The sequence below is a fragment of the Mchenga conophoros genome, linkage group LG23, assembly GCF_057382185.1.
Source record: "Mchenga conophoros isolate Kocher_MC1m ecotype Shallow Benthic linkage group LG23, M_conophoros_male_GT1.1, whole genome shotgun sequence".
Classification (NCBI taxonomy): Eukaryota; Metazoa; Chordata; class Actinopteri; order Cichliformes; family Cichlidae; genus Mchenga; species Mchenga conophoros.
In genome coordinates, this window is record NC_140547.1 from 35,145,534 (window position 1) to 35,289,712 (window position 144,179).

At 39.3% G+C, this 144,179-nt stretch overlaps 3 protein-coding genes and 1 pseudogene across 6 annotated transcripts; 2 read left to right on the plus strand and 2 right to left on the minus strand.

The window, feature by feature from the left end:
• Positions 1-553: 553 nt before the first annotated feature.
• On the minus strand, positions 554-43,565 carry LOC146547734 (gamma-aminobutyric acid receptor subunit alpha-5-like). Its single transcript, XM_085265274.1, has 11 exons — positions 43,133-43,565; positions 42,494-42,560; positions 41,005-41,129; positions 39,205-39,272; positions 36,250-36,470; positions 30,988-31,070; positions 21,142-21,285; positions 11,344-11,496; positions 10,868-11,079; positions 6,841-7,136; positions 554-3,723 (listed from the first exon to the last, which is right to left on the minus strand). Exons 1-11 carry the CDS (start codon positions 43,146-43,148, stop codon positions 3,606-3,608), a joined length of 1,503 nt encoding a protein of 500 aa, XP_085121400.1. The 5' UTR covers positions 43,149-43,565; the 3' UTR covers positions 554-3,605.
• Positions 12,600-102,331, plus strand: LOC146547735 (gamma-aminobutyric acid receptor subunit beta-3-like). Of its 4 annotated transcripts, XM_085265271.1 has the most exons (11): positions 12,600-13,222; positions 46,947-46,994; positions 48,817-48,908; positions 49,016-49,083; positions 69,282-69,502; positions 75,060-75,142; positions 77,492-77,629; positions 84,462-84,614; positions 91,390-91,637; positions 92,980-93,048; positions 96,383-102,331. In XM_085265271.1, the coding sequence occupies exons 1-11, from the start codon at positions 13,074-13,076 to the stop codon at positions 96,752-96,754; spliced, it is 1,641 nt and encodes a 546-aa protein (XP_085121397.1). In that variant the 5' UTR covers positions 12,600-13,073; the 3' UTR covers positions 96,755-102,331. The 4 variants fall into 4 exon arrangements, 3 of the variants coding, with proteins under 3 accessions (XP_085121397.1, XP_085121398.1, XP_085121399.1); XR_014890768.1 differs by lacking the exon at positions 96,383-102,331 and having other exon boundaries at positions 91,390-92,423; positions 92,980-93,000; XM_085265272.1 differs by lacking the exon at positions 92,980-93,048.
• Positions 102,332-122,270: 19,939 nt separating this feature from the next.
• Positions 122,271-139,716, plus strand: ndfip2 (Nedd4 family interacting protein 2). Its single transcript, XM_085264155.1, has 8 exons — positions 122,271-122,515; positions 128,961-129,195; positions 129,390-129,520; positions 130,985-131,072; positions 131,385-131,509; positions 133,603-133,669; positions 133,753-133,858; positions 136,298-139,716. Exons 1-7 carry the CDS (start codon positions 122,489-122,491, stop codon positions 133,854-133,856), a joined length of 777 nt encoding a protein of 258 aa, XP_085120281.1. The 5' UTR covers positions 122,271-122,488; the 3' UTR covers positions 133,857-133,858; positions 136,298-139,716.
• LOC146547737 (U6 spliceosomal RNA) lies at positions 131,980-132,092 on the minus strand (annotated as a pseudogene).
• Positions 139,717-144,179: the final 4,463 nt, after the last annotated feature.

Consider the following 144,179-nt stretch of genomic DNA (forward strand, 5'->3'; position numbering starts at 1 on the left):
TCATCATTACACACAGCAATCCATTTGGCTTACTGTGTGTAAGGCTGTATGGGAAAACAATGACGTGCGCCCTAATAAATGAAGGTTATTCAGTGCATGAAACTGAAAAGCTGAGGGGTTAACATAAAGGTGTGTACTGCTCCGCTAATAGAGCAGTACAAGCTGACTTTTGCTTAGCAGGTCCCATTTAATTAAGCTATAAAGAGTTTATTTGTCAAACTAAAACCTCTGACAGCTTCATTAACTGGGAAAATATAAACACATGTCATCATCTACCATATCATTATGAAAACAATACCACAGCATATCATATGCCACTGAAACACAGTGACAATGGGCCTCTGTATGCCCTCTTAGATACTAGGCAGATCAAACTAAAAAAAAATGGAAAAGAAAAAGTTTTCTGATGAATTTCACATTATATCAAATTAAAGCAAATTTGCATTACTTGTAAAAATAATGTTTCTAAGTGACCCAAATTGCATTAAGTAGTTCATCAAAGCATTTAATATCAATAGACAATCAAACATGATTCAGACATACCAGTGTCAGATTTCCTTTTATATGTGCAGCTTTAATCAGGATTCAACAAAGCAACATTTGAGCTACAGTAGTGTTTGCAATGTACTATATAGCATCTTTGCTAATCCTTTTTATTTGATCATTATCAGTATAATACACAAAACAAATACAGTACATAAAACAAAGAATGAGTGACACAAATACGTTTTTAAGCCCAGCTACAATGGCTTTGCTGCATTTTTGCAAAATTAAGCAAAAGTCTGTTTGATGGGTTCTTCGTAAATATTCTTGTAAAAAGTTCTTGAAAAAAAAAAAACATGAGCAACTTTATGCATTTTATTGGTCACCTTTAGCCTTACTTGAACAGGCAACTGTTGCTATCGTAGCTCCGCAAGTGTCCTTTAAACCAGCTGCTGGATGTGCAATAAATTCCCCAGCCAAGAGTTCAAAGCGTCAGTCAGCTTCACTGCCCATGAGCTAGCTTGGGATAAAGGGCATATAATCAACCCTAAGTTTGTTCCTAACATGCATCAGCCACAGCTGTCCAGACAACACACTGAGAAAAACAAGTGTTTGTCATGAGGGCTGGGCCAGTCAGGGCTTAAATTGGACAGAAGCCCTTTGCTGTAAGGGGCTTCCCTGAATGGGTGAAAGCAACTTAAGCAGAACTAAATCCCTTATTCTAACAGATGTATGGCAGATGAGTCTGTCACAGTGGCTGAAGGAAGGCGGGTGGGGTTGTTTCTTGGCCAGAAAGAGAGATAGTTAAATGGATGGGTGCATTGGTTTACGCCAAGAAAGATGTGCACAGACATGAGGAAGTCTACCAGGTTTCAGCACTATGGGGATCCTCTGACCTGACAGCTCACGTGAATGAGCTGATATACGTGAGTTACTTGTCTTCTTTCAGCCCCTAGCATATTAACATAATATTAGCTTTGCCGAATTTTTGGAAATGACAGAATTACAATGTGGGTAGTATTAAATATATGATGTCCTATAGTTAATATGATTGAGTTTTCTACAGCAGAAAAAATAAAATCCTATATTTGTCTGTTTGCCAAATATTGTCAACGTTCTATATGTAGCTAATATGTAGCTATCAAGTACAGTATGCTAACACCGACAGAGCTAAAAGGTTGATGCTAATAAGTGTAATATTAATAGGCAGATAAATCATGTTAGTTGTATTAATTTAGCTGGCTAGCATTAAAAACCTATTATGATATTAGCATTGTTTTATTCAGATGATTAATAATATGGTATAATATGCTTATACATAGATTTATTAATTCATTCTTCAATTCATTAATTTTTCAGAAGGTCACTGTTTGCTATTTGCCTATCACTGTTTTACATGCAGTAAAATGCTAATGCCAGCATGCTACTAATAGTAGAAATTGATAAAAAGATGACAAATATTATCAAACATAACACATAAATGCTGAGTATAACAAAGGCCACTTTACATATATGTTATTTTAGCTTGTTATCAGTCAGAAATATTTATTAAATTACTGAGAACATCAGAGGATTTATAATGTATTGAATTTAAGTGTTCATCCATCTGTCTGCCTACTATTATTCTACATGCAGCTAAATGCTAATATCCACATGCTAACAACGATGACGCCAATATGCTGGCATTTAGCAGCGGGTACAGATATTTATAATCTGGTATAACATCATGTAAGCTGTATTTGTTTAGCCTGTTAACAGTCAAAATAATTTCTTTTTGAAAATTTTTGAACTTTCATGTTATTTTTAGTTTATAGACTGGAGGATTATTTTTATTTTTTCCATATATTACCCACCAGCCACAGTAATTTTGATCTGATGACAGCACTAGAAAAAGTCAGAGGATCACCAAAGTTATTGTAAATTTTCCATGAATATTACCATATTAGCCAAATTTATGGACAAGCTAATAGTTGTAGAGATACACTATTTGCACAAACGTACTGGGCTACCTACAGGAGCTGCGCTGCATGGAAACCTATTGCACGAAGCTCCTGCTATACAGTTTTTTGTGCTGATGGTAATGTTGGAGGAGGTTCGGAACTCTGCACTTCAGCAGAGTGTTGATTACACTTATGCACTATATGCCCCAGCTCTTGGCAACCTCACTCTCTAACTTTACGTGGCCTGCCAGTTGGTGTCTCAGTTGCTGTGGTCCCTAAAAACTTCCACTTTTGCAAAAATGCCACTTACAGCTTACTGAGGAATTTCTGAAAGGTACAAAAAATTAGATGAAGGGACTTGCTGCAATGTCTCATTCTATTACAGTAGCACTCTTAAATTAGTGATCTCTTTAGAAAGACCCATTCTTTCCCAAATAAAAGCACAAAAGAGTACAGGCCTAGATTCTTTAGATTTTACACAGCTGAAGCAATGGGACTGAAAATACAAGCATTCAAAGAATAACAGGTGAGACCCAGTACCTTTGTCCATACAGTGAACTTCTGTCAGACTGAAGCTGCTGTCCACAGAAAAAATAATGAAGGCTATATGTGTTTGTCAGGGACATTATCAGTGACTTTTTACAGTAATAGTTCCTTTGGTTATATGTTAGAAAACAAGGCTTAAATAAAGCTCAATAAAAACAACTGTTTAGTTTAAAAAACACACTTGTTGAAGAACTCAACTACTGCAGACCTAATCAGAAATACACAGACAGAAAGTGTGTACTGTTACTTGATAATGTGTCAGATACAAACAGGAAGTCGAGGAACAGACAGATTACAGATTGGTGGGGGGGAGATGTCTCGTCTGTATCCTGTACTTGGCTGCCATTGCACTGAAACCGAAACATTGTCTGATCTGACAGAAAGCTGGATCTTAGATTTCCATAAATGACAGCTTCAACATCAGTTAAACAGCACAAAAATACCACAGCATATCCTGGCACACAAAGTCAAAATAAAATCACTTAAGTCCACCTTAAGTACACAATGCAAAGCAGATAGCAGCTTATGTCACCCTTATTTACATGGTTTCTTACCAAGCCAGTGTATAAATATCTGCTTAGCGGCCTAAAGTTTTTGAGGACAATGTTCCCAGCAGCAGGTGAGAGAGGTTGGTGTTCAAAATCCATATGATAGATATGAAGAACTGATATTTCTGTTGGGAGCATGGGGTCCTCTTATTCCTGAGTTTGTCTCACCACAAACCAACACATGCTGTGCAACAGGTAGGCTTGAGCTGTAATGACAAAATGTGTGCTCGTCACTTTAATTAAGTCACTGTAGATATAAAATACAAATCAGTCCAAAGATCACGTTTGATCAGCTCTTCTACAAGCCACAAGAACGAAACAAACTCACACATGTACACAGAAGAAAAAAGATATTGAAGACAATAACATCATTAACATCAACATTGGGCTTTTTTTTTCTACTAAGGGCTTCAGAACACAAATGTGACAATCTGTCTTTTTGTTTACGTTGAAAACGAAAAAGGCTATTTACATGATTCTCTCATGACACTCGGCCTTATTTCCCCAAATTCTTTGCAGCTTAAAGGCCTCGTCGAACCAAGCTTTCAAAACAGAGAAACATTCTGAGAAAAAAAACCAATGCAGTCCAGTGACATTGGATTAGCTCGCGGAGGTGAAGTAAATTAATGCAAATCAGGGTGCAATTTTGATAAACTTGAGCCCATCGATTGAACCCAATAGTAAGTAATTCTGAGAGGACAGAGCTCTGCTGTGTTGCTCACTTTTGTGGACCGTTATGAGTCAGTTCATGGTACAATCAATCTTTGGTCACCTGTTAGCTGCTGAGCTGTTGAATTTCTGTCTCCTGTTGCTGATATATGCGTGAGGTTTTCTTTCTAGTATAGCTCTGCTGGAATCCAGAAACATGACACAATAATCATCTTTTTCCCCCCCAGCACTTCACTTTCACAAACACACTGTAGACTGGAGTTAACATTTTCCAACAGCCTCAGAAGATGCTTAAATGACCCAGAATACTTTGACTTTGTGCAAAGCATGAACTGAGCTCTCAAGTGTTGCTATTAAGAGGCATGAGTGAGAAAATTATTGATTCACTTTTTGTATGTGAAAAAGAATAGCTCAGTGGGAGTGGAAGGTTCTGCAGGTAATCTACTAAAAAGGTCAATGATTAGTCTTGCGTCAGAAACTGTCGTCTTAAAGGCTGACGCAGCCCAAGACTGCTTTATTACTTTACTACAACCAGCTCTGCCTTATAAACCTAAAATATTTGTTTAACAGCCCATGTGCAGGATGTGTCGCACAACACAAAACATTATTAACTGTCAAATCCCAACCGACTTGCAAACCCAGGACGGTACTGTGACCGTGCAATGTGTTGTTTTGCATAAGGGTCTGCAGGTATTTATTAAAGTCAAAAGAAAGAATCTGACTCACAGCCACCTGCACAATCCTGATATTTAGGAACACCTCCAACACCTTCGTCACAGTTAAAGTGACATTTTGACAAACATTACAGTTTTTCTTAAAATACTTTTGGGACAGAACTTAAAAAGTAGACAAAATGTATGAAGTCGATTTGTGATGTTACAGAGCTCAATGTGTAGTTTTTGAGTTTGTTTATTTTTTGAGCTCTCTGCTATTTTCACTATGACCCGCTGCCTATTTGATGAAACACGATGAAAAAACCTACAAACAGCTCTGCACACTGCAAAAAAACTAACCTTGCTACCAGCTATACAGCCATGGCTTGTATACATCTTGTAATTCTCTCCTTGCCCCCGATGCTCTGCGGCATGTTCTGCTTTGTTATATCAAAATACACTAAATATGTGGGGCTTGGCTCGAACTGTTCAGCGTGAGCAGCTGACAGGGCAGATCCAAAGATTTGTCACAGCCATATACCCGAACCAATTACATGCTCATTCTGATAACGTCTCCCCTTGGCATTCCACATAAATTAATGCTCCTTGCGACAACTATCGCATCCAGGTGCAATATAAGGCATGCTCTTTTCGGTGTTAAATGACGGCACAGTGTGGAGCAAATTACCTGTCGCAAGCCTTAGAAAACCACATTCATATGATTACGTTACATACTTTCCTCCCCACATTTGGAAATGGAACACTTACAAATACATAGCAGCTGTGTCAGTGCCTTACAAAATTGTCACAGTACTCATTTAGTAAATTTCACCAGCAGTTTTTTAAAAAACCAAAACAGGGTTATGAACTGTACATGAGTCTGGTTTTCTCTGTGGACACATTAGCAGGGTGCGTGTCTGGACATCTCTGAACGACAGTCCCAAAACTGTCCACATCGCTGTCCTGATTTGTATGTGACTTGCTCTCCATTTGGTATCTCAACTGTGCATATTGGTTTCCCAACTGAGTGACCCAGGCTCAAAATTCTGTTAAATCACATATATCCAATCCTTAATTTGTGCTAACACATCTGCCACAGCCGTCCAGTCACCCTCGTGTAAGTAGGCCAGAAAAAAACCCCACTTTTTTCAAACATTCTTGCTGGCCCTAAATGATGACTTTTTAATTCAAAACTTCTTTTCCTCTCACATTTTACTTTGAGACTCTTACTGCCAGTGCTTTTGGGAAACCAGGCCTGCAGCAACAGTTCTTGAATCTTCAAGTAAAGATGTACAACAAGAGACACAAGCACCCTCTGCGTTAGGCAGAGGAAAAGAATTGGCAAGATTTTTTTTTTTTTTTTAAAAAGGAGACATAAAACGACATTATTAATGCACTTGCAGCATCAATCTCGAGAGATGCGTCTTTCTCATAGCGCGGAATTAGGTACATTTTAAAATCATGTTTTAAAATTCAAATGCGAGTTAGATTGCAGAGTTTATGAGCCCAGTGCAGTAAGAACATGAAGCATTAAATTACTTTGTTAAATTCTACAGGTAGTAGTGACCAAGTGTGCTCCCATAGTTTAAGCAATGACTGACATATACATGGTCGGTGTTCAAGACAAAGAGGAGTCCATGTTCCCTTTTTGGGGGTGAGAATCATGCAAACTGCAGCAGAACAGATGAGAAAGAAGCAAAGCACCCTCTCTCCTGTTAATGCAGTCTTAAAATGCAGTTTTTTAGGCCATGAAAAATAGGAAAGGGAATCGTGAAGCCTTGCATCCATTCAAAGTGCTTGATCTAAATAGGTGAGTATAGTTTTTGTTCTTTGTTTTCACATTTGTTTAGTCTGGAGGGAGAGATGTAGCAATGGCTGCTTTCATTATGGATCACCCCTCTTCTATTAGGCTCAACCTTCCCTTCTCCCTGACACAAACTGCCCCCCCCCCACGCCCCCCCCACGCCCCTGAAAAAAAGGAACAATAAGAAGAGCGATTACGTTGAGATGACAACTCCTTTCGACAACGGTTCTCTGTTGAGGTACGTGGCCCAGTAGACGAGGTTGAAGGTTCCGAAGAGGACAGGGAACACTATCCGCGACATCTTGTCGATCTTGCTGACACTGTTGTAGGTCTTCTTGGGGTCCATCGTCTTGGTCTCAGCAGAACGCAGGTGTACCGACGTCGTGTTGGAGATGGTGGAGATGGACGTGTCCTTGGTGAGGTTGGGGGTGTAGTTGACACCTGCCGAGCACACGTTGTTGGGCTTCTTGGACAGAACCATCGGGTCTCGTTTCTATGGCAGGACAGAGCACGTTGAGTAGAATGTTAGTTACAAGCCTCATTTTGCTCTACTGTTACAGTTTTTTTTTCTGGCTTGAGAAGAATCTGTGTTTTTCGTTCTGTCTGGAGTGATTAGTGACCTTACTGAGGTGAAATATTTCTGGCAGAACATTCTGGTAAAATGTGGGCTGCTGAGTTATTGAATTTCAATCAGTTAGCATCATGATTTCCACTGGTGTTCTGTCAGTTTGAGTTTTATTTATGATGACTGCACTGTGCATATATGTTTTAGTGCAGCTGTTAACAGATGCCTGGCGGTTGTCCTAGACATCACTGGGATTACTAAACCAAGCAGAATTTATAGTAATCCATGCTGTGAAGTGACTTTCAATATCCTGATGACTCACAGTGCATTTATGTACTTAACTGTTTTTTTCAACACTTATACTGAAGTTCACTTGCTTCAGTGCCACGTAAATGTAACACTGCTCTAATATCTGTTTGCTAACTGTGTAGCTAAAGGCAGAAAATGATTAGTTTGGCATGAAGGCCTTGACACACCGGATGTGATTTTGCTGGACAAAACTGCGGCATTTATTTTTTTGAACCAAGCTTGCTTTTTCTGATCCAAAAGCAGAAATCTGACCAATCAGATTATGTTTGGCACACCAGTACGGTACATACAATCAGCTCTCTGTAATTATTTCTTTGCCTCCTCAGATGTGGTCTCAACTCTGCCAACAACAGCTCAAACTACTCCGCTGTCATCCCGAGATATGTATGAAAGTGGTCGTCATACAGCTTCAACTCCTGGATCAAACCATGAAATTCTTCCTGGTGTTGCCTGATGAGAATTAGAGGAACCCAGAATCTCAGTTTCTTCCTTTTCTTGTTCAGAAACATCAGGAACAGCTTATCATTGCTTTATAATGATTTAATTTTTTTCACAGTGCATGTGAAATGTGATCTGCCTGTTTATACAATACACAACGAGTTTGGATCCGAAGAACTGGGAATTTCACTTTGGTGTTTTTGCAGTGTGTTCGGTGTGTAATGACCTTAAGACTGTTTAAAACCCTATAGTACCACAGAGTAAGTAGTACTGTTTATCAGATAAGCCTAGAGGCCTAGAGTAGAGTCACTGAATTTCTTCTGGATTTTTTTTATGGTATGATCTGACAAATAATCAAATAAATAACTGTGCTTCAGTTTTTTTGTCAGTGAAATTGTGTGGGCTCAAATTGTGGTCATAAATATTTTGTACTTGTAAATCAGTTTTGTACTTGTAAATTAGGATTCGTATGTGTAAAAAGAATGTGTGTGTGTGTGTGTGTGTGTGTGTGTGTGAAACAGATTTGTATGTGTAAAAAGAATTTGTGTGTGTGTGGACTTAGCCAAAAAATACGTGTGAAACTCTGCACTCAAGTTTTAAGTACAAGTACGATTCGATAGAAGCTAGGTCCCCTAACTTTCAGTAGCTGTTGAAAGGATAAAGTTTTGGTATATCAGTGGTTAGAAATACTTTAGGATTCGTTTAACACAAAGCCGGGATCATGGCTGTGAGTCACAGTGCGCAGCATAAAGGTACTTTCACATCGGACGCAGCATGTGCTGCTAATGCTAACTGCTAACTAAAAGCCAAGGATCCAGAATTTGTTGCGCTGGCTGCTGAGCTCTGTGGGTTTTTGCAGCAGCTCTACCTGTGCTAGATGCACCTGCTCCTTGTTGTTTCTATCTCTGACTTTATGTCCTCTACAAGAGTTTCTGTTTTTTTTGCTGGTTCTTCAAATATTCAATAAAAAGATGTGTGCTCATTCATAATGAAGAAAGCTTTGTAACTATCCCCACTAGTGAAGACTGTCATTTCCACAATAAGGTTAGATAACCATTTGCACCAGTCAGATAACAAAACATAACACAACAATATTGTTATTTCACATAATCAATCATTTGCAACACTTCCTTTGTTTCTTGTGGAATATGATACAAACCGGATTCCAAAAAAGTTGGGACACTAAACAAATTGTGAATAAAAACTGAATGCAACGATGTGGAGATGGCAAATGTCAATGTTTTATTCAGAATAGAACATAAATCACAGAACAAAAGTTGAAACTGAGAAAATTTATCATTTTAAGGTTAAAATATGTTGATTCAAAATGTCATGGTGTCAACAAATCCCAAAAAAGTTGGGACAAGGCCATTTTCACCACTGTGTGGCATCTCCCCTTCTTCTTACAACACTCAACAGATGTCTGGGGACTGAGGAGACCAGTTTCTCAAGTTTAGAAATAGGAATGCTCTCCCATTCTTGTCTAATACAGGCCTCTAACTGTTCAATCGTCTTGGGCCTTCTTTGTCGCACCTTCCTCTTTATGATGCGCCAAATGTTCTCTATAGGTGAAAGATCTGGACTGCAGACTGGCCATTTCAGTACCCGGATCCTTCTCCTACGCAGCCATGATGTTGTGATTGATGCAGAATGTAGTCTGGCATTATCTTGTTGAAAAATGCAGGGTCTCCCTGAAAGAGATGACGTCTGGATGGGAGCATATGTTGTTCTAGAACTTGAATATATTTTTCTGCATTGACGGTGCCTTTCCAGACATGCAAGCTGCCCATGCCACACGCACTCATGCAACCCCATACCATCAGAGATGCAGGCTTCTGAACTGAGCGTTGATAACAACTTGGGTTGTCCTAGACCTCTTTGGTCCGGATGACATGGCATCCCACATTTCCAAAAAGAACTTCGAATCGTGACTCGTCTGACAACAGAACAGTCTTCCATTTGCCACACTCCATTTTAAATTATCCCTGGCCCAGTGAAAACGCCTGAGCTTGTGGATCTTGCTTAGATATGGCTTCTTCTTTGCACTGTAGAGTTTCAGCTGGAAATGGCGGATGGCACGGTGGATTGTGTTCACTGACAATGGTTTCTGGAAGTATTCCTGAGCCCATTCTGTGATTTCCTTTACAGTAGCATTCCTGTTTGTGGTGCAGTGTCGTTTAAGGGCCCGGAGATCACGGGCATCCAGTATGGGTTTACGCCCTTGACCCTTACGCACAGAGATTGTTCCAGATTCTCTGAATCTTTGGATGATGTTATGCACAGTTGATGATGATAACTCCAAAGTCTTTGCAATTTTTTTGGTGGGTAACACCTTTCTGATATTGCTCCACTATCTTTCTGCGCAACATTGTGGGAATTGGTGATCTTCTACCCATCTTGGCTTCTGAGAGACACTGCCACTCTGAGAAGCTCTTTTTATGCCCAATCATGTTGCCAATTAACCTAATTAGTGTTAATTGGTCTTCCAGCTCTTCGTTATGCTCAAATTTACTTTTTCCAGCCTCTTATTGCTACTTGTCCCAACTTTTTTGGGATTTGTTGACACCATGTAATTTTGAATCAACATATTTTTCCTTTGAAATGATACATTTTCTCGGATTAAACTTTTGATCTGTCATCTACGTTCTATTCTGAATAAAATATTGACATTTGCCATCTCCACATCATTGCATTCAATTTTTATTCACAATTTGTTTAGTGTCCCAACTTTTTTGCAATCTGGTTTGTAATAACTTAGCTGATGTCTCAAATACACTGCCGCACTTGTAGGCCCTGCAACCAACTGCTAATATTTCATAACCACAGGTCATAGCCAAGTTTGCGATTTTGGTATTTCTGGATGATCTGAGGATAAACTCTTAAATGTGTATCAAAGTACCCACAAATTGTACCTTAGGGTGTTGTGCTTCCATAGCCTTCTTGCCATCCCAAGCCCAGCTCCTCTTGGTGAAGTAGTTCACTGTTGCGAACTCAATGAGGGCAGAAAAGACAAAAGCATAGCAGACGGCAATGAACCAGTCCATGGCTGTAGCATAGGCCACTTTGGGGAGCGAGTTCCTCGCACTGATGCTAAGGGTGGTCATGGTCAGCACAGTGGTCACCCCTGGGTGCAAACAAAGTTAGACATGACGATTTTAAATTTAGTTTTTATGAGCCAGCTGGAAACAAATGACAGACTGGCCTCACTCAGTGAAGGTGGGCACTTTAATAACTCCTAACTGTCAGCTTGTGCAGTGCTGCTGCTCAGTGAGCGACTGTTATTATTCTCCCTGGTATGAATGCGCATGATGGAAATATTACCCAGTTAAATAAGAAGTTTTTTTACTTTTTTTTTTTTAAGGATTAGTACGTAAGCAGCTTCACTCACCAAAAACAGTTCTGGCAGGAACTGACTCTCTGTTCAGCCAAAATGACACCTGGGACAGGATTACAGTCATGAAACATGGCATATACGTCTGGATGACAAAATATCCAATCTTCCTCTTCAGGAAGAAATGGGCCATCATCACTGTATACTGTCCTGAGGGGAAAGAAGCAAATAAAAAGGATATAAGGTTAGATAAGGACAACAAACAACAGCGTCCTAATAACAGAAATATCTACTTAAAGATGCACTTTGAGAATAGAGGAATTATTAATGTGCGACTTGACCTCCTTACTGAACAAAAGATGTTTAGTCTACCGCATTGGGCATGTCTTTATTTTAGAACAAACTACCAGCTGTGTGATCAAAAAAACAAGTAAACTGGCTGCAATGGTGCTTAGTCACTGGATAAAAGGAATGAAAAGTGTCATTTGAGAAGCTCCCCTTCTTTCCACTATTCTACCATTAGACTAATGAAATAATCAGAGGTGTTGGAGACTGGTGAAAATGTGTAAAGAGAACATTTCAGTTAAACATAACAGCAAAATGAACCTGACTTCAGGTCTGTTATTAAAAGGAAAAATTAGCGTAAGTGGTGTTAATTACTGTGAGAACACGAGAATAGATTATTATGCAGTTAATGTCTGGGTTCAACAATGGGCCATGACAGTGGGAGGTAAAAAGTGTGTTGAGAGGTGGGAAGTGGGAGGACAGAATACTCTGCTAAACAACAGAAGATTGCATTTGAGGGTTTTAAATAAAAATCTCCATTGCCAGCAGCAGTTTGTGACTGCAGGTGCTGGTAAACTATGAAAAACCTAATGACTGTATTCCATACACTGGGGCACACGTACACAAGCCGCTCTCTCTCTCCCTCACAAACACACACACACACACGCACGCACGCACGCACGCACGCACGCACGCACGCACGCACACACACACACACACACACACACAAACAGAGTAATACATGAGGCTTTCTCCAGGCACAATCGGATTTTTGAACCTCCCTAATCCCTGGTTACAATCTGCATCCTGCCATCAGTGAGCGCAAAGAGAGGGAGTTAAAAAGCAGGGGGGGGGGTTGAGGGGGGTGCTGAGGCTTCCTGTCTTGGGATCCATTGCTGAGCTCCAAACCCCACCCCTTTCCACCCTGCCAATCCAGGCTCTAACACACGTAGACACAGTCAAACACACATGAAGGATGATCTCTAGCTGTTGACACACACCTCAGCGCACGCTCTAAGCCACGGAGACGGACACTCATTGCTTCTAATCACTGGTGGGATGGAGGGGGGATAGCCGTGTAGATATATCTGCATACCTCTTTTTTTCTTTTTATGTTGTTTTTCTTTCTTTTTATTTTTCTGGTACCTCCAACGCTCTTCATGGAACTGACTGGCTTGGGGAGGACAGAAAAAGCAATTCAGAAAGCGCGCTGAACTCATCAGCTGACATCAGCTTAAAACCGGGGGAAATTTCTCTATTTTGCAGCTGCCCTGTGTTGAGGACGAACGGCCACTACGCACACTTATCAACGTCACTGTCACTGCCATGCCTCGATCTGGAGTTCCCCAGCATGCTTAGTTCTCTCTTCTACCTAATCGCTCGGGCCTTCTGATGCCTTCATGACTCCAGGCCACCTGGTTCACAACTACCCAGTCCACTTCTACACCTGCTGGAATCATCCAGACACATCCCTTGCAAAGGGTTACCTTTGCACTTGATGCATGGATCCTGAAAGGACCGGGGGCAAAGGAAAGAGGAAGACCATGCTCCTCTGGTGGATTTTACTTTTCTCCCAAGGATCTGTATTTCACAGTGTTTGTGGGGAACTCCCTTTTGTGTCAAGCAACAATGCAGCCATGCTGGTAAACTGGTGAGTTGGAGGGAAACTGTTTTGCCCTGTTTTGCCAAAGCTGTGTGCACAGCATTTAAAATGATTTATTATTCTCTGGAAAATGTCCTTCTAGATCATTTAACTTCTTAACACCCGGTAAGTCAGTGTCAATGCATCAAGTGTCAGGGTTAGACATAATGGGAGGGGTAGTGGTAGTGTTTTTATAGTACCTTAAAAGAAAAGTATTAAGATACAAACTAAAAAAAACTGTTCATTAGATATTTGCTAGACATTAAGGCTAACACCAAGCCCATTCCTAACCCTAAATGGGTTACTGGTGACCAGATGGGTCTTCAGAGGTTCACAGGATATGGCGTTTTGTCCCAACACTGACGTCGCAAAGGTTCCTGACAAGCCCTGAGGTCCCTGCAAACTGTAGACGTAACTGTTGCTAGAGTAAGCCTTATCTGCTTTTAGAGTCAGGGAGTTATTTAAGGAAAGTATCTGAGACGGAAGAAGCCGTGACCCTAAAGATGTCAGGTCTTTAAAGAAAAACTCCCTCACTTATCTCCACTTTCACATCCTCAAGGGGGAGTGCCTCAGATTAGTGTTGTAATTAAAGTCAAACACCATCCAGCATCTGACACACAAAACGTCATGAATACTGTTCATTAGCTACTTTTAGCTAGTCCCGTATTCACAAGGGGTCACAACATGTAGCGCCACACACTTGCTTTCGCAGATCTGTACACCAGATATCCTTCCTGACACAACCGAGAGACGTGTTTCCTCTCAGACTCAAACCAGGAATATCTGGCTTGCTAGGCAAATGTATAAGCCACTGTATTATGGAGCCACTCATTATCAATGTTCATTGTCAAGAAATAGCTAATATTACTAAATGTAACTGCTTAGCAACCACCAGGTGGTCCCATCTGGAGTTATGGTTAGAGATCAAATTTGTTAAAGTTTTTTTCTTGTCTGGAAAGGCCCAGTTGAAAAGCTTTTCACTGAAAAACTGTAATGCCAAAGTGTATTCTTCTCTGAAAGTGTGTCCTTTTGCTTGTGGCTAAAAAAAACCCCAAACCGTAACCCTAGGTGGACATGGCAAACGAGGTTAATCTTAAATCTCAAACTGTATCCCTGCATACAGTTAGACATAAAGGTTTTGACAGATGCAATGTTACAGGTTAGGACTGCATCTATAAAATAATTTGTTAACAAGACTGAAATGTTTTCCTCCACTATTACTCTACATACTAACATGTTGGACTAAAGCCATTCAGTTGAGGCGATCAGATTTCCTTGTATTACTGTGGTCTTCAAACTTTTAGGACCATGTAACAGAACAACTGCTATATATATTTAAGAAAAGAAAATTTCAGAAAGTAGAACCTCTAATTCCCATCTGTCACTGCACCCTCGGTAACACCTGTTCACTGCATTCAATATTTCATTTAACACAATAGGGAAAAGTGCAAGATCAAAAACCAGAGCTCAGATCTGGCACATCTTAGAGTGTCATATTTGGTCTGTCAAAGTTATTAGTGAGAGAGTCAAAGATATAAACAGTAAATTAACCTTCTGGGCTGAATGTGACCCCAGAGCTCAAGCTCATCAGCAATCTCCACCACTGATTTGGGCAGTTTCCAGACAGAAGCTTTGAGCTGCATGAATGATTTACCGCCTTTGGTCCTGGAGATAAATGGAATTCTCGGATAATGTTTAGCTTTTTGTGGTAGCAGGCACGACACCAGATGGTGGCTCGATGATTTGGGTAATATCATTAGTACTATCAAATACAACATATGAACATAAATACTGTATCATAGTTATTATACTTAGAGTATATATTGTTTATATCTGATCAGCCATATGAGAAGGAATCGGTTGGATTAATTTATCTCCAAAGGGTTGGATGATGCGACATTCTTACAACTTCATTTGACAAGAAATTTAGATACTGTGCTATTTTGGTTTGCTCTGACTTTTTGCACACCCATGTGCACAGCCACATGGTCTACATCCAGCCTCAGCCCTCTATATGTTAAGTTGGGGGCTGGGTGGCTATATTTTAGAACAATTTTTGTGCAAGTACAAGTGATTTGTTTATATTTGTTCAAAAACTCAAATCACTTACACCTGCTTTAGGGTTTTCTGGGTGGTGTTAGTGGCAGAAATATGCAACTAAGCAAACAAAAAATGATCCAAATGGAGATGCTTTAAACAAATTTTAATAGTTTGAAGTAGACCATTTACTAATTTTTGAAAATCACATAATTTAGCATGTGGCTAAACCTACACTAAACTCTAAGTCAAAAACAGGTTGCTAGCGACCTGGTGGATATTAACAGGTTAAGCACATAACTCAGTAATTGGCCCTAAATGTAAACACAGGTTTGTAAAGATCAGTGAAACAGCTTCCATGTACAGTGGATGAATTTCTCACCATTTTTTTCCTTTTACTGTAACTACATTACTGTGTCTTTAAACCAGGTTTCTAGAATCAACTACACCGTAAAAAAAAAAAAATCCTAAAAAAAACAGTAATATTCTGGCAGCTGGGGCGCCAAAACAATAACAGAAAATAACAGAAAATAACTTTCTCATGAAAATACAGTTATTTTCAGTAATGACAATACAGTTTGTTGCCCTAATTTTACATGGGATTTTGCCTTTTTCAAGTGCTTTTAAACATTAAATTAGGTACATTTTAATGTGATCAACCAATGAAATTACCTATAAACAAGGTCAATGAATGCGGCAATATGAATAATAATACTTAAATGTACAGAAATATACAGTTAACAGTTGGTTTAAATAATAATAATGGATTGCATTCATATAGCGCTTTTTGAGACCCTCAAAGTGCTTTACAATTCCACTTTATAATTCCCCTCTGGCCATCACCAGTAGGTGGTAGGTGAAGTGTCTTGCCCAAGGACACAACGAGTGTCCGAGCCGGGGATCGAACCGGCAATCTTCTGATTACAAGGCGAACTGCCAACTCTTGAGCCACAATTGCCCTAAATAACAATAATAATAATTATTATTTGATGTAAAAAAAGTTAAGAATCATTTTATTTTTTCCATAGCATTACATTTGAATTAAACAGTTCAATCTTTCAAATAACGGACAAATATTTGTGAAATTATGATACATTTGTGAATGTATTTTAACAATCTAAATATGCATATGTACAGACAGATACATTTAAAAAACAAGAAAATTATGTTTTATTACATTTACAGTGATTTTACGTTGATTTACATTTGAAATGTAAAATCACAACCTATTTATGTATATTTAATGATATTCTAGAAGAACAGTACAAAACTGTAAAATATACAGTAACATACTTTTATATTACATTTTTTTTACAGTGTAGTCAACCAAATGCTTTTCAGTGCAGCAGTTAGAAACTAGACTTATGTAACTCTTGGCTTCTTGCAAAAGTATTCACATTTGCAAGAAGCCACCATTTAACCTCTTCACATCCACCTGTCATAGGGTTAGAGCTGGGTTTGTTTTAACCAAATGCTAAGCTGTTGAAATTTTAAGATCTTACCTTTCAAATTAAGTGTCATCTACACTTTTGGGCTAAAATTGACCCTCAACCTAGTAGATCCTAGAAATAAACATGCAGTTACTCTGTGAGCTACTAGCTTCTACCATTAACTAGCACATTAATTAACATGTCAAACCATTCAGTGTTATAACCTACTAGCCAGGCAGTCATCAGTCCTTTAACCAACAAGAGCTTTAGCCTTTCACTTAAACCATTGAGTCACCAAGCAAATATTTAAAGAGCTGTGGTACGCAAATAAAAAAAGGAGGGGAAATCCACACTTTTAATAACGGTTCTACTAGATACTAGAGGAAAGTGTATTACAGTTTGGTTTTACATAAGAGTATTAAGCAGATGACTTTCAACACCCACACCACACCCTACCAGCCCCACGTGTCAAAGTGAGGCCGTCCAATCCCAGGCCACACACAAACACACACACTTTTTTTTTTACTCTAGCTTGGCAAAGACCTAAATTGTTATTATCATGATTATTTTTTCACTTAAATCGTTTCCTGTATAATCACCTTAAAGTAAAATATCTCCTGTAAAAGCAACCCGGTTTAACGCTTCACCTTAAAGCCTAAAAACTTTAAAGTCCTAACCCCCACAATAAAGAAGTAACTTCTGGTCCTCCAGCTTATTGTCACAATGACCCTGCTGTGTGACTGTCACAGTGACGACATTTGATACAAAGATAAATATACAAATGCACACACCAGCAAACACACAGACACACCCAGCCAATCCCTCACTGAGCTGTGATGTCATCTTCTTATGCAAAAGCTGATGGGTGGTTGGATGGGGGATTAACCCTAGGACTCAGGTCTCTCTCGATTTGTGTATGTGTGCATGTGCGCGCATGCTTCTATGTGTGTGCGTGTGTGCAGGGATAAGTGTTGTTTGACAGGGCTGTCCGAGCCTGTAGACAGCTGGTTGTGAGAGGGATAGGCTACTCTGCACTAGCCTCCACTCATTGACTCTTAACTACTGATAATGTTTCCCACATTTCCTCTCCACCTCGCAGCACATCCATTTCTCCCTACAGTGTTTATCTTCCCTAATCTAGAATTAGTTACATCACCTTAACTAATTCGTACCATGCAACATAATTCACCTCAGTGCTAATGAAAAATACACAATGCAATGCTTGCACTATGTTCTGATTGAGGTTTCTTTATTTAATGAAAATAATAAATAATTAACAATTTTTTAAAAATTTTATAACTTAAAAAAAGTTTTGAACAGTGGCACAGTTTTCATAATGTTTGTACACAACACAACATATTTGAAGTTGAACAATCAATGTTAAATTAACCCAAAGTTGAATTTAACCTCTTAAATCCAGATGTTAAGGGGTTAAGAAAAAATATAGATTTGACTAATGAACTAATTACATTCTTATGTACCGTCCCTTTTTTAGAGAATTAAATGTAGTGCAATAATTTAATATAATCGTAATAAAATCTTTTTTAAACTTTGTCAGTGATCCTTTGATGATGACTTCCTGAAGTCTGGAATCCGTGGCCAATCAGCAGAGAAAAGGTTTCCCGCCGAGGCTTTTACTGTAGCAGTGTTTAGTTGCTGCCTGCACAATAGTCCACCTTTTTTTTATATTTTTCAAAATCTCCTGGGTTACTTTTGTCAGCATGGTCTGGCTCATTGTTCATCTGTTCGCTGAGATGACATCCAGTTAACTTGACTGCAAGTCGCTCAGTGTGTACACACACTGCTCAGTACACTTTTGTTTTGTCAAATCACCAACAAACACCTGTGACCTAGTGTCATAGGAAGCTATATGTACCCCTGCATCAAATTGTCTCTACTTTATTCAGATTATGAGTCATTTTAGATCTTTTTTCCTTTTGTTTCTTCCCAGCTCTGCTGTATTTTCATCTGTCCAGCAAGCTAGCGTGGCTAGCTAAACATAAATGTTTTGCATCTTGCAATCAATGCAGTGACTTCCACACTTGGTGCATCCTGTGGGGTTTTTTTTGTCTTTCCCGTGGAAATGATCTTGCCAACATCCACCACTTTTGTCTTTTATGGATTTAAGGACCTGTTTCTGTTGACGAGCTCTCCAATGCTTTCTTTTTTTCTCAGCAAGAGCCGAACTGCTGATTTGACAAGTTTCTGCTCCCTTTCAGATATGTTTGTTTTCCAGTCTAAGGATAGAATATTCTCTTTGCCTTAAGAGGTCCTTCAACCTTTGCTTCAGTTCACAGAAACAACTTCCAAATGCAAATGCCACACTTGGAATCATCTCTGGACCTTTAACCTGCTTAACTTGTGAAAAAATACAGAAATAAGCCAGAGTCAACTCCCCAATAATATTTTAGCTCCAGAAAATAGGGCAGTTTGTATATAAATACAGCTGATGCAATATTTTTGTCCGAATCCTTAAATTAAAGCTAAACATCGGCATTTCAGTTGCATCTGTTTCATTAAATCTGCTCTGATGGTAAACAAATATGCTGACAAAGGTCTCTACACCTGTAAAAAAGAGCTAACTCAGAATTATTACTTAAATAACAGATGGTACAAGTAGTTTATAACATCATATGGTTTTAATTGTTTCTGTACAGTAGTTGAGGTTTATGGACGAAGAGTGAATCCCGATAAATAAAAAACAACTAACACAAATAGAAACAGATGGGTCATCAATGAACTCATTTTAAATGGTATGTTTGGGCTCTTTGTAAAAAGATGCTTTTCAAACACAAAGTGTTTGAAAATGCCAAATGTTACATCACGTACACTCGTACACTCGTACACTGTGTTTTAAGGAAACTAGACAAGTGTAGGACAAAAGAAGATGAACAGGACATGAATACCATCTTAATGTCCTCACAGAATCAACATGGAAATTGGCCCATTTGCTGTTTGCCAGTGTCAAGGATAGCCTCAAGCCATTTTTGAGGAAAAGAAGGGCCAAACTTTACAAAAACTGGACCCAAAATTATTTCAACGTGTCTTATGTTGTGATGAATCCAAGCAAATTTAAAGGTTTCAGTTGAACTTGTCATTATTATGTGTAATCAACATAATAGTGTAAGTGTAAGTGCCTACAGTCATCGATAAAACACACCGGACAAAAAAGCCTGAACAAAAAGCAGCCACTTGCTCCAAAGCAAGCAAGTGATATTGGGGATCTTCTCAAAGATAGAATGATGAGCGCAGCAAAGTATTGTCAGATTTTCATCGACCAAACAATACATTTAAAAAACATCTGATTGGCAACAGCTTTAATAAACACACAATGGAACATGATCGGTGATGGATTGGCCTCCCCAGAGCCCCTATCTTAACATTAAGCAGAGTGGCGTCATGACAGAGAACAAACCAAAAACAGCCAACATCCAAAGATAAGCTTTGAATGTTCTTCAAGAGACCTATTCCTGAAGACTACATAAAGAAAGCTAGCTTAAAATAGTTCAGGCTATGTTGAAGAATAAAGGCGCTCATACCAAATATTTGACATTTTCAACTTGTTGTTTTATGCATACTCTGTTTTTGCCTTATTCTGTATTTTCATTTATGTTTGCTAATATTTCAGTAAATCACTCTACTTATTTTTCCATTTTCCTGCCAAAAGATACATTTTATAGGTTGTTCAAAACAACCTAGTTCATAGGTACAGTTTTGATGCCACTGAATATTTACAGTTTTGTTGTGATGCTAGCTGAAGTGATGAAGCTAACATTAGCTTGCCATTGTATCACCACAGTTATGATGAAGAAATAAAGTTCCCATATTAAATGTGGACATGTAGACAATGTTGTAATACTATGTTTGTATGAATACAATCTTCCACTAATAACCAGTACTCGAGTTAGAAACAGTAACTGCTAGCTTGTTGCGTAGCTAAACTGCATTAACACCAGCAACATATGTAAGTATCCTTACATGCCTACACAAATGGGCTAAACTAAGTTAAACTAAACTATTGGTTAAACTAAGCTTTACAAAACTCCTGTAATTTGTAGCATGATCAAGTAAGCAGTATTGGATTTGTTGTGTGTGTTAATAATTAGAAAATTATTGAATATTTCTATCCTTATTAATGAGTGGTGTAGTGTTTGTCCCGTTGACAGCTTGTATTTGTGTTCAACGGTAATAGTTAAGTCATCCTATTTTTGTTTTTATTGTACTATGTATCCTATACAGTAACTGTCTACTGGGGCTCCAGTTCTTATATTGCTGTGTTACCTAATCTCTATTTTTTCCCCTAATATCACAAAATATTCCATCATTTGGGATTAAGTATATTACTTTTATCTCTGCCACAACTTATTTCACTAATCCATCCATTCTTAATACTTTGCTACTAGCAATAGAAGCACACTGCTGTTAATATTATTACTACAGAGTTATTAAAATAGCACATACCCCTGCTTGTGTGTATATCCTCTGTGTTAGCACTTTGTCCAACAAGATGATACTGATTGAGTCTGGAGCCATCCTCTGCCACCACCACAGATTCTTTAGCTCCCTCAGTCCAAGTGTAGACGACTTCTGACACAGGATAGGCATCTGAGAGACAAACAGGAAAGATTATTCTGATTTAAGTGTTTTGCTCTTAATATGATGACATTCAAAGTGGAAGTGAAACCCTGTTTGTTTACAGCAGAGTAGATTATTAACATATTAGAGTGAGTTACAACCTTGTCATCACTCATTATGTGTAGCTCCCCGTGTGTGGAGCTGATGCAGAGCCTCTCTAGCACTTTTTGATTAGACTGCAGGCTTGAGGCCAAGAGCAGAATTTGTCTAGTATGTCTGTAAAATGTGTGTGTGTGCGTGTGTGCTGGAGGGGGGGATTTTTTAGTCTATTTTTGTTTAAACCACACTTCTGGGTCAGGGGTGAGCTTCCCTGTCAGCAGCCGGACCCAGACGGAGTCAGATTAACCAAAATGTGTTGCATCACACTTGTGATGAAAACAGAGAGAAAACCGTGTAACATCTCTGGCTATTACACTGATTCATGTTGAATACTGCAGCATAGCTGAACATTGATCTATCATGGCCCTCTTTTAACACCCCCCCCCCCCCCCCCCCAAAAAAAAAAAAACCCACAAAACAAAAAAAACTAACAACAACTTTGAGGAGGAGAAAATGGTGAAAGGAAAAGAGAGAAAACAAAAACTTAATCATGGTCATGTCAAGATTTGGAAAAGATTGGCGAATACTATGGAAAGCATTTGAGAAGCAGAAAGTTTAAGGTGGGAGACAGGGAGAGGAATTATCTGCAGAGAGGAAAAATAATGAGGGAGGAGGGCCCAATTACACTAGACACCTTCATTTTCCATTTATTCTTTACTTTTGATGCTTTCCAAAGGCTGCATATTTCATACTGGGGACAGAAAACAGTGATTAGTTCTTTGGCAGTGATAAACAACTTTTAAAGAGGCGTGCACGGTGAAATTGGTGCAGCCAAGTGTTGTTCCCTCATCAAGAGATTTCTGGAGGCATGAAAAAGACAATTATGCACATTAAATCTATTAATACAACACAAGAAGAGCTGAAATTCCATTAAAACAACTTATTATGCTGACTATCACAAACACAACTGAAAGCCTGGGTTGTTCTTGCGTAACAGTAGGCCGGCAGATCACATCTTGACCTGAGTATTTCCATTCTAGGTGTTCACTTGGCAGATGGGTAGTGCTCCAGACTGTATGTAGTGTTTAAAATTGGGCATGGTCAGGCCAAAGGCCGAGACCTTTAATTGGAGGGTAGTTAGATTGCGATAAGGGATTACTGGTGAATTTCATTAGGCAGAGGAAAAGCTAAACACTTTGGCAGGAAACACAGTGCACCTCTGCCAACTTCTAAACACTTTACGCTTAACGCTTTGCTGCTCTTTCCTTATGGGTGAAGCAAAAGCAGCTACAGCTCAGTCGGAGTCATAAATTACTGCAGTTCCACACACTCTAAGTGCAGCTGTCTGAATTATTAAAGAAAGTAAAAGCAGACAATTTCAAAAGGCAAAGTGTGTTTTCCCTTACAAGTTACTGACAAATCAATATTCAGTAGGGCATACACGTCAAATAAAAGCAATACTTGTCGCATACTGTAGTAACTGAGCATTTAAAGGTTGAGGAGCATGTTAATTCCATCAATTATGTTACTTAAGTTTATTTCTGGTGAAAACTAGTTGAAAATTCTCTGTAGCTGGATGCACAGGCTAGGCAGATATTAGCAGCTCAGGCGTGGTGAGTTATCATACATGTAGGCTTTCTGTCTCATAAAGAGCTCCTTTATGGTTGTTTTAAAAAGATACTTGAATTGTTATGGAGTTAGCTAGCTAGATGTTTAACCTATTGGTTCTCACTGTCAGCTAGCCCATTTGTGCTGTCGTTGACTGTTTCAGCTATCACCTGCAGTACATATAAGGTATATAAGCAATACTATGCAAGAGCCTTGAGCAACCCGTTGTTCTGCATATTTAGCTAAGGAAATGGGAAATAGGTGCAGCAATTTCTTGAAATGTACAGTATACAGCTTATAAGGTCTAAACAAGTTTGAAAGTCCACAGCTGACATCACCACCTTTATTCTTCAATATAGCCTAAAGTTCCTTAGACAAGATTTCTTGTAATTTCTTCAGGTAGTCTTCAGAAATAGTTCTCCAGGCTTCTCTGCTGCCTTTTCTTCTGTTCTCTGTCATGACGATTTCTGGGGAGGCCAATCCATCCTGATAGTGTTGTATTGTGTGTTCATCTATCCAATTATGCTGTTACTGCATTGACAGTGTGTTTGCGATCATTGTCATGCTGAAAACTGAAGCTGCTGCCAAACAGAAGCTTTCCAGGTGGTATAGCATGGTGGATCAAAATCTGATGGAACTGTTCTGTTCGCAATTGCATCAATTTTGGAAACATCCCCAACACCACTGCCTGAAATACAGCTCCAAACCATGAAAGAGACTCCACCATGTTTTACAGATGATTGTAGACATGCACTGAGGTTAACTCTATCCTGTCAGAGTATAGCATCAAGTCAGTTAAACTTATGGGGATAAAGATCTGGTCAGTTAAGAGGGAGAGGGGGGGTGTTAATCAGTTTAAATTGCTTTGGTGTTAATGAAATGAACCACTGGTGCACCAAAGCGGCAACAATGACACAACCCCCAAACAGGAATGATTTTACAGCTCGAGGCTACTGGCATTTTTTCCCTCCTCCTTCTTTCTGACTGTTCACTAGTTTTTGATTTGACTAGGGTCGCTTTCTCTATTGGTAGCATGAGATGATACCTGGACCCTACAGAGGTTGCACAGGTAGACAGGAAAGAACAATCCTAGTCATGAACGACCTTCACCATCAAACGACCACCCAATTACCTACTTTTTCTAAACATGAACGTTCCTCTCTGGCATTGTAGCCACCAAGCTGAGTAGGCACATGAGCCAACACATAAGCACAAGTCAGAAAGGCATTAGAAATACAAACAGAGGGCAAAAAGCACCAGCTCCTTGTTGATAGAGCAGTACAACTGGCCTCTAATATGAGGCAGACCAACTTGAGCATCAACTTGAATCTCATCTCTCCAGAATATTTTCATCTCGTTTATTTGCTGATGAAAGGGTCAGTACTTTTCATCATAGGTTTTTTTTCTCGTGCATTAGTTTTTAGTTAGTTATTGCCTTGTTTTGGTCTGAAAAAAGGTCCTTGATGAAAACTATACCGGAAATTATTGGTTAATAAGATTATCACTGCTCGTGTAAATCATCTCTCTTTGTATTTGTTGCAACAATAAAAAAAGACTTTGATTTGCCATTAGGACCTGGCTGATCCTATTTCCATGTCTAACATAATTGACTGAATAATGAATTAAGTCGCCAATGTGTAAATGCAGTTTGGCAGCACACCCATGGATCCTGAGATCTGCATGCTTTACTTTACTTTGAGTGCTCTGATTTACATTGCTGAAATGTGGAACAAGGCTGATATTTAGCCTAGTCGATTTTTCCAATTTGATGCCTCCCCTTATTTGGTGTGAGATTTATTTGCACCATATGGGCTTATGTGAGACCTGGCACCAACAAAAAGGAAGGAATTGTTTTACTGCCTATATCTAGACAAGTATAGCAACATGTAGTCAGAAACTGTCGTGACTACAAAATATTGCTTGCGAAGTGTAATTATAGGTGTTTGAGTAAATGACAAGTAACATCATATGAATGGTGGTGGCAGTCTAGAGGTCAGGGTCAAACTTTGGCTCAACAGGCTGTCATTACAGAGTAGGCGAAGTTGAGCTCTGATTGGTGGGATTACAGAAATAATTCAGAGATTCATATCTTAGAATATATAAAGGCTCAAAGAAGGAGAACAATCATAAAATGATTCACTGCCATTCAGTGGGATCATTGTGGGTTGAAGGGAAGGCAGGCTAAGTCGTTAGACCACGCTTGATTGTTTTTCCCACCGCTCTGGGGCTCAGGTTTTGTGCACCTCACATCATCATCTGCATTTTTATGCCCCGTTTCATGGAACGAGGAATTTCTAAACACCCGCCTATCCATAAACACCAGCTTTGCAAAGTTCCAAATGACTGGCCTTTTTTTCTATCACAGAGCCGTCAATTATGGTAATCACACAGCAATTTTGCAGAAAGTAGTTTTCTTTGGCAATTGTTCTTCTGTCTCTGTTGCCCTTGGTGCAGATGCTATATGACTGTCAGAACTGTCTTGTTTTTTTAGTCAGTTCATCATGTATCTTTTTATAGCTCTATTGTCTTTAATGGTCTCCAGTATATAATTCTGCAGACTTGTTTAAACTGTTTTGAAGTCATATAGTGCTGGTGAACTTAACTGAATTGAGAAGTACTACATAAAAAAATAGACTATAAGCCCACTGATTACTGATTAGTATTACTCCTCTTAGTGTATATCCTTAGTGTATACTTGAGAACTGTAGAGCTTAAGGCCGTACAGAAGCTAAATTAGTAGGTCAGAGTAAGGGATTAGTTACCCTTTACCCAGGACGACTTAGTGTACAGTAAACCTCCATGCTTTAATAGCATGACAAATCATTACAATGTTACAAAGGGAGAGGATATAGAGGCCTATCGAAAATAGGTTTAAGACTTTCATGACTATGACCCAGGACTGTGCTTGTCATGCATTAATCCAATTGGAAAATAGTGATTGAAGTTGTTGCTATTTGCTTTACAAAGCAAAATACTTACAGGTTTTATCAGGTAAAAATGACTCAGTTGAAATCTAGACTTTTTACGACAAGCAAATGTAAAGCTTTAGGTTACTGAGATATCTAATATCCACCTACTGCACTCTGTTACAGATAAAACCAGACAGCAAGATGACAAGATCAAGTGAAAGCTAGTTTGCGAGCTGGTGATGGCTTTAACTAAAGCTTCTGGTAGCTGCAACTGAAAACAAACCGAGAGAACATTGGTTCGTTGATGATTAGCTCATTAAAATGAATGTGATGGTAAAAACAGGAAACATCAGAAACTTTCTTTTTTTAGATCTAGCAATGCATTGTGTAGTTATAATGACATGGAACGATGAAAGAGCACCTTTGCCTGTTGTTATTGCACACTGACACCGTTTACCTGTGGGGTAGTCCAGGGGGAGAGGTTAGATTTTGCCATGGGAAAGCCCAGCAGCTTCCATAATTGGATTGCAATCCGTTGTGCTTCTTTTACGTGGTGAATGTGGGCGGGCTGCATCTCACTGAAAATCCAGGAGTCTCATCCCTTTAGTACAACAGGCTCCTTAGGTGTGGCATTTGGCCAGCTCTGTCTTTAAATACCCACAGGGCCACTCAAGTTTCTATATGCGTCCTTGCTGGGAGGGCACACAGACAAGGCGTCAAGTTAAGAGGGCATTGGGGACAACCCTTCCAGTCATTAACCTAATTAAGCGTAGGAGGACTTCGGTAATCTCTTCCCTTCTGAAGTTTTTAATAGTCGATACAGAGCCATAAATATAGACTCAGAAAGCTAAAACATAAAGTTTAGGTACATCTTTAGTAGGTCTTCAGCTATGTAACTGATATGCTTGAGTCTTTTCACTGACTTTGAGTTTTCTTGATTTGATGTTCTAACAAACTGCTAAACAGCTGTAGTATAGCATTTAGCTTATTATAGCTAAATAATAATTACATATAGGCAGTGTTGGGTAAGTTACTTTAAAATAGTAACTTAGTTACATTACTAGTTACTTCTCTCAAAAGTAACTCAGTTACTTCAAGTTACTTGTTACTTTCAAAGTAACTAGTTACTAGGAAAAGTAACTTTGGTTTTACTCAGAATTCTCTTGTTAATGTGTTTCTTCCATAACTTTGCCAGTCTTCTAGCTTGCTTACTTGCCACAAGTGCACTGTGCCACCTACCAATAGAAAGGATATGATAACGTGCATATTTCCACGAGAGAAATCCCACGCCTGGACCGTCATTGACTGCTGCCATGATTCTAGCCTACGTCACAGAGTCATGTGCGCCTTTTACATCCAACACAAAAACTGCAGTCGTGGTGCTTTCGATTGTACTCAGAACTCAGAAATTCTGCCTTCTGAATAGGAAGATGTAGGTAACACCAGACTGCAGATGAGCTGCATACAGGGCTGGACTGGGAAAGAAAATTGGCCCGGGCATTTTGACTAGAAACTGGCCCACCATTATAGGAAAAATCATAAAGCCTTTGAATGAAAACAAACACTGTTGTGACAGTGATGTTCACTGTTCTGATGGTATATATGCATCAATCTATCAATCGTTTGTTGTAAGATTCAGATAATTATTTTTTAAAAGCGAGACATTTTAAATGAGAATAAGAAAGAAAAGTATTTCTTTGTGCCCCCCATTCCCTGTTAATGCCCTACATGCCCCCTTGGCCACACTTTGCTAGATCCGCACCTGCACAGTTACCAGCTGTCAGCTACCTAAAAAAGGATCCTGGTGTTATTTGTCTCTCAGAAACAGTTCATAACTTCCCTTCAACTCATTCATGTCACCTAAAAGGTAAACCTGTTTCTCCATCACCTGTTCAGCTCTGATGATCCAGTAAGGACATCTCCTGGTTTCATCTTCATGTTTCCCTCTCACCAGATAACCAAACCATATCATGACCAGCAGCTTTTTTGCAGCTGTGGCTCCAGCAAACATCAGCTGATACTAGAAATTAATATTAAATAAATTCTAACAACAGCTGATCAAGCTTAAACGTGCTGCTGTTGTTTAGCGCGACATCCGCTGGTTTCCTCTTTCGGCGCAAAGTGGGCGATAAACAAACAAGAGAGAAAAGCCGATCAGCTGATCATTGATCAGTTTCATGATTGAAGTAGAAACGGGAGAGGGAGGGGGGAGAATGAAAGAAGAAGAGGCAGCTGTGCAGCAAAGACACAGAATAACTCCAGCTTTGTGCCTTTTTCATTGTAGCTGAATTACGGGACAAACTGTTCCTTTTCACCTCAATAAGAAACGCGTAATATTTTCTCTGAATACCAGACGGGACGGTTGGCAACTCTAATAACTTATGAACAAAATAAGGTTCAACATCATTAACTTCACCCAGCTGTATAGAAACTCCGTCATGCTAGCTAGCACGCAGTACGGAAAAAGTCAGAATAACGAAAATAAACTCCACCTAAACTTGGTTCATATCTGACCCAGAGAGACTGCAGGTCATAACTTCTTACCTGAAGTTCAGTTCACACTTGGACCGGCGGCCGCCTCGGGTCTCTTTTCCTTCTGCGTCCCTTTTCCTTCATCCACCTGCTGCCTCCACCACTTGCTAATGTTACTGAATCTGTGGAAACTCCGCGATGCCACCACACGAAGTAACGAGTAACGACCCTATCTAAATCCCAGTAACGAGTAACGCGTTCCTGATTTTGGCATAATAACTAGTTACCGTGCTCGTTACCACAATAATAACGTAGTTACTGTAACGCGTTACTTAATAACGCGTTAGTCCCAACACTGCATATAGGGTGCAGTGCAAATGTATGTCTAGAGCCATCCCTCATTTCTTTACACACACACACACACACACACATATATATATATTAGGGGTGCAACGATACACAAAATTCACGGTTCGGTTCAGTTTGATACTTTGGTGTCACGGTTCGATATTTTTTCGATACAAAAATAAATGTTCATGCCTTTTTAATTTGTCATTTATTAAAATTATAAATATATATTTCAACTCAAAAGTACAGTTTTTAAATTTAATGTTGCTGAAACAACAAAGTAATTTTGTAATTTCATCTTTGGAAAAGAGAGTTTATTACAGAGAAATGGCTCTTTCCAAACTAAAAGCTATACTATCCGCTTCTTCTGGGCTATATTCTCAGCAGCACATTAAACATATCAGGTCCCCATAAGGAGAATCATGTGCTAACGGCTGTCTAAATGACTCGGGTAAAGTTTGTTGTTTTTGTCTGCTTCCACTTGTCTTTGCACTAGGATGCTGTCGGAGTAAATGTGCAGTCATATTCGTTGTGTTCCCACTAGTGCTGTCAGCGTTAATCTCGTTGAAATGACGTTAACACCACAACACGGCAAATCTCCGTTAACGAGCTACCGCACTTCAAGCGTGCAGACCCTGAATTGTGACACAGCCTACGAATTTGGACAGCCTTCGGCGCTGTGATGTAATCGGTCTACAAATGCGGCCTCAGGAGGATGCAGCCCATGAATTTGGTCTGTCTCGCTAGCTTGCCCTGCGCTCAGTGAATCTGCATTCGACTACTCTGCCAAGGCTGCACTGTCGAGCGCAGATCCACTGAGCGCTCAGCACAGACAGCATCGTCAGAAGAAAAGTTGATAAAATAAATTAAAAATTTTGTAATGTTCGATACATATGCGTACCGAACTGAAAGCACTGTATCGAACGGTTCAATATTGATACGAATATATAGATATATATCAAAGTCAATATTTGGAGAGACCATTATTATTTTTAAACATATCCTGAGCTTTCTTAAGAACGTCTTCTTCTAATGTCTTTGAGGACATCCTTAAGAATAGCTCTCCAGGCTTCTTGAGGGACATTCAAAGCTCATCTTAAGATGTTAGTTGCCTTATGTTACATTTTCTGTCAATTGATCCTGCAATGCTTCCACAATGCTCAGGTGCGGACTCTGAGGAGGCCAATCAATGACTGCTAGTGTTCCACTGAGTGATTTTCTATCTCGGTACGCTTTTACTGCCTCACTGCAGCCCCAAACTATGACAGAGGCACCAGTATGTTTTACAGATGGCTGTAGACACTGACTATTGTAGCTTAATCCTGAACACCTCTGTACATACGGACAACAACTTGAAGCAAACATATTAAATTAGGGATTCGTGACTCTACAAAACTGTTTGTATGCTGCTGACTTTTCCTTCCAGTTTTTCTTGTTCCTCCATTTGTCCAGTTTCCTCAAATGTGTTAAGGACACATTGCACACCATGCTGAGATATACCACATTTTTGCTTTATAGTCTTTTAGGAATCACCTTATTGAATCAAAAATGGTCTTTTATACATCAAACTGTGTTACCTTTTGCATTTTCTATTGATTAAACTAAAGAAATGGAAACAAATTATTTATTAGGGCGCCTCTGTCAGTGTGCCCCAGGGCAGCTGTGGCTACAATGTAGCTTGTGTGTGTAGTGTGTGTGAATGGGTGAATGACTGAATGTAGTGTAAAGCGCTTTGGGGTCCTTAGGGACTAAGTAAAGCGCTATACAAATACAGGCCATTTACCATTCTCAAGAAAGTATAAAAAAAGTCAAGATACAACTGGTTCTTTGCTAAGATGTCTAGTATGCCAAAACTTACTTTCCATGTACTGTGGAAGTTCAGCATTTAGCTCTACATTGCACCTAAAGATAATACTTAATACATCTAAAAGTTTTGCATTTAGTTTATTTTTGCAGACAAAAAACTTTGCAGACAAAAGTGACAAGTATGGTATAATGGAAAATGCCAAAGTCTTGTGCTCAATAAAAGTCTTACAGTCTTGCTTTAAGAAAAGAAAATCGTGGATTGCAAACTCAGCAATCTTGATAATCTCGATAATGAGTGAATTAATTATCCCCAAAATAAACAGAGCCTCTTTTTGTTTTTTTAAATTGAGATTAAACTTTAGCATAAAACGCTGCATTGGACTGGAAAATCTCCACTGTGTATCATAGTAGCTGGGATTAGCAGACAGGAAAATAAATATAGGGATCGACATTCACAGGAGGGCTTTTTTGTTTTTGTTTTTTTACTCACAGCTGCCAAATTTGAGAGGGCAGGCGTGGGCATCCATGGGAAAATCCTCCAGCTGCATGGGGCATTCTGCTGATATGGTCAATCTAAGACAAAACATATATAACACAGTAAGTCACTTATAGTGTAACATGGGGTGCATCACATCTTTTACTCAGCTATCTATCATAAAGGGAGAGATACAGAATAGAAGGGACCTGAAAACACACATTGTTTGAGATATTTATTGTTTTTTAATCAGTGCTATCAGTAGGTGAAATTGCCAGGAAATTAATCACATAACAGTAAAATGGTGGTGTACTCTCATCACTTGCAAATCCAGCAACTCTCCCTTAGCACACAAGTGACAATACTGCCACCTGGTGGTCAGAGGGCTTGGTTGTTCCCCCACCAAAAGAAAAAAAAAAACTGAGGTTGCTTCAGTTTTGTTTTCTTCTGAACTGACCTTAAGGCAAACACATTTTTATTATAAACAAATGAGAGCATTAGCATGATTTGATGATGTTCATCAGTCACCTTCCACTCATTTTAAATCCTCAATTAACATAACGACAGTTTTTTTTTTATGTTTTATTTGTTATTGGGTATTCACAGTCATCCGAGACATGGCGTTATCACTTCAACCGCTGTGACGACACCTCTCTGTGCCCTGAAAGAGCAGCCAGATTAATTAAATCAGGCATAAAAACCAACAACACACAAAACATAATTATTTTTTTAGCTATCTGTCCCAGATTAAATCAAATCCCTCTGGGTAGTTCCACTCTTTGCGTGATGACAAATAATAACAGCACAGCGGTGATGTGACTACAATGAGGTTAATGAGCTGAATGAAGGATAAACTAAGTGCACACAAACATACGTTTAGATGAAATGACTCGTTTTACTTGTTTTCTGCTTTAGCCGCTCATGCATACCTCAACATTAGTCACAGAGTAGCAGCTATTTTTCCTCTTAACTGAACTCTATTATAATCTTTCTGACAAATGTGTCACTGAGGATGGCGCGCAATCCACACGGGACGTGTTTTTGTTTTACGCTCCAGTACCCCCTGCCTGTACAGTATGCGGCGACTGCAGGAGGTTTCCCAATTATATCATTAAGGTGAACAAAGCAGAACAAAGTGGGACAGGAGGCCACTTCTGCACTTCTGGGCCTAGCGAAGGCGAATGTTTCGTGGCGGTGGGGGTGGGGGCTCGGTTTGCTTTCCACATCAGTGCAGTACCATCCAACTGTGTCGACACAGCTCGAGGGTTCTCTGCGCGGAAGAGGAAAGAGTGTCTTTGGGATAAATAAATGAGAACATGGCTGTCGGCTATTATACCATGTTCTAATTATTCATGTAGCCCCATTAGCCAGGATGGCTGTAAAGAGAACAGAGTCTAACTCGGTGCCTTTAAAAGTCAAAAGCCAGGCATCTCATTGCGGATCTAGTTTAAATAACGGATTAGACTGACTCCTGCATGCCTTAAAGGCAGGCATGGGGTTGAACTTAAAGCCACGCGTCGCACAGAAGCAGACCAACACATGGCCGCTCACACAGCGATGGGAAATCTAAAGTTTCTGGTACGCCTGAGCTTGCAGAAAAGTTGGAGAAGTCGGACAACAGAGCCAGAGAGTCCAGGAGCTTTATGCTGTATTAACCACCAAGGCACAATGCCACACCAACTGTCTTGTCACACTAAAAGGCACATTTTGAAAACTTCTTGTATATCCTACAAGGGGGGGGGGGGGGTAACCCGAAGAACCTGCTAACTCTCCTGAAACCTCTCCAGCAACTGTCGGATGTTTGTGGGCTAGTCTGCTTTTGTACTGGGAACAGAAAAATCTTGTTCGGCTAAAAGTTTTTCTTGATAGAAGGAGTAAAAACTCAGAATTTGACACTGAAAGAGGCTATCTGAACTATTTTAACCATAGAAGCTAATGAAATACTTTAATATACGTTGTCCGACTTCTCCAACTTTTCTGCAAGCTCAGGCATACCAGAAACGTTCGATTTCCCATCGCCGTGTGAGCGGCCATGTGTTGGTCTGCTTCTGTGCGACGCGTGGCTTTAAGTGGCCATCGTACAATGCTGTGATTGCAGCCATTCCCCAACTGTCTCCGAACGGTACTCATGGCCATTAATCATTGGTCTGTGATCAGTGGGTTTTGGTCAGTGGTTGTTGATCAATGGTCATGAGAATTTGCAGAATTAAGATTAAGGAACTGACCTCCCAGCCCATTGTTCCTTCAGTGGGCTGGTTTCAGTCATTATGCAAATGTACTGTTTATAAGATTGGGGAAACCTGCAGTCAGCTGAGACTGAAGAAGTCACTTGGATGAGTGACGAAACGTTTCTCCCACAAAACGCTACGTCCAGATGAACAGAATCAACTTTTTGGAGATTTAATATAGTCCCTCACTCTAGTACCACAGTACTAGTTTATTTACTGGCAAAATTATGTAAGTCAGATTTATTTATACATAAACCACTGGGGAGGGTACCCTCTAAGGTACTGTCATCATACCCTTGGCAGGGGGTACTTATTGTGCCCTGTTTTATATATGACAGAGACCAGTTTTAAACAGCTGGTGACAATTTAGTAGAAACAATAAAATCATTACATTTTTAAACTATGCCCCTTCATAAACGTGTGACCTCAGCCATAACCCTAAGTGCCTCAGCACTCTGGTGGATGTTAAACGCCAGAGGAAATGGTAGAAATATTTCAATTTTACAGTTTGGGACCACATATTTACTTTCTGGCCATCAGAAAAGTACATATAGATACTTTGAGGTCCACTAATTAGCCCTGCGGGTAACATCAATGTGGACGGATGGACAGGGACTTTCACTGTACCCATAATTCTGAGAGTGTTTCATAGTTATATAATCAATATAAGGTGTGAAAAATAACAAAGGAAGAACAGTTGAAAGTGTTAAAACGTAAAAAATACAGTTTGATAAGAACCTGCCATTACAATTCATATAACATATTAGTGAGTGTGGTGTTATGTTCAAATGATTAGTCAGAGAGTCTATAGGCAATAGCAGCACATCAGCACAAATGATAATGGCAACTGAGCTGTACCTAATGACAATGGTGTGCAATGCACTCCCTGCGTGAGTAATACAGAGCTTCCATACAGCTGATGTAGCAGCTTATCTGGTATCTGGCTATAATGATAATAATGCATTAAGTTTGCGGTGTGCTGACAGACGTGGCATTTTAAGAATTATCCATGGAGACAAATGCATTGAAATTTGCTCTGTAAACCCGGCCGCTTCTCCGCTGAGTAATGCTTTTCAAATGATGCGGTGTGCAATTGCATTTAGAGGAGAAAACTGATGAGCTTCCATTGACACCCATGCATGTTGCTGAAGAAAAAATGCGGGGCGTGTGTAAATGTCTTATAATGTGCAGTTATGTGAACGGCAGTATGTCTGCACCTCTGTTTATTGAGTGTATTAATCTGCTGTATACATGGGGACTGACATGTTCAATACACTGAGAGTGCAAGAAGATGTGAATAACTCATAACTCCACATACTGTGTACAATATTCAATATTATTTATGTTATAATTGGCCTTGGTGCAGGCCATGACTTCAAAAGCAAACAGTCTGAAACTGAGTGCTATCTAATTATCTGAATCCTGAGCTACTTGTACACACTCTGACCTCCGTTTATATTTTGGGCATGTTTAGCAAGAGGATTTTCATGATTTTGTAATGTTCCAATAGAGACTAAAGCTCTTAAACAATTGACTAGTTTCTGTGACTATATATATATTTATTTTCCTTGTTGGCTCCAAGTGCTTGCTGATATGCAATGACAAAAGAGCCACAAGAAAATGAGGGCAATCTACTTATTGTAGAAGCTGTTTGTCAACCACCATCAAAAAACATATTTAAAGTTAATAGAGGCCAGAACAATCTATCTATCTAGATAGATAGAGAGCTAGATAGATAGGTGTCCAGCTAGCTAGCTATTGCAGTTAGCTGTTACCTTAAAGTACCCTGATCCTGATGTTTTCGTGTGTGTGTGTGTGTGTGTGTGTGTGTGTGTGTGTGTGTGTGTGTGTGTGTGTGTGTGTGTATAATATGGAAACCTGCACATGGTTAAGCACTGCTGGTAACGACAACTGTTCAGTTACAATCACACGATTAAAAGCAGGCCTACTGCTGCTTCTTTTCTACTGTGACAGAGGATCTGATGCCATTTTTAGATTCAACAACACACTTGCACAGTTACATTTTTTTCCATTTGAACATAAATGTACGTGTCCATACATTTCCATCACTTCACACTTACAGAGATGAACCAGTCACACAACCCTTTACTTATTAAGCTCTGAGGTCAAAGGTTAGCATCATGTTAGATCTTACAACCTGCTTCACACCCGCAGTGTGTGTGTGCTCTTGAGTTGGTTCATGTGTGTTACGTGTGAATGTGTCCTCTTTTGGAAACGTATATATGTCACCGGCGGCTGCATACAGATAATCTGCCCTCCGTGCTGCGTTACTCCCCCTGCGGGTGTTGCTGCTATCAGATGAAGTGCTCTCATCCGTGATGGAGTCTCTGTTTAAGACCTGCAGCTGCAGTGACTTCTGAGAATGAGCACAGAATTATTTTAATGTACTGGTCGAAAGGTCACTCTGTGACCTGCTAACAGGAACATGATAATTTCTCTGTCGTAGGGGTGCTTTCACTACGCTTTCTTTCCTCATTTTTAAAGCTTAGACTACACTGGTGTTTATCCATATCTGCTAGTGGTTTAGCGCATAGCGATCACCCTTTTGGAGGTCTCTGTTGGCCTACTTTTCCTTCCTTTCTGGCTCCAACTTACCAGTAAATTACTGCCAAAAACGAGTTCACAACAAGGACGCTTTTTCATAATGAATGATTTCCCTGAAAAGAGATTTGGTCTGTGACTCTCAGCATTAGCAAAAGGGAAAAAAATTAAAGGAATAAAAGTGTTTAAATAGGCTTACTGCTGGTATGAACGATCTCTATGAGGAATCGTACCTCTCATTGTCCACTGGATGTCAGTATTCTCCTGCAGGCTGAGTCGCATATCAATTTTTCTACATTCAAAGCTTTATTGTGTAATATTGGCCTTGCTGCTGTTGTCTGGTCTAGTATTCAGTAAATGATGAAGGACAGATAACTATGAGGTTCACTTCAGAATCCCGAGAAACCTTGAGCCTCTGTACGGCTCTGTACGGTTTTTTGATCATTTGTTCTTAGTCACGGCTCGTTATACAGGGAATCCATCATACCTCATTGTGTAAAGCAAGGTGCCGTCATCCTTGAGCCTCAGCAGCTTGTTGGGCGTGGTCATGTTGTGAGCTATAGACTTCTTGCCATTAAGAAAGAAAGTATCTGGGGTCCAGATGTTGCTGGCCAGCAGGTTGTTTAATGGCAGCATCTCCATGGGCCCTTTGAAGCACAGGCGCTCATCCTTCCAGCTCTGACGGAAGAACACGTCTATGGTGTACTCCTAAGGCGAACAGCAAAGGGGAAAAAGATCCTGGTTGGGTTTTAAGTGAAGAAGCGCCCAAACGAAACATGTAGAAAATATAAAATCAACCTTCTTAACCTCAAAACATCCACCAGCTACTAAACCACTTGTCTTGGGTTAGGTTAGTATCATGCATGTTTGACACTGCATGTGAAATCCGCCTGTTTGGTATGTGAGTCAAACGAAACCCAATCACAAGTGACCTGGTGGATGTCAACCTGAGATTAACGTCATCGTCGCCAATGACCTCAAACCTAGCTTGGAAGTCTAACCCTGGATTTTGTAGAAAAGCAAAAAGTCCTTTTTTGGAAATTTTTTAAAAAAATAGTTTCAGATGCATGTCTGTTAAAACGGTTACATTCTTTATCCCCTGATTACAAACCTGTGGGGAACAATTTAAAAAAAGAAACATCACAGTGTTAACAGGTGCAGTTTGCATTATTAAACGGGATTAAAAAGGAAAAAAATATGAGAAGATATAGCCGTGCGCTGAGCTGTGAGTAATCACGTGCAACTGGCTTGTGTACTAGTGTGTCAGCTCAATGATTACTTTATCACTGAGGATGCTAAAGGGAACAGATCTTCCTCTGGCTGTGTGTTTTTAACCTCTCAAAGCAAAGTATCATATTTAATACACCCATTTTGTCAGTTTTTCAGATTCTACATCATCAGTGTGATTTTTTTTTTCCCCTGCACAAAACCTAAATAAACTGAATAAAGATTTTTTTTCTCACGTTCAAAATGTGACATAAAGGACAAGCTAAAGGGAAAACAGATCCTCCTGTATGTCCTCATAAATCGATGAAGACTTTTCAGCGATTGTGATTAAACACGGCGGCGTTTAAATCCCTCTTGAGTTTGCTCATGTGTGAAATATCAACTCGCTTTGAGCTCGGAAAAACAAACGAGCAAGACACTAAAACAACATGCCAGCCCGCTGAATGATAACGGCGTTATCGGGCTCACATATAAGCTTTTATGGACTGTAGAAACATTCAGGTCTCCTGCCGCAATTAATCAATCAATCATGCTCCTCTGACAAAGTAGCAAGTCTGATCACTGCTGTGTCAAAAGCGTGCCAGGGATGGAGCAGGGTGTAACGGGAGATTTAATGAAAGGGGAGATTTAATGCTTTCTACTATCCAGGTAGAGCCTTATAGTTCGTAGGATTAATAAAGAGATGATTCATTTCAGACAAGTTGGAATAAGTCTATGGACCGACAAGAGTGCCAAAAGGAAATAAAAGAATACATCATTAAAGAGCCTAAAACTTGGTATAGTTATAGCTGAGAATTGTAAAGAAATCATACTTAATCGCTAACATTAGAAATGCAATAGGAATTTCTAACTAATAAGAAAAGACGTCCCCATCCTGCACATGGTACGGCTAATATCATCCATCTATCAGCTAGTTACACTGATTCTTATACATGTCTTTGGCATTATTTCTAAATGCCGATCTACCAATAAATCACAAGCATAAATAGAGTAATTTCTTGTAAATTACTTCTAAATATGATTTTGAACAGTGGTTAAAACTACACCTTTAAACAGCCACTAAAAGAGGAATGGGCACAACCTTAACCTTCACATTAATATTAATAATGGGGACTTTTAATAGTAAACATAGAAAGAAATGAAACACAGAAATGACTACAAAGGTAAAGCAGTACTTTATCTCAAAAGAACGGCCACACCGTTCTGTTCTGTTCACTGCGACTTGCGCCCTTTTATGCTGCTCATGGTTCTTTGCTTGTAAATGTCTCAAAAGATTCTCCAATCTCCACTGTGCGCTGTGACGTCTTTCACCCATATTAATGGTGCAGAATATTAAAGGCACGGCACATACAAAACTAAAAACATCCCAGTTCTTAAAAGTGAAACCCACTGGTGACCGTTAAAATGTTCGTCTGACGTGCTTTTGAACGTGCAAGCTTTCCATTCGATTTGGATGCATAAAAGTGAAGTCCATTCACGCCTCGATCACACAGTTTCTATATTTAAATACACAGAAAAAAATTGTAGTCTTTATTCGGAGTAAATAGTTTAATGACCTTTTCATCAAAACCGAAGCCAGATCAATCCCAGATAATGACTGATGCAATGGACTCGGAACAGCTAGGTATCCCAGAATGCATTTCGAATGAAAACAAAAGCAGCAGATGTTACAGTCTGCTGACAAGCTGCAGTAACAGTTTCAATTATTTGGTGACGCACTGCAGCACTACAGCCATGAAATAATTAAATATGTTTTTCTTTTTCTTAAATAAAGTGAATCAATATTTTGATTATTTATGTATTCAATAAATTATTTATGCAGTTAATAAATTATTGATTGATTGATTTCCCATTTGAATGAGTTAACGACACATTTCATTCATTATTTAATGATGTAGTTATTCACTTCATTTTGGCACTCTTTGTGCTCCATACGGGCCAGTCACGCTGCATTAAAAGTTTAAATCACCCACATGAATTTTGCCTCGTGTCCAAGTAGCCAAAAGGAGCCAATCTTCAAAGACACAACTAGGACATGAGCTCACTTCCAGAGAACAGCAGGAGCCAGAAAGCGGTAGTCGTCTCATAAAATGTAAATATATGTTTCCATCTAAAAATACCGACAGTTGCCTGGATGGGCTTTGGAGACGCTTGTATGTGTGTTTGTCCACCTTAGCCAATCTCTCTCTGTAGTGTTTGCTGTGGATGAACTCACCATCTCCGTGTCAGACACGGGGCCAAAGCTGGTGACAAAAATGTTTGTCTTGATCTCTGTGACATTCTCTGTTGAGAGAGAACAGATGGAAACAGGGTTTGGAGGTTAAAGAGAGACACTGAAGAGGCAGCTCTTCACTAAAAGGGACACAAGTGAACAACCCATCAGGAAGGACGTCATAATTAATGAGCTGCTCATTATTATTTCTTCATAACTCCTAATGCGGGACTTTCTAGCATTTATTAACTACTCAAACAAGACAGGAAGTCTATGGCATCACTGCTGATAACAATCTTTACAACAGCAAATTATCCATTAGTTAATATGATTTTCTTTTTCTGCTTGTTTATGACACGTGACTTTTTGCTTATTATTTATTTCTTATTGGCAGTTATCATATTATTTGCCAATAGGTTGATGCCTACCATTACCAGATGATATATTTCCCAGATTTGGCACACCCAAGTGAAAATCTTATAATAAATGCGTGTAATTTGATTGCACAGAATGTGGCTAAAGTGCAGCCTAACCCTAACCCTATATAGGTGGACTTGGTGGATGTTATGAGGTTAATCAATTACTGATCAAATCAGTTCTTCCTATTCTTGTGTAATTCAGCATATATACTATTTTGTCCAACCACTGTCCAGTTTCTATATCATAACGGACATAAATTCATTTAGATGCCCTGATTACAAAAATAATTTTCTATGGATATACAAATCACTAGTTTTACATCTTAAAGGTATAACATTGTGAAGCAAATAATGCTCAGATTTAATGTTAATATATGCAAATGGTTAGGATCAATTAAATCAATATTTAACAATAGTGTCAGCATTTGAACCCACCTCCCTATGCCCCTCTCAATGGCTTCAGTGTGGTCACTCAACACGAACCACACAAAGCAACCTGGATTCATGATTTCTCTGTCAGCGGATTCCTTCTAAAGATGTTGAGGAAAAACAGGCAACTTGTTTCTTTCATTTGTTCCAAAATCACAAAACTCTCTGAATACCAATGTGGACCAGGGGAAGCTGGGCTTGGTCACTCTGTGCAGAGTAGCTTGTTGAATGAAAGCCTGAATATATATTTATAGGCCCTCTTGTCAAAGGTAGCAACCGTTACCAGGATGTGAGAGAGGACGGGCTTTTGCAATGACACATCAGGCATGTGGCATGAAAACAAAAATACAAAAAAGCCCTTCTTTCCTTCTCACGTGGAACAAGTAGTGTATATACGTGACCAACAAGCCTAACCAGACCAGTGTCAGGAGCTTGCAGAAATTCAACGGGAAACAGCACGACTGCAGAAAGGAAAAATCAAAAGCTTTCATTTCAAGCATCTCCATCTCTGAATGGCAATTTGTTGCCTCTCAAGGTTATCTCCTGTTGCCAGGGTGAGAAGTGAATAAAAACACCTCAGCACACAGAATCGAGGCCGTGTTGAGGATGGCTTGATTGATTTGCTTGAAAAAGAGACAGCCATATGCATTCGCGGGGAACACAGGAAACAAAAGCACCTGACAACTGCATGCATGCACCTTCACCTCGCCTGACACGGGAGCAAATTCCACATCTGCTTGCACAGTTTCAACCCCTGTGTACCTGCCAGTCTCCCAGCGTTCTCCAATGAATCAGAGCATGAAATCACAGCAGGAAACCAGGCTTCCCCTGGCCAAAGTAGGGTTAGAAGGTTAGCACAGTGGGAGGTTCAAATGTGGCACTATTGTACTAAGACTACTAAATGTTCCTTTCAAAAAGAAAAAAAAAGAAAAACACAAAATAGCTGGAAGCAAACCTCCGAGCCCTGGCCGAAGCCTGTTGTCGTAACCGTCCAGGAGCCCATCCAGGATTCTGGTGAAGACTGTGCTGTTGTCGTTGGTGCCCACCTCCTTCTCAGCTTCTGGGGATGACTGGCAGAGACTGAGAGAGGAAGGAAACAAAAGGAAGCAGACCTCAGAAACACAACACAACTGTTGTGATTAATTGGCTTGCCGCATTAACGGCAGGCTTGTTGCGATTAATTATTGAACACAAGCGCTGCCTCAAATCTACCAGTAGAGGTAATTAAGGGTTTGACATGTGATCCAAATACAAACAAATGAGTTCTTCCTTTAAATACAGCGGGGGAGCGAGGCAGCATGGAGGATCTTTTTACAAAGAACGGCAAGCGGCGAAGAGAGGGAAACGCACAAAAGGTCATAAACGGGGTTTGATCGACTTGGATGACAGTGGACTGCTGACAGATCTTCCTGCTTAAGCGGCATTAGAGCACAGAACAGCTCGGATATGCAATCAGTCAAAGGGAGCGGGATCTAAAAATTCGAAGTTGCTTTGAGTCACCTGCAAATAGAGGCGTAAAAATCTGTCACAATGCTTTTGACCGCAAAGCAAAACTGAACTTAGCCTTTTAAAAAAGTTCAAAACCTTCCAAAATGAACACAATATCGAAAAAATGTGAAGTAACAACTGCTATAGCGTTGTGTTCAAAATATGTATTTCGTTATAAAGATAAAAAGTTGTACTTGGGTTTAATACCAACTTCTACCATACGATAGTGTAGTGAGTCACTTAGCATCAGATTCTGTTCTGATTCTGAATTCAATAGTTGTTTACTTGGTAAATACAGGGCCAGTATTGCCAAAGCCGATACCAATAGCAATACTTTTAGCATATAAAAGCAGCTTATGTAGGGGATACTAGTAAATCTTGATTTATGAGATAGATAATCAATTTGTAAATTCTAACACATTTTAATGACCACTAGAGCAGTGTGATTTTTACTTTCCAAAATAAAGAGTTAACACAGAAAAACACACTTTTCAGCTTTTCATGTATTTTAAAACCGGGTTTTTTGGAGACCGGGAACATAAATGTGCCTGTCCCTGATGCACTTTCAGTAAACTTCTGTTCTATAGATCATAAAAACTAGACATGACAGTCAATTCGCAATAAGAGATGGTTGAGGTATATTTTTCCATTTCCAAAAAGTAATTAATTTGACACAATTCAGTGGGTTCGATACTGAACTTAGAGAACAGAAGCAAAGTATCGATCCTATCCCACTACTATCAATCAGATACCAATACATGCGTTGGTATCATTCTATCGGTCTGCACATTGGTATTTACAAATGGCACAACCGGAAACATCTCAGCATGCTGGAAGGTGTTGAGTAATTAGAAAAAGTACCTTTAGTGTCATGAATCCATTTACTTTTTGGGAAAAAAAGCTATATATAACTGTTAAACTTTATTATTATTATTATTATTATTAAATCTCTTTACCTGTTTTGACATCTGCAAAGAAGCAGGAGAGAAACGAGGAGCCTTGCCGTCACTTTACTGTTGAGAGCTACCACACACACACCCAGAAGGAGACAAAGAACAGAATAAAAAGGGCATCACAGAATCAATAAATAACACAGAAACAACACTGAGGTCAAGGATTCCCCATAAGGCCAGACACGGGAAAAGTCTTCACCTCACTGCATACAGAGAGCATTACAGCAAACACTAAATCAAGCAGCGGGACAATCTCTGGTTCATTTGGCGGGGGGTGAGGGGGGTGCAAGGTGCAACTATTTAATATTAAACAAGAATAACTAATTAATTTTTTGGTAAAAATTCCAATAAGGAAAGAAAGAAAAAAACAACTCGGCATGCTCAAAAACACCACATAGGCTGGTAAATAAAAGAGGCTCAGAGAGGCATGTTTCCTGCAGTATCAGTCCCATTGTGTAAAAGCTTCCACTGCGTTCCAATCCAGCCTATTACAATAAACGGGCCACCCCCTATTATCCCATCCCTCTTCTCCACCTTTCCCTCACTCTCCCCATCACCGAAAAAAACCCATGAAACTCACACTTATTTGTCTCATCAGAAGGAAAAAACAGAGAGGTAACGGGAGGAAAAATAGGGGCTAACCTGCACGAGGATCCATGACCAGCAAGGTTTGGTTTTTGTTGCTTTCTTTCCAAACAGCGACAGGAGGCTTTGGGGTCTCCAGTCGGCGAAACTGGAAGATCGCGGGTCCAATCACTAAATTCCCGTGCTGGTCGGCTCTCTCTCCCCTCCTCCTTCTCTTTAGCTTCTTTCTGCTCTCTCTCTCTCTCTCTCTCTCCTTCAATCAGCGCTTCCCCATCAGCAGCTGTTGTAGTAGTCTGTCTGCTCTGCTCCTCCTATAGGCTTGACCGCCTCGCTTATTCTTTAGTGCCTGCTGCGCCGCGTTTCCCGCATCGCCTCCAGAGGTGTTGCAGCAGCAGCATCACACTGGGTGCCTCTTCGCTGGTGTCCACCGACCTCGGAGGAGACCGGATTCGCTCCACATTTTTCTTGTCTCTGTGCCCTTTCCTGTACCGCCTACTGCCGGTGCGAGAGAATGAAGTGCCGCAACAGAGGCTAATAATTACCAAATAGGTGCTCCCCATTGGTGGGCTGGAAGGAGGATGCGCAGAATTCCACATCATCCATTAATGAGGACGTGAAAGAAGCATGCAATATATGGGAGCTCAAACTACTTCCACGGACTTTTGCACCTGAAACGTCACACAGTAGCAGCACACTAATGAAATCCTTTAACCAGGATTTTAATTTGGCCTCTTTAGCTTTTGCTATTTCTTATGAAGAAGTGCCTGATTTCAGTAGTTTAGTCAATCTTTCTAAATAGCCTATTTGTTTGAACTACTATATGTAGCCATTAGCTAACAGCTGATCCTTCTAGCTAATAGTAACAATTTTATACATGTATTTTTAGACTGCAATTTGGACTCTTAGCCTATTTTTGTTATGCTAGCTGTGTGTTATCAATACTTACAAATATTTCACTAAAACAGCTTAATTAATAACTTGTTACTATTGCAGAGATTGTTTTGGGGATTTTTATTATCTGTATTTAAAAAGAATTTGTTTGTTGGTTGGATTTGTGCTACCTCCACTGTCCACTCTTTTAACCCTTTCATTTCATCCACCTATATGACTATTTAACAGTTTAAGTTGTGCCTTATAGTTAGTTCACTTGCTATCCCAACATATTTGTATTTATAGTTGCTGTAGCTATTCTGTTTATTATAGATAAAGCAAAAGAGACAAAGTTCTACTGGGTTTTGAAATAAAGTCAGGTTTTGAAAAATCAATAATTGGTTTATTAGGTTGGCCGGACAAGTAAAACAACATGATAAATGTGTATAATTACAGAAAGAGCTTTCATTGCTCATACTGTCCTGTAATTGTAAACTGTACAACTTTCATTACAGGGAGTGCAGAATTATTAGGCAAATGAGTATTTTGTCCACATCATCCTCTTCATGCATGTTGTCTTACTCCAAGCTGTATAGGCTCGAAAGCCTACTACCAATTAAGCATATTAGGTGATGTGCATCTCTGTAATGAGAAGGGGTGTGGTCTAATGACATCAACACATATATCAGGTGTGCATAATTATTAGGCAACGTCCTTTCCTTTGGCAAAATGGGTCAAAAGAAGGACTTGACAGGCTCAGAAAAGTCAAAAACAGTGAGATATCTTGCAGAGGGATGCAGCAGTCTCAAAATTGCAAAGCTTCTGAAGCGTGATCATCGAACAATCAAGCGTTTCATTCAAAATAGTCAACAGGGTCGCAAGAAGCGTGTGGAAAAACCAAGGCGCAAAATAACTGCCCATGAACTGAGAAAAGTCAAGCGTGCAGCTGCCAAGATGCCACTTGCCACCAGTTTGGCCATATTTCAGAGCTGCAACATCACTGGAGTGCCCAAAAGCACAAGGTGTGCAATACTCAGAGACATGGCCAAGGTAAGAAAGGCTGAAAGACGACCACCACTGAACAAGACACACAAGCTGAAACGTCAAGACTGGGCCAAGAAATATCTTAAGACTGATTTTTCTAAGGTTTTATGGACTGATGAAATGAGAGTGAGTCTTGATGGGCCAGATGGATGGGCCCGTGGCTGGATTGGTAAAGGGCAGAGAGCTCCAGTCTGACTCAGACGGCAGCAAGGTGGAGGTGGAGTACTGGTTTGGGCTGGTATCATCAAAGATGAGCTTGTGGGGCATTTTCGGGTTGAGGATGAAGTCAAGCTCAACTCCCAGTCCTACTGCCAGTTTCTGGAAGACACCTTCTTCAAGCAGTGGTACAGGAAGAAGTCTGCATCCTTCAAGAAAAACATGATTTTCATGCAGGACAATGCTCCATCACACGCGTCCAAGTACTCCACAGCGTGGCTGGCAAGAAAGGGTATAAACGAAGAAAAACTAATGACATGGCCTCCTTGTTCACCTGATCTGGACCCCATTGAGAACCTGTGGTTCATCATCAAATGTGAGATTTACAAGGAGGGAAAACAGTACACCTCTCTGAACAGTGTCTGGGAGGCTGTGGTTGCTGCTGCACGCAATGTTGATGGTGAACAGATCAAAACACTGACAGAATCCATGGATGGCAGGCTTTTGAGTGTCCTTGCAAAGAAAGGTGGCTATATTGGTCGCTGATTTGTTTTTGTTTTGTTTTTGAATGTCAGAAATGTATATTTGTGAATGTGGAGATGTTATATTGGTTTCACTGGTAAAAATAAATAATTGAAATGGGTATATATTTGTTTTTTGTTAAGTTCCCTAATAATTATGCACACAGATATCCCCCTAAAATAGCTAAAACTAAAAACAAACTAAAAATTACTTCCAAAAACATTCAGCTTTTATATTAATTAGTTTTTTGGGTTCATTGAGAACATGGTTGTTGTTCAATAATAAAATTATTCCTCAAAAATACAACTTGCCTAATAATGCTGCACTCCCTGTAGACACTTCTTCACATTTGAGCTGTCCAGTTGACCGGACTGGAGTCTTTGCCTGGCCGATTCTGGCCCCCTGGCCTTATGTTTGACACTGTTTCCACTGTTCACCCATTCCAAGTTATAAAATGTGTCATTATTCGTGACAGTAACTATGAGTAACGAAGTGAAATGACTTGTGTGTCCATATGTGTGAAGAGTCTGCGACCCGCATGACAACACAGACTGGGGGCAAATCACTGTGAGAGAAACAGCATTCGGTCGGCCTGTTTAACCCTGAGCCACTAAAACAAGCGCTCGCAAGAAACACGTCAGAGTAGTTATCATCCTGACGATTGCCATAAGAGGGTAGCCGAGTTCCATGTTTCGTAGACGATAATTAGCTGGTAAACTTAACCTCCCTCTACTTTCTTGAATCCGTCTGGCGGTGCAGTCTGCGGACGGGAGCTGCAGCCAGAATACCCTCGGAGGGTGATTTCAGCACCGCGACTGGTGCGAACAAGCTCGCGGAGTGTTGACCGTTTGGACGAGTGTGAATGAAAGTGATGGCGAAAAAGCCCCCCCCAAACTCACCACCACCTCTCTCTGTGGTAGGAAGATAAGGGTTAGGGGAGGTGTTGTGAGATGTTTTTTATCCTGGAGGGGGCTCCAGGGGGAAATCGACTGGCTTTCAATATTTTGCCCTGCAGGCATCCCACTGTTTCAGACCTCTGCGTTACTGCAGGCAATACTGGGTGGAATGCGAGGCTATGCAGAGCACAGTCACACAACACATCAGACAGGCTCAAACACGCATAAGACACCAGTGATGATAATAATAATAATGAATAATAAACTTATAACCACAATTAAATTCGGGGAAACATGAAGCTGCAAACGGGAGGAAAGAAGTTCATTTTCAGTGTCTTCCTGTTATTTTCTAATTAATGATATCATCAACTTTCTTCTTTCAGGAATGCTGTTAACGGAAACAAGAAGCTGATCGCCATCTATGACACCAGGTATGAACTATCACAGCACGCGCATTCCTCATCCAGGCTCCTCCACTGGGTCTTGTGCAAGCGCGTCCGCGTGTGCAGGCGGTCCTAATTAGCCTGTTCACGAATTTTTGACCCCGACTCTCTAAATAATTTATGGTGCAGTCCACACATTTTAAATCAGACACAAAAGGGCCATCAACAGATAACAGGCCAATAAATCAACAGCTTCGATTAATGGTTTGATAAATGCTGCCTGTCCCCACTCCATATTGTTCAGGTCCCGCCATTTTTACAGGAAACCCAAGGGAAGGATGAAGATGGTGTGGGGTGCACTGTAAAAAATGAGAATTTTAATAAGAGAGTTTGGCTTAGTGCTTTGTAATGTGGGTGTTTTTGAGAGTGGGAGAAGGGGTGGGGCAACGGCTTAATTAGTGTTCTAAAAATCAAGTCCACTGATTACTGAGGTAATCGAGGAAGTGAAGATAAGTAATCAGTGGAAACAAGCTTAACTAAACAACATGTATATTTTTACTTCAGTTCAATGTCTTTCAAATAGCCCAAATCACAACAAAAGTCACCTCAGTGTCCTTTATATTGTAAAGTAAAGACCCTATGTAATAGAGAGAAACCCCGACAAACCCCTCTTTGAGCAAGCACTTGGGGACAGTGAGAAGAAAAACTCCTTTCTAACAGGAAGAAACCTGTTAAAAAGGCAGATCCATTTAAAGTAGGCACAGCCATGACAAAATGGAATCCCCACATTCTGTAGCAGAATCAACCATAATTTTTTTTTATCATTACTCAATGACTCTGAGTAAGTGCGACTGCCATATGGTTACAAGTCAGCCACTTTATTTATTGCTGAATGCATACATTAACATGTAAACATAAAGTTGAATTATAACTTGCTCAACTGCCCCCCTGGCCCCCAGTTTTCAAGCAACTTGATGTTTATTTGTTAAATTTAAAAAATTATATATCTTTACCGTCCTCAAAAAACAAACAAACAAAAAAACAAACAAAAAAAGAAACCGCAAATGCGCCCCTGCTGATAAATTCTAGGGCCAAAAATAGACACAAGGTTTATTAGCAGAAATAAGTGGACTTTAACAAAAGTCTGGTTTAAAATGATTCCCTAAAAAAGAAAAGAAAAAGAGTTTAACAGCTCACCAAATATATAAGATGAAAAGCTTGAATTTGCAGATTCTACCTCAGCATTTTTTTTACAGTGTTTTAAGTGTTGGGGCTTCGCTTCTAATTTGAACAAGCCGAGTGCCTTCACCACCAGCGCCGCCACCAGCAGCAGCAGCATCGCCCCCCTGTATGTTCTCTCCTCATCAATATGCGCTTCAGCTCCTGAATGTAAGAGCCACTCGCACAGTCAGAGACGGCAAAAAGGAAAGCGGAGCCAATATTTATGACAGGGAGGCGATGTCAGCCCATATTTCACATCTGACTCCATCCACAGCGAGCTGCTGACTTTTCCGCGGCTCAGTCTACTTTCTTGCTTTTTTGGGGGGGGCAATCGATGGATTTACTCTGGATTTGAAGAGTGTCCGTCTCGGCTGTTGATTGCAGGGGGGTGAGCTCTCTGCTGTTGCTGCCTTCGTGGTTTACAATTACAAAAAGGAAAAGGGGGGATGTTTGCTTTGCACAAGCTTCGTCAATTTCGCGTCTTGTCCGCACTGGTTATCGGTTCGATTGTGTGTTGCGCAAAAAGGTCAGTGATCTTCTCATTATTTTCTTCTTCTTTCTTTTCTGAGAAGCCAAGGTTATTGCCTGGGCTGATTGATGCGGGAGTCAAGGTGATGTTTTCTTTTCTTTGCTTCTGCTGTCATTTCAGCGTCAATGAACCGGGCAACATGTCTTTTGTGAAGGAGACGGTGGATAAACTACTTAAAGGATACGACATCCGACTGAGGCCGGACTTTGGAGGTATGCTCCGCATTTATCCCCCAGCTTTATTTTTGGCGCCATTTACAGTGTTGTGGTCAGACGTAGAGGTGGAGGTCTGTAATCATGACATAATTACTCTGTTCTAGGGCCCCCTGTCGCTGTTGGCATGAGCATAGACGTGGCCAGCATAGACATGGTGTCAGAAGTCAACATGGTGAGTGGAGTCGCACTTCATGAACCCTTAATCCACAGCAGTCCTGCCTCTGCCTCAGTGCCAGGGGCATATACAGAAGGGGGTCATGGGGTGGTACCTGTACCCCCCAAATGTTCCTGCCTCCCAACAAAGCTGCTGAGCGAGAGTACTGCTGTGTTGCATGTAATATAGTGCATTTTACCAAGTACTTTACTGTAAAACTTAACAGTTTTAATGTACTTTAAGTATTTCTCTTATGCTGCTTTGTTGTCCACTATATTTTGGATTCAAATATTGTACCTTTTACTCTATAGTATTTATTTCAATGCTTTTGTTAAAACAAAAAAACAACAAAAAAACCCAACCGTGTACTTTTTCTATGTATTTTTTCTGAATTTAGGGTGTGATTTTCAATGCATGTTTTTGCTTCTTGGTTCATATGGTAGAACAATGCAGTAACAACTGATTGTTTTAACAGACAGACAAACCAAATTATACCACAAGTACTTCTTGTAAGAAGTATACAACGTGTTTGCACTTTTGTCTAAAATACCTTAACAGTAAATAAAGAATTGCATTGTAAGTTTGGGGAACCTGCATCATAAGACAGGCTGCACTATGTACTAAGTGTAACCCATAAATCTAAGAGCTTAAAAACTTATTTCACCATTCAGTATTTTATACACTCTATATAATGGCACAGGACTGCACATGATCATTTTGATCAAATATCCTTAGTTCCTGTAGCCCCCCCCCCCTTCAAGTCCATTATGCGATGGTCAGATGGATGGGTTGGATTTCCTGTAAGCACTAAAACAGCTTTATCTCACACACTGCCAGCACCCCACATACACAGAAGCCTGGGTGTGAAAAAAGAAAACCCTCCAACATAATACAGCTTCCTGCTCCTGTTTCCAACAATCCTCATCCTCAGACACTGACTCACTTAGAGGATGGATTAAAGCAGCAGCCATGAGTTTCCAGTCAATAGTCCAGATACTGTACAATCCAGGCACGGTAAAGGAAATACATTTTTCCACTGAAGCCCTCTTTTATCTGCAAAAAGAAACCCTTTCTCATTGTGCTTGTTAACCACAGAAGCCACAGTTAGCAGTGTCCTCCCATGAGGGCCCCTCTGAGCAGACAGCTATCACGAAACTCTGATTGGATTTGCTAATTCATGGGCTGATGCCATTTTTTTTGACACGTGCACATGCCGGGAAGTCACTTCAGGCTATTGTATCTTAAAATATCAGCCAACGCTGACCCAAATTGTACTGCAAAATGAGTGGCACCGTGTCACCCGGCTGCCGGCGACAGATTTTAAGGACTCCGGCATCGAACTGAATGGCGGACATTGTGTTTCCAGACCAACACCTCTCCTCAGCTGCATTTCACAGCCCACCGCATGTGCAGGTGCAACCATTAGGATCTTTATTAGAGCTGATGGCTCCTGAGCCCATGTGCTTTCTTTCTTTATAACAACACAGACAAGTGCAGCAGTCAGAGTCAGGTCAGGCAGGGACTGCTGTACATGTACAGCATCAACACAGATGTCATAATGACATAATGGTGATCTTGATTGAGTCTACTGAGAAGGACAAGAAAGTGTTTCATTTCACTGTATAGTATTAGAAAACTGTCACTATTTATCTGGAGAGAGGAGGGTGTATAAGTGTGAGCGGGTACTGATCAATACCAGTGACTCAGTGATTACTTTGACAATTGACTTTTCTGCCACTAGACTGAGGCAAGAAAAGTGGTGTTTCTTTCCAGATGTTGCAAGAATCTCACAGATGAACTATTTCTGCTAGAAGCTATGTACAACAAATACATCATAGGATTATGGATTATGCTTAATTTTTGCTTGAGTTTATGCAACAAGAGGTAATTTCTCTTTTTTTGTTAAATGTCTGAGAGTACAAATCTCTTTGAGTAAAGCTAACTAAGCTATTTGTAATAACACGGTCAAACAAAAGAGGCTTAAGCAGAAATACTATTAAATGTTCATTGCATCAGCTGAAAATTATAAAATAATGTTCTTAAAACAGTCTATATTATTCAGAAGTGTGAATGCTCGAGTAATTTTGTTCTGTTGTTGCATCTTGAAGATCTTCCATATTCATATGACTCATAGCCAACTTCTACCAGCATTATTTGTCCAGGTTGGAAAATGATGTGTCTGGATGCAAATAACCTTCTAGCTTGTTGTCTGCTTAACGTGACTGAAAGGAAGTGCTGTTGGTGTTTGAATAAGGTTTTTTCTGAGTTATTGATCCCAGAAGTTCAAATACAACAATTCGTCTTCCAGTTAACCCCTGAAAGCAAAGTAAAATACATCACATTTTAGTTACCTTGGGAGTCAGATGTTGGAACAAGGGAGCAACTCCAGGGTTAATGTGTTCCGATAGGAAAGTCGGAAAAGTGTGTGTTTGGGTTTTTATATATTTTGAAAAATATCCTAGTCCAGCAAACATTGCAGTATTGGATAAGCATCAGCTGATGGTTTTTTCTTGACATCTAGTCAGTTCGAAGTATATCTTCAACGAGACCTAGAAGTCCGTCTTGAGAACATTTGTGTTCAAGATTTATTTTATATCTTTTTATTAATTAGAATAAAAAATAAACGAAATGTAAACAATTTCTCAATTGACAAAACAGGATGAAAAAAACATTCTAACTTGAGATTAACTCAAACCCTGCGACCTTTTGCTTCTAAATCCTGTGCTTATCCTACTGAGTTAATTCACAAAACTGTAAATAGCTTCATAGTATTAATTTGCTTATTTTTTAAAACAGTCTCCAGTAACACTAATTTGTTCATAATCATGTACCGGCAATATTAGTTGTCACCGTGTCAAAAAAAGCAGAACAAAGATAATTTCATTTAATTCATTCTTTGAAATAATCTGAGTTGTATTATTTGCTTCTTAAGAGACGGTCTGACTTCTAGTCTAGTGACATTGCCAGCATATGTCAGTTTCGACCAGGCAGATGACTTTTGGGCTTCAACCATATTTACCAGGAAGGTCACTACTCCATGTCCTTGGGAATAATTGTGGAGATGTTTTATTCTCATTGAGTGGTTGTTGCCAATATAGCCATTCTGAAATGGGGTTTGGGTTTGTGACAAGTTGTTTCTAGGGTTTGTAAAAGACTTCAAATGGAACTCAGATGGTCATAGTGGAGCGTCCAACTCTTAGAGGCCATCAAGGTTCAACTCATTGAGTTCTGTGTGTGTAAAGTTTGAAGGCAGAGACTTTCAGAGTAGAGCAGATGGTGGATGAATGCATGGAGGCCAAAGCTGACACAATGACATCAAGATAGGAGGGAAACAGTGCAATACAGTATCATTTCATATTGCATCAACTCAACTTAAAAGAAAGAATATTTTTCTGGTTGTGTCATTTTTTGATATGCAAGGTCACGAACTTGCATTAATGAAGAAGAAACTCACAGAAGAACAAGAAACAGGGGATAATGGCAAACAGCAGGAAAAAGCCAATCAGGGAGCTAATTAATTGAACTGACATGTTAAAAGTGCATAATAATGAAATGCCCACATACTGACACCTGATAATTCCCGATTTTTCTTCTTCAGTTACACAGATTGCAGATGATTGTCTTGAGCTATATATGCTTTGTATAAGCAATAGAACATCACTGTTGTTGTAAAAGTATCATACTGTGATTCCCATCCCTGTATATAACTGCTGCATTTGGCAGATGCTACTAAGATCCACAGGTTCTATTCCAGTTCACTGGTAGTGGAAAAAAGTCAGCACAAGAGGAACTACGCCCTGTAGTAATGGAGCACTTAAGAGATTTTCAAACAGAGAGGAAGAGAAGGTGGACTAGTAATCACAGCCTGGTGTAGTGAAGCCAGTCTTCTTCTGTGTTATTTATAACTTAGCTGGAATTCTGCTTTGTCAGCTTACACAGTTTAGTGTCACCAGAATCTCTTCGCACATTAATTGTAGCCTTTCGTCTACCTTACTACGGCTAGAGAGGGACATGGCATGTGTTTAAACAAAGTATTACTAAGTAGTAGGTACAGTGTGCTTGATGCTTCAGTGACAAAGGCTGGTCTGTTGGGCTGGCTCTCTCATCTCATTATTTCAAAATATCTGCATAAGATCATCAAACCACACACACCCCAAAATATCAAAAGCTAGCAATGAACTGTACATCGAGTGCATGCATGAAGTATTTTGTTTTCACTGAGAGTATTATATAGCACTTATATAGCACTTTTCTAATCTAACAGTGCACTCAAAGTGCTTTTCAATAGCACCATTTCTACTATACAGTGTATCAGCTGCTATAGGTGTTAACAAGGGAGAATGACTCTTCTGGTACTGATACTTTACAAGGTCATAAAAAAACCAATAAAAAAACCAAAACAAAAAACCAAAGCAATAATTGCTTGTTTACTGACTGAGTGTGGTCATGCAGAATATGGACTTATTGTGACTATATGCCTACTATGCAATCTTAATATTGATGAATATGTGCACCTTCATATTCAGTTTTTATGTATTTAAGTAGGCCATGACCTGGAGATGCTACAAATACATTAAACTTACTTCTAAATTTTCACATGATACGACCACTCCCACTGAATATTTTATAATACCACCACCTTTCTCTTTCACCTTTTCTAATCTCATGTTTACTCTGAGTACGTTTGAAATTACTTACTTTTAATTACTTGCTTAATCCAGTCCTGACTTTTTAAACCCTGACTAGCTGCTCTCACGACAGGGGCACCGTTTAATCTCAATGAGGAACTCTTAATAAACAGGGTTAGGGGATAGGGCTAGAACAATTAAAAAATAACAGATTAACCAATACATATTATAAAATAACTAGGGTTATAAAAGTTGCAAACCTAGTTTTCACTATTAGGTTTTAACTGAGACCATGAAATTGTACCAATCGTAACTACTTGCTATGATAGCTTACACAAAAATATAAAATATACAAAAAGGCTATTCTCTAAAACCCCAAATTAAAAAAAAACAGTGATGCAAAAGACTTGGATTAGTTGGGAGACAGCAGTTTAAAAATCAGGAATCATGCACAGACATAATGTGCAAAAAACCACCCTAAAATCTATCAAATTTGTTCCTACACATGTGAAAACATTTTGGTCTTGTCATTGATTTTCACAATAAAATGACAGACATCTACACTGTGTGACTGCTGATGTTTCCTTGTTTTTGTCTTATGATTTTTTTGTAACATTAAGACTAATATCTGTGTTTGCTAAATTATGACTATGAAACAAATGTTGTTATTTATGTACAAAACAGCTAGTAAACGAAAGCTGCATTTAAGTTGGGAGGAAATTGACTTTATGAACCTGTATTTAGATGTAAGATTAGCTAGAATTACAAAAAAAAAGCTTTTTTTTTGTAGACTGTTGTACAGTACAACGCAAACACACGACAAGTGCCTAAGGTTTGGAGAGATTGAGAGTAAGGCTGTTTTTGCAGCTTGAAGCTTTATTACCCATCACCAAATGCCTTTTTGCTGGAGGTTTCTTCCTGTTAAAAGGGAGTTCTTCTTCACTACTGCCTCCAAGTGTTTGCGCAGGGATTTTTGCTAATGTGATTGATGGGTTATTCTCTCCATTATTGTGGGATCTTTACCTTACAATAAGAAACACATTGAGATGATTGTTGTTGTGAATTGAGGGAAACATGAGTGTCTGTAACACGCTGTGCGAAATCCAGTATTTTTCAAGGTATTTCATTATGCAGAAGGATCTTTACCGTACAATATACAGCACTCTTAAAATGTGCACTCATATGATTAGGATGAAATTGTTGCTGTTTCTTATCATCTGTGATTTGGTGTCGAATAATTAAGTCTGTGTTTTTTAATAGAACTGTAAGAGTATTCTAAAAATAGTAAAAATTCACCTTTTGATGATAATGGCTGTTATAAAATTTTACCCTGAAGAGTGACTTCTTACCTTTAGTTTCTGAGGAATGCTGTCATGCAGGGGTACAAGGTGAAAAAGCTAAAAGCTTTCCTTCTTAACAGTTTAGTTGCTAACATTAGCTCGCTAACCTAGCAAACTATTCTCCACAGAGCAGAGGAAGAGTAGCTGAACAGCCAGGGAGTCAGACAGCTGAGATCATACTTAAACTGATAATTAATTTGCTCCATGTCTCATTGCCACCCATTCCCAAGGGACCGTGCATCTGCGCTCGTTAAATGGGCTGTTTGTGGCTGTTAGCCAGTGTTGAAGCCAAAACATTACTGGTGGAGCTGTTTATTACTTTCAGCGTTTGACATTTGGTGAATGATATTCATCCAATGCGGGGACCGTCTGTGGTTTTAGCACAGGGACGCGTGCTCTGCAGGGAAATAGATAATGAGCGCTTTTGTCCAGGCCATTGATCAACACTAAACAGCACAGCCCAGATAAATGTTGCTGTCTGTGTTGTGTGGAACAAAAAGACAATTTTCTATCCTGCATTCATTTCAATAACAATTCCCCTTCACCAGCCCACTGGAACAGCCCCGCAGGCATAATTGGGAAAATTTGTCTTAAAAGTTGAGGGTTTATTGAGACAAGCACTCCTTGCTACGCTGAAATGAGTCTTGGATCCTTCTCAGCTTGTTCTACAAGGAGCACAGATTTGAACATATTCCTGCCAGATTTCAGGCTTGTGACGTTCTTTCTCAAGTAAACACAAAAACAGACTGTTGTACAGTACAACGCAAACACACGACAAGTGCCTAAGGTTTGGAGAGATTGAGAGTAAAGCTGTTTTTGCAGCTTGAGTGCAGGTCAAAAATCCAAATAGAGATCCAAAATTTTCGCACTGTTATAGAAAACTAGGACAACCTAAAGCATCTAAAGGTCCCCGCTCAGAAAAGGGTGAAGTTTAGGCCAAAGGTCAAAAAGCAATAGTGGCAGAGAGATCAGGTGAAAAAGGGTTCAGGTCAGTCATGGAAGGTACAAGTTATAGTTTGAGGTGAAGGAGATGTCAAACGGTGTGAGCTAACAGAAAACTGGCATCAATGTTACAGAGTGACGGATGTGCAAATCTGGTTCAAAGAGAAGACTAATTGATCTTGTAACGGACTGGAAACTGACACATAGGCTACGTTCAAACTGCAGGCGAAAGTGCATCAAATCCGACTGTTTTGACCCTATGCGACCCATATCCGATCATGGTATGACAGTGTGAACAGCAGAAATCCAATATTTTCAAATCCGATCTGGGTCACTTTCGTATGTGGTACTGAATCCGATACATATCTGATGTTTTAGAAAGCGACTGCTGTGTGAACGGTCATGTCGCATTAAATCTGTCTTTTACGTCACTGACACAAGACAGACGCCAATTATCAGCGCCGGAGAAGACATCGTGAATGCTTCCTGGCCATCCAGTGAAACTGTTTGGAAGACAACGTTGGAGAAACGTGAACATTTTATTTGTACTGTATAATCTGCAGATTCTGACAGAAATCTGCAACTATCCTTTGAAGCACCGCTCCACTCCTAAACAGCAATAAGGATAATTATTAGGCCATATGTAAATAACAAAATAACTTAAAGCAAAATTGGGAAACGTAAAGTCCGAAGTCTTTATATTAAGGGCCATCAGTCAAACAATATTGTTTGCTCTGGGTCTAAACAGAGCGCGTTGTGTGTGACGTCTTCTTTTGCGCACGCGGGCCGCTTTGAGGGTTCACACTAGAGCGCGTTTGCTGTAACATTTTATTTGTAGTGTGAACAAGCAGACAAAAAAATTGGAATTGAGCATTAAGACTTGCAGTGTGAACGTAGCGATAGACATCTTGAGATAATCGGACTCATTAATGTTATTCAACTATTTAGTTTGGGGAAATAATTTCAGCACTGTGAAAAAATACTTGGGAATTCACAACATTTCAATGAGTATCATTATTTTTTTTAACTTAACGGAATTAAGTAGGGAAAAAATATGCATATTAGATACTGGCAATTGCATAATTTTCTCCTACATTTAAATCTGGATTCTTTGACATTGTTGGTTATACTTAGTTTCAAAGTAGAATAATAGGGACAGTCCACAAATTACTTGTAGTTTAGAAATTGGAAATTGTGACTTTAAAAAAAACAACAACTACCTAGCAAACATTGTTGAACCCTTTCCTGGGTTGAACAATGGATGATTGCAGTTGACATGTTTCCATGTAGATTAGAGGTCGGGTCAAACCATCTTTCAGAACATGAGGAATACAGATCTGATTATTGCAAAGAAGGACTTAATTTAATTTGACTTAATTTTGACAAAACCCTTTTTTAAGAAACCTCTACATTTAAATGCAATTTTAGTCTTGCATGGTGAACTTAATGCATTGGACTCTCACAGTTAACCCTCCCTGTCCATGATGTCAGCATCCAAGTCAGTTTAGTAAGTGATGAATTTTAAAGCATGAGATTGCGTATTGCGGAAGTCTATTTCTTCTCCTTCTATCGGGGAATTTTTAAAAAATATGTTTGCTTTGTTTTATTCATGAACATAATCTTTTGCTTTCTAGAAAGTCTAAGACTTTGACGTTGAAGATGTACCTCAAACTGATGTCATAGAAACTAACTTTACTGAACTTTAACTTTATACTGAATTTGAAACTATTTTTCTACAATGACTATAAGTCAAGAAAAGACCACCAGTCTATAGATATTCGACATCGCAATGTTGAATGATGGGGTATTGTGTGTGGAATTTTGGAGTGAAAAACGAATTTAATCAATTTTGGAAAAAGGCTGTAACGTGACAGCATGTGGAACAAGTGAATTCTCTGAGTTCTTTCTGTTTCTGATTTCTAAATTTAATATTTTAAACTTGGAAAGCTTGCTTCTCTAACTTCTAATAATGGTGAAGCCATTTCATTCAAAGGATAATGCTTAAGATTTGACCCCCACAATCCAGGTAATGTACACAATCCTTTAGTTGTTTTGGTTCGCTTTGAGTTCACTTGGATTTTTCGCTGTGTTAAAACAAACATGGGCAAAAGCTACAAGTTTACAAAGTCATCAACTGATTCGGACCAGAGTAAACGAACTATAGGTGTGAAAAATGCTCTTAATAATGCTGGACACTTGGAAAGTGAACCTGCTGTTTGTTGTTTGTAGTTTGCTGTTTACCTCAGTGATTCACCTGGCTCCTATGCATATCGCAACACTGGTTCTATTTGATGTGGGGTGGGTTTTATATTTCATCAGCCTCTGCCAGAGTCCAAGATGGTCTGTGCAGGGCTTTTAGCCTTGGGAATCTTACTGGACACAGCACACGGGCAATCAGCGCATCAGGAGATCTGAGAAATAAAAGCAAGAGGAGAGCTGGAAGAGCTAAAGATTTATTGAGTGGCTGAGGGAAAGAGGAGAGCGGAGAAAGCAAAAGATCAAAGACGTGCGGAAAGCGGGGAGAGGAGGGGGTAGCTGTGGGAAATACCCCGCAAACTTGTGAGGCAGGAAATGTGAATATGGCATCTGGTTGGACCAGAAATCCACCTGGTGGGGCAGGTTGATTCTACCAGTAGCTGCCACTCAGTCGGCGCGAGCTGCTGCACTAGCAGATGCTGCAGAGTCTGAGAAAGGCGCACTAATTACCTCTGAGGTTTGTTTGCGGTGTGCCGAGGGCCTTCGGCTGATGAGAAAGGCATACTAGGACAAGATCAGAGCAAGGCAAAACAGATTATGTGTGTGCCAAGGCAGAGGAAACTAGTTGTACACTTAAGAAGGACTTACTTGAAAATGTGTCATTTATTTGGTTTGCTGTCACAGAGAGAGGACTTTTTACTTTTCAGATATACGCAGGACTGTCAGATTAATGTGAGGTTTGGAGGTTGAAATATAACGTAAACACTGTTATTAAGAAAGTTTATTTGCCAAATAAGAGTGCCATGTGTGGGAGTGTTTTTCATTTCCACGACCTTCTCTTGCAACAGTGGACCAACAGGCGCAAATCTCTGTTGCAGTAAGAGCTATCAAGGTCTTTATATCCAAACCCATTACGTGTACCTTATGAAAGTCATCACAGGAAATTAAATTACAGCTCAATGAAGGTGCAGGTCCCTGCACGCACAAATGGTCAGAGTCTGCACTGTGAATGTAGTTTCAGTAACAGGCTGAACAACCTAGTCATCCGTACACCCACGCTTGCGTGTGGGTGTCGAAAAGTAGAAAAAAACCCTGTCATTATGGAGAGGTGAAAAGATCTCCAGCTCCATTGCTGTTTCTCCAAATGTTCCTGCTGCCTGCTCGGTTTGTTTTTTTCATTTTTTTTTTTTTAAACAGCAACAGCAACACAACGAGCCTTTTTGATTTGTTTGCCTTGACAAGTGCCTTCACATTTCACAGGTTTCTCTGGTTGTCAATTGTGGAGTTCCTGTTTGCTTAACATTAATTAAGTCACACAAACGGTCTAAGGTCTAATTGTTGTGCCAAGCACATCTATGTCTTATTGCATAAAATACATCTTGGAGTCAGATGTTGCCAATGCATTAACTATGTCATCCTCATTATCTTATGTAGGTCTAGCTATGCAGCAACAGCGTATCTTTTCTCTGTGCTTCGAGTGTGGCTTAATATACCCCCATGTCTTTTATCCGGCATCCGGCTTCCTGCCTGATGGAATGTAATTGGCCTCGGGAGAGAGCGCACTGTAGGATGAAGTGATGATCACTAAGATTTAGAATAAGCAGAGCGGGCATTTCCTGGTCTTATGTGTGATTTCAGGGGTGGCTGTCCCTTCCGGAGAACATTGAGACTTGCATACACCTTTAAGACAGACACTTCAATGCACGGGCTTGGGGAATTCAAATCTGACAGGCGCCAGCTTCATTTCCTTTCTCTTTGCCAGTCAACCAGACATTATGTTGTAGCAAATGAGAAAGGGCAGGTAAACTATAAGCTGGATTTATGATGTTGATTATTGCAAAGGTCATCAGTCAAAAGCCTAAGTATGGTCACTGTAATTGACATAGCAAAGGCTATATAAGATTTAAAGCAGGCAGGATAGAGTTTTTGCTGATATCACTACACTTTGTTTTTTATTGAATTAAAAACTACAAACCAGACTGATGAAAAGTCACACTTGTCTTAAGCTCTGTTAGTCAAAACAATATATTCAACAGCATCATTTAATGTTAAGACCTTTATAGCCTATAAAGGTTCCTGCCCTCAGTCTAGCTCCAGTAAAACCCAGCATACCTTGCTTTCATCCAAAGAAATTAAAAGCCTCTGCTAACTCGCCTCTAGTAACAGTGGCAGTTGTGTTGATGATTAAGTTGTGAAAATATCTCTGAGTTGCTGTCTGGCAGCTACATGATTTGGCTAGCTGTCAGTGCCTCATGCTAATGCTAAACTTTTAATAGAAGACAAGCAGCTAGCAAGAAGCAAGTATTTCATTTTCATTTCAGAGTCTTATTAATTCACTTGATTGAAAATGGACTATCAACCTCCACTCACTTGCCACTAGTAATGGTTGGCTGAGCAGATCAGTTGTTTGCCAGTAGCACGGTTTGGCTTACTATCTGAGCCCAATGCTATTGTAAACTGCTATTTTCATTAGTTATCACAGGAGATGATAGAATAGAGAGCTGCTGCATTGCATCAATGTATTTTCACTTAAACAAGCAGCTTTTTTAAGTGCATTAAAGTTATATAAAAAATTAACAGTGCAAATGCAAATTCCTTGCTGACAGTTTAACCAAAGGGCATTTCCAGTGGAAATTGGCAGACATATCCTCAGCATAACCATGTATAATATCCACAAAACTTAAAAAGAGGTTATACACACACAATGCGGTAATATTATGTTGAAGCACAGCACGTATCACTCCGCGAGGCTCCTGCCTAGGATAGCCGTAATGCTCCAATAATCCATCAAGCGGTGCGGCTTCGTAGCTTAGCAAAGTCGTACTGAAACATTTGACAAATTTTCGATTGCCATGTACCACATAAAATCATTTCGAGGTCAGTAAACACAAGCTGACTTCATACATAAGGCACACGGGATCATAAGGGGCACTGTCGATTTTCAGAAAAATCAAAGGATTGATTTTAAGTGTGCCGTATTTTCTAAAAAACACGGTAATAACGACAGCCTGTTAGCATGCTGTACCAAAAATATCTGACGGTTGTGTATCTGACGGATGAAAGCCAAACCAATTCCACACCACTGAAGTTGCAGCATTTTTACAAACCAATTCTGGTTCATCCGTTTCATTCAATGACCCGCTTTCGCTCTTCTCATTCTGCGTCGCCGCCATGTGCGTATGAAAACAAAGGCACTGCGCTTGCGCGTTTTACCCATATTCTATCGCGATATTTCATTTTCTTATCGTTGCCCAACATTACACCGGTATTACCGTGAACGGTACGATATAGCCCAGCCCTACTCATGCTAATGCTGTCTGAGCTCATCCAGTTATCAGTTGTCTACTTTGTTTTTTATTAGCTCACTATTGATTAACACAGTTTGCTATTTGTTAGCCAGAATTATTTACAATTTTATCTCTTTAGTTTTGTATGATTCGATTACATGACTTGGAAAGTTGTGTTTTTAATAGCTCGTTTTTTTTCCAGCTTGTTAATGAAGGCATGAATAAAGCCTAATTTCTAAAATGCCATTCTAAAGGGTAGAAGTCCATTGTGGGACTCAGTGAAGGGGATGTGACAGTCAATCAGAAGCTTTATGGACAAATATAGTATGTGCGGGAGGTCAGTGAAGAAGAAGGTGTTCCCTTTGACTGGAGCCTAATGATTTATGGTTGGGCTGATCAATATAGTGGTCGGAAAATACTAGACTTTAACGGATACATGAGTGCTAGCATAATTGTCTTCCAATTAATGTTTTTAATAAAATAAAGTGTTACAAAAATAAAGAATAAAGTTTTATTTAATTCTTGGTTTTGATATATTAAAAATAATGCCAGTCCTGGTTGTGGTGCATGTAGCATTTTATTATTTAGAGATCTGCTGGTGCTCTAATTTTGAAAGTTCAGATACTGCCAGATGGGTAGCCTTGGCCCTGTCGTGTGTTGTGTCTCCCCTTCTAGTCATTGACGGCCCTCTGTGGTGTCCATCAATGATCTACTAGCTAATTTTTCAGAATCTTGTGGTTGGACAGTCCAAGTGCAAAATCGTGGACTGCAGCTTGCTGGATGTGCTCTGGAGATCGTCTGCGAGCTGATATCTGGTGGAAAACAGGTTCAGGTCCTACTACATATAGCCCAGGTGACTACACACACAAACAAAATGCAAAATACAAGAAAATGTAAAAGTTTGCACATTTGCAGCACTGTGATGCTTCTTAAGCTACAAAAAGAAGAAAGTTTCTTAATCATTCCTTCATGTGTCCTTTTTTCTTTCTTTTTATGCATAGATTATTTAGACTGAACCAGGAGATAACAAGCTAATGTTTATATCCTGTCTATTCAGGCCTAACATGTAATGCCTAATCTCTGGCAGATAATAACTGGTTTTGCCCTTGAGTGCTGCCTTCTTTAACCACATCTGTTATTTAAGCATACAGCAAACTTGTAGGACCCTGTTTAGTAAAACAAAAGGAAAAAGCTAAATTACGATGCTGGGAAGGGCAGAAATGGATCAAATAGTGTCTAAAGTAACAGATTCCATTGAATTGTTCATCAATTTAAGAGAAACAATTTGCTAGACCAATCTGTACGCAGGTACATTATGTGGCGCAGAGTCATAATGGCTGTTCATAAGGGAGAAAAATGTTTGTACATTATTTGTTCTCCATCGTTCTTCCCTTTGTCCTTCCCCTCTTTTTTTGTTATGAGGCAATGCATCATATGATATTAGACAGTGAGGAAATTATCCTATAAATTGCAGGGCAAAATTGTCATTTAGAGGATAAAGTCCAATTCAGTCACCTCCCTGTGTTTGAGCTAGAGACAGCGCTATTTTTACCATTCTATGGCAGTTGAAGGAGGAGGGGGATAGGAACTCGCTGAGGGATTCCCCCGCACTGCAGTGGTACGGTGCCTCAGGGCCGTCCCCCAGGGGAGCTCGAAAAAAATACATCAAATGGACTCAAATTGCTTTACCATACGGGGGTTCATATGGAGTACACAGTGATTACATATCATGCCAACGTTTTTCCTCTCGTGCACCGAAATGGGAAGTTAAGTCAGGGGGAAAACTTGAGTAATTTATTTTTCAATGGGGAAGTCTGACACTTTCGATAAGTGTCAGATGGAACAATGATCCGTCTTCTCTTTTTCAGTTTATTAGCATGTTTGTTTTTTCCTTTTGTTCTATTGTGGTGCACTCTGTGATGTGCTAATTGGAGCATATGCAAGTGACTGTAAGTGACATGTGACAAACAGCATATTTCCTAGATGCTATAAAAGTTCAGATGCTAGTGCTGTAGAGAGAGAGAGAGAGAGCAAGAAAGACAGATTACGCTGAATCTGGGTCATTTCACAGCCAAAATGTTGCTTATCTGAATTCTCACACAGCCTGAATTGGGAGTGATTATCCAGTCGAGCTAATTGAATAATTGAGGCTCGCTGGAAATCATTTCCACTGGTCACTGTCATTATCTCTGTGGAAAACATGCGCGAATAATCAAACAACAGTGGTAAAGCACGGCATTGTGGGAATTGAAGTGTCGTGAGACATGCCAATAATTCATAATCTGTAGTCCCAGTACAAAATAAAAAAAAATCACATTAAAAAAAAAACAGAAAATATTGTTCCAGAGCAGGTAACGCAAAGCTGTAGTCATCCTCATATGATATTCATTTTGATTGTCTCCATGCAAGATTGATGAGGATCCCTTGGCCGCGTGTTTGCACAGGCTACACGATGGATGTGAATCATTCATGTCTTACGAGGTGCTCACTGGGCTGCCCACCTGCTGACACTCCGCCAGGAGATAGAAACCTCATGCATGATACTACTCCCAGGGAGGCGGGGAGGAGATAGGGCGTCATTTACTGGGAGTGATGGAGGCTAAAGTTACGGCGGTAATGGAGCAGACGGAGGGGGACCGTCTATGGTACTGATTCATACAGCAAATTTAATTTCCACCACCTGCTGGGATCAGGCTGTGTAGACTACTTTAATGGGACTTTGGCTGATAACACTTATTGCCCTCTATGTCACAAGTTCCTAAAAAATGACAGGAATTTATTTTCCTGTCATTTAAAGAACTGAAAAAGGATTAAATGCAAATATAGCAGCATAGCACTGACAGCATATTTAACTGCCAGTGCTGTGTGCGTCTCTGGAATAAGAGAAAGTAGTCACAGATACCGACATCATATTTCTGAGACCCTGTTGTCACCTCCTCCTCGTGCCACCATCAGTTCCGAGAACAAAGGAGGAGCATTTTAGTGGTAGATCATCTAAATGGCTGTAACGGCATCAAATGGCAACTTCTGGAGGCCAAAGAAATCAAGCTAAAGTGAAAGTGTTTAAAACTGGAGAAAAATGCAGTTTTAGCTTCTATGTATAGTTCGCTCTTTTGTAAGAACTGGACCACTGGTGATTTGTTTTATATGATGTATTTGGGGACTGGTAAGGCTTAAAATTAGAGGCTTGGCTGCTTTGAAATGTCTCCTGGTATTCAGTGTAAAATGGCACAGCCCAGATTATACAGAGTATTTACTATAGTTTTTTTAAGGTTCTGTTCTTTAGTGTGTTCGATTTAACTGAGAAAAATACTACTAACCACTTATAGGCAGGGTCGTGGCTTTGTTCCAGTTTACAGACCTGCTATAATTTCAGGTATAATTTCAGAAATTATAAGACTTTAGAGTTCAGTTCCATTATGTGTTAACAGGTGAAGACTTTGTCATGCTTTTGAAAACTACAAATCTAAATTGCTTAGTGAAAGATGCCTTTTACACAGTTGTTTAGCAGTTCCAAAATTAGGGAGCTGATTTAAAGCAACTTATTTTTGCAGTCATTGCTTTTATATGACTGTTGCTTGATCTTCAATCTGGAATACAGACTTCAAGCAAACATAAAATGTGCTGCATTTTAAAAAGGCGTCTTTGTTCTCCTTACTCCTATTATACTGGTGGGCGTTGATGTTAAACAAGGAACTTGGGCTTCAGACTTTTCTAGGCTTTCAGTTTGCACTGGTTTCTTCTGCTCATGGCTGATACCAGTGAGAGACACTATGGTCATTTCAGGCACACAGCTCTGGCTGTGAGCACAGGTGCCCCATGCACCCACTGTTCTTATGTTTGAACCAATCAGGAGAAAGCTAGCTTAATGGAGAGGAAGGGGAAATAAAACAGCTTGCTTCAGGCAGAGGATAAACTGAAGGGCTTCACCACAGATCAGTATGAGATCAACAAGGATTATTTTGAACTGTGAAACAGCAAAGCTACACTAGTATAGTCCAATGATACAAATGTGAAATTGTGAATGAGCATACCAGAGCTCCCTCACAGACGCTAGAAAGAATGTGGTGGTAAACATACACAAAGATTAATCCTTTTTTAACAATATTTCTGCATGATAAATAAGTAAAGCAATTCTCAGATCTGTTCCAACTTTTGATACAGTTATATTTTAAAGATATAACTACCATACTTTAAACAGAATCACCGAATCCTGTGCTTGGCAATGGCTTGTTTTTAAGATGGTAATACCGCAAAAAGTCATTGCTACCTGATTATGCCGCATAATTTGTAAAAACCATCATATGGCAATATTGAGAGGAGAGACTACCAAAGAGGCCTTGGTTCCACCACTATACATTTATGGCTCAGAGCCATGAGCTTTCCTTGTCATGCTGTGGGCCCAATCTGTATCCTGTGCTGACTAAGCCCTTCACTTTTACATCTCTGTGTTCTAACCAAACCTGGAAACCATATTTACTGACTGTGAAGAGCAAGTGAAAAGAAAGCAATTATTTAACACAAAGTCAGTCGCCTCAATTTGCATAAATGTATGATCCCCCCTCGTCATGAAAATGCAAAACCTCGAGCATTTTGTATGCATTAGTAACACAGTGTTTCAGGCGCTTGCAAAGAGACAAACAACTACTTGGGTTATGTAACAGTTCTGTTACACATGAACATTTTGGAAAGCTGTGCTCATCACACTGGACGGTTATAATCGTGTTTTGCTTTTTTGTTTTTTGTTTTTTGTTTTTTTTGGGGGGGGAGGGTTCTTGTTGTTGCCATTCGGTAAACCTGAAAACTGCAGCACCACACGGACATGTGTGCCTCTACCAGTGCCAGATTGGTGCTGGCTGGTTTCATTACAACGTCACAGCAGGTAAAGAGGGAAGATCATGGCATTGCCCCGAGAAAGAGAGAGTGAGAGAGACCGAGAGAAAGGGGGGAGAGGTGCAGAAACACAGAAATAGAGGAGAGGGACTGTTAGCTTAGTTAAGTGGATTATGTGATGTGGAGGGAGGGAGGGGCTCTGTCCTCTATCGTTGCTGCTGCTTCTGCACTGGTCAAATACGGCTCGAATCAAAGCAAAACAAAAGTATTTACTTACACAACAGTATTTAAATGTTGGATTTTCGCAGGGCTATGAGTGTACCCATGGCTGGGCTTTAAGTACTTCTTGCCAGTAATTGTTTGACTTGTGTGCCAGATGGTGAGCTTTATACAGAAAGACACAAGAACTACTATTACATAAACACTTCAGTATATGCAAATGCTGCAAAACGTAGTCACAGAGTGAGATTTCGTTTGAGTTTGTGGCTTTTTTTTTTTTTTTTCAGAGAACAGAGAACTGTTTTTCGTTTGTTTTTTTTTTAACATGATTGCTCATAAACTTGAGAAACAATGTGTATTTATTGAACATGCACTTAATGCTGATTTATATTATATGACATTTTCTTCTGATAATAATCATAGATTAATACTGACAGTGGTTAAAAAAATAATTTCCCAGTATTTATCCAGACAAAGACGTTTGTTATGTTAGCAACTTTTTTAAGGCTGTCCGTAGCTAGCCTACCTTGCACTTTAGGCTAATTAGCAAAAAACAGCAGCATGCTAGCACATTAATCTTGACAGTGCTATAAATGCTAATGCTGGATACTTGGTTCACCATATTGGTGTACTGGCATTAGAGCAGGGCGATTTGAACAAAAATATTTATCACGATATACATTTCAAAATTTGCAATAACGATAAAACTGACGATATAATTGACACTAGACAAAATACTTTACAACTCCACAACTTTATTAGTGCAAAAAAAACCAAAACCCATCAATGTATTTTCACTTAAACAAGCAGCTTTTTTAAGTGCATTAAAGTTATATAAAAAATTAACAGTGCAAATGCAAATTCCTTGCTGACAGTTTAACCAAAGGGCATTTCCAGTGGAAATTGGCAGACATATCCTCAGCATAACCATGTATAATATCCACAAAATTTAAGAGGTTATACACACACAATACGGTAATATTATGTTGAAGCACAGTACGTATCACTCCGCGAGGCTCCTGCCTACGATAGCCGTAATGCTCCAACAATCCATCAAGCGGTGCGGCTTCGTAGCTTAGCAAAGTCGTACTGAAACATTTGACAGATTTTCGAGCGCCGTGTACGACATAAAATCGTTTCGAGGTCAGTAAACACAAGCTGACTTCATACATAAGGCACACGGGATCATAAGGGGCACTGTCGATTTTCAGAAAAATCAAAGGATTGATTTTAAGTGTGCCGTATTTTCCAAAAAACACGGTAATAACAACGGCCCGTTAGCACTATTTTTGGTAGAGCATCCAAAAATAGTGTTTTGTTGTGTATCTGACGGATGAAAGCCAAACCAATTCCACACCACTGAAGTTGCAGCATTTTTACAAACCAATTATGGTTCTTCCGTTTCATTTAATGATCCGCTTTCGCTCTTCTCATTCTGCATCGCCGCCTTGTGATTATGTAAACAAAGGCACTGCGCATGCGCGTTTTAACCATATTCTATTGCGATATTTCATTTTCCTATCGTTGCCCAACATTATACCGGTATTACCGTGAACGGTATGATATAGCCCAGCCCTAACTGGCATACTGACATTTTCTACTTAGCTTAAACTAGAGCTTATTCCAGTTGTTAAAAACTAGCCTATAGTTATGAGTACAGTGTCTGATTTGGGCTAAACTCAAAATTGGACTAAAAGTAGATAAATCACAGAAAACAAAACTCAGAAAACAATAAGGGTTTACTAGTACTAATATAGGCCTAGCAAATGGACCTCCAGTTCAAATAAAATTAAGACTAAATTTACTCAACACCAATCATGCAGCAGGAAATGTTGACATACAGTGCACCTACAAAAGGAGGAGTAAAAGCTAGTGAAATATAATCACTGTACCACCAAAATCTAGTGATCATGCCAGACTGTGTATGCTGAAACAAACACAAACTTAGATTGTATTTGATTGAACAAGTATGCATTATAAATTCATCTTATTTGTAAGACAGAGTATGTGATATATTTTAACAGCAAACTTGATCTACTAATATAGTTAAAGAACTTCAAAAACTTTGCATACTGCAGTGCAATCCTAGAGATAAAGTTCTTTTTGATTGCATTTGGGTAATTGCAAAATGCCTGTTAGACTAACAAATAAGCACTGACCTTAGAGGATAGAACAATAAAGTGTTACTTAAAGCATGTGTTTCCATTTCCTTCGCCTATGGAGGATAACAGAAGAGCTGCATTCAACTACAGCACGTTGAGAGAAAACAGCCACTGGAACAGAGCTGACATTAATTCACTGTGTTTTAACAGCCTAAGTGTCACCCCATTGGAATTTAATGAAAAGGAACGTATGTTTAAAAAGCTTCTGGGCTGTTGTTATAGGTCAACTTGGAGGTTTTGTGAATCACTGTGCCTATATGAGGAATGCTCAACCACGGGAGAAAAATTAGTTGAAGATCAGGTGAAATTTTCTTAGATTTTTTTTCAATAAAGCTGCAGCTACATGAGTCAGCCTTCCCACACACTGTTGTACAATGGCACATTACTGTGTTGGTTACTGTACTGCAAAAGACAGGGCAAAGGCACTTGAGAGAATTTGGCTAGAGTGTGTGTGTGAACCAGTTGGCCCACACTCCTTCAAAAGCTGTTCATGTTGCTTTTTAATGTCTGCTGTTTCCTGTGAAAGAAAACCTGAAGTGATTGCCTGTATAACATGTAACAATAAGCTGTACCCACCTTTTATTGTGTTTTTTCTCTTTCTATCCGCAGGACTACACATTGACTATGTATTTCCAGCAGTATTGGAGGGACAAGCGCCTGGCCTATGTGGGAATCCCTCTCAACCTGACACTTGACAACAGGGTTGCTGACCAGCTCTGGGTCCCCGACACCTACTTTCTCAATGACAAGAAGTCTTTCGTCCATGGAGTCACAGTCAAAAACCGCATGATCCGCCTGCATCCAGATGGGACTGTCCTCTATGGACTCAGGTGTGTTCTGCTTGTCAGGTCTTCTTCTTAATGAGACAGTGGGACTTTTGACTGGGCTACATGTTAGCATTCTCAGGATTCCATGTTGTACATTATCTTATGACTCAGTCACACTAGAGTAAAAGTAGGACGCCAACCTCCTTGCAACTACAAAAAGAAATGGTGGTTCATTTTGCCAAAATTTCCTTGTTGCAACTCAAAAAGGTTCTCAGTAGTTTGTATGGACCCACATGCTTGTATGCATACCAGACAATGTTGGGCATGTTTCTAATAAGATGATGGATGATGTTCTGGGAGATCTCCAACCAGATCTGGACCAGGGCTCACTGAGTTCCTGGACAATCTGAGGTGCATTTTAGCAGTGTTGGATGGACTGAAACACAATGTCACAGAGTTGTTCCATTGAATTTAGGTTGTATGAACATGAGAGTCAGTGGTAATCTTGAGTCCCTGCCTACTCTCACCATTGTTGTGCACCTGGAGTAACCCAGGACCCACTGCACAGGCACATGGTCTAACAGTCAGTCCAAGGGTTTCATCCTGATACCTAATTGCAGTCAGGGTGTTGTGACATCAGCCTGGTGTTCAGGTTGAAACTGCTCTCATTGGTGACAATTGGCCAGAATCTGCCAATTATACTATTCTATGGCAAATGCCAATCTGGCACCACAGTGCTGGGCAGTGAGAATAAGGCCCACTAAAGGACGTTGGTCCCTCGGGCCACCTTCATGAAGTCTGTTTCTGATTGCTTAGTCAGCGATATTAACACCAGTGGCCTGCTGAAGGTCATTTTGTAGGGTTCTAGAACTGCTCATCCTGTCCATCTTTGCACAAAGAAGAAGATACCAGTCCGGGTGATGGGTTAAGGACCTTCTACAGCCATTATGAAATCTCCAGTCTCCTCCTGAGACTGTGCTTTGAGACATAGTAAGTCTTCTGAAAACGACAAGTAATGATGTGCCATCCTCCAGGAGTTGGACTACCTGTGCAAACTCTGTAGGGTCCAGGTATCATGCTACCAGCAGAGAGACTGACCCTAGCTAAATGCAAAACTAATGAAAAAACAGTCAGAAAAGATGAGGAGCGGAAAAATGTCAGTGGCTGTAAAACCATTCCGGTGTTCAGGGTTGTGTCATTGTTGCCCCTTTGGTGCACCTGTTGTTAATTTAATCAACGGCAGTACAGTTGTAACTAATTAACAACCCCCTCTGCTTCTTAACTGACCAGATCGATATTCCAGAAGTTTAACTGAGTTGATGTTATGAATAAAAAAGGGCTCCCTCTAGTTTTGTTAGCAGTGGATATTCCCCTTATGCACCCGCCTCAGTTTCTTGCTCTAACAACAATGTCATTTTCCTGTTGTTATCAAATCCACAGCTTATGCAAACTTGATCCCACTTGACTTGCTATATAGCTAAAGTTTCATATAGCTTAATCTTTGGTGCCATTAAGTGTCATTGAGACCCCAAACAATTAAAAACATATCAGAGAACCACGGTGTTGCACTGCATGACACCTGCCTTGATTACCATAGATGTGCACTGCAGTTTATTTTGAATCCCACATACATCATTATGCTGCAGTAAACACTCAGAAGAACACCAAGTGTGTATTAATCCTCCACTTAAAAATAGTCCCTTGGAAATACTACTATTTTAGAGTTTAAGGAGATTATTGAGGTTTTTGTATATATAATTTAAAAATTCTACTAATTTTTTGTGACACATACTTTCATCAAAAGTAGAGCTTAGAGTTTCAAAGACAAAGTTAAGCAGTCTAAAAGTAATACAATACACTCGAAAGCATTGTTGATTTTGGTCATTTTATTTCATAGAGGAAAATAGAGAGTGACAGCAACCTCATCCTTCAAAATATTTTTTCTTAAAATGAGCCTCTATATTTAGATAAATGAAATGATGAAAAGTTCCTATGATTATATATAGTCAGAAAAATAATAACAAAAGAACTGCATAAGGCAGGTTTATTAAAAATCCCAAATCCAAAAATAGAGAAGACCTGAAAACAAGACTGAGAAGAGAGCACAACCTGACAAGCGGAGAAAAGGGTAATAAGGAACAGGTGAACGTAATCAGACCCTACCAAGGGAAAGAACAAATGATAGTGCAATCACAGAAAATCACATGGGTTCTAACCTTCAAAATAAAACAGGAAGTAAACTGAGTCAAAATCAAACTCACAAAGTCAACAGTAACCATGAAAGCTGTTCTGGACAATTCTGGGCCCTGCAAATAAGCAACACTTATCACGCAAAAAGCAACAAAAGGATGATCAGGGTCAAGAATATTCCCTAATGTTTTTCAGAGCCAAGTTAATTCTTTGTGTTCAAAGCCTTGTTTTGGCACAGTCCTGCAGCAGCTGAGAGGGTTTTGTGTCATGCTGAAGGGCATGTCAGTGTTAGCATTTTTATTATTTTATTTTTAAAGAGGGCTGCCGTTAGAGTTCATCTACGGCAAGAAGTGCAGACAGGTTAGACATGATCCACAATGCAAAGTTCAGCCTTCAGCTATTGTTTGATGTTTGTTTCATAAAGCCCTTGTTTTGAATTTCCATTGATCTTTTCGACAAGCAGGTTCAGAAGAGCTAGTGTGACCTGTTATTATGGATGCAAGCTTTGAATTATTAGAGCAAAGCAAAAACATGTGTGTGTCTGTGTGTGTGTGTGCACTTGCACACTTGCATTTGCATGTGTCAGTGTTCATACTTTATAGTCAAGCAGCTATGCTTGATTATGCAAGTGGAGTTCATAGCATTTAGCCCTGTGGACTACTTATAGACCTCTCAGTGCTTTAAGAGATCAAAAGGAGAGGGAGACGTGTGACGTGGTGTTTGTGATATGAACTGTTACATAAATGAATGCCAGGTAGAGCTGAGTGATATGTTGAATGCAGATTTTTATCGTGGTTTCAAGGCAGCCACTCTGTATTTGTGTGTTTGCTGTTTATTAGGGAAAGCAGTAAAAAATACAATTTTAAGCTCTCAAAAGCAGTTTGTATTTACATTGTAAGTTGCATTTTGCCACAATGCTGTTTGTCATTTTTGCAAATATGGTCTATTAATTGCATTTTACAGAAACTGTCTGTAATTTAAAGAAAGATTAAATGAAAGGTAAAAAATGTGCAACTACCAGTCGTTTAAAACCAATCACACACTCAGCCCTCCTGATAGCAGCTTGTGGTGCCCCAAATGCAGAATACAGATTCGTATTGTACTACAGTCAAAACCTGGAACGGTTTTGGTAAAATGATAAAAACGGAACTGTACAATTTCGGGCTTTAGTTTCACAGGATCCCATTCACTCTGACACAAGATACAGTCAAAGAGTTATTCACTTTTCAGAAGATCTTTTCTACAAGTTAATGTTAGCTTCCTTACTAACGTCTTTGGGATACTGTAGTAGTAAGATAATAGGCTAGCAATTGAATTTGCATTGAATACAGACTACTCGAGGGCACAAGAGTACTGTTAGCCTAACATTATTTGTTACTCAAATAGATGGTATTAAGGATTGACCCAGTTATACCTTGAAGTTATAAACTGGTTTCTGAAGTATCATTTTGAAACCTTGAAATGAGGGTTCTGTTGTTGCTGTCTTGGTTTAAAAAATCCAGTGTGACAAGGAGGGGCAGGTCTGACCATGATACCGAACACTCAGAGTACCAGGGATAATCCTGCTGTTTGAAACACAGCGTGACTGAGATTTAAATACAGATTTAATGTTTTATTCTGTATGACCCAAAATGAGTGAATGAGCCCATAACTTCCTAATGAAAGTGTTTACATAGGTCAGCAGTGATCTGGTAAAGTTCTGCATTGGTTTATTTTTCCAACCCAAAAGCTATACCAATGTCTTATAGCTTGTATGACTTCTCCTGTACCTTTACATGAATTTTTGATGGGGTTAAATTGTGCATTGAGTCTTTGTTGGCTGAATTTAGCTGCATGTGTTAGTTTGTCCAGCTGAAGCAATAGTTTCCTTGCGGCTGTTCACATGCTACTGTAGAGTCTTTTGAAAATTTGGTCAAATCAGCAATTGGACTCTCTTTTGCTCAATACAAGCCCACAGCTAAGACTAGCTAGTTAGCTAGCTAGGTAGTTAGCTGTATGCCAAATAAAAAGAGATACTTCAACAATTTTTGTGTTTTTGATAAATGCAGTAATGAATAATAATTAAGTAAAAAGCCGTAACACAGGCATTTGGTTATTTCAGAATGGACTTCATGTCACTGGGTTATATTAGCTAACACGCGCTAACTGGTACAGTGTACGGTATTTGTTTCTGACCTGGCTTTTGTTAGACAGAGTGGCATGGAAAAAAAAAGATTAAAACTGACCCACAACCAAATGCAATTATTTCAGGTTTAATTTATCAAATGACATTTTCTGATAATCAGTTGGATTTTGAGGCTGTAATTTATATTCCAATTTATGCCATTTAGATATCATCTTTTATTCATATGAATTTTTTTTTTTGATTAAACACCTTCGACTCCAATGTCCCCAAATCCATGGATTTTCAATATGTTCTAATTTAAAAACTGTTACTTTAATGATTTAATGTAAATCAACAAATTTTTTTTAACTGCTAATCAATACAGTGTAGGTAGTTTTTTTTTCTTGTTGTTACCATAATGAAATGAAGAGATAAGGTAGCAGAGAAGCTTCAGTGATATTGATAATCTGTGTCATGTATTGGAAAATGTGTTGGAAGTCCATATAATCTATAATATGTGTGGTAATGCTTACTGTTAATGTTACTGTTGAAGACCTCTTATTATGTTGCTGTAATTTTTGCTGCATAATAATATCACATAATGGAGCCTCATCTCAGTCTTTGCTCAGTGAATACATCCAGTGGCTAACTGCCAAGCAGCCAGCTTTTAATCAGGCCAGACTTAGCCTAAATCATTTTGAATTTGCATTTCACTTTGCTGCTTTTTTTAACTGTCTGATTATCAGTCGTTTGAGCTCGCACATCTGATAAACAAAAGGCACAGATACCTCCTCATGACCCAGTTCAGTTGAACAGGGAAGGATGCATTTCCTTCATATCATTTTTATTTTTACAAATTTTTACTTGATCGCAGGATGGAGGGATGGACAGTTTTGGTGAAGGGGGAGCACAAAATGTTTCAAAAGCAAACATGTTCGTTGCTTGTCTTGTATGATCTATAGTCTAATTAGGTATACAGTTACACAGTCAGCATTTTAACTAGGAGGTGGTGCTATAATCTTATTTTAAGATGACAATGCCAGTAGTCTCCAGTAATATGAAACCAGCTGAGGGACAGGTTGAAAAGGCAAATGGACATTTGGTTTCCTTTAAAGATGATAGGTGCTTTCACCTTAATGCTGTAATCTAATTGTATTCCCGCAGTCCCTTATTCTGTTAGGTAACTGCTTACCTGCATTGCTATTTTTAAAACACCTCAAATCCCTTACATCTTCACTCTCCTTCTGATCCGTCTTTCAGAACAATTTTAGTAAATCACATGTGTTAACTAAAATATACCCTCTCCCCCCATGCCTTCTTTTTCAGGATAACTACAACAGCAGCATGTATGATGGATCTCAGGAGGTATCCTCTGGATGAACAGAACTGCACTCTGGAGATAGAGAGCTGTGAGTAGACAGGCCTAATGCCTTGTGGGCTTGACAGATCAACAGCGGCGCACAGGCAGAGTGTCTCATGTGTGAAATGTTACAGATGCATGAAAGAATGTGCAACCTGAGGTACAGCAGCGGTTGTGTGTGTGTTTCTCTTCTGTGTTCTGTAGCCTTTCTTTTAAATCTGTACCAGATGGATGAGGGTAGTATATATGACTATGACAAATACTTAGCTAATTTCATTCAATATTATACTTCTATAAAGATTTGGGAAAGTTTAAAAGACCAATCTAGTGCAGTTATTTAGTTAGAAGTCATGCTTTCTTTTGCAAATGTTTGCACCTCATTTAACCTCGTAAAGATCCACTAGGTTGCCATGTGCTACTTAGGGTAGGAATAGTTTCAGACTCAATTCTACCTCTATAAATGGAATCTTATACCAGAAGTACTGTAAGGTTAAAATGCATGTAGGAAAGTAGTTTTGAAAAGTAACAGCGTCAAGTTTCTGAAACCTGCTGCTAAAATTCAACCCTAATACAACTCCTTAGTAGTTCGTCAGTAACCTGGTGGGTGTAATGAAGTAACATTGATGACAAAATAACAATTACTTTTGGAGACTATAAAAGAAAACCTAAAAAAAAAAGGAGTCTGTGCAAGACTTTACCCTCTGTCATGCATTTTCCTCTGGTTGCTTGCTGGTTCTATTGTAGCAAATATAATATTGAACTACGTCTACATAATCTGTGTCAATTATGCAGAACAACACAGGGGTTATTGTTCTGCATGCAGAGATATTTTTTTTAAACAAGCAATAAAAAGAGCTATAAATGCAAAACAGGAATATAGACAAACAGCAGGCCAAGGCATCAACCTGAGGGCAAGTCATTTAAAAATAAAAGTGATAAGTATATGGTAAGCATTCATTTATTGGTCACCTAACCAATGTAAGTCTAGTATTCGCTCTATTTTTAGCTCATTTAAGCCATTGGCCTATTTAATAGGTACACCTAGCTAGTTTCAGGCTGAACCCTATTTTGCTTTCAGAGCTGCCTTTCTTGTGGCACAAATTCAGCAAAGTCCTGGAAACATTCCATATTGACATGATAGTGCAAAACACTTAGCCCTCAGTCGATGTTTTCTCTTTTTTTGATCATTCATCACTGTGTAGAAAAATCTCAGCAGTTTCTGAAGTACTGAGATCAGTCGGTGAGACACCAACAGCCATGCAAAATTCAAAGTCACTTAAATTGATCTCTCTTCTTCAATCTGTGCTCACAATCAGCTCAGCTCTTGACTATGTCTACATGCCTAAATGTGTTGAGTTGCTGTCATGCGATTGGCCGATTGGATATATTTTGTTAACAATCAGTTTACTTATCCATTTCAGGATCCAGTGTGCCGGAGCCTATCCAGCCTATATAGGGCGAGCATGTAGAGTTGGGGGGAAATTCACATTCACACCTACAGCCAATTAGGAATCACCAACTGACTTAGAGTAACAAGGTTAGGTTAGATTAGGTTATATGTGGCCATTTAGCTGCTAAATGCTGCAAATGACTTTGGCCCTGTTCTGTTTTGTGCTGATAGCGAGCAGGCCATCGCGGCTTTAAACAGGGCTGATAAGAAACAGTGACACGAAACCGTGATGGCGTGGGCCAAAACAATGAGCTGAAAGACACCAAAGGGCTCGTTACAGACAGGGCATCCCATCTCTCTGTAGGGTGTGTTATTACGAATAACTGGGATGCCATTACACGTGTTATGTCGATATAAAAATATTGATTCAAGCAGATTTAAGTTAGACATTTCACATATTTATTTGTGAGAACTCCTCAGCGTTTGAATGCTGTATCACTTAGCAGCAGTGAGTGTCTCTGCTCGTCCTTTACAGACATCCTCAGGGCACCACTTGGTTTCATGTCAGCCTTCTGATTGGGCACTGATTTACACCTGGCATGCCAACAATACGGCAGGATAGGATTAGGCTTATCAGGAACACATAGAGTTTAAGGCTAGTTAGAGCCAATGTCTCGGCTAGAGTAAGAACAAAGCACATTGTAGATGTTGGTATTTATATTGTTTTTGGTATCATCCCCACAAAAATACTAAAGCAAGATCTGCTAATGGCACTGGACATGTCTATTTTATAATTCTTCTGACATTTTCCAAACCCCAAGTAAAGCTATTAAGAAAAGCGCCTGGTACTTGGAAACAACTTCAAAAGTGTTTTTTTTATTTCCTTCCCAAATGACAGCCCAGTTGGATGATCAGCAACACTGCATGTCTTGGTCTCCAGTGATGGTTAGACAGATGGTTACACCTTGGTGTGCATGTGTGTGTGTCTGCGCACGTCTTCTTCTACAGATGGCTACACCACAGACGACATCGAGTTCTACTGGAAGGGAGGCGAGTCGGCTGTGACGGGGGTGACACGGATCGAGTTGCCTCAGTTCTCCATTGTCGATTACAAGCTGGTGTCCAAGAACGTAGTCTTTTCCACAGGTAAATGCTTCATCAGCTGGATTACCTCTGGGAATAATGCCCGGTGAGGCTAACTAGGGGATGTGACATTTTAGATCATATTGTCCATTTCATGCACTGGCCTGTTTTCGGGAGCTGATTATTCCATCAGTTTCTGCAGCAAACATGCCAAAATGTCTGTTGATCTTATATCAACAGATATAATATATATATTGGTGCTTTTAATTGGATTGAAATGAGGAAATGCGCCGTCTTTGAAGTATCCCTCATGCAGCAGTAGGCAACGCAAGCTTGTTGGAATGGTGCTTAAGCGGGACATGTGGTAAATTAGAAAGTATATCATGCCCACTTCTGGCAGTTCTTGACCCAGAGAGGTGAAGTTTAATGGATGTAATGGTTCAGTTATTGTGCTATCAGTAGGAAATGTAGCTGAAGACTCTTATCAAGTCAGTGTGATTGCAGCAGTCTGATTGAGAAGCCCCTGAAAAATTGGTTTCAAATACAATAATAATAAATAGTCATAATTAAAGACATGAATGTCTAAGTTTGTAGTTATTATTTATGAAAACCTCAGTTTCAATTCAGTTTTATATAGATAATACGATATGATTTATATAGCCCCAAACCACAACAGCTATCCTTTCAAGATGCTTCATAGTGTAAGGTAAAGACCCTAAAATAATGGGGAGAAAGCCCAAGCAACTAGGCAACCCCTATGAGTGACCACTTGGCGACAGTGGGAAGAAAAAACTCCCTTTTAACAGGAAACAAACCTCCGGCAGAACCAGACTCTGGCAAGGCAGCCTGCTGAACAGCTGGGATTGAGGGGAGGAAGATGGGACAAAAAATGATATTAAACAGTCACACAGCTGTTTGCAGATCTGATCTGAAATGTTGTTCCTTTCAGAAATCGCTCATGTTGAAACAACTAAATTGATGTAGGTTTGAAAGAAAATTGTATCTTAACATAAAAGTTGTATCAACATTTTTTGAATTATTTGTATAGCTTCATTCACTGTCATCACAATACAGTGACAAACACTTGAGGATGAGGATGTTACTTTAATACTGTTACACCCTACTATATTCACTCTCTGTGGGCTAAAATCTCCCGCTGCACTACAAAGCATCCTGCTGCTAGAGCCCAGCCGATATTCAGTGATTCAAATATTGTGATAGTCCGATATGTGGGCAGATTTTTTTCCCTTTCAGAAACACGAAGCATAAACAGATTGTCACGAGCCAGCAGATCTCAGACCTTATTTATCATCAAATGACCTTTAACCTCTAATGAAATGTGGATGACAAGAAACACTGAGGAAGAGTTTCAGTATAGTTAGAAGGCAAAATGACAGGTTAAGGCAACTTGTAAAGTCAATGTATATGAAGGATTTACCGTATCACATTTCATGTTCTAATTCATGTGTGTCAGATCGCTGTAGAGGAGCTATTTTAACAAGTAATCCTCATTTCAATCATATTCCATGAACTTTGATTTGACACGTCGCCCATCCACTGAGGTCCAAAATGAATCAGACTGTTACTGAATGTGTACATTTACGCCGGAACGCAGAGTGTTTATGAACATTTCGAAACCAGCGACCATATAATCTGGTCAGAGGGGACACATCGAGAAAGGCGGCTTCTCCGGAGCCTCGGAAATAAAAGCTGTGTGACATTTAGTAATAATGTAATTTCTCACAGAAGTTATGCTCATGAGGAAGTGCCACGCTGGGTCTGAAAAGGACATGCACAGTAAATCACTCTTTGTTTGCCTTCTCGGGCGTGCGTAACATTTCTGTTGTGGCCGTTCTGTGTTATTTTCTGTTTTTTCATGCTGAGATGCTGTTGAAGCACGCGTGCACCTTTCTCTGTCTGTACTGCACGTGCGGCTGCTTTCCATTTACCATCATACGCGGGTGTCTCTGCCCTTCATGTGAATCACATGTAAGTGTGCCGATGCAAGCGCGTCTCTTGTTTATGAGAGGCGGCTTGTCCCTTGTGGGTGGTGGCTATTATTTTAATGTCCGGTGGTCTGCTCGCCCGCTCAGGATGTGTGAAGCACATCAAAGGCTCCCTGCCAGGCTGCCTAATGATCAGGTCTTGTCCATGTCATGTGCCACTAGCAAGCCTTTAGTTCCCTTCCCTTTTTTTCCTTTCCTGCTATCCCTCCAATCTGTCACTATCTCTCTCCCTCTTTTCTCGTCCTCCTGTTTTCCCTCCGGGCTTTCTTTAATATAACTTTTCTTAGTGCTTTTAAAAGGTGTGCTTGGATGCCAACTACCCTGCTCGCTGCAAGAAAAAAAACCCGGGTTTCAGGGCATCATAAATTCATGTGAAATGAGGCCCTCAACACATCAGTGTTTCTCATTTAAACACACACAAACTGTCTGTTTGGATGCGAGGGTAATATCTGCATGTCCGTATGGAAATGCTTGTATGGCCACTAGGGCAACATTTCTGAGTTAGGTAACATTTAATAGACTGTATAGAAAAGATGGATGTTGCTACCATGGTTTCAAAAGTCTGCTCAGGAACAACTCAAGGAACACAACAAAGCTCGCTTAGTCCCAAACCAATCAAGCATCAGAACAAGCTTGATTCACTGATGTTACCTAATGGATCCAAAGTCCGGCACCCCCAGAGATCCTCTGTGTGTGCATCAGGAGGTCAGAGCTCTTTTTGGCAGAACAGAGAAGCAACAAAATACTAAGCGGGTGGCTTTAATTCTGTGACTCGTTGTTCTTTAAGCCTCGAATATACCTTCGAGTTTGTGTGTTTTAGAAAACAAGAAATGCTTCGTTAACAGCTTTAGAAAAAAAAGCCCTGAAAGTACTCATTTTTAATTAATGTAGGACTGAAATTCATTAAGAAGCTTTTGCAGACTGCGCACAAGGACAAATCTGGCTCACTTTTGCCGAGCAACGGTATTAGAAAAAAAGACTTCACTAAGACTTCTGCTGCATACTTGCGATACACTTTTAAAAGCCAGTAATGCAAACAGTTATATCATGCAGTGCTTCATCTGAGCTGCAGGTAGTCAGCCCAACATAAAAACACGGAAAGCTAAAAAAACAACCTTCATAAAGAAAGCTTGAGCAGCAGGATCCAGTGCAAGATTGGCGCGTATGGGGTCAGTGGATCCCTTAAAGATGCGTCTCATTGCCAGAATCAAACTGTCAGTGGATACAACACAGCCTCTCATTGCTTCTAAACCTTGACAGTAACACTCCTGCGATCAGCGTGTCAAAGCAGACAAAAAAAGTCACCACCTTCAGCCTTACCCAGACTCCACTATATGACTGCCATCATCACCTTAACTCTTCGCCTTTTCTGTTTTTTTCCCCCTCTTCTCCGTCCTCCCTCTCCTCCCTCTCCTCCCCGCCCTCGCACATGGTGTTCCTCCCACTTGCCGATGTTGTTTGGTATAGCAGTTACAGCCAGTACTGCTCTACACCCACACACAAGTGAACCTCAGCCTCCTCTTTTTCTGAGCCACTTCTGCATCTGCTACTGCGGAGATACTCTGCTCCGATTTAGGCTGGAGGAGTTGCCATTAAAGCTGCATCTAAAAGAGTGAATGGGATATTGCCACAGTCTGTTCCTATATTCACACTGCAGTGAAGTGTAGGTTCAGCATGTGTGGAGTTTATTCACTGCTGCCAAAACTGTAAATATTGGAGAATCATTGAATGTGATAAACAACGCATACTTTGTGTATTTATATGAACGCTAACATATGCTCGACTGTGAGATGAAGCTTTGGTTAAAGTTGCACAAAGAATTAAACACAGAAGCTTATGGAATTAGCTAGTTGAGACAATTAATTGATCAGTGAATCATTTAAGCAACTAATCAGTTGATTAGTGAAAGTCAAACGGAGTCAAATTCTTCGTTTTGGCCAAATAAGGTTTTTTGTAACTCATTTTAATCAATACATCCAGGTAAAATTTCACAATCACACAGTATTGGGGCAATGTGTCAGCTAGTGAGCACACCCTAGATATGCCTCCTATAGAAATCGAATTATTTTTTTTCTTTTATTCAGTATAACCCAAAATGATTGACTGAACCCATAAACTAATCAGTAAAGTCTTTACAGGATTAGAGAGCCTTTCCAGTTCTGACAAACCTGCCTACATAAACGTTCTTGCCGATATTGACAAGGGTTAGACTCTCAAACCAACAACTTGTGTCTCTAACCCTAAGATGTAGCTTTTACTTTAGATTTGATTGTTGTTAAGCTGACTGGAAAACCAAATATACCAAACAACATCCATGGATGTCTGGTGCTTGGTGAGGTAACTTTGGAACAACCAATCAAATTGGCACGAGGATCTGTTAACACCAAAATCCCTACTTTAGGCTTACATGCTTTACTTGTATTTATTTGTAAGTGGAAGTGATGGGATAATTTGGGATATTTTATTACACCTAGTTAGGTGTAATATTACTTTAGCATGTGTTCATGTTTCTAATTAGTCGAGTCATTCGTAATGAGTCATTTGGCACCGGGCCCCGAGAGTTGAGGCTCGGGTGTGAAATTTATGGTTTTCAGGGTTTTTATCGTTAGCTCGGTTTCCCTGGGTGTTTTCCCATGTTGTAGTTGTTTTATTTTGAAAGAAATATTTACGCGTTACCATAGCGATCAGAGAGCATTAAGAGGCAGCGAGGAGGATGTTACTCTGTGTTGTTGGCACATTTCTGGAGGAATAAGTTACACAATTACACAGTGAATTTGCGTTTATTATTATATTTACAAAATACCACAGTTTTTGTCTTGGTCGTATCATTTTATTTTGTTGTATTTATCCGCGACACCGCAAAGGCTGGTCCGTAAAATTATTCTGACATTAAACCGGTCCGTGGTGCAAAAAAGGTTGGAGACCTCTGGACTAGATGGACAAAACTATCAGGCCACACCTCATAATCTGAATTTTGTCAAAAAGTGGGTCATTCGAAAGAGCTCACTGAATTTTAGTGCGGGAAACAAATAGGTTGCTAAGTCAACTGATGAAAATTCTACCCTCTTAGATATTCCACGATAAGCTGGTTTTAATGCAAAGTGCAAATGCTTTAGGAGCCACAGGAATTCAGCCATGAAGTGGCTGTGTAAAGTCCCAAAGCAGGGTTACCAAGTGCTCAGGTGCAAAGTGTGTAAAAGTTGCCAACACTCTGCTGAGTTGGCATTAAGATCAGCACTAAAACTGTGCGCCAGGAGCTTCATGGCATGGCAGTTCCTGCAGGGGTAATGTGTAGGTGGCCTAGTCCTTTTGTCTATATACTTCTGTATTTCTACATGGTTTTTATCTTGAAGGACGCAGTTATAGAAATAAAAAGAAATAAAAGTGGCATTAAAACTGAACAAATGTTATCTACTTGATAAATAAATTAAATGAAAACCGAAAGACAAGCAAAAATCATTATGTTTCAGGGACCTTTTTAAAAAATATTTCAGAACTCATGAAGGCACGAAGGTCAAGGGAAAAACGTCTTTTTTGCATCAATAAAGAATATTTTTCTTCATGTTGACTTCAGTGTACATGTATATTGTCTGGTATGTGTTTGTGGTACATGTATAGACTTTGTTGTTCATTTGTTTGTTGGTGATAAAAATTTGATAGGTAGGTGGAAAAATAATGAATTTAAGCCTAGTAGGATTCACTTTCTGGGAACTATGAATATCTTCAGTATAATAAACAAATCCCATATAGACCAGTTGGGCCAACACTGCATTATAGCCTGCTGGTGCGAGACTGTTTTGGGAGTATAATGAGTTAATGTGGGCTTTGTGCATGACATACTAAATAATTCCACTGATCCATCATGATATAAAATGGGGTTTGTGGGTGCTGAATGCTTTAAAAAGTCAAATCAGTCAATAGCACTTAGAGTACATAATAACATTTGATGTATGGCCTGTTTTTGAAATTATATGTTGCCATTTTTATTGCTATCTAACATACAGCTGGTGCTGAATCTTAATGAGATTGGGTGTGGGGTTTTTTTTTTTTTGGTTTTTTTTTAAGTGACTCTATGAAACTCCACACAAGTGTGTAGTCGATTGGACCCACGCTCACCATAAGTAGCTTTGGCTGACACCCACGGATTGGCAATTACAGCATAATGGGCCCCACTTCTCCTCCAATATAAAACAAAAATGGAAAAATGTCTAAGAATAGTGGGAGTAACAAGCCATAGATAAAATCTATATAGAGACATAATGCTAGGAGATTGATGAGAAACCGTGCCACGCCATTTATATCAGCGCTTCATGCACAGACTCTGTTTATATTTCAGGTCATGGAAAAAAAATTAATGGCAAAAATGCTCTCTCAAAAGCAGCGCTATAATTTGAAATTCCTGACTTATGAAGCCTCTGAAGCACCGCTACATGCATTTATAAAGCTCAGCATTCTTGTAATGCCGAATCCTTCAGAATCCACCCATGAATTATGGAGGTGGATGATGTGGAGAATTGATAAATCAAAACGTGGTGAAATTTTTATCACCGTCCTGAATATTGTGTCACATCTCTCTGATGCATGACTGCAGTTTTGTGTGCGCGTGTGAGAGCGAGTCAGTGTGCGTTTGCGCGTTTGAAGGGGATGCTTGTTACCATGGCGACCCATGCTGCTGGGGTTGCTGTGGAAACTGAAACAAAAACACGAGGTGTCCCTGCATGCTTCTCAGAAGAACAAAGTTAAAACATTATCAAGTGAATGCAAAAATAACGTCTAAGGGATGTTAATATGTTTCGTTTTACCAGTTTTTATATTACACGCCATGAACCTTCAGAGGTTCTTGCCTACTTTATCTCTCAACCACTCGTCTCTGTCTCGCTTATCTTAAGGTGCCTACCCTCGACTGTCTCTGAGCTTCAAGCTGAAGAGGAACATCGGCTACTTTATTTTGCAGACGTACATGCCATCAATCCTAATTACCATCCTCTCCTGGGTGTCCTTCTGGATAAACTATGATGCGTCAGCAGCCAGAGTGGCTCTAGGTAAGTAGTGGTGACTGTTTAAGAGCAAGTATTTTTCTTTCTCAGATGAGGTCGGGGACTGGTAGAAATCAGAAGCTGCCTTTCTTCCTTCAGCTTGATTCCCAAAATAGTCTGAACTTCTCCTGTTATTGTGTCTGAGCTTTGGGAACTGGCCTGTAAATGGATGGACTAAATGGTGATAGATTTGAGGAAAAGTGCCATCCTGTATGTCTTAATGGACTGTTTTTATCCATTGTGACAGTTTCTGTAGGGCAAAAGTACAAATTCACTGAGAAGCCTTCACGAGCTACAAATTCATCACATATCTAATGGGCATTATTTAACCTCTACTTGAGTGGTGCAGTTTAGTAGCACTCAACAATGCAGAGATCAAGTAAACAAGTCAGTGGTATGTAATTATGGAGATTTCAAGCTGGAGGCTGAAGCATAGTTTTGCCTTTGTGTAAAGCTGAGCCGACCACACATCAGGCAAGTGCAATGGTCAGGATATGAAGGCAGCCAAGGTAATATCTCAGGTGCAATTTATACATAGTGCTTTCCACAACACTCATACTTGACATGCTAAATAGGTAATTAAGTGTTCATTAAGCTACACCTCTAAATAACAGAGGTCCAGTTCAAGCGTAAGGAGTAAGGAAACAGCTCTACTGCCTATTTCTGAGAGAGGGTGGTCTCTTCCTTTAGTTTTTATAAACCCCAAAACAAGATGAAACTCAAAAGAAGTATATGTGATATAGCTTTTGTTAGCGCTAATATTATGCAAGGTAGCCATAAACCATGTTTAGCCGTAAGTACTAGCTGTGAATACTGCTGTAAAAACAGCATACTGTCTGTACTAAGATTGTGTTGAACATTTATTAGCAGCAACATGGCAACCAGAGATCACTTCAAGTGACGACAGGCAAAATAACCACTGGTGACTTGAAGTGGGCGAGTCCCGAGTTACACTGTTCTCAACTTTGTAATTGCTAATGCTAACTTCAATGTTGCTTTGCAGTTAGCAAAATAACGTTTTGGTTACTTTGAGCAAATCACTACTTTATGGAGTTTAACTACCCAGCAAACATAGTGAAAACTGTGACATTATTCGATGGATCAAAGCGGTTTGTGGTAAGATTACGCCACAAATGAACAGATGTTGATATTTCCTCAAATTTTTGTGTTTCAGCAATGTCTACTCTTACGAAGCAAGAAATGTCAGTCATACATACAACAAAGAAAGAAAATGGATGTGTGTTTTTTTTTACAGCATTGGAGTGATAAATAATTTAGATATGAAATAGATGCAATCAGACAGCCACTCTGCATAAATCCAGATAAGTTCAACATGTAATACACAATCAGTTGTGTGTTGCTTACTTGCTTATCTGGATAGTCACCACCATTTACACTCTGTCCCCCAGTATTAGTATAACCTTTTAGAGCAGTCTGATCTAAGTCTTTATTAGTTCTCTAATCATTTTTGTTCTAACAATATGTCAGAAAGTGTGTTACATAATATAACAATTGTGTGAAATATCATTGTTTAACGCTACTGGTTAAACTAAGTAACACATTTTTAACCAAACAGATGATGAGATGGTGAGCCTTTCGTTAGTAAGATTTCCCATTGTTAGAGATGCTGTAGGTGGTTGGAGAGAACTAACATTGTCAGATACCCTTCAGGGACTATTTTGGAGCCATTTCACAGTGAAAAGAGAAGGCTCTCTCTGAACTGGCAACAAGCCACGGATTCATGCAGCAAAGCCTCCGCAACCGGCAAACTTTTCCAAAAAAAAAAAAGAAATTCCAAGTTGTGCTAAATAAATGATGCCATGGAAAATGAAAGCACAGCTTTATGTGCTAATCTTGAATTAGGAATATTTGTAGTTGTTTTCCTTTATTGACTTTTCATAAAATGCTTTCATAACACTTAACTATCCCAACTAGGCAAATTAAGGCAGAAGGGGCCAGACCTTTAAAATCCCAGACTGTAATCAGTTGGCAGTAGTAGCCAACAAGTAGTCAAGTTTGGCTGCAACTAAAGATTTAAACGAATCAGTTGATGACTGATTGGGTAATTATTCAGCTTCTAAAAGTGTAAGGTGACCTTTTGAGGTTGGTTGTCCAAAATCCAAAGACAGGCAATAAATCTGCAGTGCTGCTCTGCCGTTGTGGACAAACTTGACGGAAACTTTCAGGTGTGGCTGGAGATGGGTGAGCAGTAAATGTTTGCCCAGGGGCCAAATAGTTCAATCTGGCCATGCCAATTGATTGCTGCTTCAGTCCTCCAGTTCAGTTTGTAAGGATAGATAATGGACCAGTAATGACCTTAACACATCATAATGCTTTTTGGAAAACATGTTTTGATCCATTACCTTTCAGCAGCATCCATCTGTTCCCCTGCTACCCTGGAGGGAATCTGTGTGTGTGTGTGTGTGTGTGTGTGTGTGTGTGTGTGTGTGTGTGTGTGTGTGTGTGTGTGTGTGCATATACTTCTCTTTTACTGCACGGTTTCTTTACGTATCTTTTCGTCAAGGCATGTATGCAATATCCGGTCATTATCGTATGCCTTGGAGTGTATGTCTGCTTTTTTTGTATGTGTGATAGCTGCAATATCCGGCATGTAGCTCGACAGGCGAAAGGCAACCAGAGGTCCATTCTCTACTCCTGATGGACCTTTTTGAGCTTTCAGCAGATATCTTGATTGTGGAAGAGGCTGTGTGTGTGTGCATGGATTGCTCTTTGTGTCTATGTGTGTGCACACACCTGCCGGTAAAAGCAGTGTAATGATCAGGAGGAAATCAATTCCAGGAGGCAGCAGGCAAACAATTGAATTGTTTGAAGGAGAATCTCATTTTCCTGAGCAATTCCAAAGGATTGCAAAGTTACAAATTACCTGCTTGCACCTTAATCTGGTTGCAAGCTTTTTTCCACAGTCAGGACCTTTATTCATACTTGTATTATGTGTACAGTTAGGGTACAGTTAGCTGTACAAGAACACTTTTAGAGTAACATAAGACACATAAGTTTGAAATCAGTATATGTTTGTTCAAACTTTTGAAATTTTCATATGGAATTTTTACCTATTAAGAGATGGAGATCTTTTAGCAAAAGGCCGACTACATGTAAGAGAGTTGATTTGAAAGGTCAATTTTATACTTCCTGATGATGGCTGTGTTTAGCATCTAACCTCATCTAACATCTAACCAGTTTAATGTTGACCTGGTGAATGTTGAGAGGTTAAAGTTTATAGACAGTGTGCTACAATTCCAATGTCAGGCTGTTTTAGATTAGATAATACATATCATAACCATCTATCCATTTGGATAGGTGGGATACACCATTGGCAGGTTACCAGTCAGTCACAGGGCTAAAACCGACAGGTAACCATTCATTCTCAGATTCACACCTCAAGCCACTTTAGAATCGTGAGTTAATCTAACATTCATGTCTTTGGACTGTGAAATAAGAAGCAATACCCTGAGAAAACCCACACGCAGAGGGGAAAGCATGCTCAGCACAGAGAGGCCACTGATGTGTGGATCACCAGTGAGAACTTAGAAGGTCTGATAAATCTTTAACTCTTACCCCTTGGACATCTACTGGGAGTAGCCCCCCAAAAAACACATCTTTATTGATATATACTGAGGCGTCAAAACTTGTCATTAAGGGTACAAAATAACTCTACAAGCTACTGAGTGACCTCTTAAGTTACAAAGGCACATAAGGGGTAGTTTCCAAAGTTTGAGATAGAGACCTATTTGCTCCAAAATCATCTGTTCATGTTCATCAGTCACTTAGCTCCAGTGCCCTCAACAGCCATGCTAGTTACCACTTTTGTTGCGCATGCACTAAAATAACTTAATTTTAATGTCAGAAAAAGTAGAAGTATGTCAGTAGAGTTCTGCTTTCTGCCCCAGAACTTCAAATGCCAAAGCTGAAACTCTACAGACTGCTGCCAAGTTTTCTTAGCTTTCCAAGATGTAAGTATATCTGTTTGGTTTAGTTTGCAGTCCTACTAGACTGCCTGTACCCCTTGAAGAACAAAGACATTTTTCTAATGATTGTCAAACCACATCTTTATGGACGTATTACTACATTTTTATGTGCTTTAAGCCCCGCGTGCAGTCCTATCAGACTGACAGTTTGCGCTGTCTGCAAGTGATGAATTGAAGTGTTCAATTAACACTGCTTTGATTTACCTCCTGTGCCTGTCATTTTACAGGCATAACGGGATTCTGTATAATATATCTTTTTCTCTTTTCATAATGTGGAGCTGTGTTCCTAATGGCCTATTGGCACATGATTAGAGGAGATTTGATTGCCGTGCGCCTTTGTTCCAGCTGTTTGGGTGGAAAAGAGATTTGGGGACATATAACAAGAGAAAGGTGGGGGAGGGGACTCTTAAAAAAATGTGCTGCGTGAGCAAAGAGGGAAATCACCACAAAATGATGGCAAGATTAAGAAGCGGGGAACAATGAGACAAGACAAGGTGGGGGGAAGGAGGAGGGGAGAGACCAGAAGGAAAGGGAGCAAGAGAAACCCCATCAAACTATATTTCTCCCCAAAGAGTGTAACACCGTGATGAAAGAGGAGGGAGGCCCACATGCGCGTGGCCCCTTGATTAAATTGTCCGAACAGGGAGCGAGGGAGGGGGCAAATGAAAGGAAGTGAGGACTGGAAGAAGAGAGGGAGCGAAGGACAGAGATTAATGGTACAGCTCAGCGAACACCTATAAAGAACAAGACTGTCATTATGTGGAGGGAAAAAAAAGAAAACCAGATTGCACCATCCAGTACGGGTGGTGGCACTGAGCACGTGCACGTGCGAGCAAGCTCATGCGCATTCAGACCTGCAGTGCACACACGCGAGTGCTGTTTAGCCTTGTAATGTGCCAATAAATCACACGAAGGCTTGGACAGACCTTAGCTCTCCTGCACCCTCCTCCGCGACCCTCCTCTGACTGCTCCATGTCTCGTTGCTCTACTTTATGGCACATGAACCAAAAACCTTTGTGTGAGTTAAAGAGAATTCAGTGTTCATGCTGTTTGCCCATCCTTTCTTACGGTGGGTGCTCAGGGGTCATCGTAAAATGCATTGACCCTCATCCAGTTCTATATGTGGCTATAATTTTACGAGGCTCACCTCATGCTGTCGTTCTGCCATGTGTGAAGGTGCTCTTACTGTCAATGGTGTGTTTTATCCCTAGTAGTTAAGGTTACCAGGAGCTGGGGGCTAGATACATGCAACACTATTCTGATGAGTTATTTCTGCTTGGTAACCAAGGGGGCAGTTGGATGTTACAAGGCAGACCTTTGAATTTCAATGAGGCAGACTTTGTGCACCTACCTAGCAGCTTGTGCCTGCTGATCGCTTTTATATTTAATCCTGTTTACAACGGGCAAATTGTTTTAGGATTTTCAAATCAAATACATGCCCTCACCCTTGCTGCTATTTCTTGCTGTTTCTCTGGTTCTTGATGATAGCAAGCACCATAATCTTTTTTTTTCTCTGCCAGGTCAGTCGTGCTCGTAACTAGCAATGGAAACAGCCACAGTACAAACATGTTTTTTGTAAAAATAGCCTTGTTACTGTAGTAACGACAAAGACATCTGCTGGAGTTTTCAGTGTGACCTTAAGGTTTCGGTCGAGACAGCAGCATCTGTTTAAAGACAGTCTCGGACTAATTAAGCGTCAGATATACCATCCAGGATTGATTATGAAGATTGGTCATGAGGAAGCCTCGGAGAAAAAAAAAACAGACTTCCTCCACAGTTTGTCTTTGAAACATTTTGCTGAGTGATCTAAATCCAGTAATGTTACTGTGATTAGTTTAAAAGCCTCAATTAAAAGGATAACAGTCCGAGAGGTGAGGGTTTTTTGTTTGTTTGTTTTAATGAGGTAAGCCAAGATATGCGATTATATAGGGCAGCAATGGCATACTACATGCAAGTGGGTTTTTAAATATTTCGTGTGTAAGATACACCCAACAAGTAAGCCAGATGTTAGGTTCAGCTTCTTTGCAGTCTAACATGTTTTGAGCTTTTCTTTTGATTCTTATTGTCTATTTAGTCAGACCCAGAAGACCTACCTGCATTTTTGTTATTTTCAACAAGGTACAATAGCATAAAAACACTACAATGCATCCATATAAATCAAAAACCTCATCACTTCTTCATGAGCATGTCAAGACATGGCTTCTATTTTTGATCGTCGTGCTGACCTCCTACTCTGTGCCTTCTTTCATGGATCTCAAACTTGTGGAAAGAGCAAACGTGAATTGTTGTTTCAGGATTCTAGTAGACTTCAAGAGTAACATCCTAATAGAGAAAATTCATTAGAGATGATGGGGCTGTGCCAGCAAATGGTACAAAAGTACACAGGAAGATGATTTTGAATATAAAACCAACTAAACTTAAGTCATGTTTTATAAGCCCAGTCCATCACCTCATTAGATAAACAGTCCAACCAATTGTTATCCCTTTGGTTCAGCTGCCTAGTCTTTCTAAAGTAGACATGTTCGTCCTTAACAAGACTTGGATTTCTTAAAGTTGGCACCATATTTTCCATAGCTAACATCTCCTGAGGGCTACTGACATCTCTGTTCTATACAAACTATATAGTGCGTTGCCTTGAGGATCGTTTCTGGCAATTTCATTTTCTCTCTTTTTTCTATTTAAGAAGAAGTGTTTTAGTGCTTGCCGAGAATCTGTAGACCAGTTGTTGTCTCTGCTGTAGGCATTTGCTGTAAATATATAGATCAAAAATACAATGTTTTTTCTTCTATTTGAAGGGATCACCACTGTGCTAACCATGACCACTATCAACACCCATTTGAGGGAGACACTCCCAAAGATCCCCTACGTTAAGGCTATCGACATGTACCTGATGGGCTGCTTCGTCATGGTTTTTCTGGCCCTGCTTGAGTACGCCTTCGTCAACTACATCTTCTTCGGGAGGGGCCCACAAATGCAAAAGAAACTGGCAGAGAAGGCAGAAAAGGCCAACAACGAGAGGGCGGCTAAGTACGACGCGGCAAGGGTAGGTTTGAATTTGATTATTGATCACTGGATACCTGGGTGTGTATTATCACAACAGCAGCAGAGAAAATCAAGGAATCTGGGAAGTTTGTTACATATTTGTGAATATTTCAAATCTGCCACCAAAGCCAGCAGTGAAAATGCTTTGCCTTTAAAATCAAAAGCCAAACATGAAAACTTTCGAGTCTTCTTCATTCTAATTTCAAATGCCATCGTTATTGTTATTTAAAAATTAACTATTTATTGTTTTAAGATATTTTTTTGTTACCAGCACCTGAATACTACTGACAGTAAACATGTAGGTAAGAGTTTTCTAAGCTTAATGTAGCCATAGTGTAGCTGGTGTTGCTGACGTTACACTGTTTGCGTAACTTCAAAAAGTTAATAGACAGGCCCAAATAGGAGGCTTTGTATATACTATAAGTTTGAAGTGAGAAGTTGCAGGATTTAGCTCGGCAGGAAGGCTGATAAAATGTGGCGTGGGTGATAATACGTTGTAGATACTGAATAAAATTTGAACACTGTCTATTTAGCTTTAAAGGCAAACCCTGCTAGCATGCTATATAGCCGACAGCACGGCTGGACGGCAGCTGGTGCGCTGCCAAAACGTTCTGGGAGTGTGAGTACACTGAAGAGAAATGTCTTGCCAAATGAAATGGTGTGATGCTGGACTTGTATGTGATATATGTAGCTGCTTTCAGAAGTTTGTTTTTTCTTTTTGGCAGTGCATGCTAGTAAAAGTGGACCAGATCATTCAGAACTTGTACCTGCTCAACTCTAGCTGTATGTGAGTACCAGCGCCATTGCTGGTCAATATGGCCATTCTTTAGCACCAAGAAAATAGGAGAAAAGAAGGGCTAATATGTGCTGTTCTATAACTCCATTGATGGCTTTTGTGATTTGTCGACATTAATGTGGAATAAGTTTGTCCAAATGCATTTTGTTAATACTCAAAATTAAAAGGATTCTTTTCTTTTCAACAGTTAAGAGTGAGGTACTACATTAGGGATTGTTGCCTGTTAGACACTTTTGAAAATGAGTGAAAAATGTGAATGACATGACATTTTTTGTTGTACTGAAAAAATATGAATGTCCACAGTCCTAGCAGGATAACTAAACCTGTCAATGGAGCTGTATGTTAGTTATTCTCAAGAATAATTATCAGTTTCTTTACTTTCATATTCACATATCAGGATATGTATAACAAAAGGGGAACGTTGTATGCTGTTTACCTGCTTTACTTTATTCATAGTGTTCAGTCACAAAATATATTGGTTAAATGGAGAAAAAAAAGTTTCAGACATTTGTTCCCAACATGTGGCTGAAAATCTTCATCTCCTCAGGAGGCAGGTAGTAGGACCGCGTCCCTAAAACGGTCCAATCAGGTTAAAGGTCTTCGCCACTCACGCTCGGTGAGTTGTTTTGTTCAGTGAGACCCTTCAATTCGCCGTCATCATCAGCAGACATGGATGCGTTTTCTTTTGCCTTGATGCAAAAATATTTCTCCATCCATGTGATAAACTGAGCAATCGCAGACATCTCCATGACATCGCAGATTTGCCACATTGGTGTTTCTGATATGACTTGTTTCCTCCTTTCAGAGCTCATTTTGAATGCATGCTGTCTGTATATCTTTCCTCATCGAAGTCATCAGTGAAGCCATTTCTTTCACAGTGCATGTAAGAATGTGGTGAAGCAGTCCACCTGCCAGTGGGTAGTCACTGCAGAGGTCCCCCACCATGCACAGTGGTATACAAAACAAATGAATTAATCTGAATATAGGGAACGAGTGCAGCATATTTACAAAGAAAGTGACTGTTTTATTTGATTTAATAACATAAGACTTGAAAAACAGTTCATATTTAACCTCAGGTTTATTACACTCCAAAAAGTTGTATTGAGTCTAGTGATGATTGGTAGCCACCATAAGCTTTTTTATTATGTGGTAATTCTTGATTACTGGAGCCCGACTGATATATGATATTTAAGACTGATACCCATATTTGGTGATTTAAAAATCTGATATTGCGCTGTATCAGATAGTATATTTTTTCTTTTAGACACACAAAAGAAACAGATTTGCCTAACCTTTTTCCATAACCATTAATTTATTTACTCCTTCGGTTATTGTGTTTGTGGCATCCCAGACACATTTGACAACAGGGAAATTGCATAATCTCTACGTAACCATCAAATTGTTCAAATAGCTAATAATGTCATTTACTGGCATGACCATAAATCAGTCAGACTCTGGTGAAAGCAGTACATGCACTAAAATCAGAAATGTAGCTGTACTACATGTTAAATATAAGTACAAAGATAGATTTCTACCTATTTCCACAAGATTTGGAATGTTGTGTAAAATAAAAATAGAAATGAGTGATTTACTAATTAATTAAAGCCTGTGTTAAATTAAAAATAGTACAAAGACAATTTATCAAATGTTAAACCCATAATGTTTTTTTTTAAGAATATATGCTAATCTAGCACATTTTTCATTAAATTTGCAATAAAAATATGTTTACCACTCTACAAGGCATTCTTTGACAGAGCTTTTCTTAAATGATATAACTGAGAGAGAGTAGGAATTTGTAAAGAGCCATGATGTGGGCATATCTCTAGAATGCATTTTGGCATTATCTTTCTGAAACAATTAAGGCCATCCCTGGAAATAGTGTCGTCTGGATTGTAGCATGTGATGCTCTAAAATCTGTAGTTGCTGTACAGCATTAACGTTGCCTTCACATACGGGCAAGTTGCCGTATGCTTCCCAATTAAAAATATGTCTTAAATGATTTGAAAATCAGTGTATATTGACATTTTAAACAGTATAACCTGTTTCCAAAAAAGCCTGTATGCTAAGTGCTTCACATCACCAGGTAAGCAGACTAGAGATAGATCACAGTGCTTTAAAAAAAACAATAAAATATTCTGAAATATAATATAGTGTATAGCACATGAAAAATAAAACTTCTGGATGGGGTAGTGCATAGGCTAATAATTAGTAAATCAAACACCTCACAATAACAAGCTTCTTGCAGCAGTTTTAATTCTAACTCAAACAAAAAGGAACGATGGGACTTCCACAGTTGCTACATTTGCATGAGCAATCACTACTTTTCATTAATGTTGATTTGTCTATAATCATAAGCATGGATTATGATGTATTGTATCTTGTGTTGAATTTAACTGTTGAATATGACAATGAATGAACTGAAATAACTTCTATTCAACTGATGTATCAGGTTAGCAATTTAATGTGTTATCATGGACTATATTGGCATATTAATGTGCAGCAGCAATGCAACATGATTACAGTTATAGTCACAATGTTTAAAAAAAAAGTCAATTCTGTGAATATTTGCATGTTAAAATGTGACAAATATGTTTTTGTTTGTTTTTTTTCTCATTTTTGATTTTAGCAAACTGAAGACCTAATTCCATATAGTAAATGCGTTCAACGTGCTATTCAGCCAAAGCGTGTTGTAGCTTCTCCAAACCATTGCTACAATGGAGTGAATAAGGAGTAGAGGGAGTAATCCTGACTAACTCCACAGAGACAAAACTCTATGGAAAATGACTCTTCACTTGTCTCTTATCTGTGACCTCAGGAAATACTTTTCAGTTGAGTTTATGGTCTCAATCAGAATGGTGTTCGTGCATTAATGAAACTCAACAAGGTTAACGGACATGCAACTAAGTTAGCTAGCTAGCCATCGAAAATTACTCAAAAATGGGTTTGTTTTTTTTAAAAAAAAAGAGGGCATCTCATACTGTGAATTTAAAGTTGAAAGTTACAATAATTTGCCTTTTACAACTTGAAAAATAAAGACCAGTGTCCTCCGAATGTCAGGTGGTGTTACATATTTCCAGTCTGGATTATTGGTTAGCCTTGTTTTGGACAGCCGATGTTCCATTACTGCCACCTGATAGAACAAGCTCACTTTGATTGCATAGAACAATTGTGTGGGCTTTATGCAGAAAAGGTCAACAATGCCTGACAGATACATTTGTTTATGTAAGCTGCCAAAATCAACATTAATATGAAGTCTACGGTAGCTCCTATTTATTTTTATATGATGTGATGCAGAGTTTGAGTAAAACTAAGCCATCCATCCTTTGAAGAAATACAATAATCCTCGAAACTTTTTCAACACTTTGTTTTGAAAGTGTTTGAACCACAAGGGCTCAGATAAAAGAAAAAAACAATGTTTGATATGTAATCTCATGGGGGAATTCAGATGAGGTCGGGCATGAGAAAAGAAAAGAAAATGCATAACAGTGCTTTAAAAGGAGCCTCCCATTTTTGCATCCTAATAGATGCAATGTCATACTGGTGGAAACAAAGTAGCAATGAGCCTAACAAGGCCCATTTGTTACTTCAGTATTTGTATTGCAATGTATGTTTTCCTGTTTTCCTAGTGTTAGTTCCGTTTTTCAATGCAAGATATTTTAACCGTTTGAGGGCTAGGTTGCAAAGGTGATGGGACCCAACCCTAACAATAATGCTAATACTCACTCAAGGGGCAATCAGAAAATGCTTTTTTTTTTTTTTTTAAATTATATTCTTCTCCCAAGAAACAAAAAAATAATCATTCCAACAAATGGAGCTAGGGTTCGGGTGGTACGGACTTTAAACCCCAGACGGCCATGAAAATCTTTCTTTCAGGATTCCTTCAATTCTTGGTCTTGGAGGGAAGGTTCCTAAAGTGCTGATATTCATAACTGTTTTCTTTCTCCATTCAGGCAGAGCCACATGGTCATGGGAACATTCTGCTGACCACCCTGGAAATCCATAATGAAGTGGCAGGAAGTGAGATCACCACCAGCGTGGCAGACATTAGGAACTCTCAGTCCATGGTGCAGCTGGACAGCACTGCCTCATCGCACATCCAGTATCGCAAGCAGAGTGGCGGAGTCGGTCCATGTTCTGCTAGCCGTCACTCCCTGGACCGCTCCGCTCAGATGAAACGCAGCCGCCTGCGGAGGCGGTCCTCACAGTTAAAAATCAAAATCCCCGACCTGACGGATGTAAATGCCATTGATCGCTGGTCACGGATCATTTTCCCTTCCGTGTTCTCAATCTTCAACCTCATCTACTGGCTCTACTATGTCTGATTGGACTGTTTTGTTGAGGTGTTTTATTCTGGTTTGTTTTTTTGTTGTTGTTTTTTTTTTGTGACTTTTTTCATTTCATTTGTTTTTCTTCCTTTTCTCTGTTGCTTTTATACATGATGGAATCTGCCACGTTGAAGACTGTAACACAATAAGACAAAAGTGAAAAAGAGACTGAGAAAAGACTACCGAGTTTTGGACCAAGTTCTCATTTAAGTTGTTTTTATATTTGCAGTGTTTGAACCCTTAGTACCGAGTTCTTTTTATTTTTGAAAGTATGTACTGTAATTGGGATTTGTGACGGTCATTTCCCAACACATTTGCCCTCTCAGTAATGTGTAAATAGCAAGATACAAAGCCAGCAATTGAATAAATATTACAGTATTTGCAAAAAAGAAAAAGAAACAAGAACCAGTTAAGTTAAAGATTTTTCTAATCAAAAAAGTAAGAAATCTTTATACTACACAGGTGATCAGATAAGTGCAGGCAACTCCTAGAAATCATTTACCCTATGCACTATTAATGCATGTAATGATCAGCCGTAGAAGAAAAAAAAATGAGTACTTTTTGCCTTCGGTAATAGCACAACTTCACAGCAACAAACCAATGTGTGTTTGTTTATAGCATTAATAATATACTTCCTACTAAATACAATTTATCATGCATTGAACTGGTAAACCTTTACCCAAACACAATATCTTCAAACTCTTAACATCCCCCAGGTCACTGGCAACCCATTTAGGGGTAGGTTTAGGCTAACATCTACCCTTTTTTAAAGACTTTATCACCTACTTGGAACATCCAGAAAAAAAAATGTACGGCCAAAATGAATGTACTTCATTTGAAAGGTAACATAGTTTCTTCAAATGTGCCCGTTTCCTATGTTAATTAAACAGAACCCTAGAACTGACCCTAGACTGACCACCGATGACCAGCTGGAGGTTAGGAGTTTGAAGCGGAGGTTTTTGTCCTCTGTTCAGAATGATTATGACTCAGGTTCTGAATTTTTTGGGTGTCTTTTTCTTAAAAACCAAACAAAAAAAATGTCGCTGAAATAACTTTTTTGGTCATTTGATAAGGGGAATAGAAAATAATAAGCACAACTATGACAACTGCCATTTCTTTCCTCTTCTACCTTCAACCAACAACACTTTTCAAGTGATAGCATGACAGAATTGCACTTAAATTTCTCCAACATTCTAGAAAAACTGTTTAAGAAAACTGCCAAGGGCCTTTTGGGCAATACAGTTATTACTTATCTCATGAAATATTATGATATTTTTGTACTCTGCGTCTTGAGGTCTTCATTTGAGTTCCTAATCTATTCTTGTTTTCTTTTGCGCCATCTCCGTTGTGGTAATAGAATTACAGACCCATTTTTTGTACATAAGTTCATAGGTGTGTATATACATAAATGTGTATATGTATATATACATGTATATATATATCTATATATAGCTATGAGAGGTGGGATCAAAAAGTTCCAGGGATGGGCCTCTGAAAATTTAAAATTTGGCTCAGTAGACTTTAGTTCAAGGTTATCTTCTCACGTACCATTCACTGTTAACAGTGCATTTTAAGGTCACTTAACAGAAGTCCTGTGTTTCTCTATTGCTCACTGGATCCACTCAAGTATCTCAACATTTCAGATTGATTTTCTTTTACATAATCTGGATGAAGCAAATCTAGCAAACAGATTTGTGTTGATGTTGTCAAGAAAACATGCATTTTGAATGCACTTAGTGCTGACACACCACAGTTTTTGTAGTTCCGTGCTAAATGTTCTGCATTGATCCCTCAAGACATTACCATAGAGGTCTGCATTGACTGGCTGATCCCTGGACAAATTCCTGTTGCAAAAACCAGTGAATTCCAACAAAATGTATGACAGTAACCCTGTCACCAGTGATGACAATTCCAATACTTACTCCACAATAAGTGTTTCGATGAAAATCACTGTGTTGGGTAATTAACAAATCTACAAGGCATGTGAGATGACAGTATGTCACCAGTTGTGTAAGACAACAATCACGCTCAGTCATGGTACAGGCAATTGTACGTAGTGTACACCTAAGGACAGAATTTCTAGGCATAGCCAGGTGGCAGAAAGCTTCCACTTTGGTGCCCTCAGAATCTCATCACTGCTTTTTGCAGATGATGTGGTTCTGTTGGTTCTATGAGGTGGGGATCTCGTGCTCGCACTGGAGCAGTTCGCCAGTTGATCTATGTCCCTACCCTCACTTGTGATCACAAGCTGTGGATGCAAGCGGCAGGAATGAGTCTATTCTGAACTACTGTGTTAATGCAGCCAGGGATATAACCACCAACCTAAATTGTGAGTTAGTGGAAGGCCTACTCTACAGCCACCCCTAAATAAATTGCCCAACTTTAATAAATTAAAAACCACAAATCGGCAGTACAAAAAAGTCTTTTGGTCTCTATGAATAGTTTGCCACTTCATCAGCAACACTAAATGGGGCTAATTTTCTTATAATTCACCTACCTGGATAATTGTTTTGGGCTCAAACCAATGATCACATTGTCTGTCAGTTCTTGTGATTGGACTCTGTGGGGCCTCATCTACTTCTTTCAGTCGTTAAATTGGACTGCTTCACTGTAGGTTTCTTCATGGTGCCTTTTTGAGGCATTTTAATTGGTTATCTGATGCTTTGCTGTGAGGTAGAGACCTTTCAAGTAGTTCAACCAATATAATTTATGAACACAACCAGCAAGCTGGCATTAGCTGCTAACTTAGGACTCCATCTTTTTATTCATTCATTTCTGGCTCCAGAAACAAACATGGCAACCGCTAAAACATTAACATTAAAGCTCCATATTTGACACCCATAACCAGTGGTGACAAAAATGATCAACCATGGTGCCATGTTTTAGTCCTTTGAGATATATATATATATATATATATATATATATATATATATACACACACACACACACACGTACGTTTAAGATGTGCTGTGAAAATGACCTTGAACAGTAGCTCAGCCAAATTAAACTCTGGTATGGATTTTGATTTTCTTCGGGAGCCTGTTCCCAGAAGTTTTTGTTCACATCTCATATATCCCTGCGTGTACAACCCCAAAATGAAAATGATCTTTTTGTGATTGTCATACTGGCAATTAACATAATTTAGTAGAAAGAATTAAACTAACAGATCTGTTTCACGCATCCGTTTAGTTTTGAGCATTTGTGGGGCACTCTGAAGACATTCCTACCCAATAACTCCACTCAAGACACTGTATGTATGTTCAGCTGTACTGAGTGATGCAAATGGATTCCATAGAGCCCGAAGATGGACCAAGATAACTGATCTGTCGTGTAAACAAAAGCACATACTAGTATTGAATGTATCAGATCCATTCTTCAGGGAGAGGATAATGAGCCATGATCATAATTTTTCCATCAGAATGTAACACCCATTCCTACATTGTGAGTGACAAATAGAATAGAGTGAGAAAGTAAAAAGATGGTGCTTTACTAGTGTGTGCATGTGCATGTGTGATGGAAAGTGGATATGGAGCCACTGAAAGGAATGGCATTGGTAGATTATTTGTTTTCTTGCTGCTTGCTCAACTATGGACAAATGTCAACATATAATAGTTTTCTGGATTAAAAATAGCTCTACTGTCAGACTCTTTTGACAAACTGTGTGCCATTCCACCTAAGGTCGCAGAGCCATCAACCAGTTATAACTTGAGGATGTACATTTGAAGCATTCTTGATCAATTGCAGATACATGGAATACATCCACTATTTGTGCATGTACAAGAATACATGTAGAGAAAAAAAAAGGTTATTGATAACTGAGTTTGTTGACAGAATACAATCAGTCAAGTTTTCTTTGTACAGGTTGATATATGACTAAGAACTGAATGTATTGTACTTGGATTGTTTCTGCACAATTTCAGTTTGCTTACTGGAAAAAGGATTGACCTCAGTACTGATTAATATAGAGCTCTTGTGACCCCAAATCACATTTTCTGCTGTGTATACAGGCCTGGAGGCAAATAAGATCAGGGTACAAGAAAGAAATGGCAGCGAAATAATACATAAGTCTGCTTAGGCATAAAGTTAAGAAAAATGTACGCTTTTATGCAACCTAACAAGCATCTAGCCCTACAAAGTTGCCCCAGAGATGACCTAAAACAGACATTCTGCTTCACATTATAATAATAACAACAATAATAATGGTATTATACTAAAATTATCAGCAGTCCAGTCAGAAGCACAACAGAGGGTGTGTGTAATATGGTCTCCAATAGGAATTGTAACTAATGGCGCTAAATGGTTTTAATAGTTGCATATGCTTATGCTTCAAGAGAAATAAACCCAGATATTTATTTATTACATTTTGCAAATACAGTATCTGTAATATTTTGCTGAAATCTGTGAAAAAAATAAAAAATGGAAATATTATGTTTTTGTCATAAGCCAGTCAAAAAGAACAAACAAAATTTGCACTTTTGGGCCCTGTTCATTCTGGACCATTACCTGATCGTAATATAATTCCAGCTAGCAAAAGCTTTTAAATATATTAGAAGTTCTACGGTAACTCTGTGAAGTAGTTCATCTGGTATTGGACATGTCATCCCCTTGAAGGCGAAATCTTTCCAAAAAAACTTTACCCAACGGTGTGTTACCAGCACAAATGGAGACTACAAAATATTTTTGGAAATCTAGAAAATATTGCTCAATCATCAAGTGATTTCCAGTAATGTGGAAACAATTTTATTTCACTCAGATACAAATTTGTCTCCACATCGTCATCGACTAGACTTTGTATGTAATTGCGCTACATGTTGTTTTGCAATGAACACACAGTAAAAGAAAATGTCTTTGACTTTGGTCTTGGTCACAGAGCATTGTTTGGGAATATCTTGCATGAATGCAAAAAAGTAATGAAATAAGTCTGTCCAAAGAAGATTCAAACTGCTTTGTGTAGTTTGAAGGACAATATTTGTACCCATATAATGTTGATGAAGCTTCAGTCTAGTGTAAATAAGACTGAACATGGAAGCTAAAGAAAAAACCTTTTACAACACGTGTCTAAAAAGATCTTCCTAGCTAACTGGTTTGCTTTGAATTACTTTTGGATGATGTGCTGGCATTACAACTGGTCAATGTGTGAATCATTTTTTTTTTTAAATTACTGAACTACAAAGCGCAGTTTACGAGTAAAAGAAGGCAAGTGTTATAAACTCTAGATACCTGTTTATCATGCATGCAACTACAATTCGTAACTTTGGAGAATTAAAAAGAAAAAAAAGATTTATTGCAAACTCATTTATAAGAGCTGTCAGCTGCTCATTTTAGAAATGACACAATGCCGTGTGAGCCTACATCTAATAAATAAATAAATATTAAAAAATAAAATAAAAAAATAAAAAAAAGTCATTGAATACTTCAGGTGTTGTATGGCCTTGGTCCCATAATGGAATGTGAAATGTTCTGTGCTGCCACAAAATGTATTTAGGCTTAGATTTATACTGTATATCTCTGTATGTTTCTCTTCCTTTTTCGGTAGATTTCCATGTTAAAACATCAAATAAATGATATACATTGTACTTGTGTACTTGGTATTGTATACATCATACAGCAAGAAAATGCACCTTCCTAAAGTTAGGGAAATCCTTACAGAAACTTGGGAAACTAGTGAAACAAGTCCAGAGATTGGTGGGGATGACATCTCGTTTTGAAGCAGACAATTTTGCTCCAACAAGGTACTTGTTTCCTGTCTTTTTCCATTTTCAGTTCAAATCTATATTGTAATTGACCACTTACACTAGGATACATCATATGGTCAAATGAACTTGCTGAATGCATGCCAGAGTGATAATCTACAAGAGTACCGTAGGTTCCTGGATATAGGAAGAATTGGCAAGCAGACTTGAAGTGTATAGTAGCATCTTTAGTAGATTAGCTAGCTACCTTAAAAATGCTAAAATAAGGTTCTCTCCAAGCTAAATTAAGTTGTTAATCCTGCAGGTCAGAGTGTTCAAAGCACAGATTGCATGTTTTCTTATAATGCTGAAAGACAAACTTGTACTGTCAGTCCGAGTTTAAGTTTTTCTGGCATAGATTCAGCATCAAATCTTAATGCTCCAAAGGCTCTCAAAACTTGATCACAGCTCAGACAGACCTGCTGGCACAACATTTCTTCAAAGACAATAAACCTAGGTTGAACACCATGTATAAATAATACATTGCATTTAAATAACTTTTATGTGCCATCTGGGTGTTTAAAGGTAATCTGAGCAATGTAACTCATCAAGGGTTAGTCTATCTATTTCATAATATAGTTTCTTTGGAGCAAGTTGTAAAAAGATACCTCTGAGACATACTGTTATGTGCTTACCCTTAACTAAGCAGTGAATCATTTTTCACTGACTTAAGTCTAATACCTATGGAACAGGCAGCTCAAAGGAAGAGCAGGAAAACACAAAGCTGGATTCCAGTTTCCATGGCCCACTACTGTTTATGCATACATAGTTCTAAAGTTTGTTGAATGAGGTAATGTGAAAACATGCCAAATTTTAGGGATGCAAAACTTTTTTAAAATGGCACTGCACCAATATTTCTGAGAAAACAGATGGGGAAGTCTTCTCAATTTAATTATTTTGTTCAACTAAAATTGGAAGCTAAAAATAGGCATGGATGTTAGCTGTCGTCAAGGAGAACGGGTTTTCCCTAGGTGCTTGTAGTTATATCTGAATATAATATGTTTGTATGCCCTAACATTTCTGTCTGCGGCAAAATAAAAATGTTCTCAGTGTTGCAGGATGTGTTCAATTGAACTGAATTGACTTTCATTTATATTCCAACAGCAGTCTCCTTAAGGAGCTTTTGTATACAATAAGGTAAAGATTAAGGGAGAAGCAGTGATGCAAGTGTGCTGGAATAGTGTTTAAGCAGGACTTGCAGTTAATTAGAGAGGAAATCATGCCCCCTTCCAGCAGTTTCTGACCTGGAGAGGTGAAGGTTAATGGACATAATAGTTCAGTTATTGTGCTAATACTATGAAATGTAGCTGGAGACTCTAATCAAGTCAGTGTGACTGCAGCAGTTTGATTGTGAAAACCCAAAAAACTCGGTTTCAAGTATGATAACAGTAAAGTCTCATAATTAAAGAAGTGAATGTCTAAATCTTTAGTTATTATTCATAAAGAATTGGGTTGATTCGATTCATAGCACCAAACTGCAACAGCAGTCCCTTCAAGACACTTGTACTGTAAGGTGAAGACTCTAAAATAATGGGGAGAAAACCCCAACAATCAGATGACCCCTGATGATCAAGCACTTGGCAACAGTGAGAAGGAAAAACTCCATTTTAACAGGAAGGAATAACTGGCAGAAACAGGCTCATGGAGTGGCGGCCATCTGCTGCGACTGGTTGGAGGTGAGAGGAGGGAGACAGGCCAAAGACAAACTGTGGACAAGAGCTAGAGATTAATGATAACTAAAGTGTCATAAAATGCTGTGTGAGTCAAGGCAGGATAGGACCTTAATATGCAGGACTCAAATGCAAAACTGAAATCAAAGCATATACACATGAGGAAATCAGGACCGAGAGGACTTTAGGCCTCTTTAGTATATTGGATAAGACCTTCCTTTTGTCTCAGGTAAAGAAAATACACATTGGCTATATCATAACGTACAATAACTTGAGAAAAAGCTGAGGTTGGCTTTCTTTGCTCCAAACGCTCTACAGTATAAGTCCCTTGGGGTATGTGTGAGAAATTAGAATTTTTCTTTTTCCTCTGGTGTCTTTATAATATATATAAGGGTTCTGACCCCAAGATATACTGCAGTTTATCATAAAAGAAATTACTGTTCAGCAGTTTGTGGGAGGCATGTGAGTGGGACTGCTTGTTGATAGCAATACATATATTTTTCCTCAAAGAGAGCTGGCCTTTTGAACAAGCTTCCAACTATGTGTTGCAGCAGGGTTTTGGAAGCGTTGGTAGGTATAAATAGCAAATCCAGTCGATTTGTTTATCCAGATGTGACTACCTGGCTAACTTCCTACTCGCAGTGGTGCAGGTCTTGCCTTGCCTCAAAGAAACTGAAGTTGAGATTTGTAAGAGTCTTCTCCTCTTGTGAAATTGTTTCTAGCATATCAGGCCCCCAGGTCATCCCTGCACTCAGTTTTGAAAGGACAAAAATAAACTTTTTACTCTTCAACTTTGTCAGATTCTTTCACAGCCCTATGGTTTTTTTTTTCTAAAAGCATCCAAACAGATCAGGGATTGCTGTTCTTACTCTGGAATCTGACAGGGATATTGTGATAGATGACCTCGGGCAAACAAGATGCCAAAATTGCTAATAAAAAGCACTCTAGAGGGCCATCAAGCAAAAGTCAACTAAAGGTTATCGGAACAAAAGAAAACAGAGGCATCATCCGTTCTCCCTTCTGCTATCACTCACTCTGATCTTATTGACCGGATACTTCAGAAATAAATAAAGAAGCAGTTCAAATGTGAAAAAAATGACTAATAGGACCATTAAACTTCATCAAATGGGAACAAAAAAGGATCTGGATCCCTTGCTGAACAATGTAGTACAGGTTTTCAGGGCACGTGTTGTTGAATGTTGTCAAACTCTTGTGGAACTTAAGTCCTTCATTTAGGCAATAAGTCTCCAAAGGTTTGCTGATTTTCAGGTGGGGATGGGGTATGACCTGAAGCAAAGATTTATGTGTGAGCTGCTCTGAAGCTCTGCACTGAGAGACTTATTACTTTCATAAATGCAGTGAAAAGAATATGAATATTTAATTACTTTTTTTTTCCTTGTCAAGAATTAGACAGAAGATACAAGTTTTATAACCCCAGTGGGGAAATGGGGTTGCAACAGCACCAAATTATACAACAAAAGAAGCATGTACTAAAAAATAATGCAGGAAAGAAATGTGCTAGTTATGTAAAAAAAAAACAAGATGTGATGCCACAGCATACTTACCGTGCTTGGAGATATATCATATTTTTAAGTAGATACAGCTTACCATACTTAACACTATAGTTCAATGCATAAGCATTCTGGCTTGTCAATAATTGGAAATCTAATTATTGGGTAATTTTAAAATTTTGACCGAATGATGATGCTAAAGAAATACATTTATTAAGTTTATTTTGATTAGCAATCAATTGCTCCCTAATTGATATACTGCAGCTACTGTATATAGAGTGCCATAGTGACTACCCACTTTTTTAAGGGCTCTGCATAAAGCCCAGTAATATAGGAATTGACCATTTTTTAAAAAAAAAATAGAAGTCCAAGTCCAACTTGAGTTTCACACACTTTGTTTATTAGAAATTTATTCAAAAGTGTGTTACTTGCTTAAATTGTCATGAACAAATTTGTGTATTTTTCACCAAAAACGTAAAGCTAATTTTTCTTGATTTATTGGGTTAATAGCACTTATATTTATGCCACTTCCAGAATGTAATAATCAATAATCAGAATGTAATAATCAATAATCAGAAATGCCTGTGGTGTTGAGTTAAGATGCACTCTGGATTAGGACTCGGCGATATGTCGAGTTTTTAAATATATCGATATATTTTTATACGAGATATGAGATGTGACAATATCGTTTATATCGATATAGTCTATGGTACGTTATAACTAGAGATGGCACGATACCACTTCTTTATGTCCGATACCGATATCATAAATTTGGATATCTGCCGATACCGATATGAATCCGATATAGTGTTTTTTAATCAACAAAACTGTTTTTTAAAATATCTTGCTGCATTTTGTATAAGTTCATACTCAAGTTTAAAACAACAACTACACTAAAGCTATTCTGTTATACCTGTATGCAAAAAAAAAATATTTCATAGTTCAGCAATACTGAACAATCTAATAAACTTAAACCTACACCATCCTCCCTATTCTGGTATTTTAAAGAGTACTTAGCATAAATATTAAGCAACCTAACTAATAGGGTTCCAACTCCCAGCAACAAAAAAAATAAATAAATAAAAAATAGGGAACCACCCCTCACGCGCCACCTCATGATGCTTAATCGACGTAATCAACCTTAATTTGATGCAGTGTGAAAAAAAAAAAATGCACAGAAATCAATTATTTTTCAAGAAATATTAAATAGATTCAACATCTTTTTTCAACAAAATTGCAGACTGCACAGATGGTACCTTCCCAAAGGAAAAAGTACTATAGCTTACTAGGGTATATATATTAGACTTAATAGTTACTATATACAGTAATTGACTTCTATTCATTTTACATCAAATTAAAACTTTGGGTGTAAGATTTGGATAATTATTTATTAAAAGCTAGACATTTTAAATGAGAATAAGAAAGAAAAGTATGTCTTTGTGCCCCCTTTTCCCTGTTAATGCCCTATCGGCCCCCTGGCTAAACTTTGCTAGATCCGCCCCTGCACAGTTACCAGCCGTCAGCTACGTAGAAAAAGATCCTGGTGTAGAAAGTAATATAAAATAAATTCTAACAACAGCGTATCAAGCTTAAACGTGCTGCTGTTGTTCAGCTGTTGTTTCCTCTTTCTGGTGCAAAGTGGGCCAAAAACAAACAAGAGAGACAAACTCGCGACAGAAGAGCCGATCAGCTGATCATTAAGCAGTTTCATGATTGAAGTAGCAGCAAGAAGAGGCAGTCGCTCCATATATCGTTTGTTAAGCTTAAAGCAGGAATGCTTTACAAACATTCAGAGATGGACTTACACACTTGCTTTACTTCTCTCGGGATAACTTTGTCGGAGATGAAATGCCGGGTTGCTAGTGAAGCTCCAAATGCTATCCAGACCACCGACAGGTCCCGCATGCCACAGCCGCTCTATCACGTGATGCATACTGCTCCGACGTGCTAACGTTCTGAGGCGAGTTACAGCGTGTTGCAAGTTTTGTGAGGTGCTTTCGTGATATTTAATGGATCGGATTACATTTTTTATTTTTCTCCGATATCCGATCCAGTAATTTAGGTCAGTATCGGACCGATACCGATACGTAATATTGGATCGGTCCATCTCTAGTTATAACTATACTTGTGGAGCTGCAAGTTTGCCTCTCTTTAGTACACTTTTGTCTCTACGCTGCCTCGCCTCTCTCCTTCACTGAACACAACTCCCCCATCGCTTCACCTGCAGGCAACAACAAGATGGACACGGCAGCTATCAAAGAGGAGCTGGTCGGTAAAAAGAAAACATTTGAAGATTACTATTTTAGTGCTGTCAGCGTGACGTTAACGCCATAACTGCATTAACGGGGCAAATCTCTGTTAACGAGTTACCGCGGATCACCCCGTGCATGGGGCTGGACGGCATCAATGCATTAATGAGCTAACCGCGCTAACGCATTGATGCCTAAAATCCTATCATTTTCTCAAAAATCGACAGTGTGCCTTATGTATGAATTCAGGTTGTGCTTACTGACCGCAAACTAATTTTATGTGGTACACAGCGCTCAGAAACCTTTCAAAAAATGTTTTGGTACGACTTTGGTAAGCTACGAAGCTGCACTGCTTGATGGATTGTTGGAGCATCACGGCTACCGAGGAGCCACGTGCTCTGCTTCAAGGTAATATTACTGTACTGTGTGCATATAAGGACCACAAATGGCACCTGTTAAGAGACATGGTTACAAAGAGGATTTCAAACTCCAGGCTGTCAGTCACAGAGGCAAGGCAAGGCAAGGCAAGTTTATTTGTATAGCACAATTCAACAACAAGGTGGTTCAAAGTGCTTTACAGAGACATTAGAAACAAAAACAAATAAAAAGCATGATTTAAAATTGATTAAAACAAGCAAGCAAACAAACAAACTAACTAAATAACAAACAAACAAACAAACAAACAAAACAGTATGTAAAATCAAAACAGATAAAATCAGAACAGTAGATAAAATCAGTAGTTAAAATGTAAGTTTTGAAGTTTAAGCTTAAAAGTGTGGATTTGGTGCTTTATTCAAATGCAGCTGAGAACAGGTGAGTCTTCAACATGGATTTAAATAAACTGAGTGTTTCAGCTGATCTGAGGCTTTCTGGGAGTTTGTTCCAGATATAAGGAGCATAAAAGCTGAATGCAGCTTCTCCGTGTCTGGTTCTGACTCTGGGAACTGATAAAAGACCGGATCCAGATGACCTGAGGGATCTGGAAGGTTCATACTGGGTCAGGAGGTCACTGATGTATTTTGGTCCTAAACCATTCAGAGCTTTATAGGCCAGCATCAGAACTTTAAAGTCTATCCTCTGACGGACAGGCAGCCAGTGTAAAGACCTCAGAGCTGGACTGATGTGGTCCACTTTTTTGGTCTTAGTGAGGACTCGAGCAGCAGAGTTCTGAATGAGCTGTAGTTGTCTGACTGATTTTTTAGGTAGACCTGTAAAGATGCTGTTACAGTAATCAAGCCTACTAAAGATGAATGCATGGACTAGTTTTTCCAGGTCCTGTTGAGACATCAGATCTTTTATCCTCGAAATATTTTTGAGGTGATAGTAAGCTGATTTTGTTATTGTCTTAATGTGTTTTTCTAAGTTTAGGTCTGCATCCATCACTACACCCAAATTTCTCGCCTGGTCTGTGGTTTTTAGGTGTATAGATTGAAGTTCTCTGGTGATCTGTAATCGTTTTTCTTTGGCACCAAAGACTATTACCTCAGTTTTGTTTTTGTTTAGCTGGAGAAAAATTTGGCACAACCAGTCATTAATTTCCTCAATGCATTTACCAAGAGCCTGTACAGGGCCTTGGTCTCCTGGTGACATTGTGATATATATTTGTGTGTCATCTGCATAGCTATGATAGTTTATTTTGTTGTTCTTTATAATCTGTGCCAGTGGGAGCATGTAAATGTTAAACAGAGGGGGTCCCAAGATGGAACCTTGGGGAACTCCACAGAGTAGAACTTGGGAACAGAGCAGATGCTCAGCGTCTTTTAGTTTACATTTTGACTGCACAATTGTGAGCTTTTTGTTATGCACAAAAACAACATTGTTTTGTTTTATTCATGGAGCATTATTATTTAATAAATGCTAATAATTTATTTCTGAGTAATTTTTTCTTGTACATCCACACTTTATGTTAGTAAAAGTGCCTGTGTGAGATTTGGGACACAGCTTTGACTAAGAACTCTCTTTTTGTTCTTACTTTATGACTTTAAAAAATATCGAGATATATATCGTATATTGCCATCTAGCTAAAGAATATCGAGATATGAATTTTGGGTCATATCGCCCGGTCCTACTCTGGATCATAGACATCGGTTGGTATTGACAACAAGAACAGATGCTGTGGGCTTTTTCCATTAAGGAACCAACCAAACAAAAAAGTTTATTGCATGAATAAATCTTTAATAGACACTGTATATGAGATTTAAAGGAGCTTTACCATATTAATCTCCACTAGCGTCAGATAAAGTTAGATCACAGTTATTGTTACTCTCCTGATTCGGCTAATTAGCATTTGGCATGGCTCACTTTTCTCTGAATGGTGATTTGGTTTTACTTACTTTTTTTTAATGCTGTTTTTTTTCCTCCATATGAAAATATTTGAAGGGTAAAGGGTAGGTAGCATTTTAGCCACATGCTAAATAGGTATACTTGTAGAATGTATTTCTTTCTTTCAGATCAACTCTCTTAGGAACATTTTTGCATTATATTTCTTCTGTTTTAAGTATGTCAAATTGGGAAAAATTCCATAAAAGGTTTTAAATGAGTTTAACCCTAACTTTCATCAATGTGCAGCTAAGAAAAAAGTTGCTTTAAAACATGTAGAAGTTATTTTATTCAGACTTTGAGCAGGCTGTTTGGGAAGCTACCATTACCTAATTTTCACTATTCAAAAATTTAATGAATTTTTAAACCTGGTATTTTAAATGGTAAATGGTAAATGGTAAATGGCCTGTATTTATATAGCGCTTTATTAGTCCCTAAGGACCCCAAAGCGCTTTACATATCCAGTCATCCACCCATTCACACACACATTCACACATATTTTAATAAGAGCTTGTTGTGCTGTTGCACTCACAAAGACATTTCAACATTTAGCAATGCTGCATTGTACTCTTGTACAAGCCTTCAGCAGTCACATAGCAACAGCTAGACCTTTCTGCTTCCAGTAGATGCGTTTTCAGCTGTTTGCTAAAAACGAGCCAGGCCATGAACGGAGGCCAAGTTGTTCCGATGTAAAAATGAAATATCCTGATACATTTGTGTCAGCCCAAACGGAAAGTGCAAAGTGTACAGATTCAGGTGAGTTCTTAGCCCTGACAGCTGACCCAAATAACTCCCTTCAGACCTTAAAAACTTGTGAGGCACTGAGCAGTCAGACCCTGTGTTTATGTTGGAAAAACTAACTCAATGAATGAATTCTTTCTGATGTCTTCTTTCTCGTCTCCCCTCCCTGCCTGCCAACTGACATACTTTCTTTTAATTCATCAGCAGCATGGTGAGCGATGGAGGGAGCGTGGGAGAGAGTAGGAGGGAGAAAGGATGGATGGAGAGAGAAAGAAAGTCTGTTTCAGCATCAAAAGACTTTCTTGGAGACTAGGGGGAATACATTGACTCTTCTATGTGCTTTTTGATGATGCCTTTCTGTTTTATGAGCTCAATGATACACAACAGCAGCAGAAATGTATTAGCCTACTTCTCTGTCTCCCGTTCTTGCCCTCTGTCTCGCTCTCTTCTTTTAGTCGTCTTAATTCTCTTCTGTTGCTCATTATATCTTCTCTTCCATGCATCTTACCTTCTCTTTTATGTCTGGTCAGGACAAACCGGCCAGGATGTACTATGCAATACAGTATTTTAATGGCTCATCCTTCCTATGTTCTATTTGATAAAAAAAAACCCAACCTTTTCTTAAAGCGCGTAATACATATCTCCAGATCATTAAACATTTAAAGGGTTGTTCCCTAAACATTCAATACTATAAAGAAGAACATCCTAATATATATGACCCAGAAAAAACCTCAGTCATATCTCCAATCACATCTGCTCACTGCAAAAAAGTATTACAAAAAAAAAAGTCTCTTTAGAGACAGATTAAAGAGAATACTGACTTGTTATGACTATGACGATCATAAGTCTGGTTTGGCTTTGTGAAAAAAGAGAGAGCAGGGTTTTGCACAGCATAGCTTTGCATCAGTGAAAATGATATAATTCTGATTAATGCTAGATTTAATTCAACATGACTGCAGCTGTGCATCAGAACTTGTTCTGCTAATTAAATCAAACATAATATGTTAGAAAATAAGACATACAAGCACTGCAGCAGCTGTCTTTGAGGAATGATTTAAATAAATGTGATGTAACTGAGAAAGAGCTATTGTCACAAAGCTAAATGTTTTATCATGTTATCTGTCTTTTTTAAACTGTATGAGCACAGACTGATCATGTTTGTAATTTGGTTTGAAGTCATTTGATTGTTTCCAGTTGTTAAACTGCTACAATCAACATTTTTATATCATCCATCAAATAACTACTTCATGTATAATGTGAAAAGGAAATAAATTTTAACCTGACTTTACCAAAATTATCAAAAGAATTGGAGGAATTAACCTCTTAACATCCACCAAGTCACAGGTAAATCACTTAGGCTACATCTACACTAATCCGGATACATTTGAAAATGGCGTTTTCGTCTAAAAACACTCCGCGTCCTCACTATCATTTTCAAGCATTTCCGAACAGTTTTTCATCCACACTGAAATGATCAAAACGCTTACGTTCCTGTATTTCACATGGGTGAAAAGTAAGACAATTTGACCTGCGTCATTATTTACTTTCCGGCTCTTTGGAACGTCGCGGAAAAATGTCGAGGAAAAGCACCGAGTGAGGTGGAGTTGTTGATGCCAGTAACACAAAAGTACAAAATTGCAAAAGCGAGTGAGAGTTAAAGAATTTGACGAAAAGCTATCTGGAGCATGTACAAACTGATATTAATCTTCAATAGGGCTATTAAAATTGAGAGGAAAAAAACAACTGCTGTATAATGCCCTCCTCTATCTTAGTTTAGTTGGTCACATGACTGCAACACATGACTAAAATATGTCATCGTTTTCAAAAAGGCTCCGGGTTCGCTGTCCACACTGCGACGTGAAAACTGCGTTTTCAAATGTATCTGCTTTGGAGAGCGTTTTCAAAAAGCTCAGTTTTCCTTGACCAAAAACACCGTCTGAGTGTGGACAGAAGGCCAAAACGGAGAGAAAAAGATGTGTTTTCAAACGAAAACGTATTAGTGTGGACATGGTCTTAGGGGCAGGGTTAGATTGCATTTTAGCAACATGCTAAGCAAGCATGGTTTCATGAACTACAATTTATCTTTCAAAATGTGTATATGTATTTTGTAGTTACTTAATCTAAGATTTCCTTTTAGATATGCCAAGTAGATGAAAATTGCATCGCTGTGTGAACTCATAAAGGTTGCTGGTACTAACTTCTAAGCTAACAGCTAAGGCGTTTTATCAAAGTCATCTTCTCTTGTGTGTTGAGGTGAAAATATCTGCTGAAGTTACAGGGAGTCCAGTTACCTGACATTCACTCAGGCTGGCACTGAGTTGAGGGTAGAACGAAGAGCAGACGAAGTTTTGGGTCAAGTGCAGTCCCAGCATTGTTGCAAAGCTCTAATGAGGTCCATGATAGCTTTTCCAGCTCAGCTCTGAATTCCCTATGGACCAGGTGTGTTGTAAGGGGTTGCTGGATTGCTATGTGCAAACTGAACAGTTGACAACGTGGTAATCAGAGATGGATATTAAAGTAATAAAAAAGCTGTATCCATCTACACTAAGTTGATCATCCACTCTGTACATAATGTTCCTCCTAGTCTACGTACTCTAATCTCTTCTATTGAGACAAGACCAAGAAAAATGCCATTTCTGCTAAGAAAGAGGAAGACTGGAGCACATCCTAGTAGCTATTCAAAAGCAGTGAGGGAAGGCTATTTTTGTTGCTGCAGCAGCCATGTGCTAAAGGTAATATCCATCAAGAGTCCTTCAGCCACACCATTGTCAAGTACCTTCCACCACCAAAACAGACAATTAGATTTGTCAGAACACCCAAATCCCCAAGCAAAGGCCCAAGCCTTAGAATATGTGTGTGGACCTGGGGAAGCAATTTGGATTCCTTGAAGACTCATTATTATCGCTTAAATGTCTAAGCAAGTAGTTGTGATGGAGCTGACAGTGCCCTGAGAGAAGCAGATGGAGGAAGCCAGAAAAAGGAAAAAAGGGTGATGGAGGAGTGCTGCTGATGGAGGTGGCAGTGCAAACCTATAGCCTGTTACTGGGGCATGTGAAAGAACAGTTCTCCTCAGCTGGTCAAAGGCTGCTAAACAGAGCACTTGCAGTTGAAAGACCTAAAACACCTAATGACTCCAGCTACTGAATTTGTGTCCACGTTCATCACTACATATATATATATATATATAATCGCCAAGTTAGCACACTACCCAGGTAGGTTATTGTCTCACCATACAATATATGTTCAAGGTGGGGTGATGGGTCAGTGTAGTAAGTTTGTTGAAGACCAATAAGTCATCAGAGCTCTCCTTCCAAACGTATATTTTCTTGCAAATGGCTTAAAATGTCCACCAGCATTTCGTAAAAAGACAAAAGTAGTTTCAGTAGTTTCTCCAGTGGTTGGCTGGTGGATCATTTCTAGGTCAATCTCAATAGAAATATTCCATCACTCAATCAGTTAGCCATGCTACAGTAACTGAATCTAAGGACTTTTAAGTAAAGTTTAGCAAAGGCCAACAAACCTCTGCCAATTACTCCAGTTCTACCAGCAATAGCAAGAAATACGCTACTCACTTCTACTACACTTTCAGAAAGAGGGCTTGTGAGTTAACCCTATCAGCAGAGAGCATTAAAGATGATACCTTGTATAGTTCAGTTTCACGAGGATTTGAACACAGACATAAAATATAGTTTGGGCAATAATTTATTCAAAAACAACCCAGAGGCAGATAGACAGATAGATAAGCCTGAAAGAGAACATGTAAAAGGCTGCTCCAAAGAGTTCGTGCTACACAGCTTATAAAAATAGGACTGTCTAGTCTTTCTGGATACAGCCTGATGCTAAGACCCATTCATGTAAAATAGTCTGTGAAGACAGTTTTTTTTCTTACTGAGAGGCTAACTTGTCATTAACAGATTTGACCTTTTAGTATAAAACATATGTAAATAAATCTGAATTTAATTTAATTACTGTGGTAAGGATGACTTCACAACGACTAGGTCTATACATTATATTCATTTTAATGTGTTTAAGAGATTTCAATTTAAACACGCTGCAGCAGAACTGTGACGTTAAAGCCCTGCAGTTTGGATACTTTCTGCTTAGCTATAAAAAAAAAAAACTTGATCTCTTGGTTGAGACAGCTTCATTTATTCAAAATATTCAAGTGTAAGTGAAGTTTTCTCACAGCAAGCCTAATTAGTGCAGTCAGTTTCAACCATTATAGGAAGTTCTCACACTGCCAAAAATGACCAGCCCACATTCATCTCTGCCAGATGCAGTGGAATAATTTAAATCTTCCTACAGCACTCTCTCTCTCTCTCTTTCAATTCATCCCTACAGTGATAAGAGTACTTCTATTCCTCGGACTCATTATGATCAGGACAAAGTGAGCGGTGGCTGCCAGGGAGAAGATCAGTGTAGACTGAAAAGTATCTTTTAAATGTCACCATACATCTCTGAAAGGTTAACAAGTCCTTGTTATCGTCCTGGTTTGGTTGCAGTCTCTCTGCATGAGGAAACGACAACCGACTGAATTTATTAAAGTTTGTTCCACTCAGTGATTCACTCAGCACGCTCTTTTCTGTGAACAATTTCCAAAGACAAAGCAAAACTCTGCAAAAACGCTGCAGTGTATACATTTCTGGACAAAGCCTTGTATTTTGAGACAACTATAATGCTAATTTTGACTCTTTCTAAACCGTCAAAACATCTTTTTATTCATCTTAACAAAAAAGCACATTTGGATTACAAAATAAAGTCGACTTATATTAACAAAAGACTGAGACATGGCATGTTTTAAAATAATGGTGACGTTGAACCTGGCGCCTCGAACGATAACTTTGTCTCTTCTGCACTCTGCTGGCCACTTTAAGTACCTGCAGTGCACACACTGTATTTACTCCACCACCCCTCTCTTTGTCAAACACACATTTATACGCCCACACGCTCATCTGCAGACACAGGGAGAGGCGTGCACATGTGATTAATGCTCTCTCTTTTCACATTTTGCACTAATTAGCTGCTCGTAGCTCCCAGTTACTATTATTGGAAAGACATTTTATTCTGCCTGTGTTGACTGTGGCATACATACTAAAATTACTGTTGGTTTATATTTAAAGATATGTCTTTTTAGCATTTAATTTTTTCATGTTCAATAAATCTACATAGTGTGTATCAGATAAATACATGCCTTGTGAACTCTTTTTCTGAACATTATACATCACTAATTCAGGTCATTATACAATGAGCAAAACATTTTCTATTTATTGTGTTTACTAAACACTTAATATCCTGTTGTTGTTGTTGTAGTAGTCAGAATCATTTTCCTAATCGTTTTCTGCAAGCTTCCCAGAGAGAACTGTGTAATTTTGGTACTATTTATGGAGAAAAATGAGATGCGTTCAATAGCACGTCAAGTAAATGGCTAGCATTTCCATGAGGGTCTTTCAGTCAGTGCACAGCAGGTGAGCTGAACATGCGAAAAAGCAACAATGTAGCTACAGGCACACTGGAAGAAATGTGTCTGTTGCACTAGAAACACAAACAACCTCCATCCATCCATTTTTCTAAATGCTTTCCGGTTCAGGGTTGCAGGGCCTATCTCAGCTGGAAGGGTACACCCTGTACAAGGTTTCCTGTCAATTACGGTGTCCTTACCTAAATGATGCTAGTGTTTTTGTCTGAATTTACAGTAGTGTAAGTTTACTTAATTACATGGATATTTGTTGCAATCAATAGTGTCTCAAGAACTCTTCTGCCATGTCAAGTGCAAATGCTGTTAGTGTTTACCTTCATATCCTCCTTTATTATTGTTTTGTCCATTGTCTCGGCTGTTTTGTATTTCGATTTTGAATTTAGTTGAAATGTAAATCAGTCATGATGATTTGTGACGGAAATGGAAGGTTTACAAGATGTTAGTTGGATCTGCTATGGTTTAGACATGGTGGCGCTAATAAAAGAGACCTGTCCAGTCAGCTTATTCATAGTGACACTGCCTAAATTTAATATAACCATGTTGCAAAACTAACATACTGTAAGGTTCACATTCTTTGTATGTACCACACACTCAAAATAAAAAACTTAGCATAACTTTTCCATTGAGGTTGCAGTGACTTTAGTTGAGTTTACAGTTTTTTAAGTGAAGCTACATTATAACATTTTACAGTGTTTATTAGCCAGCATTAAATAGCTATTTTGCAGAGTTGAAGTATATTTTACAGTATAATACTGTTAAAGTTTTGACTACATTTCTACTAAAATTAAAATATTATCATCCTAATATTCTAATATTACTCTGATCTCTAAATGAATAAACAAATAAACAAATACCTACAGTAAATAGCTTATTACTGTGTAAATGCTGCTTAAATGTATATATATATATATATATATATATATATATATATGTTTAGCTAATAAAAGGTCACCATCTTTCAGACTCCATGCAACAATCAATCTACTTTGTTCTAAATTCCCTGGTCATACATAAGTTTCCTGCTGTATTCAACAACTAAAGCGCCCTGTTGATAAATGATTATCACTACAAGAGCTTCAGTCTCTGCGGTCCACCCTTATCAAAGCCTTGACAATGTTCTTGGCCATTATGAAACTTCTAAATAAATGATTTTAAATAAAACATTTACATTCCTTCGGATCTTGAAAGAAACAAAGATATAGTGTATTAGACCAAAAAAAATAAATAATAATAATACATTATTCCCAAAAGGAAGATTTTGTATTTTTAAAACCTGAGCTCCAGCCTGAAGTGGCATCAAGCTGTGTCCAGGTTTTTGCAGGGCCAGTTGGCAAAGTCCAACTAGACAGCACCCAGGGCACCGGCAGCCAGAGGGGTGCCAAGAAGTGTGTGTGTGTGTGTGTGTGGGGGGGGGGGGGTGCAATGTGGTTTTGACAAAAGAAGAGGAGCTGATGAGCTGTTTGCTTACAGCTGTTTGTGGGAGTCTTTCCTCTAAGGATCTCCCACAGCAAAAGAGTTGTGTGCGTTTATACATGTGGCACAACAGCAGGAAGCATATGAATTATTGGTAATTACGATTCATTGTCTGAAGTAAGGAGACAATAATAAACAATGTTGGTCATTGCCACAGTCAGCACCAAAGAAATGCATGTTTCTTTTAGACTGGTGAGTTCATGCAAATACCAGGTAGGAGCAATGGCTTCTCAGCTGTCATCAAGTTTAGGGGGACAGGTCGCCAGTCCTTCCCTGTTATCCTCAATTAACTTACTCATGTCTCTGCAGGAAGCATGTAAAAAAAAAATTAGGGCCACTAAAAGAAAATAACAGGGTGACCGGAACTGTTTTTTTTTCATAGTTCTTAGATCGAACCATTTTCTTCTGCTTCTTACAGTCAAAATTCTCTACAAACTCAGGTGCCAGCCCACTAGGAGGTTGAAATTCAGTACTTTCAGTCAGTGAAGCAACACTGAGCCAAGAGCACTAACCACTGCACCGTCACCCCCCTTACTCTCACGTGTTTTACAACCAGAATGGGCAAAAAATACTAGAAATTTCTAGTCAAACACTGCCCCCAGGTGGTGAAATTTTAAAACAGCATTACCTCAATACCTTTAAAGTAAGTCAAATAAGTCAAATACCAGCTCGGGCTCACTTTCTAGAGCCGGTCATCCACTAATCCGAAGGTTGGTGGTTCAACCCCTGCCTGGGCCAGTCTGGATACCAAGATACTGAATCCCAAGTTGCTCCTAGTAAGCATCAGAGTGTGATTATTAGACAGATGGAACTTAGGTGCAGAAAATGGTGCTTGGGTGAATGAGGGAAGTTGTATACAGCTCTCTGAGTATTCAGGTAAAAAAAAGCTTTATATCAAAACCAAAACTGTTCTGTCATTATTCTCAAAGTTAGCGCCACATGTCAGAGCAGTGAATTGCCAAAGTGTGGAGCGGTGCAAAGGTACTGCACACAATACTAGAAGAGCTACAGTATTAACAGAAATTCACATTGAAATTACTTACAATTATCTGCAGTTACATATTTCTATAAATGTATTTATTTCTATAAAAATGAATTCAGTCTAGTAATAAGAGGTGGTTAGTTTGTGATATTACTCATTACTGTGACCCAAATTTACTCCTATTGTATTGAACTTTATATACAAGTGCAGGTAGGTCACACATCAGTCTTTACAAATTAAGGCCTATAATTTGGCCTTAGCAAGTTACAGTCAACAGCCTGTGTTATTCATGTTTTTTGAATCACATTTTCAAGGAAATACATCACTCTCTCTTGTTTGTTGGTTAAATTGAAGATTTATGATTGGGTGGGCCCTAAAGATGAGCAAATCAATCCAAATGGTATCAATACCAACGTTGGTATTGGTATCGGAATGATAGTAGCACGATAGGACTGATACTTTGTTTCTATCCTCTGAGTTTAGTAAATAGCCCACCAAATTGTCTGAATATCTTTGTTTTCACTGTCATGTCTATTTTATTAATAACCTATTGCACATTTTAAAACACAGAAGTTTAATGGAGAGTCCTTGCTTAAATGCACCTTGGGAGTTTTAGCTGTGGCTTTAACAGTGGTTTTACACCTACAGGAATGTATCTTCTCTCCTACTTGGCAAGTTTAGATAACACAATTTAAAATTGTTGTTTGAGTCGCCTTTTAGATTCCCTCCCACACAAACACACCCCACAACCCTGTAAATAACTTTCATTGTGTTCCTCAGATGAAATATGCTCAAGAATTATGAACAATTCTTCTCACAGTGCATACATCGTATTTGGAAGTATATTAAAACCTTCCTGTATTGCCACTTCTCCACACATAAAATGCAAATTCAGCCCCAAATGCACGGCAGCTTGGCAATTAAATTGCTGCTTGTATCCTCGCGAAACTAAACAGATGTCTTCCCCTTGTGATGCACGATTCTATCAGCATCTAACAAAGTGCTCACCTCCAGTGAAACAGCAAAGCTTTCAGGGGCATGAGAGGGACTCTGCCACGCTGAAAAGCTGCAGTATCTGACAGAGATGCCCACTGTTTCTTTATATAACACCTTTTTATAGCACCTATTTACCTTGAAATGATGTTGCCAAGTAACAACATCCCAACTGTGCAGCCGCGGTGGGGATGGTGGTGTGTGTGTGTGGGTAGGTGTGGGTGTGTGTCAGTGATGGATGTCCTGAAGGGCTGTTATTGACTCTAAAAGTGGGGTTCTAACAGTGAGCTGGGCGAATGAATTCCAGTGTTTTTCACTCTCATGCAGGTCTGCTGCTGCAGTAAAGGTGTAGACAAGAACTCATCCATCACTGCTGCAAGTTCCATCCTTAACGCTGCTAATCGCCTTGCACGGGGCCCAAACCTCTATGATGCTTCTACACCACCCCTCCTTTTTTTTTTCCTTTTTCACAAGTTTCTCCAACCTCTCCCACTCCCTCCATCCTCTTTCTCTCTCAGCATGAGTCACTTAACTGATACATGTACTACAATAATCCCTCTTCTTAGTGAATGGGATTAATATTCAATTCAAGAAGAGCCTTTCATCAATACCCCTCCATGCCTTCTTTGTTCGCTCTGTTTAACCTTTTTTTGCTTTTTTTTTTTGGCAAATCCAGCAATGATGTAATAATGCAACAGATCAGGGCAGATGTAGTGATGTGTAGTTAAGTGCAGCAGAGCCAGTCACTTTGGTTAAAAATGATACGTGTGGAGGGAAAATGCACGTACAGCAGTTTGGAGAGGGGAAAAAAAATCTATTAACAATGCATCAAAAGAGGATTTGGACTCAAATTGTCCTCAGTGCTCTGTTTTAATGATGCCTTCTGGTCTGTTAGGCTTCTACGAGAGACCAAGCTACTGCTTTTAAGTCACCCTGCAACAGTATCTGAAGCTGTTTGTGCTTTATCCTTGAAACTCCAGCACTTGCATTGATAGAAGTATCAACCAGAGCCTGTTATGCACTGATCCAATCCAATGCTGATCCAGGATTAGCTGGGGAGGCGAGACCACATGACGGAGTAAACTTGAGAACGGACGTAAAGAGTTTACCCCGCCTCCCCTCTGCTCATATCCACACACATATATTTTAACATGATTTTTGATGGTGGGGATAGAGGAATGTTTCTTTTAGACAGTGAGCTGTCTAAATGCACTCCCAGCCTGGAGCAAAGAGGGTCAAATCTATCTGAGGTTGCTCTCTGCGTGTGTTTGATAGTGTTTTGCAGTACTGCAAATTTTGGTATCGATCCAAAAGTACAGAGTCAGTAATGCCAATACCAATACCGATATTTATGTAGTCTATGTAAGGGAGACCAGTGTGTCATGATTGATGAGATGACTCACCAATAACAACAATTTATTTAACAGAATTCAGTGTATTAAACGTAGAGGATTGAAACAAAGTATCGCTCCTATTGCTCCAGTGTCGATGCAATACCAATACCAGAGATGATATCTATATTATTGATAAGGGTGTTTGATAGCTCAGGGCCTGCTTATTTGTGTTAAACAAGGAGGGGTCTCACTTCTTAAACTGCAGCAATAAGGTTTCCAGGGTTTTTGGTGAAAATGAATAACGATCTTATTTTATGTTCACCTTGCTTTTAGTCATGCAACAGGATGGTGTTAAAGTTTTGGTGTTTTTTATGGATGGAAATGGGTCGTTGTGGTTCAGAGATAAAAGAGGAATTTGGCTCCACCTAGTGGTTTCTCTCGTCAAATTTATTTATTTATTTTTGTATTTGCGTCATCACCCTTTCTCAATCCTTGGAAATCTGAGATCAAGCTACCGAGGAAGGAGTCAATTGGTCGAACGACAATTGGAACAAGAGGTAGTCGCCTTCAAAATAAAGCGTCTAGCGAGCGTTGACGGCCATCTGAAATGGTACAGAAAAAGTAAAACAGACAGTAGAACAGCCATCTTAAAACGTTATGAACTGAATAATATTAAAAGACAGTAACATATCACATTCCCAGGAATTTCTAACAGATTAACTGCCTAACAATTCAGCTGAAAGCAAGCGCGGATAGAAGCCAAGTGCATTAGATATTGATATTATATTAATTGTACCTTTTTTATACTTACAATGAAAATATAATGCTAATATATGGTTGTTATCAATAATAATAATAATAATAACTCTTAAAGCTTAGGTGTAAACGTAAGGTAAATTAGATAAGTAGAAGATCACATATGCATTAATGAATACAACAACGATAATAGTAATAATAACATTAATGCGCAATACAGATTATATACATTTTAGTTTGAAATATTTAACCGGAAGTGTGACATCTTTAGACTAGCTTGAAAGTGGGTGAAGGTTTTTACACAGAACGGTATTTTTCTGTGAATGCATTGTAGGTTGTAGCCATTTCTTTCATCGCTCAGAATCCGGTTCTTCAGCGTTGTGTCTGGAATCAACATCTCTTGCCCGTGACTCACACATCGGAGTAAACCCAAGTCTTATTTTTTTTGATAGTTCTCACCGGCTGGCTCGTTTAGCCAGCTGAACCTAGTCGAAGATGGACCCAGCGAGCCGATACCAAGTGGTGAGTGGAAGCTGATCAAAACACCGTTTGATAGCTCGGCTTGCCACTCGTCACAGGCACCAGGCCCTTGCCAAAAAAATTAATGCTTATTGTTTGTATTGACTATTTAAAATGCGTTATGTGGGACAGACAAAAGCCGTAAAAAAATCAAACTTTCACAAGTGTTGTGTTTTTCCCCTAAATTGGTTTTGCTATGGTACCCAGCCTTTGATTAGCCACCTCCGTTAGCTGGCCAGCCAAGAGTAGTCACGAAGGCCGTTTAAGTGAAAATGCTTTTAATAGCGCTACACACATAAAATACACTCTCTAACTTGTCGTTACATGTGTACATTAAAACATGTAAATTAATCAGAATGTTTTTTTGTATGTAATTTGTATAGTATATTTTTTTTCTCTCATTTCTTTTCTAAATGTACTTGTATATTGTTCACATGTTGAAATAAATTACCAATCAATCAATCAATCAGGTGTAGTTACACGGTTTTTGGCAGCATAAATTCTGAGAAGCTTAGCTCTAAGTTAAGTGGTTAGCATGATTTAGTAGCTGGCTCATATTAAATGTGGTAAGAGGGCCTTTTTTCCCTCTGGTTGTATTTTTTTAAAGCTGTATTTCCGGCTTAAACCGCAGCTTAAAGGGCTGGTACGAATCAAGAGAAAGGAATGACGGTGACAAATAAGTGTTAACGAACTAATTGTTCAGAAATATGACTTATATTATGTCTTCGCAGAATCATAAAATTCTATAGTAATGCAGGGAAAAACTAATGCTACTACTGTTAGTCAAAAACATTAATGGATGCCAGCCTCAGAGTATGGCTTCTTTGGTTGAACTGGCCTAAGCATGTGGAGTTTGTTCCTTCTGTTAATGTATTGTAACAGCAGTGTTGGTAAAACTTTGGAGTCAGCTATGAACCTTGGGACATAAAGTATGCTTTGTGCCTTGTATTCTGGTATTATGGCTGATAATCCCACAGCATATTCGGTATGAGCCAAGGCAAATCAGCAATGTCCTTTTTAACTTTTCAGCCCTGAACAAAGCAGCGATTCACACCAAGTTCTTTTTTTTGTTTTTTTTTGAAACTCCAGCACAATACAGTGGATTCTCAAGGATGGCTTGGATGTGGCCAAACGGATAAGTTATCTGATATTGTGGTTTGTGAAAGCAAACAAAAAATATACTAATAAAAACCCAGTGTTCATCACAGTATGCCTACACTGTCATCTCTTGCTCTGTTTCCTTTCTAAATAATACTACAGGTATGGGGCACTGCTGCTGTGAGGTTCGGGTGTATTTGGACACATGAGGAGGCTTGTGGCTATGTTGTTAAGATCTTATGTAATCCCCTGTGCTTGCGTGGGGGTGCAGTTATGCTTTGTCCTTGATTCTGAGCCAGTCGTCGGCCGCTCATTCACTTCCCTGCCTTGTTTGCTGACCCAGCGCTGGTGGAGGTTCAAAAGTCGGTTGGGACGGCCAAGATCTTAGTTTTTTAGAAGTCTATCGGTGTGGTAAACCAACAGATTTCACTGTGACTGTGCTTATTAAAGAAGCTATTTAGGTTTGTTAGTCACCTCTGGCTTTTCAACTTGCGTGATATCATTACTTATCACAAAGGGTGTTTCCCCTGTTTGTCGCGGTGTTTTACCACTGTTCGAAAACCACCATTACTTCATGGAAAAGGTTTCAAATGGTAGATTCGCCTTTCAAAAACATCATTTTAAGCAGATTATCAGAATTGTGGAATTCAGTCCTGCTGACGCAGAGTCAAAATGAGTTTCAAATGAAAACTTGCATAGCTTCAAGCTATGCAACTGAAGTTTGCCGCCTTTTTTTTTTTTCTTCCAACTTTTTACATATAAAGCAATCATTTTGTTAATCAGGATTTTTTTTTTTTTTCAGTACAATAATCATGAAGTGAAAATCATGACATGCTGCGTTTGTAATTTTTTTTTTTTTTAAACCTTTTCAATCCTAAAGTAAAAATCTGATATCGGCACATGCTTAGTCAATATTTCTAATTGATAAATCCGACATGTAATGAAGCTGAATGTCAAACCCAAACTGCCTCAAGCTTTGCAGTGACATCAAATCAATCTGCTCTTGCTAACTGTAAACTTGGTGAATGTATCTGGCTCAAACATTAGAGGCAAGCGTGTTCTATTGCCTATTAGATCAACACAAGTCAGCAGAACAGCATACCAATTCACCCAACTAAAGGTATCACTGTAACTGTTTACTGACGATTGTGATCATTTAAAATTAAATTCATTGATTGTGTCAATCACACAGATCATAATCTCATCAATAATTGTACTTTTTGTAAGCTTAGTCTTCAACATCATACTTTTGTATGTTGAGTTCAATTTAAGTTGCTTTCTTTGTTTTTTGCATGGCTGTCCCACCTCATATTCATATGTGACAAATGAGGTTCCAACTGACTTTTGGCAAATTGCAGTTCCATTTACACATTATGAAGGTTCAACAAGAGGATTGGACCTAAACATTAGTGGGCCATGGGAGTTTTGGGCTCTCACCCTAGTGAATGGCACCATACAACAAAACTATCATTAAATCTGCTGGTGCATGGTGTTGTTTCAGGCGGGTGATGTGCTTCTTGAGTTTGTTTGCAGGTTGAAGACACGAGTTGACCATTGTGGTGATTTTTACCACCATTTAAATGATCTATCAGTACAGAAGCATATACAGAGAAATGTTGCAAGTTTGTCTTTCTGAGGAAAATCTTTTAAAAAAAAGCCTGCAATTTCTTCACTTCTTGGTTTTCACTTCTCTTATATTATCGCTGGTATAAAAGATACAGAACTGTGGTGACGTCACCACTGACGTGCAAAGTGACCAGTGGAAATATATTGGATCCTTCGATTGCTCTGCTGTTTTTAATATAAACACGGTCCTGTAGAACAGCGGTATAGTGATCCACCCAAACTATTGCTATTACAATAATTATATTGATGATGAAAATCAAGAACTGAGGATTATTGTGAAAGTTGTCAGCTCAACTTAGATCAGTGTTTTTCCTGTGGTTCTGCCTCTTTGATTACAGGCACTTTACTGTGCTCTTGGGGAATTTGTTCTTGGAGTTTAAACAAGCTAAACTTGCTTAACCACCTTGAGACAGCTTTTGTTATTCTTTGGGTTATCAGCATTCTGACGCACAATGAGTCTGTCAGGTTATCCTGCCAATCCTGGGTCACGTAGCACTGTCCTTAAAGTTACATGTAGTTTACTTAATTCTAAAACTACAATCTTATGCCTTTGGCCAGGAGCTGACTAGATTGAACTTTCTAATGGATGCCCTTTTGGAACAGAGGGGCGGAGGTGATTCCCTCTCGGTTATACTGTAACCATCATCTGTAATTTCAGAAGGTGTTTGGCTCTAAGACCTGACAAAAAAAATCTGCTTAGGCTTGTAGATGACCCTCTCAGATGTCGCGTGGTCTGTCATTAACTTATTACATGTAGATCACTTTTCCAGAAACCTTCCTCTGTTGACATATTGATGTGGCTTTATGTATCTGTGCTTGCTGTGTCAAACATTCTGTTTAGGGCAAACCGTACTGCTCTTACTCATTTTACTCCTCCTTACATGCAGGCTAAGGATATCACTGTAATTGAACATTTCTTAAGCTTCTACATACTGTAGCAGTTCATTTCTTTAGGGTTCAGATTGTGTTAGCTTTCATTGAGTACAGCTCTGACAGATGCCAAAGGGTAAAGACCAAGGATTAGTCTGTAATGCTTAGCTAAGGAATTAGAACTAAGCAAGAATAATGGAACCTGCCACCACTAAGAAAGTCTCCTATAGAGTGGTAATCACCTTTCACTGGGGTAATACAGTATTTAACTTTATCTGTGTTTTTGAAAGGGCTAAAGGCATAACTAATTATTAATGTCAGCACCCATCATGTTCCGAAGCAGTGGTGTGGGTGCCCTGGCAATGCTTCCCAGTGCTAACAGACATAAATGTGAAGTGGTAAGCAAGATGGAACATACAGTTAGCATAGTATAGCTGTTTTTGGATTGTTTGTATGTATGCAGTGTCAGAACTAACTCACATGTGCCCAATATTAAATTTGTAGTGCTATCAGAGCTAATGTTAGCCACACACTCTGGGTGTTTTCTTACTTTTACACTAGTTGATTACTCTAAATTTTCATTTTAGTTAGAAAACTAGTAGCTATTAGGGCTGAACGATTATGGAAAATAATCTAATTGCGATTTTTTTTGCCCCAATATTGCGATTGCGATGCGATATGCGATTATTTTTTAAGGTCTTTGTCTTTGTTTAATAATACAGAAGACAAAGCAATACATCATATAGTATGGCCAATACTATATTACATTAATTTTAAACTGTTCTTTCCTGGAAGACAGACCTCTGTTATGATGACATGAGGTGATGCATGAATTGATGATTGACATTTTTATTTAACTTCTTCAATCACAACAGTATATTTGAACATGCACAATAGTTTATTTTTAGCTTACAAACATCTGAGCATAAAGTGCTGACAAGGAACCCTGGTGTAAACATTAAAATGAAAGTCAGTACAATGTGCAGATTGCAGAAATATACATAAAAAAAATCAGTGGCTTTACCACACTCAGTTTTTCGACATCTGTGAACTACTAGACAGTCATTCAATTAAAAAATAATATTAAATAAATAAAACTAATAAATAAAAAATACACACATCTTACTGATCTCTGCAGTCAGTAAAATTACACATAAAGTGCAAACATAATAGCAATTGTATAAACACACACACAAACACGCCTTTAAAATTTAAAGGCGTGAAATTGGACGGTCTAGCCAATCAGAAGGCTAGTTCTGATTAGCGTCACCGCTGTCTCGGTGGAGTTTAATAAACTCGGCCGTCTGCTTCTTGCTATCTAAAATATAACCAGACACTGGTGTAAATTCTCGACTGTCTCATACTTCTGTTTAATAAGTTTTCTGTTTGACGTTTAGTCAGCTGTGTGAAAACCAAGGAGGAACCCACCCGGGGGATTAATAAAGTTTTATTTTATCTAATCTAATAACTTTAATCTCAGCCAAACCGATTTACTCACGAACAAACAAAACACTGAAAAAAGCCCAACAATAACATTTTTAGGTTGTCTAAGTGACTTATATATTACGTTTAACCCGAGCAGCGAAACTCCGCGGTGATCTGAAAATGATGTGCCGGGAGTTGTGCCGTTCTCGGCCGCATCAGTAACCCTCGAGCTCCCGGCTAGCTGTCGAGCTGGTGGGTAGCAGACGCCTCTGAAAACGTCGAAGCACTTTTGCAAATATGGGATATCTTGATAAACCGAGCAGATATTTGATGTTTACACAACTACTTTCTCGCCTGAAAATATGTTAAAAGTTTATTTTGTGACCCAGAAAGATTAGTATGAGTAATTTTAAAACTTAGTAGCGGCCGCCATTGCTGGAAACTGGAGTTTGGCTGGGCCGCGCTATGAATTCTGGGATATGGTAGTAATTTGGACAGCCTTCGGCGCGTCGCTGTGACGTAATCGGTCTACAAATGCGGCCTCAGGAGGATGCAGCCCATGAATTTGGACATGTCCAGAGTATAATCGCAGCCTTTGCGGTTAGAAAATTGCACTTGATCATGTCGCGATATTATCGCAAATGCGATATATCGTTCAGCCCTAGTAGCTATGCACGGATTTAACATCCTGACTCCATACATTTTCTCTGGAGGACTGGCATTTGCTGCTTTTTTGATGTCACCAAAAAGTTAAAAAAAAAAATTCCACTTTGAAGTGTTGCCCCCTTTAGCCACAACTTTTCAGCAAATAGTCCATACCGCCTCACCTTTATTAGTGAGACGGAATCCAAAAAACATGTCATTTTTACACTTTGTTTACCCCTGTTGTTTCACAGCTCGCTGAGCTTTGATTTTTCTACAAGTACTCTGGTGTTACACTGACAACTTCTTCTGTCAGACGCTTATATTTGAAAACAACCTAAAGCACTCAAAATGAGACTGAAACATACATGTTCAGATTGTTTGTTTATGTTTACCTGACTGATACAACAACTAACTTGTCCGTACATTGCTATAGGTGCGTGTTTTTTGTTTAGACTGGCCATAGCTTCCCAACTTTGGGCCTCCCTTTGAGAGCGAAACCAGAGTTTGATTTATATATTTTTTTTTGATTCATATATATATACACATACATATACATGAATGAAAATATTGAAATTTTTTGCTTTCTGGTTTGTTATTTCAGTCGACTGGCAGCTGTTTTTATGCAGTCAGAAGAATTGGAGTTTTCAGACTTTGAAACTGCCAACACTCTGGTGCTTTCTTCTCAAGTCTTTCAGAGATGTAGGACGAGAGTGTGTGCATGTGTGCATTCCCCTTGAGCAGCAGCATTGGTTTTGGCTGATGATCTGCTTCTTGTTATATTCAGTTGCACAATGAGGACGACTCTTCGGAGGCCGGCGCCAGCGAGCCACAGCCGTGCACTTCTGCCACAGCCCAGCCCGGCACATCCGGCCAGGACCAGAGTCAGACTCAGGTGAGCCCGACCCCAGTCCCCGCGGCAGGGGAAGCGTCGGGCGTGAGGACTCAGGGGGAGGCAGTGGACACGGCACCACCTCCATACGCTTCCATCGACTTGGGAGCAAATGCTGCAGCACCACCTGGTACTAATTTGACTTTAATTGCACACAGAGTTTGGTCTGATTGCAGCTCTGTGGTGACTATTTGGAGTGTTTGTAGCTTTGAGTCACTTTAGTTTCCAGGACGGTCTCAGAGCGTTATAGGAAGTGCACAGCTCCGCTTTGATCCTGCGTGCTTTCTGTCCTTTTCTTACTTTTTTCCTCCTCTCTCTCAACAGAGACTAGTTTCCGAGGTGACTTCCCTGTGCCTCCACCCTACAGCGTTGCCACCTCATTGCCCACATACGATGAAGCAGAGAAGGCCAAAGCAGCTGCCATGGCTGCCTCAGCAGTGGAGGTGATGCCACGGGTAAGGAGCCCTGCTCACACACGGTCGCCCTCTCAGATCCCCTCTTATTATTCTTGGGTTAAAGTTCTTCCACTGAAACATTCTTGTGGTTACTGGTCTTTGGTCTGGGTGTGGTTCACCTCAAAGTAGGGCTGGGCGATATGGCCTAAAATTCATATCGCGATATAATCTGAAGCGCGATATAATCTGAAGCACGTGCGGTAACGATATATATCACGATATATTCTTTTCTTCTGTATAACGTATTTTCCACACTATAAGGCACACTTAAAATCCTTTAATTTTCTCAAAAATCGAGAGTGCGCCTTATGTATGAATTCTGATTTTACTTACTGACTTCGAACTGATTTCTGCGTGCAGAAATCTGTTAAAAAATGTTTTAGTACAACTTTGGTAAGCCGCACTGCTTGATGGATTGTCAGAGCATTACGGCTGCCGTAGTGGGGAGCTTCGCGGCGTAATCTGGGTCCAAAGCGCCGTCTTCTTCAGGTCCCAAAGTCAAACGAACACTGAGAGTTAAAGAGTTAAAAACATGACATACCATGTTCTGACTGAGAGATTTCGAAACAAATTAAAACGTACAGCTCTGCTACCACTTCCGACATAAATGAAGACAGAAAACTAAACAGCAGTGGCGTTTGCAGGGTTACTGAAGTTGGACTACCTGGTATATAATGTTGTACCATGTATGTTAGCATAACATTAGCACAGTGAAGCTGGAGGATGAACCCCAACTTTTTTTCCACTTATTAAAAGTGAACGTGAGGGATTCTGGTGGTCAGGGACAAATGCAGTCGCATAGCAAGATGCTATACACGGGCCAAACTTCAGTCAGGAGAACAACTGAGATTATTCATCCACAATATGAGGTTGGTTATTAATATAGTGTAACAACATGGGAATAGAACAGCTGCGAGAGAATTCAACATTAATGAATCAATGTTACGGAAGTGGAGGAAGCGCAGTTTTTGGCTTTCCCCATATTTCACAAGTGCTTCATCTCTTTGCTATGACTGTCGGCATAATTTGCAGATGATAATGGTTGTAGCCACTGCGATGCTTTAGACCAAAACAGGCGCAGCTTGATGACATCATCAACATGCGCTGTCGCGATAGAGCGGTATAGTCAAAATCTCTATCGTTGGCCAAATTTATATCGTTTCTATCGTATATCGTTTATATCGCCCACCCCTACGTCAAAGCATGCCAGAAAATTTTTGTCTTGACTACCCCACGCTTGTGACACTCCGGACCAAAGTAAATGCTGAAAGGCTTTATTTCTACCAGCTCTGAGTCTTCCCATTCAGAACAAGTAAAACTGCATTTCAGTTAACTTGAATTTATGCTCTGAGCACGTTATATCAGCACTTTAAAGGTTATTGTTAAGGTGACTTACTAATTCCAAAATACATTATGACTTTTAAAATAATATAACATTTGTACGTCTGTGTGTGTCCGTGTAAGGATGATGACTTCCCTCCCAGAGACGACTTCAGTGACGCCGATCAGCTCCGAGTGGGTAACGACGGGATCTTCATGTTGGCCTTTTTTAGTGAGTCTCGTGTTTTCTTTTGTTTGCTTATTTATGTGCAAAGTAAAGAGACCTGGTAGCAGCTCTGTTTGCTTTGCCCAGATTGCAACACACTCGTAAAACAGCATGTGACTCCCTGATAACAGATTGAATTAACCCTCGAGTCTCACTCATAATTCAGTGGATAAACATTTAGAGAGACGCTCAAATCCACTGAGACTGTTGTTACTTTTAGATTTTTAACATATAATTTTAAAAAAATCCACTGCTGATTTCAAAGTGAAAGTCACTTAGATGCCCAAATAAAAACAAGTCTTCCTGATGTTCCTTCAGTGGCCTTCCTGTTCAACTGGATCGGGTTCTGCCTGTCGTTCTGTCTGACCAACACCATTGCGGGGCGCTATGGGGCCATCTGCGGCTTCGGCCTTTCCCTCATCAAGTGGATTCTCATTGTCAGGGTATGTTTTTCCACTGTTTGTTTGTTGTGTTTGAACGATGGAGGTCAGTGTTACACACGAGGATCAGGGTTTAACGAAAAGTTGAGCAACTCAACAGCAATCTTGGAAAGAATCTGTGCAGTTTGTTTGTTTTTTTAAAACTTATATCTAAGTGAATGAGAATGCAGCCATTACTGAACATTTGAATATTATTCTCCTACAGCTACACCATGTTGTGGATGTTTTCCATTAAATAAAGCCTGCAGACAAGCGGTGAGCGGTAGCTAACATTCTTTAATCACAAACAAAGAACAGAAAACCAAGCTTGGTGGAGAGCCTGCATGATCGTGGGGCAGACGGTCAGCAGAGTCTCACTGAGCCTAGCATGGCTCTCAGTTAAATACCTTCTCCAGGAACAAAAGGCAGTACACAGCTGTTTCACACCTTAAGGTTCACACTCCCTTGCTACCTCCCAGAGTCCTCAAAGAGAGAAAAGATTCTTCCTGTGGACTTGTCTGCTTCCCCCAACTTCCTTACGCAGGGGCCATGCTAATCTTCTCTGTATCGTATCCAATTTAGCGTACGCGCTTGCCGAAGCAAGCACAACTTCCTTACCAGACCCCCACCATCTGTCTAACTGTATGAGTGTGAGACATGTTAAAATCTAGTGGCGCTAAGGCATTATACAATAAAATAATGTGATCAATACATAAATAAAAGAAATTCCTATACAACCACGTGAACCTCTGAGCAGTGCTACAGGATTAGCTTTTTGGGGACGAGTCTCAGTGTCGTAGACCCAAAGACTTTGACCTTGAGGGCTTTGGACCGTACTGCTGCCAAGCCGTGAACTAAATGAGGTTTCTCTGTCAGACACTCTGAGTCCTTTACGCACTCTCTCCAAATCACCATTCCCGCATAGTTTGTCTAAGGGTGTTACCCAGAGTTCATAGCCCTTTTATGTTAAACACAAGGTTGGTAGGTAATGGGGGGAAAATGGCAATGTCATACGCTCTGCTCCTCTGTGCACAACTACTACTGCAGAGGCTCATACAGTGTTCATACCATTACCAGCCTCTGGCAAACAATCAGCTCGTGCTACTGAGCAGACGACCTGCTGATCTGCATCCTCAGTCATTCTGGTGTTCTGGCTTTGAAACGCGAAAGATTGACATAAATCTGTAATATTCTTTGTTGTTTGGAAGTTTCATCAGTTGGGTTGACAAAGACTAAGTCTAATGTGGTCTACAGGCGAGAGTTTAATTGTGCTCGCAGTAGAAGGAGCATTATTATATCAGTTGGGAGCTGCAGCTGAAAAGCTCTCAAGCTGGTGGTGGTATTTGTGATGTTTCATTTCCTTTGCACATGTCTTTGAAGTTTGCAGAGTGTTGTTGCTATTATTATATCTTTTCATTTGTGAAGGTCAAAAGTCTCACTGGGATTAAAAAACCTCCCCCAGGAATGACGTGGCCAAGAGGCCAGCAGAGCCCTGAGAGCTGTTCAGAGTAAGCTCAGGACCTGCGACGCCCGTGCTTCCTGTCTCATTGTTGTAGGTTGAGATATCGAGAGCGAGTCTGATTTGGGCGCCTGATAGAACTGCAGCTGCTGCTGCGGAAGAACTCACAGGGGGACATTAAACACACTTAAAAACAATGCTAACTGCATCCTGTGTTAATGTCTGCACACTCATGCCCTTACCCGTGTGTGTGTGTGTGTGTGTGTGTGTGTGTGTTAGGGTGACCTTGAGGTTTGACTTTTTTTTTTTTTTTTTTTTTTTTTTTTTTTAAATGTCATATTTCTGTTTTCAGAGATTGCCCTGTTTATACACAGCTGTCATTTTCCACACAACACATTTAGCAATATTTTCATTCATGCACTAGTCAAAGTAAGCAGATTTCATACCATCCCCGGTCCTCATATAACTGTTTTTTGTTTTTTTTTAATCTATAGTGTGAGAGCACATGACTGCTGGTCAGGCTTCATCGATGTGGGATTTGTATTTTTTAATGGACTTTATGAGAGAGCGTCACTTTGTATAAAGAGCAAATTAGACACAGCAATTGTTTCCTTCTGATAACACTAAAGCCAAACTCTCTCTTCCTGTGTGTGTCCAGTTCTCAGACTACTTCACTGGCTACTTCAACGGTCAGTACTGGCTGTGGTGGATCTTCCTGCTGCTCGGTGAGTGCGCTGCAGTCAGTAATCGTCCCTAAAAGCCAAAAAGCCTCCGTGTCAGAGTGACTTCATGATTCTCTCTCCCACAGGTCTCCTGCTGTTCTTCAGAGGTTTTGTGAACTATCTAAAAGTTCGCAATATGTCAGAGAACATGGCCACATCTCATAGAACACGCCTCTTCTTCCTCTACTAAAGGTATCAAAATCTTTGTATTGAGCTGGCTCTGTTCAACTGGATCAGAGTTTTTCAGTATGTGAAGTATTCAGATCTGCATTTGTTTTCTAGGTGTTTGGTTTACAGCTCCAGCTTAAACTGGGGAGGTTTGATGAGATGAAGTCAGGACTAGAGTCTTTCAGGGTCTCGTTCGTGAATGTGGTAGGCGCAGAGCTGACAGGTGGCTGTGGTAAAGACATGGCATGTCAGCGGAACTGTTGGTCGACCTACATGCAGAGTTTTTTTTCCCCTGTGGCTGTGAGCTGTGGGAGCTGTGGGAACTGAGTGAACGAATAACCCAGCCAAGACTCGTGACATGTGTCTCAGCACCTCGCTGCTGCTGATAGACCCTGTGCATGAGAAAATGCTAACTTCCTGGTTTGAGACCAGATGTGGGGTTGTACATTTCCGGTAGCTTTACTTTGCGGTCAATCGCTACTACGAAGATATACTCCAAAATCATCTCCAAAACTCGAAAACGGAAAGATCGCGTTAAGTTACAAAGAGCAGAAGGTGGGAACACTCACCACTGTTGTGTCATAAAAAATCTAATGATCAATTTTGACGTTTAAAGAGTTTAGATCGATCAGTTGTTTACATCACTCAACACAAGCAGAACTGCATCACTGCAGCAGAAGACACATCGTCCACATTCAGAAGCACATCTCTGTATAGTGACAGTTATTATGATTTAAACAGGCAAATGTTCAGCATTCAAACTACAGGTGAAGAATAGTCAAACCAGATGTTTCCCTGTTATGTCGATATCAGCTAGTCAAGTACACACCTACACAGCATGTCAACAAACTGTGAAAAAAAGCCACACAAAAAATGAACGATTGCTGGTAAAGTTTTCTATGCATTAGTATTTACGAAGGGTATGTTGTGACTTACCTTCACAATTACAGTGGTCCCTCGCTATAACGCAGTTCACCTTTCACCTCGCTGTTTCGCAGATTTTTTAGTGCAAGTTTGCATGTTTATTTTATTTTATTTTTTTACATCACATTGTGTCCTGATCGCTGCAGACGATCTCCTCCGTGCCGTCTCTCCTGTACAGTACAGAATCGCTGCATCGATCGCTAGCAGTGTGACTCTGAAGTGCAGTACGTTATGTCCACGATGTCCACGAAACGTTTTGCATCGTCAAAAAATAAAATTGGCTACTTGATTTCACCTATCACAGGTTATTTTTTAGAACATAACACCCGCGATAAACAAGGGACCGCTGTTTACAGATACTGAGAAATATAACATTTGAATCCCTTTTCTCTTTTGCTCTGAGGCGCGGGGGAAAAAATATCGACAAGTCGATGAACATCATTTACATATATATTGGGTATATGCCCAAGACATCTATTGAAATGTAAATCGCCGCTTGATTCATTCATTTGCTTAACTTGTTTTGGACCGTAAACAAGGCGCGAATAGGACACCGGAAACAAAGCTCCCCACAGGAGTTTCCGCACCGGAAGTAGCATATGCTAACGTGCACACAGTCTACTGGCCACTTTGCAGAATTAAAGCCTGGTGAGCAGCTGCACCTGTACAGAGGATCTGTACCTGGAAGAGAACGAGACAGGAGAGTTGCTTTCCAAGTTAAACGCAGCTTAAAGCAGCACATAGCTATTATCTTCAGCTCAGGTGATCTTTGTCAGTTCTAAAATTAGACACAGCCCCATTCATGGTAATCCTTTCATGATGTAATTACAGATGATCGTCATTTAAAAACAGAAAAACGCACCATTCTCCAAAAAGCCAGCAGCACACAGCTCCTGCTGATAGATTGAAAAGTGTGCTGAACAGTGGACACTTCTGTGTGTTCCTGGGTTCACTTCAGCCGGTTATGTTAGAACCTCTGTCTGCTCTGTGGCTGGTTCAAGGGCCAACAACAACACAAGTAAGAGTAGCCCACAAACTGGTTGGTCCATATATGTTTGGCACCGCCTAAACAGTAAACAGCTGCAGCGTGTAGACAACTTGGAGTAAAGCACAGGCTCTACACGGGACCAGTACAGGGTTACTGCACCACGCCACAGTGAGTTTCAGTGATCATTTTACACCATGTGCTGAAATCTAGAGCCAACGTCACAACATCTCTTATCTTTGGAAGTGTCACAATTTAGTCAGCGGAAGTCATAGTCACACGAGCCCTGAGGTTCTTTGTTCAAGGTCGTGAATGCTGAAGCTTCACGACTCATGTTTAGTGTAGAAATGTTTACAGTGTCCACCTGACAGTGGACAGTGCCAGTTTGTACAGTGTGTGAGAAACATAGTGTCCAGATAAAGGTCATCAGGACGGATGTGCAGTTTAAAGGTGGTACTGATGCACTTACAGACAGGAAGTTGCAGATCAGATATGTTCTCATGTTTAATAACTGTCACTGTTCGCCCCTAATGTGTGGAATTCATTCCCTCCAGGTTCTCCGTGCCGTCACCGCTCCATTCCAATGTGAACGTCCTTCCCTCCCCCTTGAATGACCTGACTAAAGAGCCTTGCAGTGAAGAGAGGAGATGGGGAAGGAATGGAGGAAAAGATGTAGGGAGAAAGAGTTACCAGTTTCATTAAAAGTAAAACACGGCTCAGCTCTGAAGCAGCTGCTTCAGAGCTGAGCTGAAAAATCCGACTTTGATGATCACGTCTCATCCCTGGCCCTTTTTGCCCCCCCCCACCCCCCCCACCCCCACTTCATTTTCCTTTGATTCAAAGCTTTTCACACTGTCTTCTCTTGGATCATGTGACGGAAACACCAGACCAGCTCATGTGTCACACAAACCTGGCCTGAGGCGAATTTAAGAGTTAACATTTATTCACAAAGCACAACAAAACAGTGTAGGATGTACATAAAAATAGCTTTGGCAGTTCTAAGCTAGCTTATGTGATGCCATGCGGTGACAGCAGTGTTAACAGCTTAAAGCTGAATCACAAAACCTTCATGACTATAAAGTAACATTTGGAATTTTAAAATAGAAACCGTGTAGGAGGTGAAAACCCATTATGAGACTTTGATATTCAGATTTCCCCTCCAACAGCCTTGTTTGTCTCACTTGAAACAAACAGGAATTAAGGATTCAAACTGACAGACCTTTTAGTTACTCGTGGAATTTTAAAACACACCACTGTTTACTTTATATGGTTTTATTATAAAATGAATAGAATTCATGGCACATTAATGTTAAAAATAATGTAGTTAAAAGTAGCATGAAATACATTAATTATTTAACAAAAACATTAAAATAATACTAGCGGTGTGTTTAAAAATTCCCTGATGATTGTTTCATGAACTTCTCTTGAGCTTGAACTAAGCACTAGTTTTGCCGTATTATTTAAGCTTAGGGTGTTATAATGAAGTCTTAATTTAACGCTGGTGTAGCAGTTTGACAGCGCCAGTCCTTTTTCGTCATCTCAGATTTTCTTCAAATCAAATTTATGCAACAGTTTCCATTATAAGGGCACTCGGAACCGAACACCGAAGCTCTGCTTAGCTAGAATTGGCTCAAAATATAATAAATAATATAACTTTTTCCCCCCCTTTTTTTTCAGTCGGTTAAGTTGGGGCTCTGAGCCAATGGAAGGTGTTTGAAATTGCAAACTGGAATCTTCTATTATAATAATTTAAGATAATACAGGTGCCAAAAATTAGCATCAGCAATAACGGCACTCTGGACTGATATCAGTCACTGGCAAATATTTACTGATGATGTCACATTGGATGTGTGATGAAGAGCTTGAAACCTTTAATGACAAACCAGAAGCTTTTCTTAAAACGATATCAGATAACATGTGCTGGCAGAAACTTAGCATTGGCTAATATTGGCTCTATTGACTGATATCAGGAATGACAGCCACAGATATTTATGCATTATCCACCAATTAATTACAGTATGAAAACCTAAATAATTCAACTATAAAACAGTGAAGGGGGAAAGGAATGAGAACAAAAGCAAATTTAAAATGCAAAAAAAGTGGTTGTTTTTAAAAAATAAATAAATTGACGAGTCATACTGATGCTGTTTCTACTTTTACTGTTTCCCTCTGTGTTCTGTGTCATAAACAGAGCTTCCTTGTTTAAAAAACAAAAACAGAAAAACTTTGAAGTTTTCCATGGTTGAGTCATGTGACCGACTGAATATCTGCTGATATTCCTGGTATCAGTCAGTAAAGCCAATATCAGCCGATACGGGTTACCTGCTGATATCGGTGCATCTGATATTACTCGAATAAAAGCTTCTTGTTTATCTTGTTTTTCATTGCAGCGACTTTCCCTTAGAAACGATGGAAACATTTGCACCAGCAGATTTCCTGAATTGATTTTTTTTTTTAATCTCCTTTCCCTTCAATAACAATCATTAATCAGCCTTTTTTTTAATTTTTTTTTTTTTGGTAACATTTTTGAATCAAAGAAAAATGAAAAGCTTTCATTAATTAATTAATTAATTATTTTTGGGTTAAACAAAAAAACCCAACCCTCACTATTTCACAGCACAAGTTCACCTCATCTCGGTCGGCAGTGAAACGGCTGCCTTTTCATTTTCAAAACTGTCTGTTTTCTACAGAGGCACTAACCAACGAGAGCTCGGTGGGAAAAGTTTGTTTTCAGGCTGCTACGGTCAGATCAGTAGAAAGTGACCCTAAAGCGGGCCTCGTATGCATCTCCTGCTTCGGTGCTGTTGAAGTTTAAAACGATAATAAGCATTTTTACATAGAGGGCAGCGACATGCCAGGCTCGAGGAGAAACTCCTTGAAATACACGAGTCTTATGCAATTTACTCAATTGTAATGACCTACGATTATTGTGGCTTTAAGGTCCTGTGATAATGAAGTAGACGTAGTTGAGTAGTTTAATCAGAGACTGAGATCCAGTTGTGACATCAGGGAGTGAAATGGCTGTTATTGGACAAGCTGGTTCTGCATGACCTGCATGACTCGGACAAAAGCCAACACACGGATCTCTCTGAGGTTTCAGCTTTTCTGATTACATTTAGGATTTCTTCCTCTTTCTTTTCATGGCGTGAGAAGCTTTCAGTGATGTGACTCCTTTTTTTTTTTTTTTTTTTTTTTTAATAAATCAATGTTAGCTGACGTTGTGACTTCCAGTGAGTGCGATGACGGCGATGAAGTCTGGGGACACGCTGTTGCGTCTTGAATATGGAGCCTGACTGGACAAAGAAATACTTTTTTTTTTTTGTTTTGTTTAATTAATTATTATTTTTGTCATTAAGAAAAGAGAAGTGTATATACCAGATTATGCCAATTCAGAATATTTGCACTTTGAAGAACTTCTGTACAGTATGATTTATGAATCTGCAAAACTGGATCTGGGTTTAGAAAAAGGTTTTCTTCAGCCATCATTGAATTCTTAAATCATCCCAAGTGGAGAATTTGCCTTTTGCACTTTTTATTTTTGAAAATAATATTTGTGTGTGTGTGTGTGTGTGTGTGTGTGTGTGTGTGTGTGTGTGTGTGTCTCATCGCTTTTAGCCTAAACTGTGACAGCTTGAGAATTGCCAAACTTTTTTTATTATCTTTTCGACTCTCATCATATCCCACTAAAGCCTCTTTCAGCAATATTCTGATCTTTTGGTGAATTGATGCTCTGCTGCATGATTTTCCCTCCCAAATGAGTGGGTAATGTTAGGATTAATCTAGTGCAAAATATTTCTCTTTGTATATAAATGAGGAGGGGAAAAACGAGGCGGCAGCCACACTGTTTCTCTTGTCCAAAATATGTCCAAGTAACATGTTCTGAAGCGGTTGTTATGCATTTATTATAACTGGAATAATGATGACAAATAATGTGTTTCAAAAATAAGAATAAAGTTCAAAAGTCTGCCACTTACATTTTATGTTGGCGTCTGCTTAAACTCATTTGGCAGTATTACTTACACTGTTCCACTTACAGGTTACGGGGTTAACATGCTACTGTCCTGTCAGATACTTGAGTTTCTGTGATCTCGACATCATCAGCGTCATTTTGTTTTTCTCCCGCTGACTTCTTTGGTATAATTTCCTGGTTCTGGCGTCACAGGGATAAAGCTTTCCCAAGTAAATTATAAAAATCTGAGAGCTAATCTGCCAGGTAAAGCCTGTGTATCATCTTTATTGCTTATCACCACACAAAGCTTTACCCAGAATGAAAGCTGACACAGGATATCTGCTCAAGATGAGTCGCACACAGAAAGTGAAAACACCCACAGGTGCTGATTCAGCTTTAAAAATCAAGGAGGTCGCTTGAAGATCATTTGAGGTCACCGGTCCAAAGGTGAAGCACGATTCGCACCTTTCATCAGGATAATGATTGCAAGCTACCGAGCAACGTCTCACAATAAAGGGCGATGCAAATCTAAAGTTAAAGCCAATGAAGGGATCATGAATAGATGCCTAAAGTTGTAACACAATCTAAAATATATTTAAAAACAATCCTGAAATGACACAAATTAATATTAGGAAGTAAAAAGTGCCAGAAAAGCTGAGGTATTAAACCTGGAGGGGATTTTAATCCTCTCTAACGCTGAATGGGATTGCAGGTTGAAGTCTTTCTTCAAATAATGACATTCAAACAGTTGTTATATAATACACCTACATATTAGAGATGGCACGATACCACTTTTTTATGTCCGATACCGATACCGATATCATAAATTTGGATATCTGCCGATACCGATATGAATCCGATATAGTGTTTTTTAATCAACAAAACTGTTTTTTAAATATCTTGCTGCATTTTGTATAAGTTCATACTCAAGTTTAAAACAACAACTACACTAAAGCTATTCTGTTATACCTGTATGCAAAAAAAATGTTTCATAGTTCAGCAATACTGATCAATCTAATAAACTTAAACCTACACCATCCTCCCTATTCTGGTATTTTAAAGAGTACTTAGCATAAATATTAAGCAACCTAACTAATAGGGTTCCAACTCCCAGCAACAACAAAAATAAATAAATAAAAAATAGGGAACCACCCCCCCACGCTACACCTCATGATGCTTAATCGACGTAATCAACCTTAATTTGATGCAGTGTGAAAAAAATGCACAGAAATCAATTATTTTTCAAGAAATATTAAATAGATTCAACATCTTTCTTCAACAAAATTGCAGACTGCACAGATGGTACCTTCCCAAAGGAAAAAGTACTATAGCTTACTAGGGTATATATATTAGACTTAATAGTTACTATATACAGTAATGGACTTCTATTCATTTTGCATCAAATTAAAACTTTGGGTGTCAGATAATTATTTATTAAAAGCTAGACATTTTAAATGAGAATAAGAAAGAAAAGTATGTCTTTGTGCCCCCTTTTCCCTGTTAATGCCCTATCGGCCCCCCTGGCTAAACTTTGCTAGATCCGCCCCTGCACAGTTACCAGCGTCAGCTACGTAGAAAAAGATCCTGGTGTAGAAAGTAATATTAAATAAATTCTAACAACAGCTGATCAAGCTTAAACGTGCTTCTGTTGTTCAGCCGCTGGTTTCCTCTTTCTGGTGCAAAGTGGGCCAAAAGCAAACTAGAGACACGGACTCGCGACAGAAAAGCTGATCAGCTGATCGTTAAGCAGTTTCATGATTGAAGTAGCAGCAAGAAGAGGCAGTCGCTCCATATATCGCTTGTTAAGCTTAACGCAGGAATGCTTTACAAACATTCAGAGATGGACTTACACACTTGCTTTACTTCTCTCGGGGATAACTTTGTCGGAGATGAAATGCCGGGTTGCTAGCGAAGCTCCAAATGCTATCCAGAGCACCGACAGGTCCCGCATGCCACAGCCGCTCTATCACGTGATGCCTACTGCTCAGACGTGCTAACGTTCTGAGGTGAGTTACGGCGTGTTGCAAGTTTTGTGAGGTGCTTTCGTGATATTTAATGGATCGGATTACATTTTTTATTTTTCTCCGATATCCGATCCAGTAATTTAGGTCAGTATCGGACCGATACCGATACGTAATATCGGATCGGTCCATCTCTACTACATATATCTATTAATACATTCATGTATTAATACATTCAAGTTCATTTTCATGTAGCTTGGAATACCAATTTTAAGTTACAGATGTATTCAATTTTTCATTATCTCTAAAGCTGAAAGCAAAGGTTAAAAATAAATGAATGTTTTCACCAACTCCACTAGATGGAGCCAAAGATTTATAGTTTATGTAGGTCAACGCGTCCCATCAGGAGAGAACCTCAACTGCCTTTTTTATGTCTGCAGCTAAGTTCCTATTAACATAATTTAAACCTCATGCCCATAAAAATGAAAACTAAAAAAACCCTTCATATATCACTGCCTCTGGATTTTTTTTATTTTTTTTAGCTCTTGTCATCAAAATGCAACAAGTTAGAAATTGAATTTTACAATGATGTTTGTGCTTTCTTGGAAAGAAACATGTTTTTTCCCCCCTATTTTTATTTTAGTTGTGAATCTAGTCAGATTCAAATTTGTTTTATAGTCAGACATGGGCTTCGACCTTTATTTCCTGTGGTTGAATAAAAACGCTGAAGTGGTGACAGCAGCTGTGGATGAGCGGAGGATCATTTCCACAGTGAACGAAAAACTCATTCATCCATCCAAGTGCAGAACACTCCAGGTGTAGTGGGAGTTTTTGAAGGTAAAGAAGTGAAATTTTCTGCAATTTGGTGGACATCAATGCAACTGAGGATGTATTTCACTAAAGGCATAAAGATCCACGGCAGGATCACAATAAATCCATAATATAATGTGTCGGTGGCCATAATGATATGAGCCTAACTGGAGGGGGTTGCTTGCTAATCGGAAGGTCAGTGGCTTGTCGAAGTATCCTTGGGTAAGATACTGAAATCTCAATTTCCCCTGATTAGTCCACTGGAGTTTGAATGCCGTACTACATATTGACCCTTTCATGCATTGAATTATGACAACATGCATGAAAGGCATGAATGACAACCTCAATCAGGATTTTTTCTCAAGTATTTTATTCATCTTTAGGCATGAAAAAAAGATTTGAGAATTTCATTTTTTTAAACATGTATTTTCCAAATAGTTTTTACATGTCCACTTAAGTGGACAGCATCACCTTTGGAGTGGGTGGATGGTATGGAGTGACACATCAGTGTCCAATGTAGTGGTTTATATGCAAGTATACCATCAACACTGACACAAATAAAAGAAAATAGCCTCTGTCTACTGTAGTGACCACCATGTGTGAAAGGGTTAAACAGAGCAGAAAAGTACTATGTAAGTACCATGCTGTATCTTATCTGGCTTCGTAATGCAGTATTGCTGTTCTTTTCATCTGAGAACCTCCTTAAACTCAGTTTTGCGCGACTTCCATGACATCCTGGATAAATGTTGTCAAATGCTAAATACTCAAACCTTTCAAAGAATTTGGGACTTGCTGTTCAAGTGTCTGTATGTCTTCTTCTGGGTAAACTTCCCCGTTTTAACCTTCAGCCAAAACTTCAGCCATCTCATCTAGCAGCACTTATAAATAGTCTTTGGCCATCTGTTAAAAAATCCCCAAAACAAACCGATGCCAAAAAAAGAAAGATCAATTGAAGTTGACATGAAATGTAAATATATCCCTTTTACCACACAATATGTAATCAGTTCAGCTGCATGGGGGAAAGGGGAGGCTGCATAGGTGTGCAGTATCAGAGTGTGACCAATAAAGATGAAGAGCTTGTGTGTTTTTATTAGCCCTCAAATCTAAGAGTGAAGCTGATCTAAAACAATGATTTCCTTGTTTATGAGATGCTCACTGATGTTCTGATCTCTTGTTTTTATGTTCTACGTTCTGTGAAAGTCAGCTATGCTACAGCCGGGATCTGGAACCCATTTTAGTCTCGCAGCTTTATTGAAGTTTTAATGGTGGCGTAACTTAACCACTGATCCGAGTTCAGCGGTCCCTGTCGAAGGGACTTGATAAATATAAGCCAGAGGCTCTTTAGAACTGCTCTGGGGGTACGTTTTGCTCTGTGCTAGATCAATGTGTTCTCACACACCAGCGCCTCAGGCTATTAACTACACTCTCTGTTCTTACACAGCTGTCTGTGTTATCATCTAAAAGCCTAGTTTCATGTGATAAGGCACCACGAGTCTGAAGCAGAAAAATGTGTTGGTCATTAATTATCATCGTGATAATAAAGATAAGTGGCTCGCTGTCAGTTCACAGAAGCAGGGACAAACTGTATTAACACACAGTTTAAGTTAAAGCCACAAAAAAGTCCCAAGGCTTGAATAAGGTTTCAGTCTAAGAAGCAGGAGGTTGTGGTACAGTGATTATTTTCCAATTGCTTTATATTTGTGATGCTAGCAGTTT

Excerpts from the sequence above, each read along its gene's own strand:
- LOC146547735 (XM_085265271.1), top strand. The coding sequence starts at position 13,074 with ATGGATCCTGAAAGGACCGGGGGCAAAGGAAAGAGGAAGACCATGCTC. Across the intron at positions 75,143-77,491 it reads CACTCTGGAGATAGAGAGCT|ATGGCTACACCACAGACGAC; the intron begins GTGAGTAGACAG and ends CTTCTTCTACAG. Across the intron at positions 91,638-92,979 it reads CTAAGTACGACGCGGCAAGG|GAGGCAGGTAGTAGGACCGC; the intron begins GTAGGTTTGAAT and ends TCATCTCCTCAG.
- LOC146547734 (XM_085265274.1), bottom strand. Across the intron at positions 31,071-36,249 it reads ACCTTGCTTTACACAATGAG|ATTGACCATATCAGCAGAAT; the intron begins GTATGATGGATT and ends GTTTTGTCTTAG. Across the intron at positions 21,286-30,987 it reads CCCTCTCAAATTTGGCAGCT|ATGCCTATCCTGTGTCAGAA; the intron begins GTGAGTAAAAAA and ends TTTGTCTCTCAG.
- ndfip2 (XM_085264155.1), top strand. The coding sequence starts at position 122,489 with ATGGACCCAGCGAGCCGATACCAAGTG. Across the intron at positions 122,516-128,960 it reads CAGCGAGCCGATACCAAGTG|TTGCACAATGAGGACGACTC; the intron begins GTGAGTGGAAGC and ends TGTTATATTCAG. Across the intron at positions 129,196-129,389 it reads AAATGCTGCAGCACCACCTG|AGACTAGTTTCCGAGGTGAC; the intron begins GTACTAATTTGA and ends CTCTCTCAACAG.